The sequence below is a fragment of the Acinonyx jubatus genome, chromosome X (genome assembly GCF_027475565.1).
Source record: "Acinonyx jubatus isolate Ajub_Pintada_27869175 chromosome X, VMU_Ajub_asm_v1.0, whole genome shotgun sequence".
Lineage (NCBI taxonomy): Eukaryota > Metazoa > Chordata > Mammalia > Carnivora > Felidae > Acinonyx > Acinonyx jubatus.
Window position 1 is genome coordinate 42,651,563 of NC_069389.1, and position 144,179 is coordinate 42,795,741.

Consider the following 144,179-nt stretch of genomic DNA (forward strand, 5'->3'; position numbering starts at 1 on the left):
CTGATGCCTGTTGGCTCTATGCGAAACAACAGTTGCCAGGCTCAGGTTCTTGAAACCAAGATGTATGCTTCCCTTTTCATCCACAGTGTAAACAACAGTAAGCCTCGCTTTACTTATAGCAACACATTTTAACCCTTACAATGGCTTCATGAATTAGGAACTATTATCCCCCTTTGTGAAGTACCTGTAATATGGAACCCGAGACACAGAGAGGTAAAGTAACTTTCCTAGAGTCACACAGCTAGTAAGTGATGGAGTCGCTATTTGTTTTTTTTTTTTTTCAATATATGAAGATTATTGTCAAATTGGTATGTCAGGGAGCAACCTACTAGACACTGGTGTGCCCTGGGCAGCATTTGTATTCCTTCCTCCTCATATTTGCTTGGATTGCTTACTTCTTCCAATGCTTTCCCCACTCACTCTCTGACTAATTAAGACCTTTATTTCTTTAACACCCAACTTAAATCCTACCTCAGCTATGAGGCCTCTTGGGCCTGCTGCAGTCTTTCCTCTGAACTCAGACACTGCTAGCTGGTTCCTTCATGTGGCCAAGAGAACATGCTGTCTTCTGCACTTTTTTTTAATCTCCTCTTTCATACCAGAAGTACCTCCAGGGCACACACTGCCCATGTACCCCACACAGGACAGCCTCCCCATGGGAAGTGAAGCAATAATCAGTGTTCAAGACAGAATAGAAAGTCCATTCCTCCCTTCATTCATCACAGATTTACTGAGGCCCATGCTTGGGGCGAAGGATCTGGAGGATGAAAGAGTAGAGTCATTGTCCTTAGGAAGCCAATCTTGGATACAAACTTTACACACCAAATTCACAATACTATTTGCCTCTGGTGGGGGTAGGGAAAATGGTACAGGGGGAGACAACAAAGGAGGTTTTGTTTGACCTTTGTCAGTAATGTTCTTTAATACATAATTATCTGGAGAAAAAGGATAAAAGGCTCCCAAGGGCATAAAATAGAGGCAAAAGTGAGGAGAGGGACAATTCTGATAGTAGAGAAAGAGGAATTTGGAGTGTGGGGAAAACATAGGACAGGGTTCATAGGACTGGAAGAGAAGCAATATGGGAGAGATAGGAAAGCATGACCCTTCCCCCAGTCACTCCACATCTTCAGTAGATTCTACCCCCGGCCTCTAATTTTTTTAAATAAAATCTTTGATGTAAATTGGACTGTACATGGGAACCAGTGAAAACCCATGTAATACAAAATAAATGTGCCCCCACTGACCGGGGTTCAGCCACAGCAGTTTTGTGTCAATGACTTCTATCTCTGTGTAGGTGCCCAGATAGGGAAAAAGACGTATGGTGCCAGCCCTAGAGGCCCCCAGTCTGGGGCTGAGACAGATAACAACTAAGCAAACAAGTAAATCCATAATTGCAATTTGTGATAAATGCTAGGAAGAATACATACCAAGAAAAAGCAAGAGGGCAGAGGGTTTACTTTAGACTTGGTATACAAAGAAGCTTCTCTGTGGAGGGGATACTTAAGCTGACTCCTAAAGCCTATGTTGCCAACAGTACTAAGACTGGGGTGAGAGCTGGGGAGAGTGCATCACGTGAGGGGAGCAATGAAAGAGAGAAAGCTTGAAAAGAAGAAGAAGAAAGCATGAGGAGAAATAGGCAATAGGAGATATTATGTTCACAGAGACTCAAGGTAAATGACTTGCTCAAGATTATACAGCTAGTCAGCGACAAAATGAGAGAAATAATGAGCTCCATCCTGAGAGAGAAAATTGAACAGAAGGCTTCTGGAGCTTCAAAGTAGCATCCAGCAAGAGACCCAGGGACAAAACAACAGAGACAGGGACTCAGAACTTTCTAAGATTCTGGAAATGTTGTCAATATCCCAGTGTTAGTGACTCTTGTTAATCCTTCTCTGTTTCCCCAAAGGGGCTGAGAGCAAAACCTTTGAAAGAAAAATATGGAAAGCACTAGATTAATAAAAATGTCCAGGTGCCAGGCCATGGCCCCTTGTCTTAGGGGGCAGCAAAGAAGGGGAGCCTGCCGGCCTGGATCCCACACCTCATTCAATTGTGGGGAAGCTGAACCCTAAGGCAAAGAGTGAAGGAGCAAAAGCAAGCTGAATACCTGGGTTTGCAGAAGAATTCAAAGCAGAGAGGCTAGATGGTTAGAGACATTGTGGGGAATTGAAGGGGTGAAGGGGACTTAACATTTTATTGGAAGGCTCAGACAGAGAAGGTATCTTGCTCAAGGTCACATGGCAAAGCTGAGTGTGGAACCCAGCTGTGACAGATCCCACAACCTTTCTATTAAATTGCCTAAGATGATTTTTTCCCACAACTCCTCTTTAATGTTGCTGTTGTTTCTAGAATAATGTTTTAAAAGCATGAGTGTGTATGTGAGAGAGAAGAGTGTGAGTGTGTGTTGAGAGAACAAATTAGCATGGATATGCTTCTGTTCCTTTTTAAAAAATGCTTATTTATTTATTTTTGAGAGAGAGATTGAGAGAGAGGGAGATAGTGAGGCAGAGAATCCCAAGCAAGCTGTGTACTGCCAGCAGAGAGCCTGATGTGGGGCTCAAACTCACAAACCGTGAGTATGACCTGAGCTGAAATCAAGAGTCAGATGCTTAACCGACTGAGCCACCCAGGTGCCCCATATGCTTCTGTCCTTTTATTTGCATACTTCCTCCATATTTACCTACGACTTGGTGGGATTATTAGAAAAATGAATTACTTGCTGGTAAGGTAACCTAATTCAGGAAGTCCCTAAACCTGAAGAATCAGGAAGTCCCTAAACCTGAAGAGAGATCGTTGAGGAATACTGAGGATCCCCTGTTGGCCAGAACCTTTGGACTCTTGGGACAGCTGAGCAAGGGTGAAGAGAAAGCATCCAATAGTGTCCAGAGGCAGTGGTCCTGAGTTGTAGGCTGATGCTTCATAATTGAGCTTTTATGGGAATATGAACCTGGAAGGAAGGTCAGACAGTGACAGAGGAAGACTGCTGTCTGCCAGTGTCAGAGAGAGACAAGTCAGCTGAATGTTGAAAGAGCAAGAACAGGATAAGAGGCCTGGGGAGCTTGCCATCTTTCCCTGAGTCATTATTTCACTGTGTGGATTCCTTCAGTTGAAAGTGTCATCAATTCCCAGCTTCTTGGACATAGTATAGATGTTAACAGCATGAGCTCTGAAGCCCCAAGTAACCTTGGCAAATCACTTAACCTCTCTGAACCTCGGTTCTCCCATCTGTAAATAGGGATAACAATAGTACCCATCTCATAGGATTTGCTGATGAGATTAAGTAACACAGAGAGCAATTGGAACAGAGCCCGGCATGCAGTAAGGCCAGCAGTGCATGGTATATATCATTTTCTCACATTGAAAGCAAAGGTAAATGACTGTTGGACTGTCCATGCCACTGTATGCTTCTCTGGGGCCAAATTATAGAACCACTGGCCTGGAAGGAATGCTAGGTTTTCTGTAGTTCTTTCTTAAGTTTACACATGAGGAACCTAAGACTCAAGGGAGACAAGTGCATTTGAGGAAAGGAAAAAGGTTGTGCACATGCAAAAGGTAACAAGAGAATGCTAAAGGATTTAGAATGGCTGCAGTGCCAGGTGAAGGAGTGTGTGTATGTATGTGTTGGGGGTGGTGGGGAGAATGGAGGAGTGGAGAGTAGATAAGGCTATAGAAGACGCAGAGACACGAATATAATGTGCTTTCATGTGAAAATCAGGAGTTTGACTTTTACCTAGACCAGCACTGCCCATTGAACATATAATGTGAGCCACATATGCAATTTTATTTTTATTGATTTATTTATTTTTTTAGAGAGAGAGAAGGTGCAAGTGAGTGAGGGGCAGAGTGAGAGAGAGAGGGAGAGAGAGAATCCCAGGAGGGGCAGAGAGAGAGACAGAGAGAGAGAGAGAAGCGGGGCTCACCTGAAGTGGGGCTTGTGCCCACCTGAAACAGGACTCCAACTCATGAACAGTGAGATCATGACCTGAGCTGAAGTCAGATGCTTAACCAACTGAGCCACCCAGATGCCCTATATATGCAATTTTAAATAGTCTAGTAACCACATTAAAAAAAAAAAAGAAATAGGGACACCTGGGTGGCTCATTTGGTTGAGCATCTAACTCTTGATTTCAGCTCAGGTCATGATCCCAGGGTCATGGGATCGAGCCCCACGTCAGGCTCCATGCTGGAGCCTGCTTAAGATTCTTTCTTTCTCTCTGTCTCCCTCTGCCCCTCTCCCTGACTCATGCTCTCTCTCTCTCTCTCTCCCTCTCTCTCTCTCTCTTTCTCTCTCAAATAAAAAATAATAGGGGTACCTGGGTGGCTCAGTCGGTTAAGCATCCAACTCTTGGTTTCAGCTCATGTCATGATCTCATGGTTTGAGTTTGAGCACCACATTGGGCTCTGTGCTGACAGTGTGAAGACTGCTTGGGATTCTGTCTCTCTGTCCCTCCCCTGCTTGCACTCAATCTCACTCTCAAAATAAATATTAAAATAATAATAATAAAACAGAAGGAAAACTATGTTAAAGAAGAAAGGAACAGGTGAAATAAATTTTGTTAGTAATATAATTATTAATGACATACTTCACATTATTTTTTGAATACAAAGTCATTGAAATGTCATGTATTTTACATATATAGCACATTTCAATTCAAACTAGTCACATCTCAGGTGCTCAAGAGCCACATGTGACTAGTAGCTACTGTATTTGTCAGTGCAGATCTAGGCAATAGGGAGCCACGGAAGGGCTGTAAGCAGGGCAGTGCCAGGGGCTGGTGTGTGTCAGAGCAAGACCACTGGTGGTTATGGGAAAGGTGGATTGGGACAGGGGCCACTTAGGATTGCTATGCATAGTAGTGCAGGTTGTATATGGTACAGGGAGCATGAGTGCAGGCTAAAATTTAGGCCGCATTCCACTTATCAAGCCAAGCACTCTGGCCCAACACTGCCAGCTCAGGGGAAGGTGGGCCTTTCCCTAATTGGTCAGCTCAGAGGCAGTGCCTGTTTTTCTCATTTTCACAAAGATGCTCCAGGAGCCCTGGAGAATACCAGACCAGTGTGGGAGGTCTGAGCCTCAGTCCACAACTCAGATGGATAAGAACTATTGCATCTCTTTATAAATCAGAGTTAATTCCATCCAGAGTTAAGTCTGGAGAGAAACTCAATGTTAGTTATTTGGGGATCCCTCATTCAGAGTTGTGCATGACTTCTGGTATTATATACACACCAGGGCATGCGCTTTGGAATGGTGGTCATCAAGCCTAGCTCACTCTGGTTAATGCTGAGATATCTGTTGGCCCCTCTGCAGGGCCCTTCAGGTGTGGCAGCACTCTGATGCTTTTGTGGAAAATTTTTGCTTCTGGTCTCAACTTCCTAGACCCCTCACCGCCACCTCACTACTTCTCTGTGGGGCCTTCTCTGCACACTTCCCAGAAGCCAGGCCAGGCTCTGCCATTCTTTCTCTTCTCCCCTTATATTAGGGGAATCTCTTTTTCAATCTGGGAAAATCTTTTTCACTTTGTTTCATCCAAGATTTTTTTTCTTTATTGTCAAACGTTTTCCTCTCCCTGGGGTTCAAGGCTGTTGTAAGGAAATACATGGTTACTTTTTTTTCTCCTCATTTTTCTCATCCCTCGCACCCCTGCCACCAGGTAGGCCCACAGTGGGTATGACAGCAGGAGCAAAGAGCACCAAGGAATGGAAAATGGCAGGAGCCAAAACTCTGAATGTGAACCTTCCCCTCCATTCAATGGATCTGCAGCTCTAGGATGGAGGGGGGCCAAACCCATTGCTTTGTTTTTGTCTCTATCTCCTCCTTTCTTTGTCCCCTCTCACTTGGCCTGAGCTTTAGTGCAGTCTGGGACTTGGGTTATTACTAGCCCAGGGAATGAGGAAGTACTGGAAAAGCAAGGGAGTGAGGAGCACAGGAAAGCCACCCGGTAAAGCTGTTTATGGACTGTAGGGCTTACCCTTGACCGCTGCATGCCTTGAACTGATTCTAATTAGCATAACGAAGGCTTAGAACTGAGAGAAACGGTCTTCCTCTGTCTCGCGAGACCCAACTGACACTCCTGGTTGGCCAATGTTAGGAAAGATCCGCTTAACGGTGCAAAATGTTAAAAACCCTAGCTGATGTTGGAAACACAGCCCACAGAAGGCACAAAATTAAAATAGCAGCATTCTCTGTAGGTGGGGGAAGGAAATGGGGGTGGCCATAAAGGGATACCAAGAGGGAAGTCTTTTGGGGTGATGGACCTGTTCTGTATCCTGATTGCTGTGGTGGTTGCATGAATCCATACATGGGTCAAAATTCATAGAACTGTAAACCAAAAGAAAAAAGTCAATTTGATTGAATAATAATTTTAAAAAATATAATTGTTTTAAAAAACAAGAGCTTTGGAGCCAGAACTGCCTGGGATCAAATTCTGATGCCCCACTTACTAGCTGTGTGACCCTGAAAAAGTTAGCACCCCTCTGTTTACAGGAGACAAATTAGAGGTCAGAAGGAATCACCATGTGAGTCACTGCTGGATGGATTTCAATATTTGTAACCAGAGGAAGAATAGCTGCTGTGGACTTATATTTTTGAGCCATCCAACCTGCCCAGCCATCACCCTTCCTCGCTTCAGTCCTGACCTCCTTCTAGTTTTTGTACAGCTCCTAACCATTTTGGCCTTAGGCCTGCCCTTCAGTTCATTGACTGGGTATGACCTTTTCAAATTAAAGTACTCCATAAGCTGTTCTCAAACGTGGCTGTCAATCAAAGTCTCTCAGACATTCTGCAAAACTACTGAAAAAAAAAACTACTAAAAAAAATGTCAGTGTCATGAAAGACCAGCAGAAAGGCTGAAGAACTGTTCTAGATTACAGGAGACTAACGGATAACTAAACACAGTATATGAATTTTGGATAGGATTGAAGGGAATGTCTATAGAGGCCATTATTGGGATATTTAAGGGAAATTGAATAGGAATTGGATGTGGAAGAATGTTCTTGTTCCTAGGAGACACACACTGAAGTATGTGGGGGTGAGTATCATGATGTCTGCAACTAACTTTCAAATGGTTCAGCAAAGTAATGATTATTTTTTAAAATAATAATTATATGCATGATTTTAGTCAGTTGCGTGCTAGGTAGATAAAGCAAGATGGCAAAATATTAATAATTGGTGAAACTGGATGAAGGGTATATGGGTACCTATTGTACTAATCTTACAACTTTTTGTAGGCTTTGATGTTTCCAAATGTAAAGGGTTAGTAATAGAACATCACTTAGAAAAGGTTTTTCAAAATACACATGCCCTTTATTGCAGCCCCAAACTAAGGAATCAAGACCTCTCCTGGATGGGGCCTGGGGATCTGCATTTTAATAACTCTAGGTTACCTCTCCCCCACCCCCAACAAAGAAGCATCACTGTGAGAGCTTCATCTCAGACCCACTTCTGCTTCCTCTGGTTCTTGGTTTCTCTCAGGACCCAAACCCTGGCACTGGCTCTTTCTGGAAATGTTGCAGCTGGGCCTTCCTCCAACCCTTTTCAAAGCAGATGCAGCTAGGGGTTGGGCTGGTAAGAAGAGCAGTGAGCTGAGGATAGATCCTGGGAGCCCTCCAACATTTATCAGATGGGCAAAGAAAGAATATTCCATGAGAGATTGAGAAGGAAGGGCCAAGGGAGTAGGATAGAAACCTCAAGAATATACTTGAAGGAGAATGGAGATAGATGATGAGTCATTCTAGGTGTGTCTGGTCTAGAGATTGCATCAGGATGAGGAGAGCTAACTTGCTGTATCAGTTCAGAAGGGGACCATTTGGTGCTGGAGGAGAGTTTCTTGGCCAGCCCTCTGTTCCCTCCAGCAGACATCTGTGCCACAGGGCTGGCTGACAAGGGTACCTGAAATCTCAGAAAGGAGAGATTTCTTTTCCAAAAGCAAGGTCTCTGGGAGACAGATGGTATCAAACACTTGAGAGGAAGGTCAGAAGGTCAGGGTGTTTGCCTTTGCTTCTCTCTCCTGCTGACTTCTGGGACAGGACTTATAGTTTCTGGGAGGTGTTGTGTGAAAACACTCCAGGGTCAGAGAAAATATACCCATTTGTCATTTGGGGATGGAGGGAGCATGGAGTCTGGTGTCCACTGCTCCTAGCATCTGATGGGAGTGAGAGTGTCAGTACAGGCTGTTGGACAAAGTGCAGCCTTAGGGAAGGGAAGTAGAAACCTGCCATTCTCTCCTTCACCAGGTGGCCCCACCACAGCTGGAGTGTCCAGTCAGTCATAAGGGGTACCCATTACCTCTCTGTGTCCCCCAGAGATATGTTGGCCCAGATGTGGATAAATCCTTTCTTTTTTTTTAAAGTTTATTTATTGAGAGAGAGAGAGAGAGAGAGAGAGAGAGATCAGGGAAGGGGCAGAGAGAGAGGGGAGACAGAATCCCAAGCTCAGTCCCACGAAACATGAGATCACGACCTGAGCCAAAAACCAAGTGTTGGACACTCAACCGACTGAGCCACCCAGGTGTCCCCTAAATATTTTCACCCTTCAGTAAATTCCAGTGAGACTGGCATTTTAAAAATGGAAAATGAAGGGGAAAAATAAATAAACAATGGAAATAAACAACAGTTGAGCAGCAGAACAATCCCTCCAATTTATCCTTCCCACAACGGACTGATAGAGCATTCCAGAATATACATCTCACCTAAAACTGCCAGGCTCAAACCTTTAAATGGTTTTTTCCTGACCTTAGAAATGAGTCCAAAATATTTTTTTCTTTTTTAATTTTTTTTTCAATATATGAAATTTATTGTCAGATTGGTTTCCATTCAACACCCAGTGCTCATCCCAAAAGGTGCCCTCCTCAATACCGATCACCCACCCTCCCCTCCCTCCCACCCCCCATCAACCCTCAGTTTGTTCTCAGTTTTTAAGAGTCTCTTATGCTTTGGCTCTCTCCCACTCTAACCTCTTTTTTTTCCTTCCTCTCCCCCATGGGTTTCTGTTAAGATTCTCAGGATCCACATAAGAGTGAAACCATATGGTATCTGTCTTTCTCTATATGGCTTATTTCACTTAGCATCACACTCTCCAGTTCCATGCACGTGGCTAAAAAGGGCCATATTTCATTTTTCTCATTGCCATGTAGTACTCCATTGTGTATATAAACCACAATTTCTTTATCCATTCATCAGTTGATGGACATTTAGGCTCTTTCCATAATTTGGCTATTGTTGAGACTGCTGCTATAAACATTGGGGTACAAGGGCCCCTAGGCATGAGTACTCCTGTATCCCTTGGGTAAATACCTAGCAGTGCGATGGCTGGGTCATAGGATAGGTCTATTTTTAATTTTCTGAGGAACCTCCACACTGTTTTCCAGAGTGGCTGCACCAATTTGCATTCCCACCAACCGTGCAAGAGGGTTCCTGTTTCTCCACATCCTCTCCAGCATCTATAGTCTCCTCATTTGTTCATTTTGGCCACTCTGACTGGCGTGAGGTGATATCTGAGTGTGGTTTTGATTTGTATTTCGCTGATGAGGAGCGACGTTGAGCATCTTTTCATGTGCCTGTTGGCCATCCGGATGTCTTCTTTAGAGAAGTGTCTATTCGTGTTTTCTGCCCATTTCTTCACTGGGTTATTTGTTTTTTGGGTGTGGAGTTTGGTGAGCTCTTTATAGATTTTGGATACTAGCCCTTTGTCTGATATGTCATTTGCAAATATCTTTTCCCATTCCGTTGGTTGCCTTTTAGTTTTGTTGGTTGTTTCCTTTGCTGTGCAGAAGCTTTTTATCTTCATAAGGTCCCAGTAATTCACTTTTGCTTTTAATTCCCTTGCTTTTGGGGATGTGTCGAGTAAGAGATTGCTACGGCTGAGGTCAGAGAGGTCTTTTCCTGCTTTCTCCTCTAGGGTTTTGATGGTTTCCTGTCTCACATTCAGGTCCTTTATCAATTTTGAGTTTATTTTGTGAATGGTGTCAGAAAGGGGTCTAGTTTCAACCTTCTGCATGTTGCTGTCCAGTTCTCCCAGCACCATTTGTTAAAGAGACTGTCTTTTTTCCATTGGATGTTCTTTCCTGCTTTGTCAAAGATGAGTTGGCCATACGTTTGTGGGTCTAGTTCTGGGGTTTCTATTCTATTCCATTGGTCTATGTGTCTGTTTTTGTGCCGATACCATGCTGTCTTGATGATGACAGCTTTGTAGTAGAGGCTAAAGTCTGGGATTGTGATGCCTCCCGCTTTGGTCTTCTTCTTCAAAATTACTTTGGCTGTTCAGGGCCTTTTGTGGTTCCATATGAATTTTAGGATTGCTTGTTCTAGTTTCAAGAAGAATGCTGGTGCAATTTTGATTGGGATTGCACTGAATGTGTAGATAGCTTTGGGTAGTATTGACATTTTGACAATATTTATTCTTCCAATCCATGAGCAGGGAATGTCTTTCCATTTCTTTATATCTTCTTCAATTACCTTCAAAAGCTTTCTATAGTTTTCAGCATACAGATCTTTTACATCTTTGGTTAGATTGATTCCTAGGTATTTTATGCTTCTTGGTGCAATTGTGAATGGGATCAGTTTCTTTATTTGTCTTTCTGTTGCTTCATTGTTAGTGTATAAGAATGCAACTGATTTCTGTACATTGATTTTGTATCCTGCAACTTTGCTGAATTCATGTATCAGTTCTAGAAGACTTTTGGTGGAGTCTATCGGATTTTCCATGTATAATATCATGTCATCTGCAAAAAGCGAAAGCTTGATTTCATCCTTGCCAATTTTCATGCCTTTGATTTCCTTTTGTTGTCTGATTGCTGATGCTAGCACTTCCAACACTATGTGAAACAACAGCGGTGAGAGTGGGCATCCCTGTCGTGTTCCTGATCTCAGGGAGAAAGCTCTCAGTTTTTCCCCATTGAGGATGATGTTAGCTGTGGGCTTTTCATAAATGGCTTTTAGGATGTTTAAGTATGTTCCTCCTATCCCGACTTTCTCAAGGGTTTTTATTAAGAAATGGTGCTGGATTTTGTCAAAGGCCTTTTCTGCATCGATTGACAGGATCATAAGGTTCTTATCTCTTCTTTTATTAATGTGATGTATCACGTTGATTGATTTGCGAATGTTGAACCAGCCCTGCATCCCAGGAATGAATCCCACTTGATCGTGGTGAATAATTCTTTTTATGTGCTGTTGAATTCGATTTGCTAGTATCTTATTGAGAATTTTTGCATCCATATTCATCAGGGATATTGGCCTGTCGTTCTCTTTTTTTACTGGGTCTTTGTCTGGTTTAGGAATCAAAGTAATACTGGCTTCATAGAATGAGTCTGGAAGTTTTCCTTCCCTTTCTATTTCTTGGAATAGCTCGAGAAGGATAGGTATTATCTCTGCTTGAAACGTCTGGTAGAACTCCCCTGGGAAGCCATCTGGTCCTGGACTCTTATTTGTTGGGAGATTTTTGATGACTGCTTCAATTTCTTCGCTGGTTATGGGTCTGTTCAAGCTTTCTATTTCCTCCTGATTGAGTTTTGGAAGAGTGTGGGTGTTTAGGAATTTGTCCATTTCTTCCAGGTTGTCCAATTTGTTGGCATATAATTTTTCACAGTATTCCCTGATAATTGTTTGTATCTCCGAGGGATTGGTTGTAATAATTCCATTTTCATTCATGATTTTATCTATTTGGGTCATCTCCCTTTTCTTTTTGAGAAGCCTGGCTCGAGGTTTGTCAATTTTGTTTATTTTTTCAAAAAACCAACTCTTGGTTTCGTTGATCTGCTCTACAGTTTTTTTAGATTCTATATTGTTTATTTCTCCTCTGATCTTTATTATTTCTCTTCTTCTTCTGGATTTAGGCTGCCTTTGCTGTTCTGCTTCTATTTCCTTTAGGTGTGCGGTTAGATTTTGTATTTGGGATTTTTTTCTTTCTTGAGATAGGCCTGGATTGCAATGTATTTTCCTGTCAGGACTGCCTTCGCTGCATCCCAAAGCGTTTGGATTGTTGTATTTTCATTTTCGTTTGTTTCCATATGTTTTTTAATTTCTTCTGTAATTGCCTGGTTGACCCATTCATTCTTTAGTAGGGTGTTCTTTAACCTCCATGCTTTTGGAGGTTTTCCAGACTTTTCCCTGTGGTTGATTTCAAGCTTCATAGCATTGTGGTCTGAAAGTATGCATGGTATGATTTCAATTCTTGTATACTTATGAAGGGCTGTTTTGTGACCCGGTATATGATCTATCTTGGAGAATGTTCCACGTGCACTCGAGAAGAAAGTATATTCTGTTGCTTTGGGATGCAGAGTTGTAAATAGATCTGTCAAGTCCATCTGATCCAATGTATCATTCAGGGCCCTTGTTTCTTTATTGACCGTGTGTCTAGATGATCTATCCATTTCTGTAAGTGGAGTGTTAAAGTCCCCTGCAATTACCACATTCTTCTCAATAAGGTTGCTTATGTTTATGAGTAATTGTTTTATGTATTTGGGGGCTCCGGTATTCGGCGCATAGACATTTATAATTGTTAGCTCTTCCTGATGGATAGACCCTGTAATTATTATATAATGCCCTTCTTCATCTCTTGTTACAGCTTTAATTGAAAGTCTAGTTTGTCTGATATAAGTATGGCTACTCCAGCTCTCTTTTGGCTTCCAGTAGCATGATAAATAGTTCTCCAACCCCTCACTCTCAATCTAAAGGTGTCCTCAGGTCTAAAATGAGTCTCTTGTAGACAGCAAATAGATGGGTCTTCTTTTTTATCCATTTTGATACCCTATGTCTTTTGGTTGGCGCATTTAATCCATTTACATTCAGTGTTATTATAGAAAGATATGGGTTTAGAGTCATTGTGATGTCTGTATGTTTTATGCTTGTAGCAATGTCTCTGGTACTTTGTCTCACAGGGTCCCCCTTAGGATCTCTTATAGGGCTGGTTTAGTGGTGACAAATTCCTTCAGTTTTTGTTTGTTTGGGAAGACCTTTATCTCTCCTTCTATTCTAAATGACAGACTTGCTGGAAAAAGGATTCTAGGCTGCATATTTTTTCTGTTCAACACATTGAAGATTTCCTGCCATTCCTTTCTGGCCTGCCAAGTTTCAGTAGATAGATCAGTCACGAGTCTTATAGGTCTCCCTTTATATGTGAGGGCACGTTTATCCCTTGCTGCTTTCAGAATTTTCTCTTTATCCTTGTATTTTGCCAGTTTCACTATGATGTGTCGTGCAGAAGATCGATTCAAGTTACGTCTGAAGGGAGTTCTCTGTGCCTCTTGGATTTCAATGCCTGTTTCCTTCCCCAGTTCAGGGAAGTTCTCAGCTATTATTTCTTCAAGTACCCCTTCAGCACCTTTCCCTCTCTCTTCCTCCTCTGGGATACCAATTATGCGTATATTATTTCTTTTTAGTGTATCACTTAGTTCTCTGATTTTCCCCTCATACTCCTGGATTTTTTTTATCTCTCTTTCTCTCAGCTTCCTCTTTTTCCATAACTTTATCTTCTAGTTCACCTATTCTCTCCTCTGCCTCTTCAATCCGAGCTGTCGTTGTTTCCATTTTGTTTTGCATTTCGTTTAAAGCGCTTTTCAGCTCCTCCTGACTGTTCCTTAGTCCCTTGATCTCTGTAGCAAGAGATTCTCTGCTGTCCTCTATACTGTTTTCAAGCCCAGCGATTAATTTTATGACTATTATTCTAAATTCACTTTCTGTTATATTATTTAAATCCTTTTTGATCAGCTCATTAGCTGTTGTTATTTCCTGGAGATTCTTTTGAGGGGAATTCTTCCGTTTGGTCATTTTGGATAGTCCCTGGAGTGGTGCAGACCTGGAGGGCACTTCTCCTGTGCTGTGGTATATAACTGGAGTTGGTGGGCGGGGCCGCAGTCAGACCTGATGTCTGCCCCCAGCCCACTGCTGGGGCCACAGTCAGACTGGTGTGTGCCTTCTCTTCCCCTCTGCTAGGGGCAGGATTCACTGTGGGGTGGCGTGGCCCGTCTGGGCTACTTGCACACTGCCAGGCTTGTGGTGCTGGGGATCTGGTGTATTAGCTGGGGTGGGTAGGCAAGGTGCACGGGGCCAGGAGGGGTAGGCTTAGCTCACTTCTCCTTAGGTGATCCACTTCAGGAGGGGCCCTGTGGCAGCGGGAGGGAGTCAGACCCGCTGCCGGAGGGGTGGCTCCGCAGAAGCACAGTGTTGGGCGTTTGCGCGGAGCAAGCAAGTTCCCTGGCAAGAACTGGTTCCCTTTGGGATTTTGGCTGGGGGATGGGCGAGGGAGATGGCGCTGGCGAGCGCCTTTGTTCCCCGCCAAACTGAGCTCTGTCGTCCCGGGGCTCAGCAACTCTCCCTCCTTTGTCCTCCAGCCTTCCCGCTTTCCGAGCAGAGCTGTTAATTTATGACCTCCCAGATGCTAAGTCGCGCTTGCTGTCGGAACACACTCCATCAGCCCCTCAGCTTTTGCCAGCCAGACTCAGGGGCTCTGCTTGGCAGGGGGGCTGCCCCTCTGCCCTGGCTCCCTCCCGCCAGTCTGTGGAGCGCGCACCGCCTCGCCGCCCTTCCTACCCTCTTCCTTGGGCCTCTCGTCTGCGCTTGGCTCCAGAGACTCCGTTCTGCTAATCCTCTGGCGGTTTTCTGGGTTACTTAGGCAGGTGTAGGTGGAATCTAAGTGATCAGCAGGAAGCGCGGCGAGTCCAGCGTCCTCCTATGCCACCATCTTCTTCGAACTCCCGAGTCCAAAATTTTAAATATGATGCATAAGGCCCTTCACACTCTGATGCCAGTTGACTTTTCTAGCTTTGTCACCCATGAATTCCCTTTTGCACAGTCTACACTCCAGCTACTGTATGTCTCTCAAAGTTCCTAAACATGTCATGCTTTATTCATCTCTGAACTTTTGCACATGAATAGCCACCCACCACCCGCTTAAATCAAGCATAGTATTTCAGAGTACAGACTCCAGAATCCTGCTGCCAGCACTTAATCCCTGCTATGGGCAAGTTTCTGATCCTCTCTGCCTTTGTTTCTTCAGTTGAAAAATGGGCGACCAATAGGGGTGCAGCAAGGATCAAGTGGGAGGCCTGGCACAAAGTGAGCCCATAGTACATGTTAGTTATTATTCAACAAACATTGATTAGCTGGCTGCCCAGTAGGTGGGAGGCCCTTTATAGCCAACTGCTTCATGCTACTTACAGTGTAGAGGGAAGGGAGATACAGAAATAGGACATTGTCTACAGTGTGATCAAAGGAAGGATAGAGCTGTTTGAGTCGGAAGGAGCAACTTGTGGGTTCCCTCACTTCCACCTTTTCCTCAGCCAGATTCACCTCAGATTTGTTACCTCAAATTCAATTTTTAGCCAGACCCTGAGGTTCTAGGAAGCTAGGAAAAAGTAGAGAATTTCCAACCTAGAGCTGGTATTCAGACTTTAGGCACTGGTATAGAGCTACTGGCTGTTAAAATGTTGAAATACTTTGATACTGAATGGCAAGCGCCCTGAGTGTCCCCAAGTGGTCCTTAACCTCTCCCCCCCCCCCCCCGTGCCTTGTGTAGTTTGGCTCTCAGGAGCACTGATTGGATACCATCAGGGGCTGCCCTTGTTCCCTGCCAGAGCTCACATGTGCTAGCTTGTCTGGCATTGTTCTTTGGCTCTGGTTGCCCAGCCAATGGTAGAGGCCCTGGGCACCATGAGCAAATGTGAATTACCATGTTGCTCCACGAGGATGCATTTTAAGTACCACCTCTGCTTGCACTTGGGGATATGGCCTGCTCCATGAGTCCCAGGAGCTGTCCCAGCTGCCTGCTGCCTTGGGGTAGTTTTTGGCCTTTGGGGCAGGCCGTGGCCTATGCCTACAATGACCTTTGGAAACCTGTGCCTATCCTCCAGCCTGGATTCCTTCCAGGCAACCATCCACATCACTCCAGAGGTTCCTGTTGCCTCTGAGACATGCCTACTCAACTCTATCAGAATCATCTGCACTGTGCCAGATTTTATCCTGACATGACATTATGGACAAAGTCTGGGTGTTCTATGAAGCAGTACAAAATGGAACTTTCAAATCCAGGACTATCTGTGTTTGAATCCCAACTCTACTACTTCCTAATTGTGTGAATTTGAGCAAGTTACTCTGCCTCTCTGGGCCTCAATTGCCTCATCTGCAAAATGGGATACTAATAGTACCTACCTCAGAGGGTTGCTGGGAGGAATAGAGGACATAGTAGTGGAAAGCACTTAAAAGAATGCCTGACACATAGTAAAAGCTCAGGAAAAATTATTATTTTTTAATTTAATTAAAAATTAAATTAATTTAATTAATCTTATTTTAATTAGTCTTTTGCTTTGAATATTTAATGGGCACCATTAGGCATATTTTCAGACATTTTTACCTTGTTTTCTTCTTTGATCGGCACAATACCTCCAGAGAAGTAGATACAAAAGGTATTGATGAGCATCCCGATTTTTAAGATGAGAAAACTGACGCTTGGCTATATCAAGGGATTAAGTGATATTAAATGGCCGTGGTAAATGATGAATTCTCTGACTCCCCATTTAATGTTATCTTTTCTGACCAGGGAAAACCGAAGTAGGTGGATCACTGTTCATTCAATAAACATTTATTGAATGGCTACTATGTATCAGGCACTGTGCTGGGTACTGTGGATATAATAGTGAACAAGACAGTTCCCTGTGCTCCTGGGAAAAGTGGGAAAAGATAGTTAATAAGCGAGTACATAATAACACAAAGGATGCATCATTAATAAGCAAGTACATAATAACACAAAGGATGCATCAGTTTGGGTGATGAAAATAATGCAGGGTGATGTGATAAAGAGTAACTGTAGGAGATAGGGTGGTGAAGGAAGGCTTTTCTGAGGAGGGGACTTTCTTAACACAGAGGAGCTGACCTTGAAACCTTCTCACCTTGAATACATAACTGGGATCTGGGAGGAAAATTCTCCTAAAAAGGGAGCTTCCAAGGCCTGCTCAGAGATGGGGGGACACCACAGACAAGTGGAAGGAGCAGGAGGGAGGGCTGTAAGTTAACGGTGACTCAGCCCAAAGTCAGAAAGACTTACTAAATGGGAGACTTTCTGGGGGCTCCTGGGTGGCTCAGTTGGTTAAATGTTAGACATCAGCTCAGGTCATGATCTCATGGCTTGTGAGTTTGAGCCCCACATCAGGCTGTCTGCTGTCAGCACAGAACCTACTTTGGAGCCTCTGTCCCTCATTATCTCTGCCCTTTCCCGGCTTGTGCTCTCTCTCTCAAAATAATAAAACATTAAAAAAATAAATTGGAGACTTTCTGGAAAGAGGCAGAAGAGCAGTAATCTTGTGAACAGTGGAAGGGGATGTTCTCCTTATAGGTATGACATTTAAATATATTTAAAAATAAAGTTTATTGAAATATAATTTAGATAAAATAACATTCACTAGCTTTAAGTGATGAGTCTTGAGAAATGTATGCACATACCCATGTTAAACATCTTTCCTATCAAGGTATACAGTTAACATTTCCATAACCCTAAAATGTTTTCTTGTGATCCTTTGCAGTCAGTTCTGGTCAGGTATTTACAAAGGTCCCTCAGTTTGGGTTTATCTGATGGTTTCTCATGAGTAGACTGGGGTTAGGGGTTTTTGGCAAGAATGGCACAGAGTTATGCATCCTTCTCATGACATCTTATCAGGAGGTACACGATATCAATATATCTTTACTGATGATGTCAACTTTGATCACCTAATTAAGGTGTCACTGATAGCCTCATCTGTTGTAAAGTTACGATTTTTGCCTTTGCAATAACTAAATATCTTGGGAGAGGTGCTTTGAGACTATCCCATGAAGATTTAAATTGGCCTTATAGGAGACTTATATGTTGAATTAAAGAGTGATGCTTTATTTAGTTTTTTTACTAGTCAGGAGCATGGTCTATTTTCTTATTTATCTGTTTTCCATTAGTTTTTCTCATTCATGTTTTATAGTTTTTTAGTAAACATGGACTCTGAGAGTGTGATAGAATGGAAACAACATTGTATTTTACATGAGGCAAGCCTGGATTTGAATCCCAACTCTCCCACTTACTGGTCGTATGGCCTAGAAGGAGGGCTTTAAACCCGAGTCCCTAATTTCTCATCTGTAAAAACGTCTAATAAGAAACCGTCTTATGAGGTGTTTGAACGAATTAAAGCACTAGGCCTGTCTGGCACTCAGTAAGTGCTCTGTAAATGTCATTTCTTGCCTTCCTTAATTACCAAGTGTTTAATATTATTGTCATGGTGGCAATTAGACTCTCCCCTTTTCGGCTGGGTGGCTCTAGGATATAGAAATTTGACAGATTCTTTCAGATTTTTTTTCATGTTCTGACAACACAGACACTTTATTGCTGGGGAACATGTCTCTAAGTGCCGGGGAGAAAGCAGCTGGAATTATTTTAGTTGATAGCAGATTCTTACAACTCACAAGTATCTTTTATCCTATACCTTTGCAAAACTCATTCATTACCTCTGGTATTTGGGAATATGCTTTTCATGGATGAATAAATATATCTTATGGAGAAGTGGCATTTTTATTTCTCCCTCTCTTACATTTGTACTTTTTACTTATTTTTCTTCCTTCATTATAGAACTATTTTATAGAATTTTAACAGGGAAAAACTTATGTGACTCCTGTCTTTAACCAGAATTAAAATAATACGAGCTTTTGTTTGCAACAATGTACTCTCAGGTTAAGCAAGGGAGAAAACCCTGAAACACCCCTCTCCTCGCCCCTGAATTTTTTAAGGTTTAAGTGAAACTTTGTTTTCTTTGTTTAGTACTCCTTGATCCAAATTTTATTTCTCTTTTCCCAAACTTGTTTGATCTCCTGTTTGTTCTCTTCCTGAGTTTTTAAAGCAGGGACTTAATTCCTTGTTGCTTTTTTGTACTGATAAGGGTTTTGGGGCAATACATTCTCTATTGCCTTGGAAATCTCCCAGGAAGTGTTATTCCCATAAAGTCAGTCTTACCAATTTTTCCTTTTACCTCATGCTCCATTATCATTTGGCATGGCACTGTTACTGATCCTCCCTGTTAGAATTTTTGATATTTTGTTCAGCATGGATTTGGGGGTCATTAATTTCAATTTTTCAAAATAGTGCATTAAAACGTTTATTTTGATTACTGAGATTTTGGTTTCCCCCTTAAATTTTGTCCCTGAGGCAAGTGCCTCGCTCACCTCACCTCAGCCTAGTCTTGGCCCTGCTATAACTTTCGGGATGATGTTTGCTCACAACTTCCATTTGAAATGAAGACCTGATGTTCAGAGACACTACAACTGTCAGATATTTCAAGCCAGTTCATCACTCACCAGGAGATGCTCAGGTAATCCTCTTTCTGCTTCTATCATCCCTTTACTACTATATGTGGGGCTCTCTGCTCAGCCAAAGTCCTTGTCTATTTTCAACTGCTGCCATTGAGCATGGCCACATTGCCAATAGGGTGCCTGGGATCACTTCTCCATTTAGAGGTGAAAGGCCAGGGCCTCACCCTCCAGGAATAAATCCCAAGGACTGTTGAGCTCCTCCAGACCCTTGTCAGGGCCCTCTGTGGTCCAAATCATTTCTTTCTGCTGGAGTCTGTCAGCTCTGGCAAAAATCAAGTTTCCTCACCCTAATCTTACCTCATCCACACAAGTTTCCTTGAGATATTATGGAAGAGAAACACTTTCTTAGAATCCTCAAATGTCAGAACTGGAAGGGTCCTTAGAGACTGTTTGCCCCAACTCCCCTCATTTAGCAGAACATATAACTTCCTTTGCTCTATTTCCATGTTCCAAGGAATCCCCAAGGCCGGCTCATAATAAAAATCAGGAGCAAGTCAAGAGCCAAGCTAATCAAGGAAGTAAACTACTATAGGACCCAGCTGTGCTCAAGGAGGATTGAGTCATCAGAAATCCAGCCCTGGTCCCAGGATTTGTTTATTAAGGATTTTCTTCAAGGAGAAGGAGAAGAATCTGTGGTAGCTCAACTCCAAAGCTTTTTCATGGGGCGGGTGTGACTGGAAAAGGTTTTATTAGCTTTCATATGAATTGGGGAGTTTCAAAAGTCCTGCTTTGAAGAGGCCTGCCTTTACTTCTAACCGGTCCAGACACTGTGGAGAAGTTGGCAATGTTTGCCTCTGTGCCTCTTACCTCCCCCAAAAAGTGCCTCTGTGGGTCTCTCTGAAAGCAGAGAACCTTGCTTTCAGTTTGAAAGCATATCAATAGCACTTGAAACTGTGTTAGATGGGCTTTGCAGGGTACAGCTTCCTTCATATACCTACACTTGTAACAAGATTCTCCTGTGCAAAGCATCTTCCCATCCATTTCTCTACTTGAACCTCTAAACAGTGAAGGTAATTTTTAGCTATACTTTACAGATAAACAAGCTGGGTCTAGGTGACTCTATAAAGCCATGTGACTAGTAAGAGGCAAAAGTATTGAGTTCTGAATCCAGAAGGATGTCACATCCTGCACTTGTAAGTAAGCCACAGCATCTCAAAGGCACCAGAGTGTGCCACAGCAAACTAGCTAACAGAGGACCACAGAGCCGAAACCCCTGTCTTGATCTTACTTGTAATGAATTCTAGCATTATGACTGAGCTCTGAGAAGCATGCAACCAATCTGAGGATTTAGCGCTGGTCTCAAAAGAGACGTTGGGATTCACATAGGGTGGCTATGAATTTACCATCCTGTAGCTTTATTCTCAGAAAGATTTTCTCTCAGACTGATGGAAGACCAGGAAATCTCATCAATTGAAGTAAATGACTTCTAAGAAAGCTTTATTCACATGTAAGGGAGGATCAGATCCCATTGTAGTTCTGGATAGTATCTATCCATGTACAGTAAACAGTGAGGGTGTGTGTGAGGCAAGGGGGATCAATGTCCATGGGTAATATACTTTTTTTTTCAGTTAGATTTCATGTAAGATAGCCCATCTTCAAAATCTTAACAAAACCCAAGAAGGTTGCATCCTTGGGATTAGAAGAGGAATTATCAAGTTTGGTATGAAATTCTGAGAGAAATAGGGAGACCACAGGTGAGGAAACTCTAAAGAGATTGTATACTGAGATTTGGACAAACCAGATTACTTGGGGACTTGGGACATATGTTATAGCCCTGTGTCTTGGGTGCTCAGAAAAGAAGCCAGGGTGAGATCTGGACACATGTCCAACACTGTATCACCAGGTCCTTGGAATTAAACCCATTCTCCTACCTTGCATCAGGTCTATCTGATCAAGAAAACAATTACACTTTTTTTTAAAATTTTTTTTTATTCATGTTATTGCCCAGCTTTTGGACACCCTGTATTTGCACAGTCCAACTGCTCATATGTATTAGGAAATACAATCATGTGGTGTGCAGTTCACTGGCCTGATGGTGGGGATGTTCAGGCTGGGATGGAATGCTGCTAGGGGAGTAAAGGAGAGGAGTCAAAGGAGTTGTTAGCTCACAGGTTAGTGAGCAACCAGTCTAGCAGTTGTTTCTTAGCCATGTTTCCCACGGCTTCATCCAGTTGTCGTTCCTTGGCAAACTTCATGACCTCGTGAAGAAGATCTCCTACACTGTACCCCTTCTCTGCTGCCTTAGCTGAAACTTCGGGAAGCTGTGGAGAGAGCAGAGGTAGCTTGAGTCACGTGATGCTTTTGGAGAAGGGACCTAGATGGATAAAGTGAGCCATGATTCTAGGATTAAAGTCTGACAGATGCAGGACTGGAGGCTTCTGACATGGCTTTCCTTTTACCTCAGCCCTCTTCTAATGACATAGATCAAAATGCCACAGGACTTTCTTTTTGAGCTTCAGAAAACAAACTCTGGAATCAATTGTGTTCACCAAATACTTCTGATAGGTGCTAGATCCTTCAATTAGTCTGTGATGATTGCTAGGTCAGTGTTAGGGGTTGCCATTCCCCAGCTTCCCTGAAAAAGTATGTGATTGGAAGTAGAGACAATTTCCTGGTCTTGGACTGAAAATAATTTTGGTTCAGTGTTTTATTTCTCTTGAGCCCATCTAATGTAGGAAACACAGCTGTGAGATGTGTGTGTGTGTGTGTGTGTGTGTGTGTGTGTGTGTGAGAGAGAGAGAGAGAGAGAGAGAGAGAGAGAGAGAGAGAAAGAGAGAGAGAGGAGAGAGAAACAGTATGTGTATGAATGCTGGCTTCTGTGAGACTGGAAGGCAAGACCAAGACTAGGATGAAGTAAGTGAGGTGCCTAGGGCAAAAAATTTAAGAAGGCAAGTACTCTTGGGACAAATGCAGGACCTGTGAGTTTGGGAAGGAGCTCCGTAGCTCCCTTTTTCTTTTTTTTTCCTGTCTCTAATCCTTTGAGGGCCTTCAAACTCAAAACATGACTCAAAAATTGTTCCCTGATGTGTTACCAAATAATTTGTTGAAAGGATCACTGATAAAATGAGCTAATTTTACTCTCCTCCTCTTGGTAGAAGTGCACAGGCCTTGAGATATCCAGAGCCCCACTTAATGATTCACCACTTCTGTCTTTTTACAAAATGAAAGTAATTCATGAAGTGCACAGTAAAGAACAGGCTTGGAAAAAAATTGGGCTGCTCTTGGGTTCTAAGTACAATGCTGCCTCCCTGCCCCTGCCAATCCCAACCCTCTTTTCTTCTTGTGTCTGTTGCATTGCTTACCTTCTCCAGTTGTCCATCATCATCTCCCATGAAGTACAACATGGGCACGTTAAATTGGGAGGCTGCGATCCACTGCAGGACAGCCTGGAGCTGTTTCTGCAAGTTACTGGTTGAGCACTGATTATTAACTATGACTTCAGGCCCAGTTGAGTGTTGATGGGTCTGTGGCATCGCACCATCATGACTATATCTGGAACCACCAACCTGGTAATTGGGGTTGTTTGCCAAGGCTGCTTGTTCTTCCAACTCAGCAAGGGCTGCCATGTTATTACTATAGTTAGCCATGACAAGGCACAACTTCATCACAGATTCTACCAGTTGATCTATAAATTGGTGGTTCACTTGCTTCATGCCAGTGGTAGAGTCAAGTTCTTGATAGTCCTGGTATTTTTCTTCCCGTCTGTCAGGTCTCTTGGACATGGAAACGGCTTTGCTTGTTCTGGGCTCAGAACGCTTGTTCTCACCTTCACATGGGTCATCACAGTTGAAGGGGCTCTCACTAAGCAGTTTCTGGATCAGCGTTAGAACAATGTTTGACATATCGAGCTTCTGGGAGTCCAGCTGTTGATTTTCCTTTAGAGGGGTGGATGGTCCAGGAGCTTCATGAGATTCTAGACGTTTCATTGAAAGTGCCTTGGCACTTTGGCCACTTGCACACTTTTCATATTGGGCATTCGGAGTCATATAGCCCATGGTGGAACTAGGACACTCGTCTTCTAATGCATCTTTGCCTTTGGCCTGCTGGGTCAGATGGTACTGGATCAACATAAGGGCAGACACAATCAAGTCCTTTGCCAGCGAATCTGTGGAAGGGCTGATCTTTTCTCTCTTTTCCTCCATATTGGCACATGCTTTGCCAGGCATCTTGCCTTGGTTTCCTTGCTTTTGGTTCCACATGGTCAGGCCCTCCTTGAGGATGTGTTCACCGACTTTCTCGGCACTGGTCAATGACTTGCACTGCTCTGGTTTCATCTTGCCTTTGTCCTTCCCCTTCATCTCAGCTTTCATAGCTGAGAATTCAAGACTTTGGTTTTTGCATTTGGTATCATGGGACCCAGCTTTCAAGGATGCATACGACAGACTCTGTGATTTAGTCTCCTTCTTCTCCCCAAGAAGAGCACTGACCAGACGCTTCAGCATGGCTTCCATGATATCTGCAGCATTTTGTTTTCCGTGGTTGAACAGATTCCTCTTGACCGCTGAGACAAAGTCTGAGTCAGTCATCAGGACCCCAGTGATATTATGCAGGTTCTTCATGCAGGAATCAATCAAATCAGACACAATTTCCTTGGTGTGTTTTAACAACACCCTCTTCAGGACCACGCAGGCTGGAACTTGCTTCCCAGAGCTATGTATTTTCAAGGTCTTCATAACAGAGACGATCATGTCAGATGCCACCTGATTTGCATAAACCATGAGCTCTTTGCTGATAGAATCTGCAAATTCTTTGCTGTCTCTTTGACACATCTGTTTGTCACCACCCTTGTTCTTGTTGGACAATTCACTATACAGAAAGGTTTTCCAGCCACCTTCCCTGCACTCCTCCCCAGTGCCCCGCATTTCTTCAGAAGTCAGTTCCACAGCATCATGGGCCATTTCAGAAGCGATCTTCCTCACAGCACTTTGAGGGTTGTTTTTCCCCTTTTCCCCAAGGGATGAATAGATAGAATGATGAAGGCACTTGCTTCCACCTTCCAACTTCTCCTTGATTTCCTTACGAGCCATCTGGATTACCAGAGAAGATAGTCGGTTGACATAGAAGGAAAGGTCATCCATAGAACATTCGCCATCAGGGGAAATAACTGCCCTCTGATTGCTATGAGATTTGGCTGGAGGAGTGGAAGGACTCTGGTTATTGTTGGTGTTTTTGGCTGCTGTAGTTTCTAGACATAGCCGTTGAGGTCCGTTGGCCAAATAATCTATGTTTAGTTGGTCGGCATAGATGCTGTAGCAGTTCTCAGAGGGTAATTTGTGATTTTTGTCTTCTGTGTCTCCTACTTTGTGTTTACAGCTAGAGACTGAGGGGCTCAGTGCATGCTGGAAGCCCAAGGCATACTTCTGGAGGTCATTCAGAAGCCAATTGAGGACACTTATGGGATCAGAGGGAGCTTGTTTGAAAAGACACACAGATCCCTCCATCTAAAAAAGGAAGAACACCTATCCATAAGAGTTTGGGTAGGGTACTTCTTTCGCTCATTTTATTTAGAAGATATATCTTCTAAACCACACAGATTAGGGATTTGGCTTTCAGAATTTGCATGGGAACTTAACATACAATTATAACCATTAATACATGTTCAAACACAAGTGGCAGCCACAAAAGATCAGAGTATATACATTGGTACACTTAACTACACCTGAGTGTTAGCAATATATTTGCCAATTTCATCTGTGTATTTGTGCTTATCTCAATATGTGTCAAAAATGTATCCATGTATCCATTGTGTGCATATGCATATTAATATAGCAATTCATAAGTGTGAACATCTCAATAGATGTGAGAATGTGTCAGACTGTATTGTGTGTGAAGATGTGCGTGTGTATATGTGTGTGTATATGTGTATGTCAGTGTACATGTTTGAGTAGGTATGAGGATGTGTAATATGTTGACATCGATACCCACTGCCACATGTGCATGTTACTGTGTATATGTTGTACATGTGTGGGAATGTAAACATGAGAGTGTGTATGTCAGTGTATCTGAGAATATGTAAATAAGCAAGTGCCAATTTGAATGATATGCATATATTTATGATATAAATCCAGTAGCATGTATCATGCAGCCATAAATGCATTTGTGTATGTTGCTGCATACATTCACATAGTAACATACACACTCATTAATATATCCATGTATAATTAATGCATACTATATTAATAGATGTGTATGTTAAAATATGACTGTGTGGAAATAGGTGATTGAATAATGACTATGTAGTCTGTCAATAAATTGGGTATCACTTATGCTCTATTTATATGCTAGGTCAGTGCGTAAGAGTGTGTATTAGTACACACACCCTTGCATTTGCGTTTGTGTGTGAATACATGAGTGGGGATGTTATTGCATTTGTATGGATGTGTGTATCAATGCATTCAAAGAGAGTTAGTGACTATGTATCATTTTGTTTAAGTTTGTATGGGTGTGTATCAACATGAAATATATTTATAGGTGTGTATGCTTATACCTGAGTCTGTATGGTCACCAATGTTTTGATCAAGGGTTATGGGTGTTAATGTGTGTGAGTATATGTTTATGCATAGTGTGCATGGATATATATATATGTGGATGTTTATGTGTGTCACATGTGGGCGTGTCAAGGTATCTGACTCTGTATGACTGTATATTTTTGTGTATGTGTGTAAGTCACTGTTTATGAATAGGTCAAATGCATAAATTTGTTAGATTAGTACTTATGTGTGTTTGTCAATGTCACAGGTAGCCAGGCATGAGTATGTCATTGCTTGTATAAATTCATTTTTGTTAATGTATATAGATGTATGTATCAATGTATATGTCACTTTGTGTAGATTTATATGCTTGTGACTGTGTATGCCCATGTCTGGGTATGTGTATATGTATTATATACTTTTTCTACTCAGTGCTAAGTGCCATGGCCCTCTTTGCCCCTTTGATTGCTTTATCTGTCTTTTCATGGAATTCCTGGAAACGTGAGGTCATGATAAGTTCAACTTTTTGCAAATGGGCTTGATACAATCAAGGGTATCTGCCTTGTGTGTAGGAAATATGGGCTGCTCTTTTAAAAATAAACACCAGGTATAATTTATCCCTTTCTTGAGGCTCCAAAATTGAGTTGGCCACCCCCAACTGAACTCAAAAGTATTTAGAGAATATTTTGCAACTGGCTTTTCCTTCCTTAGGGGTTACACTCATCATTCAAAAGGTGCCTGGGGCCAGAAATGATGTTTCTCATTATAACATGAGCCTAGGAACATAGAACAAGAAATATTTGACTGTTTTGCACTAAAGCCAAATATCCTGTGCCAATACCAGCCGCTCTGAGCTTGTAGGACTGTGGGGATGACTTGTCATGTACTCTAATGCCTACCCCAAACCAGAGGCCCAACAGATATAATCCTTACACAAAAACAAAAGGATTCTATATGTGACAGGGGCATACAATTCTAATTGTTTCTAACTTTATGCTATCCAATAGCCTAGGTAATCTCTTGGACAACAGGGTAGGAACCAGGCAACTACAGTTCTTGGCTGTTGTGGATTCTCTCTGCTCCATATCCTCATTCTTCCTTCTTGGTCTTTGGGCAATGTGGGGCACACAAGTCTATTACCAGCCAGCAAACAATAATGCAAAGGATCTTGCTTATAAGCCCACATCCTAATTAGGATAAGAATAGCAAAGTTATGTTTGGAGTACGTACCTGAGATCAGGAAAGGGCATTATGAGCCTTTGTGATTAGTGCCATTGTTAGATACCTGAGCATTGAACTTACCGTTACTCTGAACTTAGGACTGTGTTCTCTAGAATGTCATAGTATTCAAATTTATGGGCATTTTTGACAATAATTCTCTTACTATCTGTGAACCAGAGTCCTCAGACTCAGCATTCAGGTCTAAGAATTAGAAAGGGTGAGCTCAGAGACTAAGTATACCTTAGACTGGTCTTGCTTCTCAGTATCCTTGATGACAATAATCTCTTTTTCTTCTAGATTCCCCAGGTTTAAGTCACCTTCTGAACTGGAACCAGCAGTATCCTATGGAATTAAGGGATAAGATTTTTATGAACAGTTGGTTTTTGAGACTTCTCTAGGCTGCCCTCCTAGGCTACCACTTCAAAGTATGAATGTTATGTCTCCTATTATGCTTTTCTTTCTGAAGGAGAGGTAGGACTGTAGTGCTCTCTAGTCTTTGAAGAATGATAAAGTTCCCTCCACAAATTACTACTCCTCTTTCCCAAGCCCCACAGAAGGTATTCACAAAGCTGTCAGTCTCAGGAATCATGTTCTGTTAATCATCAAACTTTTGGACAGGTTTTTTTTTTTAAATTTTCCATGTGTTAATTCTTTCAGCCCTACCAACAACTTAAGTGTCTTCTAAAATGAGATTTGGTATCTAGAGTGACAGTAAATTCTGAACCAGGGATCCTGGGCTCACAAGAACAATGACCTTCCATTTGAATCTCCTCCACCTTTCCACACTCTGCTACAGCCTTTCGCTTTTCTCATGCCGTGGCTGATAAAACCCACTCAGCAGTTTCCCACCCATTCCAAGGGAGGGGAGCAGAGAATACCCACCTTAGAATCTTTACCTTCCACATTCAAGGTAGACACATCGACAAAGCATATCTGTATCAAATTAGGAGGGTGAATTTAGAAAAACTCTAAAGACTGTAATTTCTTTCTGAGAGATGACAATAGCACTTACCTTATAGGATTCTTGTGAGGACTAATTAAGATACTGAATGTAAAGCTTTTAGCAGAGTGCCGGTACACAGTAAGTACTCAATAGATGTTAATATGATTATGATTAGGCAGACAGAATCTAAGCATTCCTGTAGTTCATAAATGAGAATACCTACCTGTCAGACAGAAGCCCAAAATATAATATCCACATTTATTAAGAAAACTGAGAAGAGAGGTGGCTTGCCCAACCGACACAAACTCAAAGGTGGAACTTTCATTAGAAGTTGATTCTAATTGATTCCCAGTTTACAGCACTTTCTGCTATAGTGTTCCCCAAATGTGGCATTTTTACTACTGATGATATAGAATATTTTAGGTGGTACGTAAATAGATGTTTGTATGTAATAGGTGTACTTGTGGAAAATACATACTAAAACATCAAACCTGTGGTATTACAGACAATAATGCTTAGGGTGATGGTAATTTTTAAATGTATTTGAATTTTAAATTCATTTTTAAAAACATAGCAGAAATATGTATTAAGTAAATAATAGTATGAGTGGTGCTGGAACAAGATAAAAAAAATGTGAAGTACTATGCAAATCACTTGAAGTTTGGGAAACAGAGCATGAAGTATTTTGCCCTCCTGAGGGAGTCCCACTTTAGTGTAACTGACTGGTAGCTAGATGACATTGTGACTTCAGAAGTGTTAGGTAATAAGGGCTGGTAACTAGGCAACCACCACTTCTCCCTCCCCCTCAGACTCCCCCCTAACCTTCCTGCCCCAGGTCCTTTACATCACTCCTGGTCCTGACTCTCCCTTTGTCCTTGTGTCATTGAGCTTGGTTGCTTGGAGACATCACAGTATCACTCTCCATTAGTCTATCCTGGGCTCCAATATATCTATATTCCTACACTGATCCTTTCCACTCCTTGGTAGGGGTAATTTTATACTTACGACTTTCCGGTCCTGATCTTGCTGTCCTTTTGGGCTGTAGAGATCAACCTTGCACACGCCCCTGCGGCTATGTAACCAGTCAATATCATCAGACATCTATAAAGAGAAAGGGAAGAAATCTGAATATATAACTATATAACTATATAACTATATAACTATATAACTATATAGCTATATAGCTATATAACTATATAACTATATAGCTATATAGCTATATAACTATATAACTATATAACTATATATATATATATATATATATATATATATATATATACTCAGCCAGTTTCTAAAAGCCATATATAACTATATAACTATCTAAGCTATATAACTATATAACTATATATATGCTTTTAGAAACTGGCTGAGTTTGGGTAAGAATCTCTGAAGGGCTTCCTGAAACCCATCTGTATGTTTCAATTAGGTTTAGACTAGGAACTGGAAGGGTGAACAATGGGGGAATGAACTATGAAATATTTGAACTTGATAATCAGGATCATTTAGCACAGTCCATAGTCTCCTTTAATTTAGACTTCCCACATCAAGTATTTGGAATCATGGGAGTATCATATTAATTTGTGAGAAACAAGTCAGGAAAAATGGCAGGCTGAGAAGCAAATTTAAAGGAGGTCTAGGGACTGTAGGAATTAAATTCAATGATTTACTTCTACCCAACTCTACTAGATCTCATGTGTCTCCACTTCTGTTTACCCACTCTAGGTTACCTCAAAGAATAAAGTTCATCTCATCCTATTTAACTGAACTTTAGCTAACTCCAGTTCAACCAGAGTCTTTCTCATTACATCAAAGAAAATGAAATTAGGTAAATAGCTGTAATACTTATTACATAGGGCCATTGGAAAAGACTAGGGTCAACACCAGTAGAGTAAATAAATAGCCCTTTTAATCAAAACAACATAGAAGATTCCAACATAAAACAAGTTTATGAATGCTGAGAAAACTGCCTAATAGCTGTAAATATAACCAAAAGACAGATGTCTGAGGGAAGACCAGACCCTGATCCCATAGACCAAGTTTAATTTTATTTTTGAAAGAAAAAAGAATCTCTGCCAACTTCTTCCAACCCCCACCCCCCACCACCTCCCACCCTGGCCTAGAACTAAAAGTAAAAAGGAAATGGCAGAGGCCACTGATTGATTTTTGCTATGTAAGACCTCAGATCTATGTTCAGGCAGACACGTTAAGAGCTCAGTAGAATTGTTTTGGTTTCTGGAGCTTGAATTTGATTTCTTTTTAAAATGTAACAGGAGAAGCCTTTTTGCCAAGTTATTAGAGGGCAGTTGAATTCCTTTTCCCCAACTCCCTTAAAAACTTAGACCCTTTTAACCTCTACCTCCCTCCCCTCCCTCTCTTTACTCTTCTTCCCCCCTCCCTTCTTCCTTTCTCTCCCTCCTTCCCTACTTATCTTCCTCTCTCTCTCCATCCTTCCCTCCCTCCCCCCTGCCCTCCTCTCTCCTCCTTCCTTCCCCTCCCTTCCCTCCCCTCTTCTCTCCTTCCCTCCCCTCCTCTCTCCTTCCCTCCCCTCCCTTCCTCTCTCCTTCCCTCCTCTCCTCTCTCCTTCCCTCCCTCCCTCCCCTGCCATCCCCTCTCTTCCCTCCCTCCCCTCTCTCCCCTGCCCTCCTCTCTCCTTCTTCCCTCCCTCCCTTGCCCTCCTCTTTCCTCCTTCCTTCCCTCTCCCTCTCTCAACGTTTTTATAACAGCTATCCTCTGATGGTTATCTTTTCACACAATACTGCATTTCTACCCTTTGCCATTCCCAACTGCCCGCCCCCAGATCTTTTCGGGCTCTCACTTCAAGAATGTCTACACACCCCTGAAAAAGTTTTAGGAAAGGGCTTCCCATACCCACTCATAAGAGGGAGTCTCTTTTTTAAAAAACTAGAGATCACTAGCATAGGAAAAAAGAAGGAAAGTCATAGAGGTCCCTCATATGATTTGGATATAGCCTTAGTCCAAATCCAAAAGAATTGTAAAAAAATAAAATTTGTGAACTCATTACCTTGATAATGAAGTTATTTTAGGCTTTTCGCTGAAATTGTGCCACCCAGAAGGGAGATGTGCCCCTTTAGATGGAAGTGGGCAGTGCCAAGTTCTTGGGCACTTGCGGCTGGCTGCCACCCCAGTCAGCTGTTGGATGAGACTGATGGGCCAGGCTTTTCCCTGCTGCCTTTGACCCGGGGGTGTGACAACATAATTGGTTGGGTCACAATGCCTGAGACTAGCAACCTCAGCAAAGGTGTGGCAATATGGCAAACTCAGTAGCCCTTCACATCAAAAGCACATCAGGCTGTCTGCTGTACAACAACCCTTTTCTGTTCTCTCTAGGAAGGTACACATATTTATTTCACATTTTGTCCAGCTCACAATCCCTTGAGACTTCCATTCTCTTTCCTCTTCTTGTTTCCAGAACAATCTAATCATATTAGTTACCCGTTTGGTGGGGGTCTGTATTTTTCACATAGAGAATTGCCACCAGCCTTAATGAATAAAAAACTATTAATTTTCACATCTTAGCTTATTTCTCTTTGGGTTTCCCACTAGAGATTCAGAGTTATGTAGCAAGAGATCTTTGGATTTATGTAGAAACAAAAAATGTTGAAGTCCTTTCTGGATATCCTGAATAAAAGTATGAAAATAGAAAGTTGGAGGCTGCCTTAATAGCTTCTGTGATTTCACCCCACCACGAAGACACCCCCTTAGCTAGTCAAAAAGAAGTCAGAGGGAAAAATGGGTTATGGGCATTGAGGATGGCACTTGTTGGGATGAATGCTAGGTGTTGTATGTAAGCGATGAACCACAAGAATCTACCCCAAAAGCCAAGAGCACACTGTATACACTGTATGTTAGCCAATTTGACAATAAATTATATTAAAACAAGGAGAAGTTAGAAAATGCCCCTGCCTTGGTAGTATCAGAGTAGGCTGTTTCACAGGACCTTGGGATGATTTTTTTCTTGTTAATTTGGATGCTGTGATGACCCTTCTAGTCTGACACAGGATGTTGCTTCTTTCCTCAACCCTCCATACTCTCCTAAAGCCTTCCCCACCAGCTGGCCCCAGAACTCCTACTTAATGACATCACTGTTTCTATGGAGAACAGTGACAGCACAAAAATGGGAGCTTTATTCTTAGGATTATGCATGTCTAGCAAACTCTAACCTTCATCATGAGACATAATTTTCTAAGAAAAAAAGACTAGTCTACTTAGGACAGGGTCAGCCTTGCACAGACTTTTTAAGTTATGAAAGGACCTGAGCCCCACTTACTCTTTTTCATTATATGGCCCGTGCTGGATTTCTGGCTACCATATTCTTTAAAGGATTATCCATTAGACTTTGAGGTGCCTTTAGATTAGCCTCAGTTTCACAACATTAGTCCATAACCAAATGGCTCACACTGTGCCCAAGTCTCATCTTTTTTACTCTCCTTCCTCCATATGTTTCCACTTTAACCTCATACATGTGAATAAATGCATCTGAACTAGTTATAAGTCGAGATGATCCCCTAAATAATAGAGTTTTGTATTCTTGATTCTACTTCAATTTCTTCTTGTTACCCCCGAGACTGCATGTCTTGCCTAACCCTGATGTACAATTTCAATCTTGTTAGTTTATGACATCAAAAAGAAACAGAACTGGACATTTGTTAAAAGTGGCAAGACAGATTTTATTCAGACTACTGCAGTAAGGAATAGAATCTTCCAATGAACAGAGCTCAAGTCCACTGAAACAAGAGGCAGAAGGCTTTTTAAATGTTCGGGTGCGCTAAAGGAAAAAATGCCAAGGGAAGCCTGTGTGTGTGTGTGTGTGTGGGGTGATCAATGTGATTAGGGCAACTGTGTTTGCTAACTGGTTCTTATCGAAGTTAGGCTCCTATCCTTTCACAGAGATTAGGAGACAGAGGTCCTATCTTTCTTGATAATTACCTTTCAAAGGGATGGCTCCTAGGTCCTTGAGAAAAATATTTCTGGGTTGTAGAAGATATATCTCAAAGTAACATAAAGGATTTACAATGATAGGTTTTCTAAAGAAATGCTCTAAGAAAAGGGAGGTCAGGGGCCTATAATCAGGTTTTGGCTGAAACAAACAGTAAATTCTTCTGGCAGTGTTGAACTTCCGTAGGCAGGTCTTTTAAGGATGCTGGGGTCATCATCCTAGGGATATGGCTTTGAGCTGATAGAAACTATGTTAGTGTTTGTTCAAGTCTCTTAATGTATGGAATGGATGATACTGTTTGTACCCAAAGTTGCAGTTCTTATCAGCTATGGTTGAGGCCTAGTTGAGAAGAAATTTCGTAGGGGCCTGACTATATCAAGTCATCATGTTGTATACTTTAAATATATACAATTTTTATTAAAAATACATTTTGGTCAAGGAGGGAGTCTTTGTAAGTCAGTGGTGATGAATTAAATCCACAGTACAAGACTTGTTTTCCCTGTATCATTTTTTTTTGTCAAGACTTTTGATTATTAAAGAAAAATTTGGAGCTCCTGTGTCTGGCTCACGTCTGTGGAATAAGAAGCAAAGAATAAAACTGTGTATTTATTCTCCAAGCACAAGAATGTATATCCCTAAGATTAAAAAAACAAAAAAACCCTCGCCCCAAAAACCTCTATGTCTCTCATCCCAGAAGGGAACAACTGTGATCTGGGCCTGGAAAATGTCTTACTAAATCTCCTGAATGACAAAAAGAGAACTATTATGGATGATTAGAGCCCTGTCCCACAGCGCCCCGATCTTGTCATCCTGGAGGCTACCCAGGAGCAAACAAGAGCAGCATTTGGATAGGAAACCAACAACAAAAATGTAAGGAGGCTCAGTCATAGGTTATGGTATGTCCTCTGCCTCTTCTTTCTCTTAAGCTCCTGAGATTCTCAGACCAGTGTATACTGACTAGAGATGGCAACAGATGGGTGGGGTAGAAGGGATGTTCAAAGAGTCAGAAGAAGGAATATGGTGTGTGAGTGTGTGAATATTTGTAAGGTACAAGGCATGCACTTAGATCAGCCTTTAGGAGCCAAACATAGAGAAGTTAAACATAGAAGCTTTGATTGTCTTTTTTTTTTTAAACCATCATCATCCATTTTCTAACTTTGTTTATTCTAACCAAACATCTCTTCCACACAAACTTGTGAATAATTGTAGAAATCAACACTTTAAATATGCTTTCAGTCTACATTTGTTTTGAAAGAGCTATTAAGATAGTAAAAATGGGACCTGTGTTTGTCAATGTTCTGAATAATGGCAAAATGAAATTTAAATGAGCTGAACTATTAGCCTTCATGAAATCACTGTCTGCCTGTTAGCCTCACTAAGTATCTTCCAGTCTCAGATTAGGCTACGTAATTTAGTTTATGAGATGGCACTGTGACCATTTGGAAAATGTGCAGTGATACCAGTGATTTACAGACTTTCTTTATTGTGGAGCAATATAAATGTAACTCCTGTTCTCCTGAATTATTTTTCAGACATGAGAATACACACTGTCATTTACAGCAGCTTCTCACAACCATGCTAAAGTGAAATATTAGATAGCTCTTCTGAACATCTCAGCACCAGTGCTGCATAATTACTTCTGTCAAGTATTTATGTTATATCTGTACTGGGTATACCTGGCCTTTCCTATGAGTGATTGAAGTAGTGGAAGGAGAAAATAAAGGACTTTAAAATGCTATAAATATTCTGTGTCTCTCTCTTTTTTTATTCCAGAGGGAAGCTGTTAAAGAAAAGAAGGTTCTTAGATATGTTGGGGTTTCCTTTTAGGCAGAGGCTTAATTAGGCAGCTAAGGTCTGTTCTGTGGCCTTGTTGTAGATAATGACTTAATAGCTATTTGTGAAAGGTGGGCTTGGCTTGACAGTTGCCATTTCTGGTCAGGCTCCTCCCTCTTATAATTGGGAAATTTCCCTCCTCTGATTTCCTAGAACATTTCCTTCTTGTCTGTATAATTCATCTGACATTTACTAGATCTGGCCTTGTAGAGTTAATTAACTTTTTGTATTCCTGGATCACCTGCTTCAAAAGCCGGGCAGGCAGCCAGTTTTTCCCATCTCTCATTGTATTCGCTGCAATACAGCCCACGGCTGGGCTCGGGGAACAAATGATGGTGTTAGAATTTCAGGTAGCAAACAATTCAGAAGCCACGGAGTCCTGGGAATCTGTAATAATATTTCAGTGGGCAGTATACTTCTTAGAGAAGTAACTCTCAGACTTTAGTGCGGCTCAGAATCACCTGTAGGACTTGTGAAGCTAGTTGGGCTCTGTCCCAGAGGTTTTAATTCTGCAGGTCTGGAGTGGGGCCTGAAAATTTGCCCGGTACTGTGTTTTACATGCATCATCTCATTTAATTGTCACACAGCCTTAAGAAACGGGTACTATTTTAATCCCGATTTCATCTCAATGGGGGGCTGGATCAATGGGGGAAGCCATTTGGCTGGGTGTAAGGCTAGGTGAGGCACTACCCATTACATCATTTAACGGTTGGGTGGGCGTATGTGTGTGCGCGCCCAGAGTGGTACGCCTTTTCTTTCTTCGAAGGGTCTGAAAACGCCCAAGAGAGATTTCTTGAGGAAAAGAAAAGTATAAGGGGGTACGTCCTCTGATCTTTTGGCCCCATCTGGTGGTTTCAAGTCTGAACAAAGTGCTGATCTGTTACCCTCCCCCCCCCCCTCTGGTGAGAATGGTGAGGTCGGACCGCCTGTCTCCGCGATCCATTTTCTGAGGCGACTTTTTCTGGAGGGGGTTGCTCTGAGGCGATTGCTCTGAGGAAGTTATTCTGAGGCGGTTAGTCCCTTTTGCCCCCATCCGTGTTTTGTTTTGTGTTTTGTTTTGTTTCCGTTTCCTACTACTTGGGAAGTCCCTTTTCAATACATAGCGTTTGTTCCAGCCCGTCTATAGCTTGTTAAAAGTAAAACTTGTTTTTCTAGGCATTAAACGGGTCTTTTGCCTTATATGTGTAAATATATAAACATATTTTGTGTCCGAGCTGGAGATTTAGGTGAGGGAGCTAGGTTGTGAATAGGATTTTTTTTTCTTGTCAAACCGACAAACTTGTCTCCAATGTCTGATGGAAAGTACTTAAATATAGCATTAACTGGCAACAACGTTTTTACTAGCCCCCCCCCCCCCATAGTATCTTTGTCAGTGAATGAACGTTTTAAACAAAGACCCTTGGGAGGAGAGGAAGGGGATCTGGAAGCATAAAGCTTTTCGGGTTCCCTCGAGGCATTGGTGGGCACCCCCTCCCGTCCCCCACCACCAGACTCTCTTAAGGTTCTCCTTGATTTGAAGAATGTTAAAATGGGGTGAAGACTGGCCTAGTCTTCCTTCCGCTTTGTTTTGTACTTGCCCCGTGGGGGTGTCAGGCTGAGACCGTGCCTGTTACTCTCAAATCAAGAGGGTAAAATGGGGGTAATGAGTTCATGTGGCCACTAAGAGGTCGCAGCAACTTGCAAAACATGTTTCCACACAGTGTGAGATCATCCCTTAGAGAAACCCGTTTTGCCAAGGCATTCCTCAAATTAAAGGTGAAATTGGTGATCCTGCCCTCATAGAATCACTCTCCATCCTAAAAACTTCACTTTTTGTGTATATTTATTGATGCGTCTCCTTCAAAAAAGTTGTTTATAGGTTCCAGGAAATCAGGGACTATTGTATTTCATCATGAGCTTTATCTTTCCAGACGGGGTAATGCTTGAGGAGAATGACTGTGTTTTACTGATTTTCATTTACCCTGCAAGGGATAGCACTAGATTCGTATATGCTTAAGGATATGCTTAAGGATATTTACATAACTGAAAAATCAGTATGTACACCTGAAGCTAATATGTTATCTACCAATTATATATCAGTTAAAAAAATAACGGAAATTAGTGGTAACAGTTGTTCAAGAATTGCCATGGCCAAGAATGTTGAGCCACCTTTGTCCAAATTGCCTGGCTTGTTGCAGTAAGTTCCTAACTGGTTCTACTGAGTCTTTCCTTGCTACTCTTAAACAGAATTTTTTTTTGAAAGAATCAATATATTTTATTAGCTAGTTATTTTTAAAACAGCTTTATTGAAATCTAACTCACCTACCACATAATTCACCCATTTAAAGTGTACAACTCAATGATTCTTAGTATATTCAGAGTTGTGGAACCATCACCATAATCAATTTGAGAACTTTTTCATCACCAAAAAAAAAGTCATACCCCATCTCCCCTAACCCTATGCTTTAAAATTTTTTTTCTTTAATGTTTACTTATTTTTGAGATCGACAGAGCATGAGCAGAGGAGGGACAGAGACAGAGGGAAGTGAGCAGAGGAGGGACAGAGAGAATCACAGAATTCAAAGCAGGCTCCAGGCTCTGAGCTGTCAGCACAATGCCCGATGCAGGGCTTGAACTCACAAACAGGGAGATCATGCCCTTAGCCAAGGTCAGAGGCTTAACCAACTGAGCCACCCAGGTGCTCCTCCCCTAAATCTATACTTACCCAGGCTTAGGCAATCACTAATTTACTTTCTGTATAGATTTGCCTGTTTTGGACATTGCATATAAATGGAATCATGTAGTAGGTGGGTCTTTTGTGACTGACTTCTTTCACTTAGCATAAATTTCCCCAGTATGGAATTGTGACAGCATGTGTGAAATGTTTACGAGTGACTCTCTTTCGACACTCAGTGCCAAGGATTTTTTCTGGAGGTTGGTGGTGCAGGCACCCTCCAGCTAGTACCTACTGGAACTCTAAAGTCCCAGGAGGAAATCTGGTGATCACCGTAAGCCATATTGTTTGCACAGTTAAAGTACAGTGACTTTTATCCATTGGGGTGGTGGGAACCCTTCCCAAATCCAAGTTTCCAGATCCTAGCCAAGGGCCAACCTTGCCAGCAGGATTTTTGGATGATAACACTCTCTGGTCAGCTATGTTAACTCTTTTCTACACAGATGTTGATAGGGATTTCGTTGATTCTGTAGATCAATTTGAGGGGCATGCCATCTTAACAATTTTAAGTATTTCAATCGATGAACATGGGATGTATTTACATATAGTTAAGTCTTTAGTTTTTCTTAATTATGTTTTGTGGTTTTCAGTGTACAAGTCTTGTACTTCTTTTGTTAAATTTATTTTTAAGTATTTTATTCCTTTTGATGCCATTATAAGTGGAATTGTTTTCTTAATTTTATTTTCAGATTGTTCCTTGCAAGTGTATAGAAATACAATTGAGTTTTGTATATTGATTTTGTATGTTACAGCGTTGAGCTCATTTATTAGCTCTAATAGCTTTCTTATTTTTTTGTGGATTCCTTAGCCTGTTAATATGGTAGATTACATGGATTGATTTTTTGAACCAGCCTTGCATCCTTGGAACAAACCCCACTTGGTCATGGTAAATAATACTTTTTATATATTGCTAAATTCTGTTTGCTAATATCTTACCAAAGATTTTGCATCTCTTTTATAAGGGAAGATTAGTATATGGCTTTCTTTTTCTGTACTTTCTTTTTATGGTTTTGGTATCAAGGTAGAAGTGTTTTCATATGAGTTGGGAAGTGTTCCCTCTTCTTCTATTTTCTGGAAGAGATGGTGTAGAATTAGTGTGAACTTTTCTTTAAACATTTAGTTTCATTCCCCAGTGAAATAATCTGGGCCTAGAGACTTCTTTTTTTGACAATTTTAAAATCATAAATTAAAAATTTTTAAAGCTATGGAGCTATTCAAACGATGTATTTCATATTGTGTGCATTGTGGTAGTTTGTGATTCAATTAATTTGTCAAATTTATGTGTATAGAGCTCAGAGTATACTCTTAGTATCCTTTGGATGTCAGTAGGGTCTGTAGTGATATCCTCTGTTTTATTTCTGATATTGCTAATTTGTGTATTTTTTCTGGTCAGTCTTACTAGAAATTTGTTAATTTTATTGATATTTTCAAAGAACCCACTTTTTGTTTCATTGATTTTCACTATTGGTTTTTCTGTTTTAAATCTCACCAATTTCTGCTTTTATCTTTATTATTTCATACTTTATACTTGGTTTGGTTTTATTTTGCTCTTCTTTTTTTAGTCTTGAGGTGGAGCTTAAATTATTGACTTTTAGATTTTTCCTCTAATATAAGCAGTTAGTGCTATAAATTTCCCTTTCAGCACTGCGTTAGCTGTATCCCACAAATCTTCATACATTGAATTTTCGTTTGCATTAAATTCAGTGTATTTATTGATTTGCCTTAAGACTTCCTCTTTGATTGGTGTGGTGTATTGCTTAGTTTCCAAGTGTTTAGGAATTTTCCTGTTATTTTTGTTATTGATTCCATTGTGGTTAGAGAACACAGTTGTGATTTCAATTCTTTTATAGTTGCTGAGGTTTGTTTTATGATTGAGGGGATGGTCATTTGGCTTATGTTCCATGAGAGCTTGAAAGGAATGTGTATTCTGCTGATATTGGGTGAGAGGTGCTCTATAAATGTCGACTGGATATGTTTGTTGATGGTGTTGTTAAGTACTTCTATATCCCTGCTGATTTTTTAATATAGTTCTTTATCAATTATTGAGATGAGGTGTTGAAGTCTCCCACTATAAATGTGGATTTTTCTACTTTCAGTTCTATCACATTTTGCTTCATGTATTTTGTAGTTCTGTTGGTTGGTGCACACACATTTAGGGTTGCTGTATCTTCTTTGTGGATTGATCCTTTTATCATTATGTAATATTCCACTCTGTCCCTACTGATTTACTTTGTTCTGAAGTTTATTTTATCTGATATTAATATAGCTACTCTTGCCTTTTTCTTTTTAAAAATTTATGTATATCTTTTTCCATTTTTAAATTATCAACCTACTTATATCATTATATTTGAAGTGCATTTCTTGTTGACAGTGTATCATTGGATCAGTTTTTTAATTGAAATGTAGTTAACATAAAATATTATATTGGTTTCAGGTGTAAAACATAGTGCTTTAGCATTTATATAGATTTCAAGGTGATCACCATGATAAATCTAGCTACCATCTGTCAATGTACAAAGTTGTTACAATATTGTTAATTATATTTCCTATGCTGTACATTGCATCTCCACGTCTTACTTTATAACTGAAAGTTTGTACCTTTTAATTTTTTCCTCTATTTAAACCATCCCTCTCCCCACCTCTGGAAACTACCAGATTGTTTTCTGTATCTATGAATCTGCTTCTGTTTTGCTTTGTTTGTTGATTTGTTTTATTTTTGAGATTCCATGTATATGTGAAATCATGTGATATTTGTCTTTCTCTGACTTATTTCACTTAGCATAATACCCTTTAGATCCATTCTTGTCGTGAATGGCAAGATTTTATTCTTTTTTATGGCTGAGTAATATTTCACTGTATTCACACTGTAAAAATGTATATACCACATTTTCTTTATCCATTCATTTGTTGATGGACACTTTGGTTGCTCCCATATCTTGGCTATTGTAAATAATGCTGCAGTGAATGAACATAGTGTTGTATATATCTTTTCGAATTAGTGTTTTTGTTTTCTTTGGATAAATAACCAGAAGTGGACTTATGGGTCGTATGGTATTCCTATGTTTAATTTTTTTTTGAGAGAGAGTGAGCAAGGGGGAGAGAGGGACATAGAGAGAGAGAGAGAGAGAGAGAGAGAGAGAGAATCTCAAGCAGGCTCCACACTCAGCATGGAGCCCCACATGGGGCTTGATATTATAACCATGAGATCATGATGTGAGGCCAAAATCAAGAGTCAGATGCTCAACTGACTGAGGCACCCAGGTGACCCCCCTTTTTAATTTTTTGAGGAACTTCCATACTATTTTCCACAGCGATTGATGGCATATGAGGGTTCCCTTTTCTCCACTTCCTTGCCAACACTTGTTATTTCTTGTCTTTTTGATACTAGCCATTCTGACATGTGTGAGGTGTTATCTCATTGTGGTTTTGATTTGCATTTCCCTAATGATTAGTGATGTTGAGCATCTTTTTGTGTGTCTGTTGACCATTTGTTTGGAACCACAAAAGACCCCAAATTGCCAAAGCAGTCTTGAGAAAGAATAAAGCTGGAGGTATCATGCTCCCTGATTTTAAACTATACTACAAAGCTATAGTCATCAAAACAATATGGTACTGACACAAAAATAGATCAATGGAACAAAGTAGAGAATTAAAAAATAAACCCATACTTATGTGGTCAATTAATCTATGACAAAGGAGGCAAGAATATACAGTGGGGAAGAAAAGACAGTCTCTTCAATAGATGGTCTTGGGAAAACTGAACAGCTACATACATGCAAAAGAATGAAACAGGAGCACTTTCTTATACCATATACAAAAATAAACTTAAAATGGATTAAGGACTTAAAGACATAAAACTCCTAGAATAAATAGGCAGTGAACTCTTGGACATCAGTGTGAGCAATATTTTTTTGGATCTGTTCCTTAGGCAAGGGCAACTAAAGCAAAAATAAACAAATGGAGCCACACCAAAATAAAAACTTCTGTACAGTGAAACGATCAACAAAATGAAAAGGCAATGTGCTGAATGGGAGAAGATATTTGCAAATGATATGATTGATAAGGGGTTAATTTCCAAAATATATAAAGAACTCAAATAACTCAATATAAAAAAAACCCCAAATAATTCAATTAAAAAATGGCCCTAGGACCTGAATAGGATCATGTTTTTTTTTAATCCACTGTGAATCTCTGTTTTTTAATTCCTCTACTTAAACAATTTACATTTAATGTAATAATTGATCTGTTTGGGTTTAAATCCATCAATTTATTTTTTGTTTTCTGATTATTGCTTCTCTTTCTCATTTATGTATTTACTTTTACCTGCCACCCAGTCAGTTACTTGAACATTCTTTTGAATTCAGTTTTGATGTATCTATAGTGTTTTTAGTGCATGTTTGAGGTATTACATTATATATGTAAAATTATCACAGTTGACATTTTACCAATTTGAAGGAGGTGTAGAAACTGTACATTCTTTTACCATCCTCTATATTGTTTTTTTAAACATTTCCTTCACATACATTGAGAACAGAGAGCATCAGGAGAGTACATTATGTCCACCTATATTTTTGCTCTTTTCACTATTCTTTCTCCTTAATGTTACAAGATTCCTTTTATTACTATTTTTTCTACTTTGTGAATTTTCTGTTCTTTTAAGGTGAGCATTTGAGAATGACTTGATTTCCCCCTCACTCCTGAAAGATATTTTCCTTGGATATAGAATTCTGAGTTGGGGCACCTAGGTGGTTCAGTCAGTTGTGTGTCCAACTTCAGCTCAGGTCATGATCTTGCGGTTTGTGAGTTTGAGCCCTGCATTGGGCTCTGTGCTGACAGCTCGGAGCCTGGAGCCTGGAGCCTGAGGCCTGCTTTGGATTCTGTGTCTTCCTCTCTCTCTCTGCCCTTGCCCCGCTCGTGCTCTGTCTCTCTCTCTCTCTCCCAAAAATAAATAAACATTAAAAAAATAATTCTGAGTTTACATATTTTTTTCTTTTAGTACTTGGAAAATATTGTGTCACATCTTTCTGGCCACCATGGTTTCTGTTGAGAAATCCAATGTCATTAAAAAACATTTTGCCCAATTAGAAAGGTGTCATTTCTCTCTTGCTGATTTCAAGGTTCTTTTGTCTTTTAGTTTTCAGGAGTTTGATTATGATGTGTCTTTGTTTGAATTTCCCTGGGTTTATCCTATTTGGAGTTTGCTTAGCTTCTTGAATATGTAGGTTTATGTCTCTCTCAAATTTGGGAAAAATTTGAGCCTTATTACTTGGAATAAGTATTTTTGTAGGCAAGCGTACTAGAAGTACAATCTCTGGGTAAAAGGATTCAAACGTTTAAAATTTGATTGGTATTTTCAAATAACTCTCCCAAAGTTTATAGCAATTTTTACTCCTGCTGACAGTGAATTAAAGTGTCTGTTTACCCATCCCTTTATCAACAGAAGTTATTGTTAAGCTACTAAACCTTTGCCAATGTCCTAAACAAAAACAATACATTGCTGTTTTAATTTGTATTTATTTTTAGTAAAATTAAGCATATTTTTATGTTGATCATTTGTATTTCTTCCTAATTGTTCATTTTCTTGACAGCTTTTTTGCTGCATGGCTCATCTTTTTCTTGTTGATCATGAAATTCTGTTTGTATATTTTGGAAATTATTCTTTTATCATTTGTATTGCCAATGTTTTTTTTGCTAGTTTGTTTTTAGGTTTTTAAGCTTGTTTTTGTTTTTTGTTTGTTTTGCCAAATAAATTTTCAGTTTTTACCTATTAAAATTTTTGGAGTCTTTTGATATCTTTAAATTTTTGTCCTGTTTAGAAAACAAGATTATAAAAATATCCTTTTATATTTTGTCTAGTATTTCCATGGTTTCATTTTCACAATTAAATCTTGGATCCCTTTGGAATGTATTTTCATGTAAAAATAAAGTAGGCAATAACAGATCTTTTCTATCAAGTTTTAATACAGGGATGTATTAATACAGGGGGAGGAGAAAGGAGAGTTTATGAGAATGTTATATGCCTAAGAGTAGGAAAATATTGGAAAACGGTAGACTCAAAGGGCTATCTCCTCTTTTGTCTGTGTTCTCTCTGAGTTCAATATAAAGGAAAGGTTAAGTCAACTGGAGGTGTGAAGGGTGAGAGAAAAACAAATTTAAAAAGTTTGGAAATGTCATAATTTTGGTCGATAACTTTTTGTTTTTGTTTTTGTGAAAAGCTGGGAAGAAATAGGAAAAATGAAATGGCTTCTTTTGTAATTTTTATATTCCTATTAGTGGATGGAAATTTTCCTCTCTTAACTAAAGAAGGACTTACAATTTTTTATTTAACATAGTACTTGAAGTCTTAGCTATAGAAATCAGACAAGATATGCTCAACATCACTGATCATCAGGGAAAAGAAAATCAAAGCCACACTGAGATCTTACTTCACAACCAGTCAGAATGGCTAGTGTCAAAAAAATGACAAGTGTTGGTAAGAATGTGGAGAAAGGGGAACCCTCATGTGCCATTTGTGGGAATGTAAATTGGTACAGCCACTGAGGTTCATCAAAAACTTAAAAATATCATATTATCCAATAATTCCACTACTGAGTATTTACCCAAAGTATATGAATACACTGATTTATACCCCTATGTTTATTGCAGCATTATTTACAATAGCCAAGATATGGAAGCAACCTAAGTGTCCATCTATAGATAAATAAAGAAGATCTTGTATACACACGCACACACAAAACAGAATATTAGTTAGCCATAAAAAAGAATGAGGTCTTGCCATTCATGACAACATGAATGGACCTAGAGGGTACAATGCTAAGTGAAATAAGTCAAAGACAAATACCATATCATTTCATTTATATGTGGAATCTTAAAAACAATACAAATGAAAAAACAGAAATAGACTCATAAAGAGAACAAATTGGTGGTTGCTGGAGGGATGGGCTGGGTGAAATAGTCGAAGGGGATTAAGAAGTACCAAATTCCAGTTTTAAAATAAAAAAGTCAGGGAAATCAAAAGTACAGTACAGGGAATATAGTCAATAATATAACCGTGTTGTGTATTGACAGATGGTAAGTACAGTTATTATGGTGATCATTGTGTGATGTATACAATTGTTGAATCACTATATTGTACACCTGAAGTTAATATCACATTGTATGCCACCTATACTTCAATAATAAAAATTAAAGAAAATAAGACTTACAGTGACTTGGGCTAATACTGTATTTCTTCCTTAGTGCATCCCAGCGAGGCACTTGTTCACAATGATTACCCTTAAAAGAAGATACTAATTTGCTTAGTTAACAAATATTTTTAAATCATTTGTCAAGGAGGCAGGTATAGGGTAATGATTATGTGTTTGCCTCTGGAATCATATTGCTTGGATTTAAACCCCAGTCCAGTAACTTACTAGCTGTGTGATCTTGGGAAAGTTACTAAACTTCTCTGTACTCCAAGTTTCTCTTCTGCAAAATGGGGATATTAACACCTCATTGTATTATTGTGAGTCTCAGAACAGCATCAATCTTATAGTAAGCAATTGATAGATATGAACTATTATCAATGCTAATGACTGGAGATAGAGCACAGTGGATATGATCCTTATAGTTATGGGCCTTGCATTCATTTTGCTTTGTTTATTATACATTTTAATTTTTGATTTTTTGGAATTTTTAAAATTGCAATTAAAGTATAGTTGACATATATTAGTTTCAGGTGCATGACATAGTTATTTGGCAGTTATATATATCACAAAGTGCTTATCACAATAAGTGTAGTTACCATCTGCCACCATACAAAGTTATTAAAATATTATTGACTATATTCCCTATGCTGTACTTTTCATCCTCATGACTTATTTATTTTATAACTGGAAGCTTTTACTTCTTAATCCCTTCATTTATTTTCCCATTCCCCTCAACCCCCCACAACTATGAGTTGATTCTATTTATGAATCTGTTTGTTTTTTTATTTGTTCATTTATGGTTTTTAGATTCCACATATAAGTGAAATCATATGGTATTTGTCTTTTTCTGTAAGACTTATTTTACTTAGTGTAATAGTCTTTAAATAAGGACCTTGCATTCTTGAGTGAGGAGATAGGTTAAAAAATTACAAATAGCAGTACTTAGTCTAAAATAAATGTAAGGGGCTGGGATAGTATAAAGGAGTGGGAGGAGAATCCTACTTTAGATAACATGGTCAGGGGAGGCCTCTCTGAAGAGGGGGCATTTAAGTTGAGACTTGAAGCATCAGAAAAAAACAATTTAAAGAATGGAGGGAAGAATGTTCTAGATAGTGGGAACATCATGTGCAAAGACTCTGAGGAGAGGGATTTTATTATATGGAAATTTTTGAAAGACATATATGGCTATCACGTAGTGAACAAGAAAGAGTGGTATGAGATGAGGTTAATGGTATAGGCAGGACCTTGTAGACCAGAGTAAGGAGTTTGGATTTTGTGTTCTGTGGGAAACCCCTAAAGCATGAGAGAAAGGGGATATAATTTTTCTTTTTAAAAACGAGTGGTCTTGTAATCTCTAATTCACATTAAAGGAGATCAATATTGTAAAGAGGGAGAGCAGCTTGGAGGCTCATGGCAGTGGTCCAAATGAGAGACCGTGGTGGCAGTGGAGATGAAAAGAAGTGGATGGATGTAAGGTACAGTTTTAAGGTACAGGACTTGCTGAAGGATTGGATGCGGGAAGGTAAGGTTATGGAAGAGAGTTTGAATCAAGGATGATACCCAGGTTTCTGACTTAATTAACAGTTTTGACGTGGTACCATTTTTTGGAATGGGAGACATCGGAAGAAGGGTCAGGTTTGGTAAGTGTTGTGAACATGTTGAATTTGAGGTATCTATCAGACATCCAAGTACAGATGTGGAGTAGTCAGTTGGATTTATGAATCTGGAGTTCAGGGTCAGCTTTTAGATGATGTTTAAAGTCGTGGATCTGGATGAAATAAACTAGGGAGATTAAAAAGAGAAGAAGGTCTGGGATCATGTGAATACTCCACCTTTAATGTAGAAGCTGTGAGATACTAAAAGGAGAATGGGCTGATAATAAAGGCAGGGATGTAGTTTAGTGGTATCTGCTGTATATGCAGGAAGTCCTGGATTTTATCTTTGGTATCTGCATTTACTCTTTGCATCCTTAGAGGATAGGGCAGGGCTATCAATTTTTCAAGTCTTTTGTCAATTACTCATCTATAGTTTTTCTAGCTCCTGGAACAAAGCAGGTTGTCAGTAACTTGAATGAATGAATGAATGAATGAGTAAAATGAATAAGAATATCTGAGTTGTAATACCTGCTTTGCCACAATGTAGGTTTGTGACATTGAGCAGTTAGCAAGTTACAATTTTGTTATCTGTAAAACGGCAATAATAAAGGTACCTCTCTTTTTGGACAGGATTTAAAACAAAAATTTGTAGCAGTTAGCACAGAGCTATTGGTAAATTAATGCTACTATTAGCTCTCTGCACTTTGGGTGCTTATTCATAAAATAGGGGCAATAATTACTGCCCTTCCCTCACAAGGCCATTTGTGAAGCCAGCAGGAGTTAACATTTGACTCTACAAAGGGTTATTAGTATTAATTTTTTAGTTGGTCTGAATCTGCACTATGCAGCCACTCCCTCCCATCCTAGAAGCAGGATTATTTAAAGAAAACGTCTCTTTAAAGAGCCCAGTACTCCGCTGGTCAGGCCTGCCTAGTTCAACCAATTGTATTTGAAACCACGCCCCAATGCGAAGTCTGTTAGCTGCAGAGTTCAATTTAAAAATACCCAGCCCCGCCTCTCCTGGCTGGGGGGAGCACGCGTCCCAACTGTGCACGCTGATTGGCTCCTTCTGGCCAATCACCACTGCGCTTCCTTCTGGGGCTGTAATTTTCAAAATTCGCTACTGGGCAGATTGGAGCCGGCACAGTCCAGGTTGAGAAGGACACGGGTCGCTACAACACGGAGCTCCGTTCATTTCTCGGGCCTCTCCTAGTCTAGGAGTGCGTCCATGATCTTTCCTGTTCTTCCCTCAGTCTCGATGTGAGGTAGGCGTCTTTGGGCTTGTACTGTCCGCTCGAATGTCCGGCCCAGTCGCACGCGGGTTGATGCCTCAGCACCACTCCTGTTCCTGGTTAACACGCTGTCTTCTCTCGCCCGCAAGCGCGGCATCCTTGCCTTGAAACCTTTGTTTTGTTCTGATGTCAGCAGTCTGAGCGAAGTTGGGCAGGAGTGTGTTTTAGAGGATGAGATGGCAAAACGAGTGAGACTAGGTCCTAGCTTTTAGATAGAGTGACCAGTACACATGCCTGAATCAGAGTACATTTACAGAACGTCTTTTCACAAGTGGAAGTGTGGAGGATTAGTTTCACTGACCCTTATTTAAGTAAGAGAATGCTACTTGCAGGATGTCTTTTGAACTACAGGTGGTAGGATATGAAGGAGGATGGAAATGTGTGCTCTCTCCTTTGTTCTCCCTTTGATCTCCACTGGCTGTCTTCTATCCCCTACTCCAACCGCTGCAGCTGGCTTTCCCACTGCTCTCCGCTTTGGTCCACTTAGGATCCTAGAATGTCAGAAGTCAAAGGACCCAGAACAGTGCTTCTTAAACTTTGAAGTGCATACAACTCACCTAGGGATATTGCTAACTTGCACTTTCAGATTTGGTAGGTCTAGTTTGGGACCTGGGATTTTAAATTGCTAATAAGCTCGCAGGTGATGCTAATGTTGCTGGTCTGTTCAAACCATGGTGAATAGCTAGGAGGTTCTGGTCCCATTGCCTCATTTTTTAAGGTGGGGAGACAAGGCCTAAAGAAAAGAGACTTGCCTAGTGTCATCCAGCCAGCTAGGGGCAAGGTCAGAGTTCTACCCTAGGCATCCTTCACAGCCTGGTACTGCTTTCATGCACACCATGCTGCATTGTCTCCCCAGTGTCTTGCTGTCTGTAACCTGCATTTATATATAAAATGAAGTTGCTGTTGTTTCCTATAGACTGTCTTGATCTACAGTTTTGGAGTCTAAGCACCTGGGCTTCTAAATGAGCCAATTTGCCCCTGTTTGGGTTTTATCATCAGCCCTGGGATGCTCAGGGGGTCTCCAACACTTATCAGTGTGTATGTAGAGAATATGGAAAGTCTGGAAAGTGGAAAGGATTCTGATTTTCTTGTCCAAGCAAGGCTCCATTCTGTAGGTGGTAGAAGTCGAGAATGTTCTGCAGAATGTCCTTTAATGAAAGCTGTTTTTGGTGGTGCCAAGCCCCTACCCCCTCCTAATGGCAGAGAATACTTAAGTCAGTGTGTGTGTCCCCCAAAGAAAGTGATTAGTGTTCAGGAAAATGAAGGTGGTGTGTGATTATCATCTGAATAAACTTATTCTCTCAGGCTTAGTTACTCTGTGATGTGATCAACTGAAAGCTTTCTATCCTGTTGACTCCAGGCTATTTTTTCTTTCCCCCTTGAAAGATAAAAGTTTCAGAACATGAATCTTTGGTCAGCCATTAAAAAAATTGTATGAGGTGTGAATAATAATAATAGGGAGGTAAGTGGTTTTCAGACAGTGTGGTTAAGGGTGGGTGTACCCAATTTAGCTTTATTCCTGCTTGGCTGAGTTTTGAGAGATGAGATAGAAAATAGGTTTGGATTTTGGGGGATGAAAAGGAAAATAAGATGCACCACTTACTTTGAGGGCCTACCATGTGTTAGGCTTTGCACATACAAATTTCCTTTTGAGCCATATGATGCTTCTACAAATAAATGGTGGTATTGCTCTATTGCAAGTGAGAAAATTAAGGCTCAAAGATGCTAAGTTGGCTGGTTTAAAAACCCAGTGGCTTCTTTAAAAGATCTTTAGGCTCATTCTGTCTCCTTACACTTCCACATTAAAGCCTTTTGCTTTGGACCATGGACTGTTTTAGAGTGCTTTTGAGTATGATTGGAGAGACTTCATGGTATTTTAAAAAGAGCCCTAGAAAGAGCTGGGTGATCTATGCTGCTTAATAGTTTTGTCCTGGGTAGTAAGTTACTTAACACATCTGGGGCTCTACAGTGGAACGAATTGTATCTGTACTGCGTACCCTTACTGCTTTGTTGTGAGACCAACTGAAGTAATAAATGCGGAGGCACATACTTGTACTGATTTTTCCTGACAAAATGTTTAATACTTCTCCATCCAAAGCAAAACCCAAATCAGCCTTTCTCCTTTCTTAAACCTTCCTCTCAAGCTGTAGTCTTTTCTGCTTCCCTTTCTTAGCAGCCTGGCCCTAGCCTAGCATTCAGCCCCTTTCTGACTCTTCCCCAATACACTCTTTGTATCCATGCTCCAGACAACTGGGAAGTCCCTGCACCTGCTGTGCTTGCCATGTGCAAGCCTCTGCCTGCGCTCAGGCTTTCTTTGCCTGCAAAAGCTCCCAAGTCTGCTTGGGATCCCCTTTGTCACTTAAGTCTAGATCATATATAACTTCCTCTATGAAGGCTTCTTCCACCCCTTTATCCCCCCTACAAGATTACTGACTTTCTATTATGTTGCTGTAGTACTTTGTATTTACTCTTATTAAATCATTGCCACATTTTTATGTTACTGTTAGAGCTGTGCATGTGAATACTTATAGGATAAGATGAATGATTTGTGTTTGTATCTCCATTGCCTGAAATACCAGGTACAGAGTGGCAGGTAAGTTTGTTGCATTGCCTTTAGGGTCTCTCTTAGAGGAGCCTATTATTTGTCAAATGCAGTTGAACTTGGAGATTGAATGTGGGTGAGGTTGGAAGGGCAGTTGCATCTGAGTGGGAAAGGTCTCCTGTATATCCAAAAACTGGTTCCTCCTGACAATGCATTTGCTTGTGAGTCACATAAGTGTATCCTAACTATTGAGGACTCACAAAGAACTTTAAGGAATGTAGAATGGGGTCCACCACTGAGATGGGACAAAAATAGGACTCTCCCAAGGGCTCTAATGACGGTTAAATTTTTATGTCAAGTGATTTTTCAATAAGTTAGTTCCTTCTATCATTATCTCATCTTGAATTTTTTTCTTGCCAGGTGTCTGGAACTGGATTACAGTTTCTTCTGATGGAATGCAGTGTTTGAATACTTTGGCCTATCATGTATATGTGTGTGCAGTATATTCTTGTGTCTTCTCTGTAGCATCATTATAATTGCTGTGCCAGGACCCTGTGCCTTGTAAAGAACATTAACCCTTCCAACTGGCTTCCATACTATGTGATCTGTCATGTTCTCGATTGTTTTTAATGCAAAACGTTCATGTGATTTGTTCCCAGTATTCCCAGGCCTAAACTAGGAGGTAGGCCATAGTTCCAGTGCCCACACAGGGTGGCAGGCACTGTGCTGGGCTTTTTAGACTGCCCAAGGTTAATTATGGTAGAACCAGTATTTGAACCCAGATTTGCCTACTTCAAAGTATGTTTTCTCCTAGAGATGCTAGAGAGAGCTTGGGTATTCTCACGGGTTTCCAGAGAATGCTGTGATGTTTCTGGTGAATGATGTTTTAAAGAGTCGCTTTCTGCTTGCAGCCCTATCTTGGATAGACACTGCTGAATCTGTAAGAGATGCCACTACCACTACCATCCCGAGGCTCCAAACCTGAGATGAAGAAATCTCAGTCCAGCAACGTTGTGCCCAGCGATCATGGCCAATATGGAAAGGTTAGAGCAAGCCGTCTCTCCCAACAGTGTCTTGAGTAGCTTCTTCCTGTGTTGGCTCAGTCCCTATCCCCACCCCTAATCTTTCTGAATATGTGTTGTTTAATCTGAGAAATTGGGAAGGCATGGTAGCCCTTGTAGTTGAAAAAGACCAGCAAATTAGAACTTGGGTTCTAAGCATGAATTCTACTTTTCCATAAATGCATAGCTAAAATGAAGGACACCCTTCACAATCTTCAAAAGTAAACAGTACTGAGCTCTCATTAATGATCACATCTATACTCTTAGTTTCTGGGAGATGTTCAAAGCACCTTGCCAGGAGGCTGCTTAGTACCTCCTGGGGAGAATATGAAGATTAGATCAACAAATGGATTATCGTGCTTTTTACAGCTATTAAATTTGAATAATGCATCCATTTTGCTTTTGCTGTTTTGACCTTGTGGATAGTTTGACAGTGTCATTCCAACCCTGTGATGTTCTTTGTTCCTCATCATACATATTTTAATCAGAGTTTTACTAACACTGATGAATTGTCATTAAGGGAGTATTTCCTAGAGCAAACATCATTAGGCCAATTTAATTTCCTTGATTGGTTTTCTTGCAGTACAGATAAACATTTTCCAATGATTTTCATTTTTTGGTTTACTAAAATGATTTTCATGGAGGGACTAAATGTTTTTTTTCATATGTAAATTTGGTAAGAAGGATTTGATATATTGATCAGATTTTTGTCAATATTAGACATTAGAGCTCTGCCATAATGAGTTTTCTTTTGTGGTGGTTATTTTTCCAAATCCAACTTTCTTGGGGCACATTTTGTAAATCTACATTTTATTGAGTTCAGTTTCACTTGTGAATTTTATTTGGGGCTGATTGTTTCTACTGGTAATATTAAATGGGAATTGGGACAATTTATTTCTTAGCTAATTTGTGAGATTTGTGTAACCACGAAATATTTTAGTTTTGCTAATTATTTCCACTAGGATTTTTTATCAAGAACTAGATAAAAGACTAATAGTTTTCTGATTTCCAAGCTTAATCAATTAGAAAGCAGAAGTAATTCTTCTCTTTCAGGATTGCTTTGCTGTACTAGATGGGTCTGTTGTGTTTTTAATCCAATTCTTTAAACTTCTGATCACTTATTGTGTCATGTACTAACTTTTCATGGCCTAGATGAGGAACAGAGCAAATAAAGGGCGCGACCCTAATGTTCTGCTTCCCATTATAACAGCTCTCTGATATAAGTAGGGCAGGGTTCTCATTTCATAAAGGAAATTTGAGACTTAGGAGACTTTTACCAAATAAAAATTGTTAGGGAGCAGAAGAGTCCTACGGTATAATTCATCCTAACCTCTAGCCCCATGAAGATGGCCTTATTCACATGGGAGTTGAGTAAGGCATGGTAAACAATAGCTAGAAAGAAAGCCACCTCTGCTCCAAAATATCCACCTCTCCTTCCTTCTACTAACCCTCATTCATATACACTAACAAATTAGAGGTTAATATGGATTACCAAACTCCTTTCTCAAAATACAAAATTTGGAGTGCCTGGTCTGCTCAGCTGGTAGGGTATCTGACTCTTGATCTCAGGGTTGTGAGTTTGAAACCCATGTTGAGTATAGAGATTACTTAAAAAAATAACAAAATTAAATCATGAAAATGTATACTTAAAAAATTCAGAATTTTCTTTATGAGGCTTAAAATCATATTGGGCTATATTATTTAAAAATATGATTTATGTACACTTAAGTTTATACAGACTTTTTAAAACATGTATTTTCTTATTTGATCTTCAAATAAGGAAGTTTATCATTCCAGTTATACTGATAAGAAAACTGAGGCTGAGAGATTACGTGAGTTGTCCAATGTCAATAGCTAGTAGAGAAGCGATCCTAGACCAGGATCTAGAGATAATGTGTTATTGTCCGTATTGGGAATGTTTTAAATACTTAACATAAGAGACACTTATTTGTTAAACTATTGAACTAATTTGCTTGAGAGCATCCATATTAAAGGAATGACTGGGAGTAGCTGGGTGGTGGTGGTGATTGATAATCTTAGATTGGATAACCGTAAAGATCAGAGAACTAAGAGGGAAAACTAGCTTTACTAAGCTATTTTGCTCATTCTAAGAGTTACACTAAAGGTCATCGTCATAGCCTTGTCCCTATCATCAGTGATTACCTCCTTCAGGGACTCTAAGTATCAGCGAGTGCCAAAATTTCATTTTGTTGTAGTTCACTAGGGTTTATTCTATATATCCTTGGTTGCTTGGAGATTCTGGAGCTTCCCCCTGAGCTCATCTAAAGATGATCCAAAGTCCCTGAAAAGTGTTCATGATTGGATATACTTATTTGTCTCTTTTACTTTTTTAGAGAAGGGAGAATTACCAAGCAAAGATATCTTCATTTTCACCTAAGAGACCACGCAAAAAGAGATCAGCTTTTGAAGATCTCACCAACGTGAGTATGCTAGTTCAGTCCTCTGCTGTGGTTTGCTAAGGCTTAGATAACCTCTTCCTTAAGGGACCTTTTTGGTTTGCCAGACCCTGACCCTCTTTAGAGTGTCGAGAGCCAATTTTATTTGGAATGGATGACCCAATTTCAGAAACTGCAGGAGCTATTCTGTTGATGCATACCGTCTAGAATAATTGGTTGAGCTGTCTGGAAGCAGCAGGCAGTGATTATCAGATGTGAAATTGTAGATAAATATAAAAACTATGGAATCTTGCATTTAGATAAAATCCATAGGTGGCTCAGCTAGCTGCCTAGGCCTTGGAAGTAAGTATCTTGATGGAGTCATTGTCGTTCGGGGAAGTATTTATCAATTCAAATACTATGGGCAGTTCGTACAGTAGTTTTTTTCTGTTGTGTAGAACTGTTCTCAGCCGTAACATCTTTGGCTCCTGGCATTAAATTCCAGCAGCAGCCCATTCATAGTGACCACAAAAAAATGTGCCCCGATGTATGGAACCATTGAGGACCGCAGTTCCATGATCTATCTGGTCTTCAACTATGAAGATTGAGAAACTCAATTTTGATGAGAATTGTTGAGTTCACTTCCAAGTTACCTCCTTCCTGGTGTTATTAAGTAGCAAAATCCAGAATTGATAGTTAAGATGTTACTAATTGAATGTAGAATTGGGCCAAAGGTAATCTTTGGTCTTAGAAAATAATAACTGATGACAAGTGAGTGCTTACCATGTGCCAGGCACTATTCTAAGCACTTTTTCCAGTATCAACTCACTTAATCCTCATTTATTTCTATGAGGTAGATACCATAATTATGTATACAGATTAGGATTTGCCCAATGTTGCTTTTGAAGCCTGTTTTATCTAGGATACAGAGAACCCTGCCCTCCATAATAGAGTGTCCTTTTGTGACTACCAGAATACATCTACTAGACAATATTTTACTCCCTTGAGCAAGATTGGATAAGTATTGGCAAAGTTCTCTCTTTTGGATCTCTCCTCTTTAGGTACTAGTATAGTCTTTGTACTAGTATAGTCTTTTTCCCATGCAGATTGCAACATATATAATTAGGTTATGACTTTCTGAATAATTTCAGATTGACTGTTGATTGGTTGAAAAAGACCCTTCCCACACAGACCTATAGGGTTAGATTTGTTTCCTGACTTATTTAGCCATGGATCTAGAAACTTAGCTGAAATAAGATAGCTACACAAATCGGAAGCGGATGCAGCCCATGTTAGTGTGGCTTCTCTTGACCCCCAGAGTCTCTGATGGGAGAGCAGTTATGACAATGTGCAAAACAAGGTCTTACAGCATATGAGAAAATTTCTGGCTGTGTGTCAGTCGTTTTTTTTTTTCCCTCCATGAAGTTTATACTGCAATTCATAAAGAACAAACACGAATAAACAAATAGAAAAGAAATCATCCAGGATCCTTCTGGGTCTCCAACTGATGCACTATCTATTAGGCCACATCCTTATATAGGGTTGGAGTGGGAGAAGCAAGGCATCTCTCAGCAGTAGCTCTACCCCTAGCTTTCCAGAAACTCAGAAAGCAGAATTCCCCTTTGCATATAAGTTCTGAAGATTCAATTTGGTCACCTTGAATAGTCTTTGGTACTTGCCAGAGAAAGTTCCATCATTACAATGTGCCTAAACCATTCCTATGTCTGAGCTCATCTATTTGAGGGGTGAGGGCTCCTTTCTCTCAGAATTTTGGGGATTCCCTATATGATTATTTGCTTCTTTCTGTCTGTATTACTAAGTCTCCATGTCCACACATCTATCTTTTCCTCAGCATTCACCAGTGAGGTCCTGGCCTGCCAAAGGAATCTATCTGTTGTAATTAATCTGCTGTATTTTTCTTTTCCTCTTTATCATTCAAGCATGGGAAGGACTTTTGATATGTAAGAACTGGTCCTAAGCTAGTAGACAAGGAGATAGAGTCTGTATCCACATTTACCTAAATGATTTTGTGTCAGTAGGACACAATTTTCGTATTTTTTTTAATGAAACAATTGTAAGGAAGTGCAGATTAAGGTCCCCTTGAGCTGAAATCTGAGAATATTAGTGCTTTGAACTTTCACATATGGCAGGTAGAGAGTTTCACCCTAAGTGTTGGGGTCTCCACCTCTCTTCTGCCAAGAATACATTTCTTTTCTAATACTGAATCTCGGTTGCACACGTAGGGAGTTTGTAAAACTTTAGGTAAGAAGTTAAAATGAAAATAGTGCCAAGCTATTTGAGGATCAGAGTTGGATGACTTGGGGACCTAAGAAAGAATTCCCTATTGAATTGTGGTTGCTTATTATGATCTGATGATACAAAGGCATATTTTTTAATATTTCATTTGGAAATAAGTTCAAGTTTACAAAAAGTTGCAAAAATACAAAGTAGTACAAATAATATACATATACCCTTCACCTGGTTTAACCTATAGTTAACATTTTATCCCATTTGCTTATATACATCATGGTCCTTTACCCCTAAGTACTTTAGTGTATAGTTCCTCAGAGAAATTGTATTGTATAACCACAGTACTATTAACAACTTTATAGATTTACATTGATATATTTTTATGTCATCTATTCATATTCCAATTTTTTCAGTTGACCTTATAAGGTCAATGTTATAAGTATTTTTACCCTCCAGTAAAAGATCCAGTGTAGTATCATTTACTTGTTGTGTCTCTAGCTGTTTTTAATCTGGAACATTTCCATAGCCTTTCTTTGTTTTTCATCGACATTACCATTTTTTGAAGAATACAGTCCCACCTAGACACCTTTTTAAAAATAGAACATTCCTCATTTTGTGTTTGTCTGATGCTTCTATGTGACTAGATTGATATTATACATACTTGGCTGGGGTACTGTGTAGGTGATGTTCTGCCCTTAGGATATCACATCTGGAGGCACATGATGTCCATCTGTCCCTCACTGGTGATAGTCAAGATGTTGTCTGGGGAAATTTATTTAACATGGGGCTTTGGGGAGCTGCAGTCAAGATGTTGTCTGGCTTCCCACTGTGTAATTACTATTTATAATTTTTCCTCTTGCAACTAATATGTGGTCTGTGGGACACACTCTTAAGAGCCTGCAAATAACCTGCTCTACATAAAAATTTTCCCCTAGATTTAACATCCATTGATGATTTTTGTCTAAACCAAATCTTTATGCTGATTTTTCCAGCTATAGCACTCACTTCACATTTACCAGTCTGCCCTTGGTATTCTATTAAAGTGTGAGCCTTCCCTCCTTCCCTGTTTATTTATTATTAGTGTGGACTTATAAATTCCCATTTTTTCAGTGGTTTATTGTTCGTTATTGTACTTAATTATTTTGGTGCTCAAATTGTCCCAGATTTGGCCAGTAGAGTTCCCCTCAATCTGACTGCTGTGTCTTTGTGACATATTCTCATAAATTTTTTAAAAAATTTCTTAATGTTTATTTTTGAGAGAGAGAATGAGAATGAGTGGGGGAGGGGTAGAGAGAGAGGGGGAGAGAGAGAGAGAATACCAAGTAGGCTTCACGCTGCTAGCACAGAGCCCAATGCAAAGCTCAAACTCACAAACCATGAGATCATGGCCTGAGCTCAAATCAAGAGTTAGATGATTAACTGACTGAGCCATCCAGGCACCCCATCTCAGAAATTTTTTGAGCCTCTTCTTTCCAGCATAGCAAGATGTTCTAGGTTCCTCTTGCATCTGTTTTATCTCAGCCCTGGAGTCAACCATTTCTCCAAAGAACTCTGGTTCCTTTTAGTGGGGAATGGTATTAGAGACCAAGATCTCAGTGCTAAGTGTGCTACTGGAGCACCTACTTTTTCTGCCCTTTCAGCAGACAGAACTAGGAAATATCTGCATATGCCTATGCATGCACACATATGTGTACTTAAACATACATACACATATATTTGTATACACAGATGCACACACATGTATACATATACCTATATACTCAGATGTATATACATACACCTATTTAAGAAATCATGGATTTGGACAGTTCCTATTCCAATACACAGGGATTTTTCTTGCATTCCCTAATCCATATTTGTATTTTCTTTCTCCTACAGTGAGAACTCTTGTAACCAAGGACATCAACACATTTACTCAATACTATAACCCATCTAAAAGGGTTTCAAAATTACTTCATTCATACCACCATAATAAACCTGTTAAAAATATTTCCAGCTTTATTTGCAATGTTCTTTGCCACCCCACAAACCCATCCTGACTGAAGATGTGTATCTTAAGGGTATATAGTCTAATACTGTGTTTACTTGGATTAGTTGTTGTATTTTCTTCTGTTTTCTTTTTCCCTTAATGTGGTTACGGCATTTATTTGGAATACAATTATGTTCAGTTTGTTTCATTTTAAAGGCACAACTTTTAAATTTATTTTTACTGAAAATATTCACAGTCTCATGATCTCTTTTGTTTAATAGAATTAGTCATGATTAGAGTTTATGGTGGAGTTCCCCAAAGCCCCATGTTAAATAAATTTCCCCTCAATGAGATGGGATAGATGTATTGCAGGTAGTGTTGTGGCAGAGGTCTACCTGAAAAACTAGTTGATTTTGGTATACCCAGGCAGCCAAGCCAGTTATATTACCTTTTTCTCCCTCTGAACATCTTATGGAGTCAAAGTGGAATGTGATATTAACAAAACATCTTTCTGGGAATTTGCCAGCCAGTATGCCTGACATGGAGATTAGAACTACATTTTTTGTATCTTGGAATCATTTAAGGCTGCTATTTAGCTAATATTTAGCAGTACTATTGTACTGCTAGCTTCTGCTGTGATTAGTTGGCACCAGTACCACACTGGTTGTGAGATGTTTCGATTATTACTCTTGGGAATATCCAAACAAGGTGGGGATGTGAGTCAAAATTTTCCTGTAAGAGCTACCTATTAGATAATTTGTGGTTCTCCAGATTTCCTTGCTTCCTTCTTCCCCTGCCCACCCCCACCTCATTTTTTTCACAGGCTTCTCAAATTCAACCTGCCCAGCTCAAGAAGGAAGCCAGTAAGGAGTTTGTTAAAGATGTTTCCAAGAAGATAAAAGGGAACACACCTGCTCTTGGGTTGGCCAAAAACAATGAGATGAATATGGAAAGGTGAGTAAGAAGTGACTCTGATGGCATTGTTTTAGATGGTAAAGGAGAGTATGTGACATCATTTGACCTCCTTTTGTCCCCCATTGAGACATATTTAGTGTGCCACAGTGGTGATTATACATTAACCCCTGGGTGCTGAGGTAGGCCCAGCTGTGGTTGCTGAAGTGTTATAGGCCTCTTCTCTCCTTCCATGGCATGTGCATATTGAAAGAGCTGTTGTCATTGGGAAGTTTGCCAAAAGATCTTGGGCTCATCTTTTCTCTCTTTTAGTAATTAAGTCCCTGTTTGAGCTAGTCTATTATTGAGAGTATGGTGGCAACTTTTCAGGGGATACTCAGACGCTGGTTGATAGTTTGCCAATCTGCTTATCTCATTAGAAGCTTTTGGGAGAGGCTTGTTCCTTGTTACTGGAGAGAAATTGCTCTCTCTCTCTAGGCCCAAAACATTTGTATTCCAGATGTTACAGGGAACTGTTCATAGGTTTTGCAAGTAGGTATGAGTATTCTTATTTGGGTTAGAAAAAGGATTTACCCCTAGAAAAACTTTTATTAGAAGAAGAGTTAGAAAGTGGAGTGAGGCCTTAGAAAGTGGAGTGAGTTAGAAAGTGGAGGAGACCTCTCCTCATCCCAGTGGGAATTACTTTCAGGAAAGAGAATAAATTAGCTGAACAGATACAGCAGGCCTAAGCATGAGTTCCAAAGGGTAAGAGAAAAAGCTTGGGTAACTCCAGAAAATTAACATGTTAGGTCCATGAGTCACTTTTTCTAATTACCTAGGAGAAAGAAATCAAACCAGATTAGTATTTATTCCTACTTAGTTTCTTGCTGAAATGAAATTCCTGGGATTTCTATGTGTATTTTGACTTTAATTCCCTGCATTATTTTCTCCTGAATTTCTTTTATAAGTCTAACTTTAGCAGAGAAATCCTCACAAAATACCATAAACATTCTTGCCTTCACTTAGGGTTCAGTGGAATGGACCTTAATAATAGCACTAGAGCTAGTAGCTGACATTTATTGAGAGCTCACTATAATCACATTTTATTCTAAGTGAGGTTTTTTTTTGCTAACTTCTATATTGAGATATAATTTACATACTATACAGTTCACCCATTTAATGTGTATAGTTCAAAAGCTTTCAGTATATTTGAAATTATGCAGCCATCACTGCAGTGAATTTTAGAACATTTTAATCAATCCAAAAAAACCACCCCAAAACCCTGTATCTTTAGCTGTCACCTCTCAGTTCCCCCATCCTCCCCAGATCTAGGTAATCACTAATCTACTTTCCGTTTCCATAGATTTGTTTATTCTGGAAATTTTGTATAAATGGAATTATACAACGTGTGGTATTATGTGTCTACCTTTTTTCATTTAGCATAGTGTTTTCAAGGTTTATCCATGTTGTTTCGGGTGTCAGTACTTCATTCCTTTTATGGACCAGCAATATTCCATTGTATGAATATACTGTACTTTTCTTATCCATTCTTCAGTTGATGGGCATTGGGTTGCTTTGACCTTTTGGTTATTGTGAATAGTGTGGTTATGAGCATTTGTATACAAGTTTTTGTTTGAACACCTATTTTCAGTTATTTTGTATATATACCTAGGAATGTAATTGTTGGGTCATATGGTAATTCTATGGTGAACTCAGTGAGGAACTGCCAAACTGTATTCCATGGTGGTTGCATTAGTTTACATTCCTACCAGCACTGTATGAGGGTTTCCAATTTTCCACATCCTTGCCAACCCTTACTCTTTTTTTTTTATTATGGCTGTGCTAGTAGGTGTGAAGTGATACCTCACTGTGGTTTAGATTTGCATTTTTCTGATGATGATTGATGTTGAGCATCTTTCATGTACTTATTGGCCACTTGTATACTTTTTTGGAGGATTGTCTACTCAGATCCTCTGCCCATTTATTTTTTTTAGATTTTTTTAATGTTTATTTTTGAGAGAGAGACACACACACAGAGCACGAGTGGGGGAGGGGCAGAGAGCGAGGGAGACACAGAATCTGAAGCAGGCTCCAGGCTCTGAGCTGACAGCACAGAGCCCGATGTGGGACTCGAACCCATGAACCATGAAATCATGACATGAACTGAAATCGGACACTTAACCTACTGAGCCATACAGGTGCCCCTGATCCTTTGCCCGTTAAAAAAAAATTGGTTGTTGAGTTTTTCGTTATTGAGTTGTAAGAGTTCTTTATATTTTCTAGATGCAAGTCCCTGATGAGATACGTAATTTACAAATATTTTCATTTATTCTATGGGTTGTCTTTTTACTTTCTTGTTCATATCCTTTGATGCACAAAATTTTTTAATTTTGATGAAGTCCAGTTTATTTTCTCCTTTGTTGCTTATGCTTTTGGTGTCCTATCTAAGAGCTCATTGCCAAATCTGAGGTTACAAAGATTTAAGATTATCTTTTCAGAGTTTTCAAGCTTTAGCTCTTAGGATTTTTATTCCTTTTTGAGTTAATTTTTGTTGGTAGTGTATGTTAGGGATCTAACTTTATTTTTTTGCATGTGGATGTCCAGTTGTCCCAGCACTATTTGTTAAAAAGACTACTCTTTCTTTACCTGATTATCTTGGCATCCTTGTCAAAAATCAAATGACAGTAAATATTAGTGTTTATTTCTGAACTCTGTTTTATTCCATCAATCTACATGTCTATCATTATGCCAGTATCACACTGTCTTGATTCTTGTTGTTCTGTAGTATGTTTTGAAATTGGGAAGTATGATTCATCCAACTTTGTTCTTCTTTTTCAAGATTGTTTTGTTTTTCTGGGTTCCTTGCAATTACTTATAAATTTTAGAATCAGCTTGTCCATTTCTACTAATAAGCCAGCTGGGATTCTAATAGAAGTTGCCTTGAACTTGTAAATCAATTTGGGCAGTATTACCATCTTAATAATACTAAGTCCTCCAACCCACAAACATGGGATGTGTTTTCACTTATTTAGATCTTTAATTTCTTTCAACATTTTTGTAGTTTTCAGAGTATAAGTTTTGTACTTCTTTTGTTAAATTTATTTGTAAGCATTTTATTCTTCTTGACATTATTGCAAATAGAATTATTTTCGTAATTTCATTTTCATATTGTTCATTGCAAAGATATAGATATATGTATGATTTTGGTATATTGATCTTGTATCATGGAACCTTGCTGAACTTATATATTAGTTCTAATAGTTTTTATGTGGATTCCTAGGATTTTCTCTGTATAAATCATGTCATCTGCTAATACACATAGTTTTACTTCTTCCTTTCCAATCTGGTTGCCTTTTATTTTCTTGCCCTGGCTAGGACCTCTAGTACTTTGTTGAATAGAAATGTCAATAGTGGACATCCTTGTCTTCTAATAATTGGGTGACCAACTTATTCTGGTTTTCATAGGATTTGCCCAATTTTAATACTGAAAGTCTTGCATCCCAGGAACCCTCTCAGTCACAGACAAAGACCATTGTTCACTCTATCAAGAAAGCCTACTCTGATCACCCCAGACTTATGGTATCATAGATACTCAATATTTATTTCCCATGCCAATGTTTCTTAAGAAATGGACTTGGAGAGGCAAATAAGAGCCAGGTCACCAGGACCTTTCAGATCATGGCAAAGAGTTTGGAATTTATTCAGAAAATAGAGGGCTTTAGTCCTAAAGTGTCAGCAGTGCTATATGAGTTATCAACTGCTACCTGACCAATCCCCCATCCCCTAAAGAAGAGTTGGATATCCTTGTCTTTTGCTTGATCTTAAGGGGAAAGCATCAGTCTCTCACCGTTAAGTCTGATGTTAGCTTTGGGTTTTTCGTAGATGCCCTTTATCAAGTTGAGGAATCTCCTTTATATTCCTAGTCTGTTGAGTACTTTTATCATGAAAGGGTGTTGTATTTTGTCAAATGATTTTTCTGGATCTATTGAGATTATCATGTGGCTTTTGTTTTTTATTCCGTTAATATGGCTTAATCCATGAATTGATTTCTGGATGTTAAACTATATTGCACTCCTGGGACAAATCCCATTTGGTATATAATCCTTTTACGTGTTGCTGGATTTAGTTTGCTAGTATTTTGTGGATGTTTTTGCACCTATATTTATAAGAGATATCAGACTATACTTTTCTTGAGATGTCTTTGTTTTGGTATAAGAGTAATATTAGCTTCCTAGAATGAGTTGGGACCTGTTCTCATATCTTCTATTCCTTGGGGTTGTTCATGAAGAACTGGTATTCTTTAGATGTTTGGTAGAATTCACCAGTGAAACCATCTGGGTCTGGACTTTTCTTTGTGGGTAGTTTTCAATTATTAATTCAGTGTTTTTAAAAAAATTTTTTTTAATGTTTTATTCTTGAGAGAAATAGAGAGAGAGAGAGAGTGAGCGAGTGAGCATGAGCCAGGGAAGTGAGAGAGTGAGAGAGGGACACAGAATCTGAAGCAGACTCCAGGCTCTGAGCTGTCAGCACAGAGCCCCATGCGGGGCTCAAAATCACAAACCATGAGATCATGACCTGAGACAAAGTTGGACACTTAACTGACTGAGCCACCCAGGCACCCCTATTAATTCAGTGTTTTTACTTGTTATAGGTCTATTCATACTTCCTGTTTTCTTTTTAAGTCAATTTTGCTGGTTTGTGTCTTCTTAGGAATTTGTCCATTTCATCTAAACTACCTGATTTGTTGGCATACAGTTGTTTCAAACAGTTTTTTGTTTTACATGTTTTTATTGCATATTAAGTAGATCTTCACAGCAACCCTACAAAGGAGGTAATATGATTCTCATGGTATGGGTTAAAAAAGTGAAGTACAGACAATCAACTTGCCCAAGGTCACCCAGCTAGTAAGTGGAGGAGCCAGGATTTGAATTCAGGCAGTCTAGCCAGAATGCATACTTTTAATCATAACTAGATTATCCGAAGACTACATTTAAAAATTCTCATCAGGAGGGACCTGGAATCTATCTGGCCATGTGGAACCTCTCGAAACACTTTCTTTTTTAAAACAATATAGTGGTTTTTAAATTATAGTCATAGAGTTGTACAGCCATCACCACTATCTAATTTTAGAACTTTTCAACACCCCCACCCCAAAGAAACTTGAACCCATTAGCAGTCCCTTTCCTTTGCCAGTCCCCCTTTCTAGTCTCCTCTCTACCCCTTTCCAGCCATAGTCAACCACAAATATGCTTTCCTTTATGGATATACCTCTATGGGTATGTCTATTCTGGATATTTCATATAAATGGAATCATATGGTATCTAGTCTTTTGGAGAGACTTATTTTTGTTCAGATTGATTATTGCATTCTGCAATTCTCTTTTATTCTGATTTCGAGTCTTCCAGTGATTTGGTCATGAAATCCTGTTTAGAACAAAGCTTTGAGTCTGAAACATGTGAACAAATGTCTATTTTGGTTTTTTTATTATCTCCACTGGGAAAGTATCTCATGAATAGCCTAGGTTGAAGGGGATGTGGTTAAATACCACCAATGTTAGTTAATGGACATTTGGGCTCTTTCCATAATTTGGCTATTGTTGATAGTGCTTCTGTAAAAATTGGGGTGCATTTGCCCCTGTGAATCAGCATTTTTGTATCCTTTGGATAAATTCCTAGTAGTGCAATCACTGGCTTCTGCTCCTGAAGCGAAGACAACACTGTATGTTAACTAACTTGAAAAAAATTAATAAAAACATAATGTAAAATAAAATATTCTGTAGTTCAAACTTAAAAAAAAAGACACCACCAATATTAAGTGCCAGCCCACCTTTCTCTTATAAGCCTTCATAAACCTCTCATAAGCTTCTCTCTTATAATTCTCTCATAAGCCTTCAAACAATATTAATTTCAGCCTGCATTTTGCCAGATGCCTGATGCTGATAGACAAAAATAAATGCAGCTAGTGAGGGAGACTGATACTATATAGCATATAACTCGTACAATGTGGTATTATAATAAAGACTTTGTATGTAAATAAAGTAAATAAGTCATATATAGGAAAACATAACACGGATTTTCGGAGAAATTTTTCAGAAAAGTGTGAGAACCTAGACCATAGAACTATACAATATGCTACCTAGTTGGTTCAGTATGGTACCCATTGATTTTTACCTTTTAATCTGTCTCTTGATGTTGAAGCCCTTTCCCCTTCTATACCTTTTGTAACTGCAGCAACAAAATGAGATGGTAGGTGAAGATTCTAGGAACTACATTCTTCTTACTCAGGCATTGTGTCTTTTACAGTTATAAGCTGGAACCTTTGCCAGTAGTGGTCTCTATTACCTTGGTACCAAACGTGGAGATATCGACCATCTCCAAAACAACCACTACTGAAGAGGCTTTGTTTTTCAAAAAGCAAATAATTTTAGAAGAGGAACCCAGTACTGAGGACACAACCCTCATCAAGAGGTCATTATCTTTAAAGAAGTCCACAAATCAGGGGGAGGTATCCCTCATGAAGAAGCCACCATCTTTACAGGAGGAGGCTGATAGTAGTGATGAATTTGCTGTAGAGCTAATGAATTTTGGGAAGAAGAATAAAACTGAGGAGGAAGCCATCACCAAAGGAACATTATCCTTAAAGAAGATGTGCACATATCAGGGGGACTTGGCTTTGCAGGACATCAGTGTTGAAGAGGATTCCTTCTTTATGGAGCCAATGAACTTTAGAAAGAAGCCTAGAACAGAGGAGGCAACCCCCACCAAGAAAGTGATATCTTCAAGGAAGAAGAAGTATACCACTCAGGGGAAGATGTCCCATATGAAGAAACCACTAGTATTGCAGGAGACCAAGTCTGAAGAGGAGTCACTCATTAAGGAGACACTGGCTTTCAAGAAGAAACCTACTGTCAAGGAGGCAATCCTCACCTTGAGGCCATTATCTTTAAAGAAGAAGTGTACTACTTTGGGGAAGATGACTCACTCGAAAAAGCCACTAGAATTGCAGAAGGCCACCTCTGGAGAGAAGGCACTCATTAAGGAGCCATTGTATTTTAAAGAGAAACCTACCACTAGGGAGGAGTCTCTCTTCCAGGAACCCTCTGTATTGCAAGAGAAGCACACCACTGATGAGAAGGAGGTCCTCTTGAAGAAGCCACAAGCATTGCAGGAGAAAAAAGACAGTAAGGATACACTTCTTATGGAGCCAATGTCTCTTAGGAAGAAACATACTACTGAGGAGGCAAACTCCACTAAGAAGCCATTACCTGTAAAGAAGTGTACCATTCAGAGGAAGATGTACCACTTGAGGAAGCCACTAAAATCGCAAAAGACCACCTCTGGAGAAAAGTCATTTATTAAAGAGCCACTGTCTTTCAAGAAGAAGCCTACCACTGATAAGTCCCTTTTCCAAGACCCGTCCATGTTGCAAGAGAAGCACACCTCTCAGGAGGAGATGTCCATCTTGAAGAAGCCATTGACCTTGCAAAAGACTCCAACTGAGGAGGAGTCACTTTTAAAGGAGACTTTGGCTTTTAAGAAGAAATGTACCATCAAGGAGGCAACCCCCACCAAGAAGCTATTTTCTTTAAAGAAGAAAAAGTGTACTACTCAGGTTAAGATGTCCTGCTTGAAGAAGCCACTAGTATTGCAGACCACCTCTGGAGAGAAGTCACTGATTAAGGAGCCATTGACATTTAAAAAGAAGCCTACCACTGAGGAGGAGTCTCCCTTCAAGGAATCCTCTGTCTTGCAAGAGAAGCACACCACTCAGGGGGAGGTGGCTCTCTTGAAGAAGCCATGGTCATTGCAGGAGAATATCGATGGTGAAGATGAATTTCTTATGCAACCAGTTTCCTTTAGGAAGAAACATAGCATAAATGAGGCAGTCTCCACCAAGGAGCCTTTATCTTTAAAGAAGAAAAAGTGTGCCACTCAAATAATGATGTCTATGTGCAAAGAACTGTTGGACTTGCCGAATATGATTGGCAAAGATAAAGATTCCTTCTGTATGGAGCCACTGTCATTTAGGAAGAAGTCTTCAACTGAGGAGGCAGTCCTTACCAAGACACCTTTATCTTTAAAGAAAAAGCAAATCACTCAGGGGAAGGTGTTCCTCTTAAAGAAGCCACTGGTCTCAGAGAATACCACCTCTGAAGAAGAGTCATCCTTTAAGAATCTATTGACCTTTCATAGAAAGTCTATAACTGAAGAGGAGTTCCTCTTCCAGGATCCATCTACACTGAAAGAGAAGCACACCACTCTGCAGGAGGTGTCGCTCTCAACTAAGCCATTGGCCTTGGCAGAAAAGACCACCACTGAAGAAGAATCCTATATTAATGAGCCATTGGCCTTAGAGGAGAAGCCTACAACTGAGGGGGAATTCCTCTCTCAGGATCCATTTTCACTGCATGTTAAACCTACCAACAAAGATGAGTCCCTCTTCTGGAAGGCTTTGGGCTTGCAGAAGAAGACTGATACCAAAGATTACTCTTTGAAGAAGCTGTTTGCTTTGCAGGAGAAAAGCACTACTGAAGAGGAATCCCTTTTAAATAAAACATTGGTTCTGAAGAAGGAGCTCTCTACTGAGGTGGCAACAATAAGCATTGAGAAGCAATTATCTTTAAAGAAGAAACTCACTGCTCAGGGGGAGGTGTTCCTCTTGAAGAAGCAGTTGGCCTTGCAAGAGAATGTCACCAATGAAGAATCCCTTATTAAGCATCCACTGGATTTTCAGGAGCCCAGAATTGAGGAGACCATCCTAAGGGAGTCCTTCGCCTTGCAGGATAATCCCACAATTGAGGAAGAAGCTACCCTGAGGGAGCCCTCGGCCTTGCAGGAGAAGCCCAGCATTGAGAAGACCATCCTAAGGGAGTCCTTGGCCATACAAGAGAAGCCTACTCTCAATGAGACATTCCATTTCAAGGAGATATGTGCCTTGAATGAGAAATCCGCCACTGATAAGGAGTTGTCCCTGAAGGAGCCACTGGCCTTGCAAGAGAATCCCATCCACAAGGAAGACACCTTTCTCGAAGATTTTTTGATCCTCCAAGTTGAAACCAGCTCACATGTGTCCAGCACTGCCCCCGAATCCAGAATAGGCATGTCCAGCAATGCTACCATGTCCAGTGTGGGCAAGTTCAGTACTATAAACAAGCCCAGTGCTTGTGAATCCAGTTCTAATAGACCTTTCTCACCTTGGAGCAAGAGTTCACAGAAGGAGGTATTGTGTTCTCTTCCTTCTTAAATTAGATAATGTGTTCTTTGTTATCCTGTATGTGGCTGTCAGTAAAGAGATTTTTTTGCCTTCCTAAGCGATTGATCTGTATATAGTAAGCTATAGTAAATAAAGTTAGCCTTATGGGATCTCTTGACTTTCCAATTGACATAGAAATACACCCAAACAATTAGAAAGTATTTATTCCAAGAATACCCACAAGGATCTGGAATGTGTATGTGTGTGTGTGTGTGTGTGTGTGTGTGTGTGTGTATAAAACTGGTCTTTACAGTAGTGGCTAGCCAATTTCCTTCAGGAAATTGCCTTTCTTAGTAATTGCAATCTCCATTTACAGTGGACTCCAGTCAAAGATGGGTAAAGTCCACAGAGGTATTTCCCAAGGAAAATGGTATTTAAGTTGTAAATTGGAAGGATGAAGGGATGAGATTTGGCAAGCAGGAGGAGAAATACCTTTCTTGTAGGCAAAACAACCTGGGTAAATGTGTAGATGGGAGGAAAAGGCTACCAAGAAAATGAATTGGGTTAGATCAAAGCATTGGGACAAAACAAGTGACCTAAGAAGACAGGCAACATAAGTTGAAATAGTAAAATAAAAGTGTTTTTATTGGAGAGTCTTGGACTTACCATTTTATAAAAATGGTGTCTAGTTGCTAGGGCAGAGTAGACATGTACAAGGAGGACTAAACATTTCTTGGTCAGTTAGCAGTATGAGTATTGAAGGACCAAGCAGTGCTCTGTTATGGCCCAGGATATATAAGGCTTTAGGAAACTTAGCAGAAGATGACAGTGGGAATAAAGGAGTATATCATTTATGTGTATGTGCTAAGCCTTCCTTGGAATCTTTCTTCTCCTAATGTCTTTTTGGTGATTTCCAAGCAGATGACCCCATTGGAGGATATTGACGAGAACCATAATGATCCATTTTTCAACTCAATATATGCCAAGGATATCTTCAGTTACATGAAGGAGAGAGAGGTATGTAGGTGGCTGTTGGAGAAGAAGGATTTCTAGGTCTCATTTTCTCATCACTCCATCCTTCAAATGTAAGTTGAAGGGGAGGTAATGATGATTAACAACAGTGACAACTGACATTTACTAGTAACTTATTATAAGTTAGACATTATGCTAAGGGATTTATACACATTATCTTGTTTAATTGTCCCAGTAACTCCATGATAGTAGGTATTATTACCCCCTTTTTGTAGATTGGAGAAACTGCTCAGAATCACATAACTAGTATATGGTAGAGCTAGGATATGGGCTAAAGTCTGATTACTTTGAAGACCATAAGCCTGCACCTATAATTGTTAAGGAGACAGTCTCAGACACAGAAATAGTAGTCTCTTTCTGGGCGGCTGCTCTTAGCAATCTTTTCCCTTCTCTATCCAAGTTTCTGGCATCATATGTAAAATCATTCTCCAGCCTGGCGAAGTTTTCTTCCTCCTTTGAAATCTGCCAGTCTGCTTGACCACTAAAATTCATTGATTTCCCAATTTTTTTCTCTCTCTCTCTCAATGGAACATATGGGGCCAAGATTATCTACCAACCAGCTAACAATTTTAGCAGGCCATACATAAAAGGGAGGATGAATATCTTGTCTTTTCTCTAGAGATGTAATGTTTGATTAACTGACTCCAGATCCTTCACTTTTTCTAGTATATCTTGGAGGAAGTAAGAGATAACTTTGTCATACTACAAGTGTGGGCCTTAGCTCAGCACTGTCAGTTTCACTTGGGATCTTGTTAGAAATGCAGAAACCTAGCCCTACCCCAGACCTTCTAAATTGGCATGGGAATTTTAAAGATCCCAAATGGTACACATGTTAAAGTTTGAGAAGCACTGCTCTACATAGTGTGGGATTGTGCATTGGATTGAATTGCAAAGAAGGGGCAAAACCTCTTTGGTATTTTTCTGTAGTCATAGGCCTATTCCTGCCCATATTCCATATACATCCTGGACTCCTCATTATCCACCCTGACACTTGAATATGATGTGCATCCATTTCCCAAGGATAACAAGAACTCATCTGGAAAAAGATACTTTGATCTGCCCCTATCTGATACCAGCTGAAAATAATGAGGTAGAACTGTGAAGAAATTAATTATGTTATTATAATTTATTTTTCTGAGAAATGAGTTGCAGTATTTTTTTCTAAGTTACCATTTTTGAACCAAAAGAAGTGCTTATTTGTTAATATTTCTTTTTTATTGCTGCCAGGAAAAGTTCATACTTACAAAATACATGCACAGGCAGACTGACATCAGCAGTTGCATGAGGGCCATTCTTGTGGACTGGTTGGTAGAGGTGCAGGTAAGCCTGACAACTGCTGCTTTAAGGGGCTGCTCTTCTCTTTATTGATCATTCAACATCACCAGATGCCAAGCATGGTAAAACTTTTCTGGGTGTACAGAGCTGAGTAAGCCATGGTTCCTGCCTTCAGGGAGCTTATGATCTAGGGGACAAGATAAGATATGCAGACAGATAAGTATGATAAAAAGTAGAATACCCTAAGTACTATAAGAATGTTATATATAAGATACTGTGAGAACCCAGTAGAAGGAGAGACTATTTCTAGAAAAGGCAATGATGGTATGATAGTTTAATCATTCTCAAAATTTTGTAAAAGTCTATCTAGTAATTTGGGTAGAGGTAAGTGAGAAAGTCTTTCAAGCTTCGGGTGGGATCAGGAAGGACAGTGTGGCAGACATGGCAGAACTAGACATGGCAGGTAGCTGTTTGTGCAGGGTTGGATGTTGAGGCAATACTGCCATGAATACTTAATTACCACTTTACACTAAGGAAGGATAGTCCAGAGAAGTACCTGGCACATAGTGGAATATCAGTAAGTATTTCTTGAATTAATGGAATTGAATGACTTGCTATGGAGTTTGTGAGGAATTACAAGGCATAGGTTATTCCCAGAAGAGTCTTGACTATGTAATTGGGAAGAAAAGGTCATATAGTTTAATATCCTTTATTGAGTACCAGAGGAGTGGTTCAGGGTCACTTCAAAGTAACAGACCAGGAAGATGTGGATGACGTGGTATATTTAGATATCAGCAGAGCACAAAAATACCTCTCATCTTATGGAAATGATGAAAAATAGTAAATTAGGTAAGAGTAGAATTTGGGTAGATCTTATGTAAGTAAAAGTGATCCCAAAGGTTGCTGATCGTTATTAAGGTAGAAGAAGGACTGCCAGTGGACTTTGTTCTAATTGACATTTAGTCGTGATGTAGATGAGAACAGAAAAGATCTACTCATCAGATATTGCATGGCATGAAACTGGGAATAGAGATAGCACATAAATGGATATCAGAGATAAAATATCTGTACTAGCTGGAATGATGAACTGAATCTTTTTTTTTTAAAAGCTTTTGTTGTGGGGCGCCTGGGTGGCTCAGTCGGTTGAGCAACCGACTTCGGCTTAGGTCACGATCTCACGGTTTGTGAGTTCGAGCCCTGTGTCGGGGTCCGCGCTGACAGCTTGGAGCCTGGAGCCTGCTTCGGATTCTGTCTCCATCTCTCTTTCGGCCCCTCCCCCACTCATGCTCTGTCTCTCTCTGTCTCAGAAATAAACATTAAAAAAATTTTTTAAAGCTTTTGTTATTTTAATTGCACAAAAATTCACATTTGTTATAGCAAAGTAATAAATTATAATTACCTGTGATCACACAACTCACAGCTACTGTTCATATTTGTGTGTGTATATTATCCTTCCACTTTTAATTTTTTTTATGTTTATTTTTGAGAGAGAGACAAGAGTGCAAGTCAGGGGAGGGGTAGAGAGAGAGGGAGACACAGAATCCGAAGCAGACTCCAGGCTCTGAGCTATGGGCACAGAGCCTGACGAGGGGATTGAACCCATGAACCGTGTGATCATGACCTGAGCTGAAGTCAGACGCTTAACCGACTGAGCCACCCAGGCGACCCTATCCCTCCACTTTTAAAGTGGTGGTCATCCACTTTAGGGGTGTACCTCTAGTGCACGAATCATATAATCATAGATGCCCAAGTCCCATATACTGTCAAATCAGAATTGAATTGTGGGGGTGTGGCTCAGGCATGTATATGTGTATATATATATGTGTATGTGTGTGTATATATATATATATGTATATATATATATATACACACACATACACATACATACACACACACTCAGGGTACATGTATTCCTTTGAATTAGTGTTTTTGTATGTTTTGGGTAAAGGCGCACATATATTTTTATAAAGCTCCACAAGTGATATTAATGTACACCTTTTGATAGAGAATCACAGTTCTAGAAAATATACATAGTGTTTTTATAACTTTAATTTTTGCATTTTTAAGTAAACAGTAAAGTGGACTTTTAGGTATATAGTTCTATGAAAATTTAACATTTGATTTGAAATAAGATTCACAAGAAGTTGTTAAAAACCATATAGGGAGGTTCTGTGTACCCTTCACCTACTTTTTCTCAATGATAACATTTTGCAGGACTATAATATAGTGTCATAATTAAATTTATTTAAATTTCATCAATTTTGCCTGTACTTATTTGTTGTGTGTGTTTAGTCTATATAGTTTTATCGCACATGTAAATTTTGTAAGCATGACCGCCACAGTTGAGATATAGAACTGTTCCATTACCACAAAGATCCTTCATGTTACCCTTTTATATCAACAGCCATCATTCTCCCCTCACCTTCCTGTCCCTGGAAACTCCTAATTTGTTCGTGTCTATAATTTGTAGTTTCATAAATGTTATATGGATGGAATCATACAGTACATAACTTTCTGAGATTGACTTTTGTTATTCACCATAATTCCCTTGAGATCCGTCTGTAGTGTGTAAGAGTTCTACACAAGGATAGATATCCTTGTCAGCACTTGGTATCAGTATTTTTTTTATTTTAGCCATGTAACAGTTGGGTAGAGGAATCTCACCATAGTTTTATTTTTAATTTTGTTTGTTGACTTTTCAAAAAATTAAATTCAAGTTAGTTAACATATAGTGTAGTATTGGTTTCAGGAGTAGAATTTAGTGATCCATCACTTATATATAACACCCAGTGCTCATCCCAACAAGTGCCTTCCTTAATGCCTATCACCCTTTTGCCCATCCCCCCCACCTCCCTCCCCTCCAGCAACCCTCAGTTGATTCTCTGTATTTAAGAGTCTCTTATAGTTTGCCTCCCTCTCTGTTTTTATCTTATTTTGTTTTTCCTTCCCTTCCCCTATATTCATCTGTTTTGTTTCTTAAATTCCACATATGGGTGAAATAATATATTTGAAATCATGTGATATTTGTCTTTCTCTGACTGACTTATTTTGCTTAGCATAATACACTCCAGTTCCATCTTCATTGTTTCAAAAGGCAAGATTTCATTCTTTTCCATCACTGAGTAATATTGCATTGTGTGTGTGTGTGTGTACATACCATGTTTTCTTTATCCATTCATCCACCGATGGACATTTGGGCTCTTTCCATACTTTGGCTGTTGTTGATAGTGCTTCTATAAACATTGGGGTGCGTATACCCCTTCAAATCAACATTCCTATATCCTTTGGATAAATACCTAGTAGTCCAATTGCTGGATTGTAGGGTAGTTCTGTTTTTAATTTTTTGAGGAAACTCCATAATGTTTTCCAAAGTGGCTGCACCAGTTTGCATTCCCACCAACAGTGCAAAAGTGTTTCCCTTTCTCCACATCCTCTCCAACATCTGTTGTTTCCTGAGTTGTTAATTTTAGCCATTCTACCAAGTGTGAGGTGGTATCACATTGTGGTTTTGATGATGAGTGATGATGAGTATCTTTTCATGTGTCTGTTAGCCATCTGGATATCTTCTTTGGAAAAGTGTCTGTTCAGGTCTTCTCATTTCTTCACTGGATTATTTTGTTTTTGGGTGTTGAGTTTGATAAGTTCTTTATAGATTTTGGATACTAACCCTTTATCTGATATGTCATTTGCAAATATCTTCTCCCATTCCATCAGTTGCTTTTTAGTTTTGTTGATTGTTTCCTTTGTTGTGCAGATACATTTTTATCTTGATGAGGTCCCAGTAGTTCACTTTTGCTTTTGTTTCCCTTGCCTCTAGAGACAGTCTAGTGAGAAGTTACTGTGGCTGAGGTTGTTGCCTGTTTTCTCCTCTAGGGTTTTGATGGTTTTCTGTCTCTATTTATGTCTTTCATACATTTTGAATTTATTTTTGTGTATGGTTTAAGAAAGTGGCCCAGTTTCATTCTCCTGCCTGTCACTATCCAGTTTTCCCAACATCATTTGCTGAAGAGATGGTCATTTTTCCATTGGATATTCTTTCCTGCTTTGTCAAAAATTAGTTGGCCATTTCTGGGTCCATTTCTGGGTTTTCTATTCTGTTCCATTGATTTTTGTCTGTTTTTGTGCCAGTACCATGCTGTCTTGATTATTACAGCTTTGTAATACAGCTTGAAGTCCAGAATTGTGATGCCTCTAGCTTCAGTTTTCTTTTTCAACATAACTTTGGCTATTTGGGGTCTTTTCTGGTCCCATGCAAATTTTAGGATTGTTTGTTCTAGCTCTGTGAAGAATACTGGTGTTATTTTGATAGAGATTGCATTGAACATGTAGATTGCTTTGGGTAGTAGTATAGACATTTTGACAATGTTCTTCCATTCCATGAACATGGAATGTTCTTCCATTTCTTTGTGTCATCTTCAGTTTCTTTCATAAGCATTGTATAATTTTCAGCCAACAGATCTTTTACCTCTTTGGTTAGGTTTATTCCTAGGTATCTTATGGTCTTTTGTGTAATTGTAAATGGGATTGATTCCTTGATTTCTCTTTCTGCTACTTCGTTATTGGTGTATAGAAATGCAACCAATTTCTGTATGTTAATTTTATATCCTGTGATTTTGATGAATTCATTTATCAGTTCTAGCAGTTTTTGGTGGAGTCTTTTAAGTTTTCCATGTAGAGTATCATGTCATCTGCAAAGCATGAAAGTTTGACTTCATCCTTGACAATTTGTATGCCTTTTATTTTCTTTTTGTTGTCTGATTGCTGAGGCTAGGATATCCAGTACTATGTTGAACAACAGTAGTGAGAGTGGACATTCCTGTCATGTTCCTAACATTAGGGCGAATGCTTCCAGTTTCCCCCCTTGAGGATGATATTAGCTGTGGGCCTTTTGTATATGGCTTCTATGATGATGAGGTATGTTCCTTCTATCCCTACTTTCTTGAGGGTTTTTATCAAGAAAGGATGTTGTATTTTGTCAAATGCTTTTTTTGCATCTATTGAGAGGATCATGTGGTTCTCATCTGTTGTTTTATTAACATGGTATATCATGTTGATTGAGTTGTGGATATTGAACCACCCCTGCTGCTCAGGAATAAATCCCACTTGATTGTGGTGAATAATTTTTTTTAATGTATTGTTGGATTCGATTTGCTAGTATCTTGTTGAGAATTTTTGCACCCATGTTCATCAGGGAAATTGGTCTGTATTTCTTTTTAGTGGGGTCTTTGCCTGATTTTGGAATCAAGGTAATAATGCTGGCCTCATAGTATGAGTTTGGAAGTTTTCCTGCCATTTCTATTGCTTTCAACAGTTTCAAAACAATAGGTATTAACTCTTCTTTAAATGTTTGGCAGAACTCCCCCCAAGAAGCCATCTAGCCCTGGACTCTTGTTTATTTGGAGATTTGTGATTATCCATTCAATTTGTTTACTGGTTATGGGTGTGTTCAAATTTTTTATTTCTTCGTGTTTCAGTTTTTGTAGTTTATATGTTTCTAGGAATTTAATGATTTCTTCCAGATTGCCCAATTTGTTGGCATATAATTGCTCATAATATTCTCTTATAATTATATTTCTGCAGTGTTGGTTGTGATCATTCCTCGTTCATTTGTGGTTTTATTTGTTTGGGTCCTTTTTCTTTTTGATATGTCTGGTTAGAGGTTTATCAATTTCATTAATTCTTTCAAGGAACCTGCTCGTATTTTCAGTGATCTGTTCTATTTTTATTTATTTCGATGTCATTGATTTCTGCTGTAGTCTTTATTATTTCCCTTTTTCTGCTGGTTTTCGGCTTTATTTGCTGTTCTTTTTCCAGTTCCTTAGGTGTAAGTTTAGGTTGTATATTTGAGATATTTCTTTCTTCTTTAGGAAGGCCTGGATTGCTATATACTTCCCACTTATGACTGCCTTTGCCACATCCTAAAGGGTTTGGACTGTCGTGTTTTCATTTTCATTAGCTTCCATGTACTGTTTTATTTCCTCTTTTAATTTCTTGGTTAACCCAACCATTCCTTAGTAGGATGTTCTTTATAAGTGTTTGTGGTCTTTCCAAATTTTTTCTTATGGTTTGACTTCAAGTTTTATAGTGTTGTGGTCTGAAACTATGCAAGGTATAATCTCAATCTTTTTGTACTTGTTGAGGGCTGATTTGTGACTCACTATGTGATCTGTTCTGGAGAGTGTTCCATGTGCACTCAAAAAAAATGTGTATTTTCCTGTTTTAGAATGAAATGTTCTGAATATATCTGTTAAGTCCATCTGGTCCAGTGTGTCATTCAAAGCTATTGTTTCCTTGTTGATTTTCTCCTTAGGTGATCTGTCCATTGCTGTAAGGGGGTTATTAAAGTTTCCTACTATTACTGTATTATTATCAATGAGTTCCTTTGTTTTTGTTATAATTGATTTATATATTTGGGTGCTCTCATGTTGGGTGCATAAATATTTACAGTTGTTAGATCTTCTTTGTGGATAGACCCCTTCATTATGATATAATGCTCTTCTTCATCCCTAGTTAACAGTCTTTGTTTTAAAACCTAGTTTGTTGGATATACATATGGTTCCTTCAGCTTTAATTTGACATCCATTAGCATGATAGATGGTTCTCCATCCCCTCACTTTCAACCTGCATGTGTCTTTAGATCTAAAATGAGTCTCTTGTAGGCAGCATATAGATGGATCTTGTTTCTTTAATCCATTCTGATACCCTGTGTCTTTTGATTGGAGCATTTAGTCAATTGACATTTAGAGTGAGTACTGAAAGATACGAACTTTTTACCATTGTGTTGCCTGTAGAGTTGGAGATTCTGGTGATGTTCTCTGGTCCTTTCTGGTCTTTGTTGCTTTTGGTCATTTTTTTGTTTTGTTTTTCTTACACTCAAAGAGTCTCCCTTAAAATTTCTTGCAGGGCTGCTTTAGTGGTCACAAATTCCTTTTGTTTTTGTTTGTCTGGGAAGCTCTTTATCTCTCCTTTTTTTATTTAAAAATTTTAAAAATGTTTATTCATTTTTGAAAGACAGACCACAAGTGGGGGACGGGCAGAGAGAGAGGGAGACACAGAAACTAAAAGCAGGCTCCAGGCTCTGAGCTATCAGCACAGAGCTCAATGCAGGGGTCAAACTCATGAATCGTGTGATCATGACCTGAGCCAAAGTCCGATGCTTAACTGACTGAGCCACCCAGGCTCCCTTCTCCTTCTATTCTGAATGACAGACTTGCTGGATAAAAAATTCTTGGCTGCGTATTTTTCCCATTCATCATGTTGAATATATCCTGCCATTCTTTTCTGGATGCCAAGTTTCTGTGGACAGAAATGCTACAAACCTGATCTGTCTTCCCTTGTAGGTGAAGGACTGTTTTTCCTTACTGCTTTCATGATTCTTTCCTTGTCTGTGCATTTTGTGAATTTGACTATGATATGCTTTGGTGATGGTCGGTTTTTGTTGAATTTAATGGGAGTTTTCTGTGATTCTTGGATTTTGATATCTGTGTCCTTCCCCAGATTAGTGATGTTTTTAGCTATAGTTTGCTCACATAAACCTTCTGCCCCTTTTTCTCTCTCTTCAACTTCTGGGACTCCTGTGATAGGAATGTTATTACTCTTAATAAGTCACAAAGTTTTGTATCGTAATCTTTTGCCTTTGTTTCCCTCTTTTTTGCAGCCTTATTATTTTCCATAATTTTATCTTCTATATCACCTATTCGCTTCTCTGCTTGGTCCATCCTCACCATCATGGCATCCATTTGAGATTGCATCTCAGTTATAGCATTTTTAATTTTGGCCTGACTAGATTTTAGTTCTTTTATCTCTGCAGAAAGGGACTCTCTGGTGTCTTCTATGCTTTTTTCAACCCTGGCTAGTATTGTATCTGTATTGATTAAATGTCTGGCTGTCTTTCCTTCCTGTTCTTTCTTTTGGGGTGAATTCCTCCATCTTGTCATTTTGTTGGATGAAAAAAAATTAATAAAATAAAATAAATAAAAATGAAAAACAAAACAAAAAATTAGAATAAGGGAATCTAGATCCTAGGTGTGTTTTGGTCTGCTTATTAAGAGAAGCTTGATAGAAAAGAGAAAAGAGAGAAAAGAAAAAAAAACACTTAAAAAACCCCCAAAATTTAAAAAATTTTAAATAAATAGGATGAAATAAAAAATTTGAGATTTCTATATTCAAGAATGAAAAGAAAAGAAAAAAACAACATAAAAAGAGAAGCAAAGAAAATGAGCAAACAAGCAAACAAAATCCCAAATGAAGCTAGATCCAGTTTCCCCTGGAACTGAACCTGGGTAGCACACTATGATCTATAGACTAAGTGGGTGGAAGGGATTTGTGTTGGTCTTCTGGGGGATGTGTCTGGATGGCATAGGTGGGTGGGGCATAATGTAACAGCTCCATTTTCCCCTTGGTGCTATGCTTAGCTCACTGGGGTCGACCAGTATGGGCGTGCTAGAGGTGAAAATTGCTTCACCCCACCCTCTAGTCTCTGGAGTGGGAATTTCACACCCTCACAGATGCATGATCAGTCACGCCTCCTTTGTCTCAGGGTTCCATCTGCTCCCTGCCTTTACCCTGTGTCCAAGCTGTCTGCCTCCCAGGCAGTGCCTTCTTCCAGAGTTTTATCTCAGATGGCACTGTGTTTCAAAACTCCAGACTTCAGAAACTCCCTTGACTCCCGCCTCAGACCCGTGCTGATCCTCTGGGAGAGAGTCTCTCCAAGCAATGGAGAAACTCTGGTTTGTTCCAGAAAGCATACACAAGACCGTGGAGTGGCAGAGGCTCAGAGTTTATGGTAAATTGCAACACAGCTGGCACCAGGTTTTGTTGCCGTCAGCGGGCATCTTTGTTCCTATACCAGTAAAAGTGGCAACTCTCTGGGTCCCACCGAGACTTTTGCCTGTGGAGAGGCAATCTCTCCTATACCAAATGCACTCTAAGCAGGGGAACTGCTTCTCCCCCTGTGGCAAACAGGCCCCCTCAGGCTGTGCTACCTGTTCCTGGGGATTCACTCTGCCCCCTCATTAGAGCACTGTCAGGCACTGAGCTCCAAAACTTCAGACTCTGTGCTCCGCTATTTATATAAAACTGGCAGTATTGAACCCTCTCCTTTTTTCCCCTTCAGTGGTTTTGGGGAATAGATTTCTTGTTTTCACTCTTTCTTTCTTTCTCTCTAGCTTTCTTGGAGAGTGCTTTTCTTGAACATTCCTGACTCGCCATACTCTCTGTCCCCCTTTCTCTTTCTCTCTCTATCCTCTCTCCCACAAAAACAGCTCCCTACCTGTTGCAGAATTTGAGTCTGGAGTTCTCTCTTGTCCAGCAAGAGAGCAGATGCAGAATTAAATGCTAGAGAGGCTAATGTCTGGGAGGAGACAAGAGCCCTGAGTAAGGGTCCTTGCTCCATTTTTATTAGGATCAGAAAGCTTACAAACGTGATACATTTGCAGAGACAATGAAACAGGGAACATCAATTCATGTGTGTGAGAAAAAGGGAGTTTTGAAGATATGCAGTATTAGGGGTTTGGGTCAATACAAAACAAAATCATGGGTCTGTTTATCTTAACTTGCCTAGGGGATAAGGCAGATAGAGCATGGTACCTCAGGATCAACAAGGCACCTTTCTTTTGCTAATTAGCTCTGCTTTGGGCAATTTCACCCTGCTGCGGTGGTCTATAGCCCTGTTTACCTATTTACCTTTACTGGACCTTCATCCTGTGAAAGCAGCGTTCTGCTTTTGTACTATGCTAGGGGTATTTTCACCCTGTTTACCTAATCTTGGATGCTTTCATCCTAAGCCTTGTTAACCCATTGGTGCAAGCTCAGGGAATTCCTGAACTTATTCCCCACACCTACACTTACCTGGCACTGAAACTTTTCTCTCCTTCAATTCATCTCTGTGCATTGCATACTTGTCAAGATCTGTAGCTCAAATTATGCAGATTGTTGCATTAATCCTCCGTTCTATTTCCTAGGTGTTCAAAATGGTTTCATGTTTATCTAGCTGTGTTTTAGGGATGAGACAAGTACAGGGTCCCTATACTATTCCGCCATCTTAACTCCTCTCCTCTCATCATAGTTTTAATTCGCATTTATTTCCTCAAGGGCTAATAATGTTGAATATAATACTTACTTGTTTTCTAGATATTCTCTTTGGTGAAGTATTTTAAGTCTTACTTTTTAAATTTAATAGTTTATTTTCATTGTGTCAAGTTATGAGAGTTCTTTACGTATTCTGGATACAAATCTTGTGTTGGATGTTATTTATAAATACATCCTACCAGTCTCTATCTAGCCTTTTTATTCTCTTATTTGAGTCTTAAGGAGAGCAAAAGTTTTCGATTTTGATAAAGTCTAGTTTTTCAATGTTTTCTATTGTGGTTTGTACTTTTTAAGAATTCTCTACCTAAATGTAGGTCATGAATATTTTCTTATATTTTATCTAAAAGTTTTATAGGTTTAACATTAAAGTTGTAATCCATTTTGAGTGAATTTTTGTATATTATGAGGTTTTTGAGGTCAAAGTTCATATTTTTGCATATGGATGTCCAATTGTTCTAACACCATTTGTGGGAAAATATGGTTTTTCCATTAAATTGCTTTTGCACCTTTGTCAAAAACCTATTGACTTTATTTGTGAGGATCTATTTCTATTCTTCTATACTTTATTCTTTTTTATTGATTTCCATGACACTTTGCCAGTATTACACTGTCTTTATTCCTGTAGTTTTATAGTTAAGTCTTAAAACTAGGTAGTATGATCCTTCCAACTCTGTTCTTTTTTTTTCAAAATTGTTTTAGCTATTATAGTTCCTTTATCTTTATATATTTTAGAATCACTTTGTTTCTACAAAAAAATCCTGCTGAATGTTTGGTTAGAAGTGACTTATATCTTGTGCAGAAAAGAGTTAACAGGCCAAATACTGCTCTCCTTAAAAAGTCCTGTTTGCAGAGTTGGCCCTTGTCTGGGCATCTGAGAACTTGAGTGGTAAAAAGTTCCCTACACTGCTATAAAACCCTCCCTTAATGATAACTGTGCCTAAACTCTTTATATAAACAATATGATTTATTGTGAACACCTGCTTACCTTTTGTGAGTCTGAAACTTTGGCATATGCTAGGCAGAGAGTGCTTATGTGACTAGCTCCCAATAAAATCTTAGGCATTGGATCATTAATGAGCTTCCCTGATAGACAATACTTTACATGTATTGTCACATCTCATTCCTGGAGGAATTAAGTGCATCCTGAGTGACTCTATTGGGATAAGACTCTTAGAAGCTTATTTCTGGCTTTTGGCAAGCTTTGTATATGTTCCTTTTCCCTTTTCTGATTTTACTTTCTGTCTTTTGTTATAATGAATCATAGCCATGAGTATGACTATATGCCAAGTCCTGTGGCTAGGAATCACTTTACTGTGGGGTGGTCTTGAGGACCACTGATACACATCTGTAGGTCGATTTGAAAAGAATTGACTCTTCTGTGTTGAATCTTCCAATCCATGAATGTGGTATGTGTCTCATTTATTTAGGTTTTCTTTCATCTCTGTCTTTTTACCATATAGATCCCATACATGTTTTGTTAGATTTATGCCAAAATATTTTTTCTTACAGCATTATAAATGATATTTTTAAAAATTTAGTTTTCCATTTGTATACTGCCAGTATGAAATATTGGTATTTATATGTTGACTTTGTATTCTATGACCTTGCTACAATTCACTTGTTAATTCTTCTTATTTATTTATTTATTTATTTTCTTATTTATTTATATTATGATGATAATGATTGTTATTTCAACTTACATCCAAGTTAGTTAGCATGTAGTGCAATAATGATTTCAGGAGTAGAATACAGTGATTCATCCCCTGCATATAACATTCAGTGCTCATCCCAACAGGTGTCCTCCTTAATGCTTCTTGCCCATTTAGCCCATCCCCCCACCGAAAATGCCTCCAGAAACCCTCAGGTTGTTGTTTATATTTAAGAGTCTCTTATGTTTTCTCCCTCTCTGTTTTTATATTATTTTTGCTTCTCTTCCCTTATATTCATCTCTTTTGTATTTTAAATTCCACACATGAGAGAAGTCATATGATATTTGTCTTTCTCTGACTAATTTCACTCAGCATAATACACTCTAGTTCAATCCATGTTGTTGCAAATGACAATATTTCCTTCTTTTTGATTGCCGAGTAATTATTGTGTGTGTGTGTGTGTGTGTGTGTGTGTGTGTGTGTGTGTATACCACATCTTCTTTATCCATTCGTCCATTGATGGACATTTTGGGCTCTTTCCATACTTTGGCTATTATCAATGGTGCTATTATAAACATTGGGGTTTATGTGCCCCTTTGAAGCAGCACACCTTTATCCTTTGGATAAATACCTAGCAGTGCAATTGCTGGGTCATAGAGTAATTCTATTTTTAAGTTTTTGAGGAACCTCCATACTGTTTTCCAGAGTGGCTGCACCAGTTTGTGTTCGCACTAGCAGTGCAAAAGGGTTCCTCTTTCTCTGCATCCTCACCAACATCTATTGCCTGAGTTATTAATTTTAGCCATTCTGACAGGTGTGAGGTGATATCTCATTGTGGTTTTGATTTGTATTTCCATGATTATGAGTAATGTTAAACATTTTTTCACGTATCTGTTAACCATCTGGATGTCTTCTTTGGAAAGTTGTCTATTCATGTCTTTTGCCCATTTCTTCACTAGATTATTTGTTTTTGGGTGTTGACTTTGATAAGTTCTTTATAGATTTTGGATACTAACCCTTTATCTGATAATGTCATTTGCAAATATCTTCTCCTATTCTGTCAGTCGCCTTTTAGTTTTGTTGATTGTTTCCTTCACCATGCAGAAGCTTTTTATCTTGATGAGGTCCCAATAGTTCATTTTTGCTTTTGTTTCCCTTGCCTCTGGAGATGTGTTGAGTAAAAAGTTGTGGCAGCCGAGGTCAAAGAGGTTTTTGCCTGCTTTCTCCTTTAGGATTTTGATGGCTTCCTGTCTTATGTTTAGCAATTTCATCCATTTTGAGTATTTTTGTGTATGGTGTAAGAACAGTGACATGCAGAAGATTGAACCTGGACCACTTGTTAATTCTTAGGAGCTCTTTTTTTTTTTTTATAGATTTCTTGAAATTAGCTACATAGATGATCATGTAATTTGCAAATGAGGACAGATTTATTTCTTCCTTTCCAATATTCATGCTTTCAATTTCATTTTTGGGTTTTATTGCACTGCATAGGACTTCCATTATAATGTTGAATAGGAACAGTAAGAGTGGACAACCTTGCCTTGTTCCTAATCTTAGGAAGAAAGCAGGTAGTCTTTCACCACTAGTATGATCTTAACTCTAGAGTGTTTGTAGACACCCTTGATCAGGTTGAGAAATTGACTTTCCATTCTTAGTCTGCTGATGTATATTTATCATTAATAGATGTTGAATTTTGTCAAATGCTTTTTTCCCATATCTACTGATATAATTTTATTTGTTTTAGACTATTAATATGGTAGATTACATTGATTGATTTTCAAATATTGAAGCAGTCTTATTCCTGAGATAAACCCCATTTGGTCCTGGTATGTTATTCTTTTTATATATTGCTGGATTTTATTTTCTAGTATTTTGTCGAGGATTTTTGTATCTATGTTTATGATGGACATTTCTCTCTAGTGTTCTCTTTTTGTACTGTCTTTGTCTGGTTTGGTATGAGAATGACACTTCATAAAATAATTTGAGAGTATCCCCCTCTTCTATTTTCTGGAAGAGATGTGTAGAATTGATGTTATTTATTCTCTAAATGTTCTGTAGAATTCACAAGTGAAGCTATTTGGGCCTGAAGTTTTCTATTTTCATTTTCCTGAAAGATTTTAACTAGGAATATGATTTCTTTAATGGTTATAAGATGATTCAATTTACCTATTTTGTTTCAGGTGACTTGGTAGTTTGTGGGTGTCAAGGAATTGGTCTGTTTCATCTAAGTCGAATTTATATGCATAGAGTTCTTCATGTGTTCTATTATTATTCACTGTTTCATTCCTGATATGTGGTAATTTGTGTCTTCTCTCTTTTTGTTTATCAATCTTGCTAGAAGTTTATCAATTTTATTGATCTCAGTGAACCAGGTTTTCATTCCATTCGTTTTCTTACTGTTTTTCTGTTTTTAGTTTTTTAAATTTTTTTTAAGAAAATGTTTATTTACTTTTGAGAGAGAGAGAGAGCACAAATTGGGGAAGCTTACAGGGAGGGAGGGATACACAGAATCCGAAGCAGACTCCATCTAGGCTGTGAGGTGTCAGCACAGAGACCAACTTGGGGCTCGAACTCATGAAGGGTGAGATCATTCCCTGAGCCGCAGTCAGACACTTAACCAACTGAACCACGCAGGTGCCCCTCTGTTTTCAGTTTTATTGGCATCTGCTCCAATTTATATAGTTTCCTTTTCTCTTACTTTGGGTTTAGTTTGTACTTCTTTTTCTAGTTTCTAACTGGAAGTTTCTAGTTTCTAAGTGCAAGTTTCTAGTTTCTAAGTGGAAGCTTAGGTTATTGATTTAAGACTTTTCTTCTTTTTTAATAGAAGCAGCAGTTAATGCTATAAATTTCTCCCTAAGCACTGCTTTAGCTGCATGCCACAAAATTTGGGAGACATTCTCTTTTTTTCTTTTGTTAAGGAAATTTTATTATCTTTTGTTTAAATTTATTTGTTTTGAGAGAGAGAGAGAGAGAGAGCGCGCGCGCAAGTGGGGGAGGGACAGGGAGAGAGGGGAGAGAGAGTGAATCCCAAGCAGGTTCTGCACTGTCAGTGCAGAGTCTGATGTGGAGCTCCAACTCACGAACTGCGAGATCATGACCTGAGCCAAAGTCAGGTGCTTAACCAACTGAGCCACCCAGGCACCTTGGGAGACATCCTCTTTGATCCTTGGACTATTTAGAAGTGTTTTTTTTTTTTTTAATTTCCAAGTGTTTGGAGGGTTCACTGTTATTTTTCTGTTATCAGTTCTAGTTTAATTCCATTGTGATCAAGAAAACTACTATGATTTTAATTCTTTAAAAAATTTCAAGGGTTCAGGATATGATCTGTCTTAGTGATTGTTCCATGTGCACTTGACAAAATGCGTATGCTGTTGCTGTTGGAAGTGTTCTATAAATGTCAGTTGGATCCAGTTGCTTAATGTTGTAAGTTTCATAATTATCCTTGTTGTTTTTCTGTGTACTAATTCTTTTTTTTTCAATATATGAAATTTATTGTCAAATTGCTTTCCATACAACACCCAGTGCTCATCCCAAAAGGTGCCCTCCTCAATACCCATCACCTACCCTCCCTCCCTCCCACTCCCCATCAACCCTCAGTTTGTTCTCAGTTTTTAAGAGTCTCTTATGCTTTGGCTCTCTCCCACTCTAACCTCTTTTTTTTTTTTCCTTCCCCTCCTCCATGGGTTTCTGTTAAGTTTCTCAGGATCCACATAAGAGTGAAAATATATGGTATCTGTCTTTCTCTGTATAGCTTATTTCACGTAGCATCACACTCTCCAGTTCCATCCACGTTGCTACAAAGGGCCATATTTCATTCTTTCTCATTGCCATGTAATACTCCATTGTGTATATAAACCACAATTTCTTTATCCATTCATCAGTTGATGGACATTTAGGCTCTTTCCATAATTTGGCTATTGTTGAGAGTGCTGCTATAAACATTGGGGTACAAGTGCCCCTATGCATCAGTACTCCTGTATCCCTTGGGTAAATTCCTAGCAGTGCTATGGCTGGGTCATAGGGTAGGTCTATTTTTAATTTTTTGAGGAACCTCCACACTGCTTTCGAGAGTGGCTGCACCAATTTGCATTCCCACCAACAGTGCAAGAGGGTTCCCGTTTCTCCACATCCTCTCCAGCATCTATAGTCTCCTGATTTGTTCATTTTGGCCACTCTGACTGGCATGAGGTGATATCTGAGTGTGGTTTAGATTTGTATTTCCCTGATAAGGAGCGACGTTGAGCATCTTTTCATGTGCCTGTTGGCCATCCGGATGTCTTCTTTAGAGAAGTGTCTATTCATGTTTTCTGCCCATTTCTTCACTGGGTTATTTGTTTCTCGGGTGTGGAGTTTGGTGAGCTTTTTATAGATTTTGGATACTAGCCCTTTATCCGATATGTCATTTGCAAATATCTTTTCCCATTACATTGGTTGCCTTTTAGTTTTGTTGGTTGTTTCCTTTGCTGTGCAGAAGCTGTTTATCTTCATAAGGTCCCAGTAATTCATTTTTGCTTTTAATTCCCTTGCCTTTGGGGATGTGTCGAGTAAGAGATTGCAACGGCTGAGGGCGGAGAGGTCTTTTCCTGCTTTCTCCTCTAGGGTTTTGATGGTTTCCTGTCTCACATTCAAGTCCTTTATCCATTTTGAGTTTATTTTTGTGAATGGTGTGAGAAAGTGGTCTAGTTTCAACCTTCTGCATGTTGCTGTCCAGTTCTCCCAGCACTATTTGTTAAAGAGACTGTCTTTTTTCCATTGGATGTTCTTTCCTGCATTGTCAAAGATTCGTTGGCCATACGTTTGTGGGTCTAGTTCTGGGGTTTCTATTCTATTCCATTGGTCTATGTGTCTGTTTTTGTGCCAATACCATGCTGTCTTGAGGATTACAGCTTTGTAGTAGAGGCTAAAGTCTGGGATTGTGATGCCTCCTGCTTTGGTCTACTTCTTCAAAATTACTTTGGCTATTCGGGGCCTTTTGTGGTTCCATATGAATTTTAGGATTGCTTGTTCTAGTTTCGAGAAGAATGCTGGTGCAGTTTTGATTGGGATTGCATTGAATGTGTAGATAGCTTTGGGTAGTATTGACATTTTGACAATATTTATTCTTCCAATCCATGAGCAGGGAATGTCTTTCCATTTCTTTATATCTTCTTCAATTACCTTCATAAGCTTTCTATAGTTTTCAGCATACAGATCTTTTACATCTTTGGTTAGATTTATCCCTAGGTATTTTATGCTTCTTGGTGCAATTGTGAATGGGATCAGTTTCTTTATTTGTCTTTCTGTTGCTTCATTGTTAGTGTATAAGAATGCAACTGATTTCTGTACATTGATTTTGTATCCTGCAACTTTGCTGAATTCATGTATCAGTTCTAGAAGACTTTTGGTGGAGTCTATCGGATTTTCCGTGTATAATATCATGTCATCTGCAAAAAGCGAAAGCTTGATTTCATCCTTGCCAATTTTGATGCCTTTGATTTCCTTTTGTTGTCTGATTGCTGATGCTAGCACTTCCAACACTATGTGAAACAACAGCGGTGAGAGTGGGCATCCCTGTCGTGTTCCTGATCTCAGGGACAAAGCTCTCAGTTTTTCCCCATTGAGGATGATGTTAGCTGTGGGCTTTTCATAAATGGCTTTTAGGATGTTTAAGTATGTTCCTCCTATCCCGACTCTCTCAAGGGTTTTTATTAAGAAATGGTGCTGGATTTTGTCAAAGGCCTTTTCTGCATCGATTGACAGGATCATAAGGTTCTTATCTCTTCTTTTATTAATGTGATGTATCACGTTGATTGATTTGCGAATGTTGAACCAGCCCTGCATCCCAGGAATGAATCCCACTTGATCGTGGTGAATAATTCTTTTTATGTGCTGTTGAATTCGATTTGCTAGTATCTTATTGAGAATTTTTGCATCCATATTCATCAGGGATATTGGCCTGTCGTTCTCTTTTTTTACTGGGTCTTTGTCTGGTTTAGGAATCAAAGTAATACTGGCTTCATAGAATGAGTCTGGAAGTTTTCCTTCCCTTTCTATTTCTTGGAATAGCTTGAGAAGGATAGGTATTATCTCTGCTTGAAACGTCTGGTAGAACTCCCCTGGGAAGCCATCTGGTCCTGGACTCTTATTTGTTGGGAGATTTTTGATGACTGCTTCAATTTCTTCGCTGGTTATGGGTCTGTTCAAGCTTTCTATTTCCTCCTGATTGAGTTTTGGAAGAGTGTGGGTGTTTAGGAATTTGTCCATGTCTTCCAGGTTGTCCAATTTGTTGGCATATAATTTTTCATAGTATTCCCTGATAATTGTTTGTATCTCCGAGGGATTGGTTATAACAATTCCATTTTCATTCATGATTTTATCTATTTGGGTCATCTCCCTTTTCTTTTAGAGAAGCCTGGCTCGAGGTTTGTCAATTTTGTTTATTTTTTCAAAAAACCAACTCTTGGTTTCATTGATCTGCTCTACAGTTTTTTTAGATTCTATATTGTTTATTTCTGCTCTGATCTTTATTATTTCTCTTCTTCTGCTGGATTTAGGCTGTCTTTGCTGTTCTCTTTCTATTTCCTTTAGGTGTGTGGTTAGATTTTGTATTTGGGATTTTTTTCTTTCTTGAGATAGGCCTGGATTGCAATGTATTTTCCTGTCAGGACTGCCTTCGCTGCATCCCAAAGCGTTTGGATTGTTGTATTTTCATTTTCGTTTGTTTCCATATATTTTTTAATTTCTTCTCTAATTGCCTGGTTGACCCATTCATTATTTTGTAGGTTGTTCTTTAACCTCCATTCTTTTGGAGGTTTTCCAGACTTTTTCCTGTGGTTGATTTCAAGCTTCATAGCATTGTGGTCTGAAAGTATGCATGGTATGATTTCAATTCTTGTATACTTATGAAGGGCTGTTTTGTGACCCAGTATATGATCTGTCTTGGAGAATGTTCCACGTGCACTCAAGAAGAAAGTATATTCTGTTGGTTAGGGATGCAGATTTCTAAATAGATCTGTCAAGTCCATCTGATCCAATGTATCATTCAGGGCCCTTGTTTCTCTTTTGACCATGTGTGTAGATAATCTATCCATTTCTGTAAGTGGAGTGTTAAAGTCCCCTGCAATTACCACATTCTTCTCAATAAGGTTGCTTATGTTTATGAGTAATTGTTTTATATATATATTTGGGGGCTCCGGTATTCGGCGCATAGACATTTATAATTGTTAGCTCTTCCTGATGGATAGACCCTGTAATTATTATATAATGCCCTTCTTCATCTCTTGTTACAGCTTTAATTTAAAGTCTAGTTTGTCTGATATAAGTATGGCTACTCCAGCTTTCTTTTGGCTTCCAGTAGCATGATAAATAGTTCTCCAACCCCTCACTCTCAATCTAAAGGTGTCCTCAGATCTAAAATGAGTCTCTTGTAGACAGCAAATAGATGGGTCTTGTTTTTTTTATCCATTCTGATACCCTATGTCTTTTCGTTGGTGCATTTAATCCATTTACATTCAGTGTTGTTATAGAAAGATATGGGTTTAGAGTCATTGTGATGTCTGTATGATTTATGCTTGTAGTGATGTCTCTGGTACTTTGTCTCACAGGATCCCCCTTAGGATCTCTTGTAGGGCTGGTTTAGTGGTAACGGATTCCTTCAGTTTTTGTTTGTTTGGGAAGACCTTTATCTCTCCTTCTATTCTAAATGACAGACTTGCTGGATAAAGGATTCTCGGCTGCATATTTTTTCTGTTCAGCACATTGAAGATCTCATGCCAATCCTTTCTGGCCTGCCAAGTTTCAAAAGAGAGATCAGTGAGGAGTCTTATAGGTCTCCCTTTATATGTGAGGGCACGTTTATCCCTTCCTGCTTTCAGAATTTTCTCTTTATCCTTGTATTTTGCCAGTTTCACTATGCTATGTCGTGCAGAAGATCGATTCAAGTTACATCTGAAGGGAGTTCTCTGTGCCTCTTGGATTTCAATGCCTTTTTCCTTCCCCAGTTCAGGGAAGTTCTCAGCTATGATTTCTTCAAATACACCTTCAGCACCTTTCCCTCTCTCTTCCTCCTCTGGAATACCAATTATGTGTATGTTATTTCTTTTTAGTGTTATCACTTAGTTCTCTAATTTTCCCCTCATACTCCTGGATTTTTTTCTCTCTCTTTTTCTCAGCTTCCTCTTTTTCCATAACTTTATCTTCTAGTTCACCTATTCTCTCCTCTGCCTCTTTAATCCGAGCTGTCGTCGTTTCCATTTTGTTTTGCATTTCGTTTAAAGCGCTTTTCAACTCCTCCTGACTGTTCCTTAGTCCCTTGATCTCTGTAGCAAGAGATTCTCTGCTGTCCTCTATACTGTTTTCAAGCCCAGTGATTAATTTTATGACTATTACTCTAAATTCACTTTCTGTTATATTATTTAAATCCTTTTTGATCAGTTCATTAGCTGTTGTTATTTCCTAGAGATTCTTTTGAGGCGAATTCTTCCATTTGGTCATTTTGGATAGTCCCTGGAGTGGTGCGGACCTGCAGGGCACTTCCCCTGTGCTGTGGCGTATAACTGGAGTTGGTGGGCGGGGCCGCAGTCTGACCTGATGTCTGCCCCCAGCCCACCAATGGGGCCACAGTCAGACTGGTGTGTGCCTTCTCTTCCCCTCTCCTAGGGGCAGGATTCACTGTGGGGTGGTGTGGCCGTCTGGGCTACTTGCACACTGCCAGGCTAGTGGTGCTGGGGATCTGGCGTATTAGCTGGGGTGGGTAGGCAAGGTGCACGGGGGCAGGAGGGGCAGGCTTAGCTCGCTTCTCCTTAGGTGATCCACTTCAGGAGGGGCCCTGTGGCAGCGGGAGGGAGTCAGACCCGCTGCTGGAGGTTTTGCTCCGCAGAAGCACAGCATTGGGTGTTTGCACGGAGCAGCAAGTTCCCTGGCAGGAACTGGTTCCCTTTGGGATTTTGGCTGGGGGATGGGCGAGGGAGATGGCGCTGGCGAGCGCCTTTGTTCCCCGACAAGCTGAGCTCTGTCGTCCGGGGGCTCAGCAGTTCTCCCTGCCTTTGTCCTCCAGCCTTCCCGCTTTCCGAGCAGAGCTGTTAACTTATGACCTCCCAGATGCTAAGTCCCGTTTGTTGTCAGAACACACTCCGTCTGGCCCCTCCGCTTTTGCCAGCCAGACTCGGGGGCTCTGCTTGGCCGGCAGGCTGCCCCTCTGCACCGGCTCCCTCCCGCCAGTCTGTGGAGTGCGCACCGCCTCGCCGCCCTTCCTACCCTCTTCCGTGGGCCTGTGGTCTGTGCTTGGCTCCGGAGACTCCATTCTGCTATTCCTCTGGTGGTTTTCTGGGTTATTTAGGCAGGTGTAGGTGGAATCTAAGTGATCAGCAGGGCGCGCGGTGAGCCCAGCATCCTCCTACGCTGCCATCTTCCTTCAGGGTCCTCTGTGTACTAATTCTGTTGCTGAGAATAGTACTGAAATTTTCAACTGTAATTGTGAACTTGTATATTTCTTTTTCCAGTTGTGTCATTGGTTGGTTTGTGTATTTGAAAATACATTAGGAACATACACATTGAAGATTGTTATATCCTCTTTATAGTGTTTTGTGACTTGCTTTTTTCTCATGTAACAGTGTTCATGTAATTGTGACATCTTTCCAGTTAAATTGATGTATTTCTATATCAGTTTTGTTGAGTATATAGTATTCTGTTCTTCAACTGTCATTATTTATCCAACCCCCTATTAATGGACATTTAGGTTATTTCTAAAATTTGCTCTTAGAAATAATCCTGTAGTGAACATGCATATGCTTACATTGTAGATAATTGTACTATTGTTTTTCTGTAATAAATTACTTGGAATAGAAGTATTAGACCAAAGCAGTACACATTTAGAGTTTTATACATGTAGGCACTGTCCTTCTGAAATATCATGCCCATAGTACTTTTACTGAATGAAAGTGATTGTTTTCTCACAATCTTACCAACATAGGGTGTTATATTTTTTTGCCATCTGATGAATGAAAAATTTTAGTGTTTCTGTTTTTTTATTATTTTTTTAAATATATGAAATTTATTGTCAAATTGGTTTCCATACAACACCCAGTGCTCATCCCAAAAGATGCCCTCTTTAATACCCATCACCCACCTTCCCCTCACTTAATGTGTTTCTTTAGGTTGATGCATTGACATTTTAAGTAGTCAGGTCCATCAGTTTTTTTTTTTATGGTTTTAAGATTTGTTTCTTGCCTAGAAAAGTCTTATCCAGTCACAATTATATAAATATTTCTCTGAATTTTTTTCTAGAACATTTATAGTTTCATGTTCATATTTAAATCTTTAATTGGAATTTATTTTGGTTTTGGTGTTAGCACCTATACACTTCCCCCCAATGATTATTCAGTCATTCTAACACCATTTATTTGTTTTCATTATCTAGCAGTTTGAAATGTATTTTTTATTATTGAAGTACAGTTGGCAAACAATGTCATGTTAGTTTCATGTGTACAACACAGTGATTCAACAATTCTGTACATTACTCTGCACTCACTACAATGAGTGTACTCACCATCTCTTACCATACAGCATTATTACAATATTATTGACTATATTCCCTATGCTGTACTTCTCATCTCTGTAACTTAACTTATTTTATAACTGGAAGTTTGGACCTCTTAATGTTTAATCACATATACTTGGGTTTGTTTATGGTGTTTCCAATTCTATTCTTTGGTACGTTTGTCTATGCTAATATCAGTAGTATGCTGTTTTTATTATTATGGCTTTGTAATACATTTATTACCTCTTTACTTATTTTACAAAATGTTCATCATTGTTCTTACACATTAATTCTTCCAGGTGGGCTGTAGAGTAGTTTTGTCAACTTTTCAGAAATAGCCTGTTCGGATTAATTTATGGAGAATTCACAGATTTCACAGTACTAAATTTTCCAAGTCAGTTATGTTGTGTCTGTTTAGTTACCAGGTCTTCTTTTACAATTTTAAGTTTTAAAAAAGTCATCTTTATATTGGTCTCACTGATGTGAAAAGGTTTTTCTTGGGTACTGAGGAATTTTTTTAATGTTATGCATGCTATCCTTTTAATTTTTAAATTTATTCATATATTGGGAAAGCAGTATTTTTTCTGTATTTATTTTGCATTCATCTACTTTTCTGAACTTGGTCATGGTTTATTGACTTTACTCTTGGATTGGATATGCTTTTACTTTATTTATAATTTTTGCTTCTATATTCACAAATAAGATTCCTTTGTAAATGTTTGATCAAGGGTGCTGTGTTTGTTAAGTTGTGGTGCCAGACCTACTCTAGCTTACCATAATTGGAGAAATTTTCCTACAATACTAAGTTTAACATGAGAATTATTTTCCTTGATGAACTTGCTCATGAATTTATTGATGCATGGTACCATTTAGTCATTCTCGGATAACAGTCATTCTCGGATAACCCTTTCTTTCTAATAACACTGATGGTTATTGGCCTACTGAGGTTTTTTTCTGTAAATTTTTTTAATGTTTATTCTTAGGGGGAGAGAGAGCGAGCACATGCAGGGTAAGAACAGAGAGAGGGAGACATAGAATCTAAAGCAGGCTCCAGGCTCAGAGCTGTCAGCACAGAGACCGACATGGGGCTTGAACTCACGAACCATGAGATCATGACCTGAGCCCAAGTAGGAGATTTAACCGACTGAGCCACCCAGGTGCCCCGGCCTATAAGGGTTTATTATTCCTCATGAGTCATTTTTGTACTTTATATTTTCTTTAAAAAATCATCTATTTTTGAAAAAAAAGTTTTAAGTTTATTTAGAGAGAGTGTTGAGTAGGCAGAGAGAGAGAGAGAAGGAGATAGAATCCCAAGCAGGCTCCACACTGTCAGTGCAGAGCCCAGTGCAGGGCTTGAACCCACAAACCATGAGATCATGACCTGAGCTGAAATCAAGAGTTGGATGCTTAACTGACTAAGCCACCCAGGTAACCCCCCAAAATAATCTATTTTATAGATATTTTGACAGTCATTATCATAGTCTATCTATGGTATTTTTAAATTAATCATTTGTAATTATTTCTTTTCTCATTAAAAATGTGTGTGTTGTGTTAGCTTGCTTTCATGTGTTTGCATGCATGTGCATGCTGTCTTTAGTGTTCCTGCAAAACTTTCATTCAGTTTTCTGGTCAAAGAACCAGCTCATGGATATATGTATAACTTCTCCTTTTTAAAAATTTTTGACATTTGCTTTCATCTTTATTTTACTCTTAGTTTATTAAAATTTATTTTCCCTATCTTCTTGAAATGAGTGCTTAGTCTGTTGTAATTGTTTCTGACTTCATGATAAAAGCTTTAAAGGCATACGTTTTCTTCTGAGTAGCAGTTCTGATTACATTCCATTAATTTTGAAAAGTAGCATTGTAGCTATCTTTTTTTTTTCCTCAATAATCTGCAACTGCAATTTTTATTTCCTTGTTGACCTAGGTTTTGTTTCTTTCTTTAAAAATAGTTCTTACCATTTTTTTCAAATGCTTTGCTTTTCTTTATTTGGTTTATTCTTTTATTGCCAATTTCTAGATATATTGTATTGTATATTGAGAAAGTGACTTGAATAATAATTTCTGTTTTTCTTAATGAGATTTTCTTCATGGCTTTAGATATAATGGGTTTTTATAAGTGATTCACTGATGTTTGTAGAAAATAGGTATTCTCGTTAGAATACATAGATCATTGTATCAATTATTTTTGATTTAATTATTATATAATTTATATGCTAACTTATTTTTCTGCTTATATTATCAAAGCTAAGGGCAGTGTGATAACCATTGACAATCATTGTTTAGTTCATTTGTCCTGGCATTTCTTCAACCCCTCAATCTCACTTTAAACTCTGCCCTATACAATTTTTTAACTGCAAAATTAATAAATGTTTATAATATGTGTGTATGTTTTCATATATATTTGTGTATATGTATATGAATAAAATCAACAACGCTTTTATTCCTCAGAGGTAACAACAATAAATTAGTGTGTATCATTCCAGATATTTTTTATATTTTGTATTATTACTTTTATTTTTATTTAAATATGAAATTTATTGTCAAATTGGTTTCCATACAACATCCAGTGCTCATCCCAACAGGTGCCCTCCTCAGTATCCATCACCCACCCTCCGCTCCCTCCCACCCCCCATCAACCCTCAGTTTGTTCTCAGTTTTTTAAGCATCTCTTATGTTTTGGCTCCCTCCATCTCTAACCTCTTTTTTTTTTTCCCCTCCCCCATGGTTTTCTGTTAAGTTTCTCAGGATCCTCATAAGAGTGAAAGCATATGGTATCTGTCTTTCTCTGTATGACTTACTTCACTTAGCATAACACTCTCCAGTTCCATTCATGTTGCTATAAAAGGCCATGTTTCATTCGTTCTCTTTGCCATGTAGTATTCCATTGTGTATATAAACCACAATTTCTTCACAGATTCATCAGTTGATGGACATTTAGGCTCCTTCCATAATTTGGCTATTGTTGAAAGTTCTGCTATAAATAATGGGGTACAAGTGCCCCTCTACATCAGCACTCCTGCATCCCTTGGGTAAATTCCTAGCAGCGCTATTTCTGGGTCATAGGGTAGGTCAATTTTTAATTTTTTGAGGAGCCTCCACACTGTTTTTCAGAGCAGCTGCACCAGTTTGCATTCCCACCAAAAGTGCAAGAGGGTTCCCATTTCTCCACATCCTCTCCAGCACCTGGAGTCTCCTGATTTGTTCATTTTAGCCACTCTGACTGGCATGAGGTGATATCTGAGTGTGATTTAGATTTGTATTTCCCTGATGAGGAGCGATGTTGAGCATCTGTTCATGTGCCTGTTGGCCATGCGGATGTCTTCTTTAGAGAAGTGTCTATTCATGTTTTCTGCCCATTTCTTCACTGGATTATTTGTTTTTCAGGCGTGGAGTTTGGTGAGCACTTTATAGATTTTGGATACTAGCCCTTTGTCCGATATGTCATTTTCAAATATCTTTTCCCATTCCGTTGGTTGCCTTTTAGTTTTTTTGATTGTTTCCTTTGCAGTGCAGCAGGTATTTATCTTCACGAGGTCCCAATAGTTCATTTTTGCTTTTAATTCCCTTGCCCTTGGGGATGTGTCAAGTAAGAAATTGCTGCAGCTGAGGTCAGAGAGGTTTTTTCCTGCTTTCTCCTCTAGGGTTTTGAGGAGAAACCTGTCTGACATTCAGGTCCTTTATCCATTTTGAGTTTATTTTTGTGAATGGTGTTAGAGAGTGGTCTAGTTTCATCCTTCTGCATGTTGCTGTCCAGTTCTCCCAGCACCATTTGTTAAAGAGACTGTCTTTTTTCCATTGGATATTCTTTCCTGCTTTGTCAAAGATGAGTTGGCCATACTTTTGTGGGTCTAGTTCTGGGGTTTCTATTCTATTCCATTGGTCTATGTGTCTGTTTCTGTGCCAATACCATGCTGTCTTGAGGATTACAGCATTGTAGCAGAGGCTAAAGTCTGGGATTGTGATGCCTCCTGCTTTGGTCTTCTTTTTCAAAATTACTATGGCTATTCGGGGCCTTTTGTGGTTCCATATGAATTTTAGGATTGCTTGTTCTAGTTTTGAGAAGAATGCTGGTGCAATTTTGATTGGGATTGCATTGAATGTGTAGATAGCTTTGGGTAGTATTGACATTTTGACAATATTTATTGTTCCAATCCATGAGCAGGGAATGTTTTTCCATTTCTTTATATCTTCTTCAATTTCTTTCATAAGCTTTCTATAGTTTTCAGCATACAGATCTTTTACATCTTTGGTTAGATTTATCCCTAGGTATTTTACGCTTCTTGGTGCAATGGTGAATGGGATCAGTTTCTTTATTTGTCTTTCTGTTGCTTCATTATTGTGTATAAGAATGCAACTGATTTCTGTACATTGATTTTGTATCCTGCGACTTTGCTGAATTCATGTTTCAGTTCTATCAGACTTCTGGTGGAGTCTATCGGGTTTTTCATGTATAAGATCATGTCATCTGCAAAAAGGGAAAGGTTGATTTCATCCTTGCCAATTTTGATGCCTTTGATTTCCTTTTGTTGTCTGATTGCTGATGCTAGCACTTCCAACACTATGTGAAATAACAGCAGTGAGAGTGGGCATCCCTGTCGTGTTCCTGATCTTAGGGACAAAGCTCTCAGTTTTTCCCCATTGAGGATGATATTAGCTGTGGGCTTTTCATAAGTGGCTTTGATGATGTTCCTTCTATCCCAACTTTCTCGAGGGTTTTTATTAAGAAAGGATGCTGAATTTTGTCAAATGCTTTCTCTGCATCGATTGACAGGATCATATCGTTCTTATATTTTATTTTATTAATGTGATGTATCACATTGATTGATTTGTGAATGTTGAACCAGCCCTCCAGCCCAGGAATGAATCCCACTTGATCATGGTGTATAATTCTTTTTATATGCTGTTGAATTCAATTTGCTAGTATGTTATTGAGAACTTTTGCATCCATATTCATCAGGGATATTGGCCTGTCGTTCTCTTTTTTTGCTGGGTCTCTGTCTGGTTTAGGAATCAAAGTAATACTGGCTTCATAGAATGAGTCTGGAGGTTTTCCTTCCCTTTCTGTTTTTGGAACAGCTTGAGAAGGATAAGTATTATCTCTGATTTAAATGTCTGGTAGAATTCCCCAGGGAAGCCATGTGGTCCTGGACTCTTATTTGTTGGGAGATTTTTGATAACTGATTCAATTTCTTCACTGGTATGTGTCTGTTCAAGTTTTGTGTTTCTTCCTGTTTGAGTTTTGGAAGTGTGTGGGTGCTTAGGAATTTGTCCATTTCTTCCAGGTTTTCCAGTTTGTTGGCATATAATTTTTCATAGTATTCCCTGATAATTTCTTGTATGTCTGAGGGATTGGTTGTAATAATTCCATTTTCATTCATGATTTTATCTATTTGGGTCATCTCCCTTTTCTTTTTGAGAAGCCTGGCTCGAGGTTTGTCAATTTTGTTTATTTTTTCAAAAAAACCAACTCTTGGTTTCATTGATCTGATCTACAATATTTTTAGATTCTATATTGTTTATTTCTGCTCTGATCTTTATTATTTCTTTTCTGCTGGGTTTGGGGTGTCTTTGCTGTTCTGCTTCTGTTTCCTTTAGGTGTGCTGTTAGATTTTGTATTTGGGATTTTTCTTGTTTCTTGAGATAGGCCTGGATTGCAATGTATTTTCCTGTCAGGACTGCCTTTGCTGCATCCCAAAGCGTTTGGATTGTTGTATTTTCATTTTCATTTTCCATATATTTTTAAGTTTCTTCTCTAATTGCCTGGTTGACCCATTCATTATTTAGTAGGGTGTTCTTTAACCTCCATGCTTTTGGAGGTTTTCTATACTTTTTCCTGTGGTTGATTTCAAGCTTCATAGCACTGTGGTCTGCAAGTGTGCATGGTATGATCTCAATTCTTTTATACTTATGAAGGGCTGTTTTGTGACCCAGTATGTGATCCATCTTGGAGAATGTTCCATGTGCACTCGAGAAGAAAGTATATTCTGTTGCTTTGGGATGCAGAGTTCTAAATAGATCTGTCAGGTCCATCTGATCCAATGTATTATTCAGGGCCCTTGTTTCTTTATTGATCTTGTGTCTGGATGATCTGTCCTTTGCTGTAAGTGGAGTATTAAAGTCCCTTGTAATTACCACATTCTTATCAATAAGATTGCTTATGTTTGTGATTAATTGTTTTATACATTTGGGGGCTCCCGTATTCGGCACATAGACACTTATGATTGTTAGCTCTTCCTGATAGATAGACCCTATGATTATTATATAATGCCCTTCTTCATCTCTTGTTACAGCCTTTAATTGAAAGTCTAGTTTGTCTGATAGAAGTATGGCTACTCCAGCTTTCTTTTGGCTTCCAGTAGCATGATAGTTCTCCATCCCTCACTCTCAATCTAAAGGTGTCCTCAGGTCTAAAATGAGTCTCTTGTAGACAGCAAATAGATGGGTCTTGTTTTTTTATCCATTCTGATACCCTATGTCTTTTGGTTGGCACATTTAGTCCATTTACATTCAGTGTTATTATAGAAAGATATGGGTTTAGAGTCATTGTGATGTCTGTAGGTTTCATGCTTGTAGTGATGGCTCTGGTACTTTGTGGTCCTTGCAACATTTCACTCACAGAATCCCCCTTAGGATCTCTTGTTGGGCTGGTTTAGTGGTGATGAATTCCTTCAGTTTTTGTTTGGGAAGACATTTATCTCTCCTATTCTGATTGACACACTTGCTGGATAAAGGATTCTCGGCTGCATATTTTTTCTGTTTATCACGTTGAAGATTTCCTGTGGTTCCTTTCTGGCCTGCCAAGTTTCAGTAGATAGATCTGCCACTAGACTTATCGGTCTCCCCTTATATGTTAGAGCGTGTTTATCCCTAGCTACCTTTAGAATTTTCTCTTTATCCTTATATTTTGCCAGTTTTGCTATGATATATTGTGCAGAAATCAATTCAAGTTACGTCTGAAGGGAGTTCTCTGTGCCTCTTGGATTTCAATGCCTTTTTCCTTCCCTATATCAGGGAAGTTCTCAGCTATGATTTGTTGAAGTATACCTTCAGCCCCTTTCTCTCTTTTTTCCTCTTCTGGAATTCCTATGATATGGATATTGTTCCGTTTCATTGCATGGCTTAGTTCTCTAATTCTCCCCTCATGCTTCTGGATTTTTTTTTTATCTCTCTTTTTCTTAGCTTCCTCTTTTTCCATAATTTATCTTCTAATTCACCTATTCTCTCCTCTGCCTCTTCAATCCGAGCTGTGGTCATTTCTATTTTATTTTGCACCTCATTTATAGCATTTTTTAGCTCCTCATGACTGTTTCTTAGTCCCCTAATCTCTGTAGCAATAGATTCTCTGCTGTCCTGTATACTTTTTTCAAGCCTGGTGATTAATTTTAAGACTATTATTCTAAATTCTTGTTCCATTATATTGCTTAAATCGTTTTTGATCAATTCGTTAGCATTGTTACTTCCTGGGGTTTCTTTTGAGAAGAAATCTTCCGTTTCATCATTTTGGATAGTCCCTGGGGTGGCGTGGAACTGCAGGGCACTTCCCCTGTGCTGTGTGGAGTAACTTGTGTTGGTGGGCGGGGCCGCAGTCAGACTGGTGTGTAGCTTATCTTCCCCTCTCCCAGTGGCACGACTCACTGTGGAGTGGTGAGGCCCCTGTCTGGGCTACTTGCACACTGCCAGGCTTGTGGTGCTGCTTTGATGTGTTCTGGCGTATTAGCCGGGGTGAATGGGTGGATCCACAAGGTGCACAGGGGCGGGAGGGGCAGGCTTAGCTCACTTTGCCATCAGTGGTCTGCTTCGGGAGGGTCCCTGCAGCACTGGGAGAGAGGCAGACCCGTCAGCGGGATGGATTCACAGAAGCACAGCATTGGGAGTTTGCACGGTGCAAGCAAGTTTGGTGATGGGAAATGGTTCTGTTTGGGATTTTGGCTGGGGGATGGGAGAGGGAGATGGCGCTGGCCAGCGCCTTTGTTCCCCGCCCAGCTGGGCTCTGTCTTCCAGGGCTCAGCAACTTTCCCTCCTGGTATCCTCCCGCCCTCCCTGCTCTCTGAGAGCAGAGCTGTTGACTTTTAATATTCCAGATGTTAAGTCCTGCTGGCTGTCAGAACTCACTCCATCTGGCCCCTCTGCTTTTTCAAGTCAGACTCGGGGGCTCTGCCTTGCCGGGTGGGCTGCCCCTCCACTGCCCTGGCTCCCTCCCGCCAGTCCTTGTAGCATTTACCGCCTCTCCACCCTTCCTACCCTCTTCCCTGGGCCTCTTGTCTACACTTTGCTCCGGAGAGTCCATTCTGCTGGTATTCTGGTGGGTTTCTGGGTTATTTAGACAGATGTGGGTGGAATCTAAGCGATCAACAGGACGAGGTGAGCCAAGCATCCTCCTATGCCACCATCTTCTCTCCAAACTGAAGTGGGGCTTGTGCTTACTGGCAGAGAGGCTCGAGCTGGCCAGATGGGGGGCTCAAGCTCACCCTGACTATCTTTCTTTAAAAATCTTACATTTTATGAGGAATACATGAATGCACACACATATATATATATACATATATATACTTACAAAAATACCATTTTTAAATTTATTTAAATTTTTATCTTAAAATTTTTTTTAAATGTTTATTTATTTTTGATAGAGACAGAATGTAAGTGGGGGAGGGACAGAGAGAGAGGGAGACAGAATTTGAAGTAGAATCCAAGCTCTGAGCTGTCAGCAGAGCCCGACGCGGGGCTCGAACCCACAAACTGTGAGATCATGACCTGAGATGAAGTCGGACACTTAACCAACTGAGCCACCCAGGTGTCCCTAAAAATACCACTTTTTAATGAGTGTGGGTTTTGTGATACTTTTGTTACATGAATAGGTCATGCTGTACACATTCCTCTGCAACTTGCTCTTTTAAGAACGTCTTAGCAATTTTTCCAGCTGTTGCATAATATTCTATTATATGGATAGAGTCTATTATTTAATCAACTCTTTGGGGTGCTTGGGTGGCTCAGTCAGTTAAGTGGCCAATTTCAGCTCAGGTCATGACCTCTTGGCCTGTGAGTTCAAGCCCCGGGTCAGGCTCTGTGCTGACAGCTCAGAGCCTGGAGCCTGCTTCTGATTCTGTCTCCCTATCTGCTCCTCTCCTGTTCACTCTCTCTTTCTCTCTCAGAAATTGATAAACATTAAAAAAAATCAACTCCTTTAGTGAACCTGATCTGTTAATTGCCTCTCAAGTAAGATAATTTGCACACTTGTAGTTTATTTTTGCTTCTATGTGTAGTCAAGATAATTGAGACTTAGATCCATATTATTGTTGTTTAATGCATTACCTTCCCTACAAAGAATTATTTTTGACATTTCTGTTTTCCTTAACTTTGTCCATTATATTGTGAGTCCTTTCAGTCTGAAGAATAAATCTGTCTTTGGTTCAGAGAAATTTTCTTTGATAAAGAGGTTTTTTTTTTCATTACTTTGATGTACATAAAATTCATTACTTTGACATAATAGAATTTTCATTACTTTGGTGTACATAAAATTCAACAGCATACACTTAGCCAGTTCTTTAGCCTTTGCCTTTTCCAGCTTGGCAATGCAGCCACCAACTTTGAACCCAGGATGTTGCCTCCCCAGCGTCGACGGATCCCATCGTATCTGTCATTGTGATTGGTCCTGATAACTTCCACCAGCTTAGTCAGATCTCCTTTGTCTTTGGCGTTAACTTGTGTGAAGGCGACAGTGGTGCAGGTCTTCCTGTGGACCAGACGCCCAGCCTGGCCTTCTCTTTGATGCAGTAGGGAACCCCCATCTTATAACACAGGGCAGGCAGGAAAACAACCATCTCAATCGGAGCCACATCATGTGCAATCACTACCAGCTGAGCCTTCTTGTTTTCCACCAAGTTGGTGACAGTATTAACCCCAGCTCAAAGGACAGGTGGCCTCTTAGTGGGGGTATCTGCTTTGCTGGCAGCTTTCTCCTGAGCCTGGGCCAACAATCTCTGCTGCTTCTCTTGCTTTGTCTCTGGTCTGTATTTGTTGGGCCAGCTTAACCAGTTGAGTAGCTGTTTGGTGGTCCAAGGCCTAGGTGAACTGGTAAATCGCAGGAGGTACTTTTAGATAGTTATATAGAGAGAATAGCCCTTTGCTGCTGCAGCCGGATGTAGCAGGGCTATTAGACAAGTGAATGAGGTCCCTTTTGGGCTGGGTGTCCTATCTGATGCCAAAATTCTTGGGCCTTTTCTCAAACGGGATTGACCATCTCCTTGACCTCCTGCTGTTTTGCCACAGCAGGGGCCAGGGCCACCTTCTTCCCCTAAGTCTTCTTGCCTTTTGGCATCTTGGATGGGTGGAGGAGAGACTGGCTTAGAGAAATTTGTATCTATCTATCTATCTATCTATCTATTAACTATTACTTATTGTTTCTCTTCTGCCTCTTCTCTCATTCTGAGTGTGTGTGTATATGCATGTGTACATGTGTATCTCCATAATCTGTTCTTGTATCTCAACTTTTCTTTCATATTTTCAACTCTCTCTTGCTTCTCATTTCTGGGAGAATTTCTTAAAGCAGCCTTTAGAATAATTGATTTGATTTTTGTCATAACTGAATGTACTGTTCGCTTTCTCTATTACATTTTTTTTAATAACGTGATTTTTCATCAGAAACTAGTCTTTCCGGATCCCACAGTGTTCTCTTCTTAGATTCAGTGTCCTCTCAGATCTTGTTGAGGATATGCTTTTAAAAAGTTTATTTCAGTTCTTTGCAATGAAAAGGCTTCATAAATAGACACTTGCTCTGGTTTTCTCAGAACATTTCCCCTTGAAAAATTAGTTGGTCTTTTTATATATTTGGGCAATTTTCTCCATTTATTTATCTTTGCAGAAGATGGTCTTTGAGTTTTGGAATTTGTGATAAATTTTGTCAGATTTGTCTCCTAGTTTGAGACTAAGAGTAATCTTTATATTTTCTATAGGTTTTTTAATTTATTACTTCCCTCTTGTTTCTTGCTTATCCCCAGATAAGGAGCATAATCATTTATGAACAATTAGAAGGGTGTGCTAGCCAAAGGCAGTTGTGAGGGAGAGAACCTTGCTTATAGTGCTGAAAGGCTTCTTGTCTTTGTTTACTGTAGCTACTTGAATTATCCAAAGCACTGCCACTTTTCTCAAACTGGCACAAAGTTAGGCTCCTCCTGATGCTGAGGGACAGAAAACCATATCATGTGAAGAATAGAGGAAGTCAAGTTATTTGGTCTGGAATGGAAATTTATAGGAGATGTGATAAGTTTCTTCAGTAGCTGAAGGGCTGTCACAAGAACAATTATACTTGTTCTATGTAGTCCCAGGTGGTAGAATTATTTTAGAAGAGTACTGTCTTAAATTCAAGGAAGGAGGATTACTATAACTGACACTGCTGCTCATTTGAATATTTGACTCCAAATTTCAACCATTCATTCAGATATTACCTACACTTTAGATGTTACCATGTTGTAACAGTGTGCTGCATGGGTAACCATGTGCCTATGTGAGGTACTGGAAAGAGGCTATGCACGCATTGGCTTTGTCATTTACTCACAGAGGTAACTCAAGGCCAGCAATGGCCAGAAGAGTCTTTCTCATACTGCATTACTCTCTCCTGCCTCTTCCACTTTTAAGAGCCCTTGTGATTTCATTGGGTCCATGCAGATAATCCAGGATAATCACCCTATTTTAAATTTGGCTGACTACAATCTTAATTCCATATTCTATTTTAATTTCCCTTTGCCATGTAAAATAACATATTCATAGGTCCTGGGGATTAGAATGTGAACATTTTATTCTGCCTACCACATTTTCCAAAGCAATGTCATAAGAAAGAGATGGACAGAGTTCATGCAAATGAAGTAGGTAATGACTACCACCTTAAGTATTAAGAAATTGAGGTCAAATAATTACTGAAAGAAAAAAAAGATAAGAATGGAAAGTAGCAGTTCTCTGAGGATGATACCTCTGTGAGGTAGGCCATATGGGCCAGCACTAACACTGGGTCTAGAATTATAGGAGGTGGTTTCCTCGAGCTGGTGAAGGCAAGACAAGGATAGATAAGAGAAAAAGGGGAAGGAGGATTATAGTACTAATGCTTTAATCTCATCTTGGCTTCTCTAGTCCCTCAGCTCACTTCCAAATGGTGCTATTGGTACTTGTTCCCAATTCATATATTCTAATAGTATATCTAATTGGAAAGAAACACTAATGAACGAATAATAAATAGTCTCTGTATTTTAGAGCTAAATAAACATGATCTCTTTGGGGGAGTTCACCATATAATGTAGTAGCAAGTGGGGAAAGCAAGACTCTAGGTATTGGAGACCAAGGCAAGAGGGTGTGTTCACTCGAGGTGCTCATAGAGAAGACAGACCATCTCTTTTGTAAGACTGATAATCTACCTCATTGTGTAAGGCGAGAATTATCCAGGTCCTCAAAGGCACAGGAGATATGGCCAGGCACCTAGCTGAAGGAGTGCCCACATTCATAGCAGAGTGTAGGCTGGCCAGGCCTGGTAGCTCCACTGTCCACCATGCTGCAGACCAGGTGGTTAGATCTGCTGGGTGTGGCTTTGGGGTGGGACAATATGCAGATTCCTGTTTGTGTATTACTCCAGATGACCTTTGAGATGAGTCATGAGACCCTGTACTTGGCAGTGAAACTGGTGGATCACTACCTTATGGAGGTAATATGCAAGAGGGACAAGCTCCAACTCCTTGGTTCCACTGCATTTCTGATTGCAGCAAAATTTGAGGTGAGCCCGAGTTCATAGAGCCTGGAGATAATTAATCAAGTTTCTGTCTGAGTCAGATGTGTATGTACGTGTATGTTTACAAAAATCAGTATGTATGTAGGCATATGTGTGCATGTATCATATACATGTATATGCACACAAACACATGCATGCTTATACTTGCATATATGTGTGCCTGTGTGTGTGTGTGTGTGTACAGATACATACATACAAACAAAAATAATATTACCTACCTTTTTTGGTCTCTTTCTTAGCAATGAAGCTTGTTAGGTGGCAATCACGGTGTGTTTGTTTCCTGGTGTCCACAGGGTTCTTTCATTTCCTCTTTGAAGACGTGTGTATGGGGTTATGTGCCTAGTTAAATAGGTTGTTCTTTGTAAATCTTCCTGTTGATCCATAATTCTGTGCCCTCCTACCACACCCTTTTTTTCTTCTGCCAACTCCATCTCTACCTAGTGGAGTCTTGAACTTCATATATAAGAAAGCAGTTCCAAACCTGGGTGCTGGAGACATTTAAGAGAAAATGACCTCGTGTAGATGGTAATGAGTCCAGGTGAAATAGTTATTTTTGAAATAGCATTATAAAAGCAAGTAGCAGGCCTTTCCTTTATAACCATAATCCATCTCATTTATCTGGTTCTTTCCTCTTCTTTAGATGCTAAATGATCTTATTCAACTTATTTTTCTATAGATAGGCTAGTTGTGTGAAACCTTGGGTTTAGAAGCAGAGAGATAGCAACTTTTACTGCATTCGAAGAGCTTTAGAGCTGTAGGTTTGTTTTTGTGATCCCTTGCTCACTCCCTCTCCAACTTTATCCCTCACTTGCTTCATGCTTCCCTCCCTCCTTTACTCCTTCACTCCCTCACTCCCTACCATGATCACGGACCTCCCTCCCTCATTTTAGTCCTCCCTCTTTTGCTCCTTACCTCCTCTCTCCTTCCCTTTCTTACAGCTCTTCCTTCACTTCCCTCCTTGCTTCACTTCTGCCCTTGCTCTCTAGCTCTCTTCCTTTTTCCAGCCTTCTGTCTATCCCTCCCTCATTCCTCCATCCCTGTCTTATACACGCATCCACTCCAAACTGGGTTTCCTTCCTGCATCACTTCTTCTATCACTGTTTCTCTCCTTCCCTAGTTCCCTCTCTCCCCTCCTCCCAACCTAATTCCATCCATCCCTCCTTCTGTGTCTCTCTTTCTGCCACAACCCCTTACTCTGTTCCACTCAATCTTCTTCCCACCCTCCCTTACTTCTTCCCTCCTTTTCTTTTCCCTTCCCTTGCTCTCTTCTCCCGTCCCATCTCTCCTTAGTCCTCACCTCATTCCTTTCAGGCTTCCTCCCTCCTCCTATTTTGCTTCCCCCTCCCATCCTCCCTTCCTTCCTTTTCTGTAAATGCCTTCTCTCCCTTCCTTGAGTGCTCCTTCCCACCCTATCTCCCACCCTTGCTCCCTGGTACTCTGGCACCATGACTGTCTCTAATTCTAGCTATTTCCCATCCTCCTCTCATCTTCTTCCCTTGCTTCTCTGCTCTTTTCTCCTGCCCTCCCTTGCTCTTTTCCTACTTTCCTCTCTGGTTCACTTCCTTCCCTACTCACTTGCTCCCTGGTTCTCTTGTTCCCCCTCACTGTCTGCTCCCTCTAAGCTCTACCTCTTGATAGCTCCCTCTAACATGTTCACTTCCTCCCACCCATGCTCCCTTCCATCCTCTTTCCCTCCCTCTCTTGGTCTCTCCTTCCTTCCCACCTTCTCTGACTCACTTCCTCCCTCCATCCCTTCCTTTATCCCTAGCCTCCTTTCCCTTCTTCCTCTCTCCTTTTTTCCTCCCTCACTGTGTCTCTTTCTCTCTCATTTATTGCTCCCCTGTGTGGCTCATTTCCTTCCCTGTTCACTCACTCCCTGGTTCATTCCTTGCTCTCCTTCCCTCTCTCCTTCCCTCCTCACCCTCCTCCTTCCTTCCCCTACCTAGGGCCATCTTTATGGCTTAGCAAGTGCTCCATGCCTCAGCCCCAAGGGGGCTAAAAAGAAGTTGGGAATCACTGGCCAACAGCAGAAGGAGGAGCAGAGTGCAGAGGCACTACTTAGCAAATCTTGGAACCAGGAGCACTCCTCTTCTGGTTATCAGGACGAAGGGCCCCACTATGTTTTTTGGAGAAGGGGTGTGTTCCCCTCCTGTGGGGGGTAGGGAAATACAGAAAGACTTTTGCAAGGGGAGGTGGGAAATGGTATGAGAAGAGAAGAAAGGAAGGAACCACTGGTGAGTAGAGCAAAGAAAGGGAGAGTTTCTTGCCCTGGTGTTGGTGCTAGGTGCTGTGTTAACTTGAGCTATTTGCATACTCTTTCTGTGCCTCAATTTCCTTGTCTGCAGACTAGAGGCTTGGTCTAGTCTGAGATATAAAAATAGAGAAAGATGTGGGAAGAACACTGGGGTGGGCAGTTAGGTGTAGCTGCATAAAAGATTCAGGGGGTCTTCCTGCCTCCTAGTCTTCTCCTCACAACCAAGTTTCAACCTACAGAGGGCAGAACATGTTAAGGTGCTCCTGGATCTGGGTTCTTCTCACCCTTGGCCTGGTCTGGATCTTTCCAGTCTAGCCCCCAAGCACATCCTCCCACCCCCTGCAGTCCTTCCTCAGTCTCTGCTTAGGCTCTCTCTGTGGCTGCCTGCCTGTCTCTCACTGCCTACTACCCTAGTAGTGCTCCTCCCAAACATCCATATTAATTTCTTAGACTAGGAAACAAAGTATGGGCTTATTTTCTCTCTCTAGCTCCACTTTCCACGGTCTCCTTTCCTCTCTTCCCTCCCTTCCCTCCCTCCCCCCCTTTCCCCAGAGCAAGTCTTAAATTTCCATTCCAGGTTTTCACTCATTAATAGAGAGATCATTGCTCCCAGTTCCTGTGTCATATTATACCACTTCTAACAGTAAGAATATACCCCAAGAGGCCCTGTTCTCTCTCCAGTAGTACAGTTTGGGGGCAGACTTCTCCTATGTCTCTGATTTTGTTTTTCAGATGGACCACTGAAGTCAACAGAAGTTTGCTCTCAGAGCTACCCTGAAGGTTTATGCTGGGACATGTTATTGCCTCCTCTCCTTCACTTCTCTCCCTCACTGCCTTTTACCTCAAAGCAGAGAGGAGTGGGCTGTTTTTGCCTGGTTATGACTGTCTCTCTTCTCCACCCATAGGAATCTTGCCCACCTTGTGTGGATGACTTCCTGTACATCTGTGATGATATTTATCAGCGAGATGAGATGCTCACCATGGAAATCAGCATCCTGCAGACCCTCAAATTTGATATCAACATTCCCATTGCCTATCATTTTCTGCGAAGATATGCTAGGGTAAGAGGGAGGAGGCACATCCACATTCTCCCCACTACTGGGTTAGTCTTTTCCATACCCAGAGTGGCCGCCTGAGTGGCAGGAAAAGGGAAAGGGGCTGTGGGGGGGGGGTGCTGGGGAATTTCTTCTTCAATCTGTCCTCCTAGATTGGCAATCTTTATGAAGTGTGGGGGTAACAAAATTGCAGATTTTCGTGGCGTGCCCTTAAGTTTAGGTAAAGGCAGCGTAGGGGAAGGGAAGAAGATTCCTTGATCAGGAAGGAATATGTGGGAAGTTTGGGGGAGATGCTGGTAAAGCTCTCTTCATCTGAGTATTAGTTACAGGGGAGGTCACTTTGTAATTATTTATTGTATTATACAAGTACACATGTGTACTTTTGTCTGTGTGTTATTGGTTATATATATTTTTAAAAAGAGTCAAACAAGAAAAGAGAAGTTCTTTTGAGGCATGGAATAGTTCTAGGGTGGAGCCAGGTGCAGAGTTATAGTTGGATAAATTGATAAATTGGCTAAAAACCCTAAAGGGAGCAAATCCTATTGCCGATTTCAGAATCCCACCCCCACTAAAGATTCTATACTTTGGCGGGTAGGGTCCTTCATATGAGTCATGGTAGCAGGACAGGTAACTTGTTCAGGCAAAGAACCATTTAGGCCTGAGTTCGGATAACTAGAGAGAATAGGTACAGGGGGTCTTCTGCTTGGTGCTGGTTTTCTGAATTGGTTGCTGAGCCAGTGTTCTTGCTACCTTTAGTGCCTCCATGCCAGCATGAAGACGCTGACTTTGTCCCGCTTCATCTGTGAGATGACTCTGCAGGAATACGACTATATCCAGGAGAGGGCTTCCAAGCTAGCTGCTAGCTCCTTCCTCCTGGCCCTCTACATGAAGAAGCTTGGACACTGGGTAAACAAACACTTGCTGGGGGCAAGGGGTTGAGATTTAAAAGCACAGAGTCAGCAACCTAAGTGCCCTTTGATGGATGAATGAATAAAGAAGATGTGGTGTGTACACACACACACACACACACACACACACACACACACACACTGGAATGTTACTTAGCCATAAAAAAGAATAAAATCTTCCCATTTGTGACAACATGGATACACCTAGAGGATATTATACTAAGTGAATTAAGAGAAAGACAAATACTGTATTATTTCACTTATATGTGGGATCTAAAAAAAATGAAACAAACATTCATAAATATGGAGAACAAACTGGTGAGGGGAGAGGGGTGAGGGGATGGATGAAATAGGTGAAGGGTATTAAAAGGTAAAAATTTCCAGTTACAAAATAAATAAGTCATAGGATGTATAGTACAGCATAGGGAATATAGTCAGTAATATTGTAATAATGTTGTATGGGGGCAGATGGTAGCTACACTTATCCTGGTGAACATTTCATAATGTATGTAAATGTTGAATCACTATGTTATACACCTGAAACTAATGTAGTATTGTATGTCGCCTGTACTTCAATTAGAAAGAAAAAAAACACAGGGTCCATTCAGGAGGAAGGTGTAAATTAGGGTCATGGGAAACTCAGTGACAAAACCGCTGCATACCCACGGTTATAAATTCTTTGACATCTCAATGTGTTAGGAGCCTGGCTGCCTAAAGGGCTTTTACAGCAATGGTTTTAAATTATTTTATTTTATTTTCTTAGTCACAGTACCCCTTGTTCCAAAGAAAGCCCAATATCACGAAACAGACTCGTTTGAAGTTATTCTGGTTGCAGCAGAGGGTAGGATGGGCCCCCTTCTCACCTAGCCCCAATTTTATCCCTGCCCCATGCAGTCCCCTCAGCAATGTTGCTCTCCACTTCCATGAGGGAGCTTATTGGAACAGAATTTGAGAGGCACAGACCCAGAAAACAGAGTTGTGAAAGCAACTGTCCATGTGTCTAATGGGGGACTCAGAGGTACAGTACACCTTTCTCTGAAGAGGAAGGTGCCTAAAGCCTTCTTCCCCAGTACAAAATAAAACTCCTAAGCTCTTCCAACCTAGAAATCCTGGAACTACTACTGTTGGGAAAAGCTATGTGTACTGAGAAAGAATATTATAAACAGTTGTGTGAACTCGACAAGTCATACTGAAATTTCTTGGGACAGAGAAAGCATTCAACAAATGGCAGTGATGTTGATGAAAAAGAAAAAAAATGGCTAGCATTTATTGAGTGCTTACACAGTGATGTGAGTACTTTGTTTATTAATGTTTAATCCTCACAAAATCAGTACAATTATCCCTACTTTACAGATAAGAAATAACTTCCCAGATTTTGCTAATGAGGGGCAGAGCTAGTCTTTGGGGATTAGGAGTAGTGTTCACATTGTATACCTACTGTGTAATCAGAAGTGATGTGGCCATAGCTTTGGAACTGTGGCCCCAGACGCCCCATGCTAGGCCAGGCTTTGACCTTTGGATCCTGGGGAAATGTGATAGGTGCTGAGGGAGACAGTTGAGGGGCTCAGGGAAGCAAACTGCTTGCTAACCACTACAGAAATATATCAGTGTTTTAATACTTGGCATGGCTGTACCAGTGAGTATTGGCTAAATGTGAACCCTGATCTGAATCCAGGTAGTATGGCTCCACAGTCCTCTGTGCTGTGTATACTGCTTCTATAGATAAGAAAGGCTTCACAGAGGAGGGTACTTTTAAGTTGGGTCTTGAAAGATTCGTAGGAACGTGTGAGAGAAGACATTCTTGGTAGAGGGAATGAGAATTGAAAAGATGTGAAGGCAATAAGAATAAAGTATGATGTTTTCAGGGCAGAATAAGGCACTTTCTATAGATAGAGCAGAGGATATATTGATAGGAAATAGTGAGAGATGAGACCAGAATAATAGGGTGTCATCAGATTGTGAGAGACCTTTGATACCAAGCTGAGACCCACTCTATACTAAGGCGTTGGAAAGTTTTTATGCAGAGGAGTGACCTACTTGTGTTTCTGTGTTTTGGAAACAGCACCGGTATAGCAGTATAGAAAGTGAATTAAATGAGAGAGAGTGCAAAAGTGGGAACACTAGTGAGTAGGCTTTCATAATAGTCAAGATAAAGCATTGGGGCCTGAGCCTGTGCAGTGACAATGGGGCCATTGATCTTATTTGACACACTCAATATAATGTGTTACCCCTTGTGTTACTCCCCTGCTCAGCATGCCAATGATTCCCCTTTCCCTGTGGCAGTTGTTTCTAAACAGTATTTAGCAGAGCCCTGGGATTCCTTTAGAAGTGTCTCAGGGGCCATGTAAAAGGTAAAGGGATACAAACTGGTGAGTTTGTCAGCTCCCACCCCTAATTGCAGGTAAGATATTTGGGCTTCCAGATAAGATGTTTGAAAAAAAAGGAGTTCAGGGAAAATAATTTAAGACATTTTTTAGAAAACCACTGCCTTACAGAATAAACCTTTTTTTTCTCTACCTGTGGGAGGTCCCACTTGACTTTCAACACCCATTGCAGATGTGTCTTCCTCTACAAAGCTTTCTGTGACTCCTGGAGAAAGTTCATGGGTCCTGCTGCTCTGTTCCTCCAGTGTCCCATTCTCACTTCCATTATAGCCTTTCCCACATGTTCTGTAATTCTCTGCATGCATGTCTCTCTCCCCCACTACAGGTTCCTTAGGGGCAGGAACCTGGGTCATCTTTGCATTCACAGCAGCCTACGCAGGACTTGGTAATATTAATCCTAGCTAGCATGTCTCAGGCACTTACTATGTGCTAGACTCTGTTCCGTATGCATTGTGTATATTAACTCATTTAATCCTATGATGTAATTACTGTAATGATCCCCATTTGGCATAGTGGGAAACTGGGGCACCAAGAAATTAATAACTGTCTCAAGTTCCTGCTGTTGGTAGAGCTAGAATTTGAACCCAAGCAGTTTGCCTCTGGAACCTTTGCTCTCAAATGCTCTGCTATATTACTTCTGCCACATAATGGGAAGCCTTAAAATTGAATGAGAAAATAAATGCATGGGATGATAGCTCTTAGAGCCAGGGAAGAGGAGCTGCCTTAAATTCCTGTGGTCTGTTGATTTGGGACCTTAAGTTTATTCTGAGGTTTGCCTGGCCACCCGCTCTTCACCTAAGAGCAAGTACATTACAAAGCCAGTCATGTTCCTTAGATTCTTTAGTGGACTTTGACTTACATGAATACCTACCACGGGGCTAATGTTCAACTGGTAAGTATAGGTATATGGTACATACGTACTATGGATAGCCATACCACTAGTTCACAGCTGGAACCTAGTATTCTAGGAAGTACTCTATAATTGTTGGTCAGTGTCTGCACTGTATGCATTTTTGAAGTGTTTGACTATCTTCCCTACCTATACCATGTATAGGAAGTTTGGACTTGAGGTAGTAGAGAGAGAGGAAGGGTCTACTTCCTGTGGTAAAAGTCACTGTTCATGTTGCTTCTTCCAGGCTCCTGCCCTGGAGTATTGCAGTGGCTACAAGACCTCTGATCTTCACCCCTTGGTCAAGCAGCTAAACATCCTGCTGACTTTGCATCCTTGCAGTAGGCTCAGGACTGTGCATTCCAAATATTCTCACCGGTAAGTACCAAGCTCCAGTGAGGATGAGTTTGTGCTTAGCCATTGGGAGGCAGGCTAGCTTCACTTAAGGAAAAAGATTTAGTACTGTTCACTTTACTTTCTGCTTTAGGGTTAAAGCAAGATAGGGAACCAAGAGCCCTATGTCCCTCTTAGTCCATTGTCCCTGTTTGCTTTGGCCCATTTTACACTGAGCAGGCCCCTCTTCCTTTTGCAGGGTCTTCTTTGAAGTCACCAAAATCCCCCCCCTGGACACATTGAACCTGGAGGATATCTTGAACTACTGCTAATTCTGAGGCTGAGGAACTGGCACTCTGGCAGCAGCCAGGGCCAGGCAGGCATTTAAGTAAGCTGTTATTTATTCTGTCTTGGAATTTGTCTTTTAATCACTTTTCTTTCTTTTTACTCTTTTGTTTATCTTTTCCCAAATTGGTAATGTTGTAAATAGTTGTTTTTTTAATGAAGGAAAAGAAATTATTGTTGTATTTGATTAGAAATTTAATAAAAAAATTAATGTTTATCGTTAAAATGGCTTACCTCCTCTCTTACTGCTCAGGAGCTCCATGCATAGTCCAGGGATGTGTTTTCCCTGTGCCTAAAGGATCCAGCTTATCCAATTTCCTTCTCTGTTTGGAGACTTGCTCTTTATGGGAAGAAGAATTGAACCTAGGGTATGAATTGAAGGATGAGTCTGTGGAAGGAGGATCCTAGGGGGGTTAGCGCCCAGTCCAAGGAGAGAGAGCCCTACTGGACACACAGGTCTCAGTGTTCAGATCTGGGGAAGCTGGGAGTGTGGGCCAGTACTCTTTGGTCCCCATCTCAAGTTGCTTGCTTTGTTTCTTCCTAGATGATGAAAAGGTGGGGAACAGAATTTTAACCCAAATATAACCCTACTTTCATAGTTAAGCAGCTTTCTCGAGTCTAAATTTGAAAAGCTGCTTGGAGTGACACACCAGAACCTCTTTTGGACCTTATGTTCTGTCAAGAGGGAAAATTTCCACCTGTTCAATCAGTGAGATGTCCTATGAATGCAAGCATCAACCGTTTGTACAACGTTAATTTATAAAGCCTTAAGGGGGTTCTCCTCTCTCTCCCTATCCATCCTACCTTTGGGGTGATGTGTATTAGTACAGCCATCTTAGTTGTTAGCAGAGGAGTTGAATCTACTTCATGCCAGATGACAAAGAGCCACTGCCTTAATCCTGCCTCTAAGACCTCTGGGACCTCCCCACAATCTGGTGACTGCAGTTAAGTAATGTCTGTCACAGTGGAAGACCTCTAGGACCCTATTCTAGTACTATGACTGGAATTTGCCAGTCTTGGTCTGTGCTCATTTGTTACCACTTGTCAAATGTTTGAATATCAGTCCTGAGGGTAGGAATCTGGTAGAGGGGACAATCCATGGAGAAATTTGGGGGAAAATACCACACCAATTCTAGCCCCAGATGCCCCATGCTATTCTGGTCACATCACCTTTTATGGTTGGGGACAGGAGGGAGGGCATTCGGAACCCTTAGATGTCTTAGTGCTTTCTTTTCTCTTTGTGTCAGTTTTCCATTACCCCTCCAAACCTGCTTTTCCCTGGCAACCAGACATCACTGGGTTCCCACCTGCCCTGTTCTACTTGTATTCAAGGTGACTACAGGGCACAGCTAGAGATCTAAGCAGCTTGGCAGTGATTCAGCTTGCATAGCCAACTTGGCATAAACATGCTGAAAGCACTAGGCTGGAATCCCTCTTGCAAATTCCAGCCTCACTGAAAGGAAGTGTCTTATACCTGCTTTTTAATGCTGGAGCTTCATCAGAGGAAAAGAAAACATGAGCTGGTTTGATTATTCTGCCCTCCACCCCCCACCCTGCCCCACACCTGTTTTCAACTCTGTTCTTTAGAGGTGATAATGAAACCATCAATCATTTGTGGTGTTGTCCTTGCACATGTCTCAAAATGTATACTTATCACTACATCAAAATGAAGATAGCTATGAGACCTGGATCTTGTTATTTAGTTCTTTCTTAAAGAAGCACATCTAATTATTTATGAAGAATTTGTCTTTTTAAATTTTTTAATGTTTATTTTTGAGAGAGCAAGTGAGCGCTCACACGTGAGTGGGGGAGGGGCAGAGAGAGAAGGAGACACAGAATCCAAAGCAAGTTCCAGGTTCTGAGCTGTCAGCACAGAGCCCAATGTGGGGCTTGAACTCACGAACTGCAAGGTCATGACCTGAGCCAAAGTCAGACGCTCAACCAACTGAGCCACCCAGGCACCCCAAGAATTTTGTTTTTAATTTTGATGAACCTAGATCCGTGTAACTAGTTTTCTTTGTAACCTTAGGTATTTGTAAAAGTTTTATTGAGATACAATTCACATGCTGCACAATTCACCCATTTAAAGTATGCAATTCAATAGTTTTCAGCATATTCACAGAGTTGTACATCTATAGCCATAATCTAATTTTGGAACACTTTCATCACCCCCCCAAAAATAACCCATACCCACTTGGAGTTAATCCCAGTCCCCACCCCCACCCCCCCCCCGCCCGACTCCCCCACTCCCAGCACCAAGCAACCACTAATTTTTCTGTCTCTATTGATTTGCCTATTCTGGACATTTCATATGAACTAAATACAATGTGTAGCCCTTTGTGTCTGGCTTCTTTCTCTTAGCATAATGTTTTCAAAGTTCATCTGTGTTGCAGCAGGTGTTAGTATTTCACTTCTTTGTATTGCTGAGTGATATTCCATTGTATGAATATACCACATTTTGTTTTATCTTGTCCCACACTTTTGGCTATTATGAATAATTCTGCTATGAGCACTCATGAACAAGTTTTTGTGTGGACATACGTTTTCATTTCTCTTGTCAATATACTTAGAAGTGGAATTGCTGGATTATGCACTATTTTACATCCCCATGAGCGGTATATGAGGGTTTCAATTTCTCTACATTCTTTTGAACACTTGTTGTTTGTCTTTTTAATTATAGCTATCCTACTGGGTGTAAAGTGGTATGTGATTATGGTTTTGATTTGCATTTCCCTGATGGCTAATGATGTTGAGCATTTTTTTTCATGTGCTTATTTGCCATTTGTTTATCCTCTTTGGAGAGATGTCTATTCAAATTCTTCACCGATCTTTACTTGGGTTATTTGTCTATTACTGAGTAGTAAGAATTCTTTATATATTCTGGATCATATAGATGATTTGCAAATATTTTCTCTGATTCTGTGGATTGTCTTTTCACAATTGATATTGTCTTGATATTGTCATTATCAAGACAGTCTTGAGAGTTCTATTTGAAACGTAAAAGTTTTCGGGGCGCCTGGGTGGCTCAGTCAGTTAAGCGTCTGACTTTGGCTCAGGTCATGATCTCGCAGCTGGTGAGTTTGAGCCCTGCGTCGGGCTCTGTGCTGAGAGCTCAGGCCCTAGAGCCTGCTTCAGAATCTGTCTCCCTGTCTCTCTGTCCCTCCCCTGGCTCGTACTCTGTCTCTCTCAAAAAAATGAACATTAAAAAATTTAAAAAATGAAACATAAAAGTTTTTTATTTTGATGAAGTCAAATTTATCCTTTTTTTTTTTGATATTTTGGCTTTTGTGTCATATCTCAGAAACCATTGCCTAGTCCAAGATCATGAAGATTTATTCCCATGTTTTCTTCTAGGAGTTTTACAGTTTTACTCTTACATTTAATTCTTAAATCTATTTTGAATTAATTTTTCTATATGGTGTAATGTAGGTGGCCAACTTCATTTTCTTACATGTGGATATTCAGTTGTTCTAGCACCATTTCTTTAAAAGACTAATATTTTCTCCACTTTTTTCTGGGCTCTTGATTCTATCCTGTTTACCTATATGTTTATCCTTATACCAGTACCATACCATCTTGATTATTGTAGCTTTCTAATAAGTTTTGGAATCGGGAAATTGTGAGTTCTCACACTTTGCTCCTCTTTTTCAGTATTGTTTTGGCTATGCATTTCTAAATGAATTTTAGCATCAGTTTGTCAATTTCTGAAAAGAAAGCTGGGATTTTGATAAAGATTGCATTGAATTTGTGGGCCAATTTAGTGAGTATTTCCATCTTATCCATATTACATCTTCTAATCTATGAATGTGTATTTTGTGCCAGTCTCAGCCTTTTGATAACCAGTGTTGTGTTTGGACCTGCTCTGATCCCTGCGGTTCTTATTATGATTACAAGACACCCTTAGCAGTAACCATCAAGAAACTCCAAAAGAGACAAGGTTTATTACTTGGAAATTACACGCACATGTAGAGTCACACAGCAAGGTCTAGGGATGCTGGGGGAAGAGGGAGAGGCAAAGGGAGAGCACTTGTGTGCACAGGACTAGGGTTCTGCTTCTATTTAGGTTGATGGGGTCAGGGTGGGAACCTAGGGTTTTGTGAGCTCATTCTTTATTGGTGACTTTAAAACCTAAGAGCAAGAATTTAAATTATGGAAAGAGAAAAACATTTGGCTGGGGTGCCTTGGTGGCTCAGTCAGTTAAGCGTCCAACTTTGGCTCAGGTCATGATCTTGCAGTTTGTGAATTTGAGCCCCACATTGGGCTCTATGCTGACAGCTCAGAACCTGGAGCCTGCTTCAGATTATGTGTCTTCTCCTCTCTCTGCCCCTCCCATGCTCATGCTCGGTCTCTCCTGGTGTCTCAATAATAATAAATAAACATCAAAAAAAGATTTAAAAAAAAGAAAAACAATTGGCTGAAATGATCAGTTATCAAAATCAACCATTGAGAGGTGACGGGGTGGGACTAGCAGTGTGTTTAAGTCAGGCACTTGCATTATGAAAAACAAAACAACAACAACCCAACTGTTAGGGATTGCATTACAACATGGTATGTCTTTTATTTAGGACTTTAATTCTTTTCAACAATGTTTTATAGTTATCAAAGTATAAGTTTTTTTTATTTCTATTCTATTTATTCCTAAGTATTTTTTAAATTTTTAAAAAATCTTTATTTTTGAGAGACAGAGATAGAGTGTGAGCAGGGGAGGGGTAGAGAGAGAAGGAGATACAGAATTCAAAGCAGAATCCAGGCTCTGAGCTGTCAGCACAGAGCCTGATGTGAGGCTCAAACTAACAGACTGTGAGATCTTGACCTAAGCTGAATTCGGATGCTCAACCGACTGAGCCACCCAGGTGCCCCATTCCTAAGTATTTTTTTAATGGATCCATCAGTCCTGATCACTTTGAATTTCTTGCTTACATATTTTGATTATGGCCTTATAAAAGGATGACCTCATTAAGTCTTGCCAATTTCACCTCCCAACTATTTCTTGAATTGACATTTTCATCATAATATCTGCTACCACCGCCCAGGCTTGAGATCTTGTCTTTTCTGTGGATTACTTATGAGACTTTCCTAACTGGTCTCCCTATCTTAAATTTTGTTCCCTTCAAATTTACCCTCCATACAATGACCAGAATGATTTTTTTTTAATTCACTTCTTGAGTACAGTTCTGGTTAAAACCGTTAAGTACCTGCCACTCTTTGTCTCTCACTGAACACAATCATAAGATCTGGACAGAGTACATGGCCCAGCTATTTGAGAATTCTGAAAAGTAAACAGCTTAAGGCAGATTGGAGAACACCAAAATTTGAGGAACCAGCAAACCAGTGGAGAGTTTCCTACTCTTACCCCCTCTCAAAAGCTCCGTCCTGAACTTAATGCAGCTTAAAACCTGGAAGTGAGTACAGACACGGAGAACTCCAGGAGAGTGCTCTAGTTCTGGTTAGAAAAGTGAGGGGGACAAAAATTCCCCATTTTTTTCTTTATTTGTCTCTTCCCTCACATCTCGATCCCCAGGCAATTATGTAGTGGCAATGGGAACTTTCTGGAACCAATACTCTTAGACAAAGGACCTTTCATTTTTATTTGATGGATCTGTGGCCACAGTGAATAGAGCCACAAACACTGTTGCTTTTTTATATCTCTGTCCTTCCACTGTTTGTCTTCAGAGGTGACACAATTGCAGAAATGAACAATTTCCAACCACAGGACTGAAAGGAAGTCCCAGGAATTAGATAGTACTGGGGAGAACATGGAGAGATTGGAACTCAGGAAAGTGACCTCAAAGTTTTTTTTTTTTTTTTTATGTGCTTCTGGCTATGCAACACTAACCTGTGTATGTGTTGATTAGATCCTAATTAGCATACCAAAGAATTTGAGAACTGAGTTAATGGACATCCATCTAGGTTCCAGACTGATGCACACTAGACAGATCTGAAGAACACTGCAATTGAAAACTGAATTGACATTGGACCATCAGCCCACAGAAGGCTGGTGGAAGCATATGGCCTGAACGTAGTCAAATTGTTAAAACAAAAATGTGTTTTCCATACAATTGAGGCAAGACTTAGAGTTTTATAATGTCATACTCAAAATATCCAGGAGATACTCCAGAATTAACAGGCATACAAAGAACCATGAACGTCTGAACTTGTATGGAAAAGGACAAAAGATATCAATTACAAGAGGATATGGATATAGCAATTATGTGACAAAGACTTTAAATCAGTTACTATTAAAAAACAATTGCAAATGCTCCTGGAACAAATGTTAAAATACAAAGTTTCATCCAATAAATAGAATATATAAGGAAGTAGAAATTAAGTGGAAACTTCAGAATTGAAGAATACAATAACTGAAATTTAAAAACACCTCATGGGGGCACCTGGGTGGCTCGGCCAGTTAAGCGTCCAATTTCGGCTCAGGTCATCTCATGGTTTGTGTGTTCAAGCCCCATGTGATGTTCTGTGCTGGCCTGGAGCCTGCAGCCTGCAGCCTGCTTCTAATTCTGTGTTTCCCTCTCTCTCTGCCCCTCCCCTGTTTGTGGTCTGTCTCTCAAACTTAAATAAACTTTAAAAATAACATTAAAAACTCCCATCATGGATAGACTTAATAGCAGAAGTGAGATGTCATAGGAGGAGCCAAGATGGCAGAAGAGCATGGAAGTTTTTTGTGCGTCTTGCGTCCATGAAATACAGCCAGATCAACACTAAACCATCCTGCACACCTAGAAAACTCACTGGAGGATTAACACAACAATCTGCACAACCTGAACCACAGAATTCAGCAGGTATGAGGCACAGAGAAGTAAACTTGGGGAGTGAGAAGGCACAGGAAGGGAGGTGCTTTTGCGAGCGGAGGGAGGACGGAGACTGCTGGGGGGGGAGAATATGGAAAAAGCACCCCTCCCCAAAAGCAGCTGGAGACAAAGTGGAAAATTGGAAACAGTTGCAGGGACTAAACTAAAAAGGGAGAAAGGAAAAAGGAGGGTTTAAATTCCATTAAGACTGTAAACAAGGGGAGCGCAGAGTCTGCAACTCCGCAGCTCGATACCTGGCAGTGCTCTGGTGGGAAGAGCAAATCCGCAGGAGCAGAGTGGGGTCCAGGAGGTTCTCGGGCCACAAGGGGAAAAGCAGTTCCACTGCTAGAAGGACATTTGGTAGAGGCTGTTGAAGCCACCTGGTCCCAGCAGACCCCGGAAAATGGCCACATTCGCTGGTGCTGGAACAGGGTCGTTAAGGGTGAAGCCTGGTGCCAGGTGTGTGTTGTGATTTTCCATAATCCCTGAAACGCTGCTGCCACACTATCTTGCGGACATTTTCCGTGGCGGGCTGCCACCTGGCCGCAGTCTTGGGGCACCGGCAGCAGGAGGGTCCAGAAAGCATTCCTGGGTGCAGCCGACATTTGGTCATTGCTCATTCAGGCATTGCTCGGTGAGACCCTTCCGCAGAGGGGCGGAAAAGGTCAAAGCTGCAGTCCTTCACAAGTCAGGGGCCGGGGAAGACAGCCACATCTGAGACAAAACTCAGGAGAGAGGTACTGCCTGGGGCCTGGTCACAGAGAGTGAAAAAGCAGGGAGTGGACAAAAGCTGAAGATAGAGGACAGGTGTGCGATTGCTGATCCGGGAGAACAGACTGGGTAGCTGGGTGTCAGGTAGCTGGGTGTCATCATTATCACTGTGCATGTGCATATGCACCTACTAGCGCTGCAACAATCCACCCCAGTAGGCTAGCAGCTCCATCGAGTGGAGAACAGAGACGATACACGAGCCCCGCCCAACTGGGCCAACTTCGCTCTCAAGAACACGTCTCACCACCGGCTTAGTTTATGGACTATAAAGCGCTACATAGACTGACTTCTAGGGGAAAACGAAATAATTTCAGTCCTACTTCAATGTGTTAGCAGGTCCATCTATTCAATTTTCTTTCTTTTTTTTTCTCTTTTACACTTTTCTTTTTCTTTAATACAGAAAGAGAAAAAACATTTTTATTTTCTATTTTTATTAAAAATATTTTTCTTTAATTTTTATTACTATAATTTTTACTTTTGTGTAAGTTTTTTCAAATTCTATTTTACTTCCATCGTTTTATTTTAGTCTGCTTCAGTGTATTCATCTTTTCAAATTTTCAAACAATTTCCTTTTTTTCCTTTTTCTTTTTTTTCTCTTTTTCATTTCTTTTTCTTGAATGCAGAAAGAGAAAAACTTCATTTTTACTTTCAATTTCTATTAAAAATATTTTTATTTTTTTACTATATTTTTCTTATGTAAATTTTTTAAATTCTATTTACTTCCATCATTTTATTTTAGTCTAATACAGTGTATTCACTTTTGCAAATTTTCAAACGATTTCCTTTTTTTTCTTTTTTTTAATCTTTTTTTCTCTTTTTCATTTCTTTACTTTTTGAATACAGGAAAAGATTCATATTTATTTTTTATTTTTATTAAATTTTAAAATTTGTTTCTACTTTATTCTTTACTTTTGTGTATATTTTTTCGAATTCTATTTTATTCCCATCATCTCATTTTAGTTTACTTCAGTGTATTCATTTTTTCAAATTCTCAAATGATTTCCTTTTTTTCTTCCCCCCCTTTATTTCTCTAATCTGTCAAACCACTTTCAACACCCAGACAAAACACACCTAGAATCTAGCATCATTTATTCAATTTGTGTGTGTGTTTTTAATTTTAAAATTTCTTTAATTTTATTTTTTAATTTTAATTTTTCTACCTCATTAATTCCTTTTCTCCCTTCAAAATGACAAAACCAAGGAATTCACCCCAAAAGAAAGAGCAGGAAGAAACAACAGCCGGGGATTTAGCCAATACAGATACAAGCAAGATGTCTGAACCAGAATTTAGAATCATGATAATAAGAATACCAGCTGGAGTCAAAAATAGATTAGAATCCCTTTCTGCAGAGATAAAAGAAGTAAAAAATAGCCAGAATGAAATTAAAAATGCTATAACTGAGCTGCGATCATGGATGGATGCAGCAGCAGCAAGGATGGACAAGGCAGAACAGAGAATCAGTGATATAGAGGACAAACTTATAGACAATAATGAAGCAGAAAAAAAAGAGGGAGATTAAGGGAAAAGAGCACGAATTAAGAGTTAAAGAAATTAGTGACTCATTAAAAAGGAACAACATCAGAATCATAGGGGACCCAGAAGAGGAAGAGAGAGAAATAGGGGTAGAAGGGTGATGTGAGCAAATCATAGTGGAAAACTTTCCTAACCTGGGGAAAGACACAGACATCAAAATCCAGGAAGCACAGAGGACCCCCATTAGATTCAATAAAAACTGACAATCAACAAGGCATATCATAGTCAAATTCACAAAATACTCAGGCAAGGAGAGAATCATGAAAGCCAAAGGAAAAAAAAGTCCCTAACCTACAAGGGAAGACAGATCAGGTTTGCAGCAGACTATCCTCAGAAACGTGGCAGACCACAAAGGAGTGGCAGGATGTATTCAGTGTGGTGAATTGGAAAAATGTGCAGCCAAGAATTCTTTATCCAGCGAGGCAGTCATTCAGAATAGAAGGAAAGATTAAAAGTTTCCCAGACAAACGAAAATTAAAGGAGTTTGTGATCACTAAACCAGCCCTGCAAGAAATTTTAACAGGGACTCTCTGAGGGGAGAAAAGATGAAAAAAATATATATATGTATATAGAAATAAATAATAAATAAATACCAAAAGAAACAAAGATTAGAAAGGACCAGAGAACACCACCAGAAACTCCAACTCTACAAGCATCATAATGGCAATAAATTCATATCTTTCAGTACTCACTCTAAACATCAATGGACTCAATGCTCCAATCAAAAGACATAGGGTAACAGAATGGATAAGAAAACAAGATGCATCTATATGCTGTTTACAAGAGACCCACTTTAGACCTAAAGACACCTTCAGATTGAAAATAAGGGGATGGAGAACCATCTATCATGCTAATGATCAACAAAAGAAAGCCGTAGTAGCCATACTTAGACAATATAGACTTTAAAATAAAGAGTGTAACAGATGCAGAAGGCCATTATATCATAATCAAGGGGCCTATCCACCAAGAAGACCTAACAATTGTAAACATTTATACGCCAAATGTGATAGCACCCAAATATATAAATCAGTTAATCACAAACATAAAGAAACTCATCGATAGTAATACCATAATAGTAGGAGACTTCAACACCCCACTCACAGCAATGGACAGATCATCTAATCAAAAAATCAACAAGGAAATAATGGCTTTGAATGACACGCTGGACCAGATGGACTTAACAGATAGATTCAGAACATTTCATCCTAAAGCACCAGAATATACATTCTTCTCCAGTGCACATGGAATGTTCTCCAGAATAGACCATATACTGGAACACAAATCATCCCTAAGTAAGTACAAAAAGATCGAGATCATACCGTGCATATTTTCAGACCACAATGCTATGAAACTCAAAATCAACCACAAGAAAAAATTTGGAAGGGTAACAAATACTTGGAAACTAACATAGTAAGAATGAATGAGTGGGCTAACCAAGAAGTTAAAGAGGAAATTAAAAAGTATATGGAAGTCAATGAAAATGATAACACCACAACCCAAAACCTCTGGGAGGCAGCAAAGGCGGTCATAAGAGGAAAGTATATAGCAATCCAGGCCTTCCTAAAGAAAGAAGAAAGATCTCAGATACACAACCTAACCTTATGCCTTAAGGAGCTGGAAAAAGAACAGCAAATAAAACCCAAAACCAGCAGAAGACAGGAAATAATAAAGATTAGAGCAGAAATTCATGCTATCGAAACCAAAAAAACCCAGTAGAACATATAAATGAAACCAGAAGCTGGTTCTTTGAAAGAATTAACAAAATTGATAAACCACTAGCCACTTAGATCAAAAAGAAACAGGAAAGGACCCAAATAAACAAAATCAAGAATGAAAGAGGAGAGATCACAACCAACACAGCATAAATAAAAACAATAATAAGAGAATATTATGAGCAATTATATGCCAATAAAATGGTCAATCTAGAAGAAATGGACAAATTCCTAGAAAAATAGACACTACCAAAACTGAAACAGGAAGAAATAGAAAATTTCTATGGGAACAGTCCCATAACCAGTAAGGAAATCAAATTCGTAATAAAAAATCTGCTGGAATACAAAAGTCCGGGGCAGATGTCTTTCCAGGGGAATTCTACCAAACATTTAAGGAAGAGTTAACACCTATTTTCTTGAAGGTGTTCTAAAAAATAGAAATGGAAAGAAAACTTCCAAACTCATTCTATGAAGCCAGCATTACCTTGATTCCAAAACCAGACAGAGACCCCACTAAAAAGGAGAACTATAGACCAATTTCCCTGACAAACATGGATGCAAAAATCCTCAACAAGATATTAGCCAACTGGCTCCAACAATACATTAAAAAAATTATTCACCACGACCAAGTGGGATTTATACCTGGGATGCAGGGCTGGTTCAGTATCCGGAAAACAATTAATGTGATTCATCACATCAATAAAAGAAAGGACAAGAATCATATGATCCTCTCAATAGATGCAGAGAAAGCATTTGGCAAAATACAGCATCCTTTCTAGATAAAAACCTTCAAGAAAGTAGGGATAGAAGGAGCATACCTCGAGATCATAAAAGCCATATATGTATGACCCAATGCTAATATCATCCTCAATGGGTAAAAACTGAAAGCTTTCCCCCTAAGGTCAGGAATGAGACAGGGATGTCCACTCTTGCCACTGTTAATCAACATAGTATTGGAAGTTTTAGCCTCTGCAATCAGACAACACAAAGAAATAAAAGGCCTCCAAATCAGACAGAAGGAGGTCAAACTTTCACTCTTCGCAGATGACATGATACTCCATATGGAAAACCCAAAAGATTCTACCAAAAAACTGCTAGAATTGATTCATGAATTCAGCAAAGTGGCAGGATATAAAATCAACACACAGAAATCAGTTGCATTCATACACACCAAAAATGAAGTGACAGAAAGAGAAATCAAGGGATTGATCCCATTTACAGTTGCACCAAAACCCATAAAATACCTAGGAATAAATCTAACCAAAGAGGTGAAAAATCTATACACTGAAAATTATAGAAAGCTTATGAAAGAAATTGAAGACACAAAAAAATGGAAAAAGATCCCATGCTCCTGGATAGAAAGAACAAATATTGATAAAATGTTGATACTACCCAAAGCAATCTACATATTCAATGTAATCCCTATCAAAATAACACCAGCCTTCTTCACAGAGCTAGAACAAGTAATCCTAAAATTTTTATGGAACCAGAAAGGACCCCAAATAGCCAAAGTGATCTTGAAAAAGAAAACCAAAGCAGGAAGCATCACCATCACAGATGTCAAGCTATACCACAAAGCTGTAATCATCAAGACAGTATGATACTGGCACAAGAACAGACACTCAGGTCAATGGGACAAAATAGAGAACGCAGAAATGGACCCACACACGAATGGTCAACTAATCTTTGACAAAGCAGGAAAGAATATCCAATGGAATAAAGATAGCCTCTTCAGCAAATGGTGCTGGGAAAACTGGACAGCGACATGCAGAAGAATGAACCTGGAACACTTTCTTACACCATACCCAAAAATGAACTCAAAGTGGATGAAAGACCTCAATGTAAGACAGGAAGCCATCAAAATCCTCAAGGAGAAAGTAGGCAAAAACCTCTTTGATCTTGGCCGCAGCAACTTCTTACTCAACACATCTCTGGAGGCAAGGGAAACAAAAGCAAAAATGAACTACTGGGACCTCATCAAAAGGAAAAGCTTCTGCACAGCGAAGGAAACAATCAGCAAAACTAAAAGGCAACTGACAGAATGGGAGAAGATATTTGCAAATGATAATCAGATAAAGGGTTAGTATCCAAAATCTATAGAGAACTTATCAAACTCAACACCCAAAAAACAAATAATCCAGTGAAGAAATGGGCAAAAGACATGAATAGACACTTCTCCAAAGAAGACATCCAGATGGCCAACCGACACATGACAAAATGCTCAACATCACTCATCATCAGGGAAATACAAATCAAAAGCACAATTAGATACCACCTTCCACCTGTCAGAATGGCTAACATTAGCAACTCAGGAAACAATAGATGTTGGCAAGGATGCGGATAAAGAGGATCTCTTTTGCATTGTTGGTGGGAAGGCAAGCTGGTGCAGCCACTCTGGAAAACAGTATGGAGGTCCTCAAAAAACTAAAAATAGAACTACCCTATGACCCAGCAATTGCACTACTAGGCATTTATCCAAGGGATACAGATGTGCTGTTTTGAAGGGACACATGCACCCCCATGTTTATAGCAGCACTATCAACAATAGCCGAAGTATGGAAAGAACCCAAATGGTCCTCGATGGATGAATGGATAAAGAAGATGTGGCATATGTATGTGTGTATATATATATGTGTGTGTGTGTGTGTGTGTGTGTGTGTGTGTGTGTGTATACACACACACAATGGAGTATTACTCGGCAATCAAAAAGAATGAAATCTTGCTATTTGCAACTACGTGGATGGCACTGGAGGGTATTATGCTAAGTGAAATTAGTCAGAGAAAGACAAAAATCATATGACTTCACTCATATGAGGACTTTAAGAGACAAAACAGATGAACATAAGGGAAGGGAAACAAAAATAATATAAAAACAGGGAGGGGGACAAAACAAGAGACTCATAAATATGGAGAGCAAACTGAGGGTTACAGGAGGGGTTGTGGGAGGGGGGATGGGATAAATGAGTAAGGGGCACTAAGGAATCTACTCCTGAAATCATTATTGCAGTATATGCTAACTAATTTGTATGTAAATAAAAATTAAAAAAAATTAAAAATGAGATGTCAGAGGAAAGAGTAAACTTGAAGGTAGATAAAAATTATGCAATATAAACAACAGAGTGAAAAAAGAGTAGTCTCAGGGACATATGGGACTGTTTAATAAAAAATATATCAGTTGTAGCACTGGAGTCCCAGAAAGAGAGAAAGAAGTGCTGAAAAAAATCTTTGAAGAAATAGTGTCTGAAAAATTGCCAACTTTGGTGAAAGACACCAATTTATAGATTCAAGAAAATGAGTAAATTCCAACCAGGATAAACTAAAAGAAATTCATAGATAGATACATCATAATTAACTTGCTGAAAAATAAAGACAGAAAAATCTTGAAAACATCAAGAGAGAAATAAATGATGCTTTATGTATAGGGGAATGGTGATTTGAATGGCTGCAGATTTCTCATCAGAAACTCTAGATCAGAAGGAAGCAACACAAAATATTTCAAGTATTGAAAAATTTGTCATCCCAGAATTCAACATCCAGAAAAAATATTTTTTAGGAATGAATATTAAATTTAAAACAAATTTCAGATGAAGAAAAACTAAGAAAATTTGTAATAAACAGACCTGCTGAAAAAGAATTGTTAAAGGAATTTCTTCATACAGAAATGAAATGATACCAAAAGGGAAATTGGAACATTGGGAATTGAGGAGCAACAGACGTAGTAAATACCTAGGTAAATGTAATCAACTATTTTTTTTCTCTTGAGTTTTGATTGAAAGTAAAACTTATCAACATTTTCTGATAGGATATTCAGTGTATGTAGATGTGGTATGTAAGACAATGACAGTATATAAAGTGGAGAAGGTAAAGGACCCAATATGCTGATAAGGATTTTACATTGTAATTGAAGTGGTAAAATATTGATTCTAAGTAAACTGTGAAAGGTTTGTATTTTGTAATCCTTAGAGCAACTACTAAAAATTATAAAAAAGAGATGTCAAAGTTACAATAAATATATTAAAATGAGATACAATAATATTCAAATAATCTAAAAGAAAACATGAAAAGGGAAACAGGATTAAAAATAAGAGAGACCAAACAAAACAAAAAGTAAAATGACAAATCTTAATCCAGTCATATCAATAATTATATTAAATGGTAAACACATCAATTAATAGATTGTCAGAATGGATTAAAAAACAAGACCCAACCATATGGTACCTACAGAAACTCACTTCAAAAATAGTTAATTACATGGATAGGTTAAAAGCAAAAGGATGAAAACAGATGGCATTCAAAAAACTAATCAAAAGAAAGTTGGAGTGTTTTGTTAACATCAAAGGTGACTTCAGAACAAAGAAATTGCCAAGGATGAAGAGGGATATTATATATTGATAAAAATGCCAATTCACCAAGAAGACATAATGATCCAAATTATGTTTACTCCTCATAACAAGTTTAAAATACAAGAGGCAAAAATTGACATAGTTGAAAGAAGAAACAAATCTACAATTATAGTTTCAGTAATTGATGGAAAGTAGCAGACAAAATAAAAAAGGATTTTTTTATAGGTTAAATTTTTTTAATGTTTTATTTTTGAGAGACACAGAGCATGAGTGGGGGAGAGGCAGAGAGAGAGTGAGACAGAATCTGAAGCAGGTTCCAGGCTATGAGCTGTCAGCACAGAACCTGACACAGGGCTCAAACACGTGGACCATGAGATCATGACCTGAGCTGAAGTCTGACACTTAACTGAGTCACCCAAGTGCCCCAGAAAGGATATTTGAACAGCACCATCAACTGACTGACTCCAACTGACATTTATAGAATACTACACCCAATGACAGCTGGAATACACATTCTTCTCAAGTGCATGTGGGACATTCACCAAGACAGACTATTTAGTAGGTCATAAAAGAAGCCTTTCCCCCCCAAGTTTTTATTTAAATTCCAGTTGATCAACATACAGTGTAATAGTAGTTTCAGGTTTACAATATAGTGATTCAACAATTCCATACATCCCCTGGTGCTCATCACAAGTGTGCTGCTTAATCCCCATCACCTATTTAACCCATCTACCCACGCACCTTCCTTCTGGTAACCACCAGTTCTCTATAGTTAAGAAGCTGTTTTTGGTTTGCCTCTCTCTTTTTTTCCCCTTTGCTTGCTTCTTTTGTTTCTTAAATTCCACATAGGTGTGAAATCATATGATATTTGTCTTTCCTGACTGATCTATTTTACTTAGCATAATATTCTATCTCCATCCATTTTATTGCAAATGGTAACATTTCATTCTTTTATCTATGAGTAATATTCTTGTGTGTATGAGATATATGTCTATATATCATCTATCTATATCTCATATCTTCTTTATCCATTCATAAGTTGCTGGACAGTTGGGTTGTTTCCATAATTTGGCTATTGTAGATATTGCTGCTGGTGAACATCAGGGTGCATGTATCCCTTTGAATTAGTATTTTTGTACGCTTTGGATAAATACCTAGGAGTGTAGTTGCTGGATCATAGAGTAGTTCTATTTTTAACTTTTTAAAATTTATAATATAATTTATTGTCAGATTGGCTAACATACAGTGTGTACAGTGTGCTCTTGGTTTTGGGGGTATATTCCCATGGTTCATCACTTATATACAACACCCAGTGCTCATCCCAACAAGCGCCCTCCTAAATGCCCATCACCCGCTTTCCCCTCTCCCCCACCTCTCCATCCACCCACAGTTTGTTCTCTGTATTTAAGAGTTTCTTATGGTTTGTCTCCCTCCCTCTCTGACGATAAATTTCATATTAAAAAAATAAAATAAAAAAGAAAGTTGAGAAACTTAACAGAAGACAATGGGGGAAGGGAAGGAGAAAAAATATTTTTAACTTTTTGAGGAAACTCCATACTGTTTTCCAGAGTGGCTGCACCTGTTTGCATTTCAATCAACAGTGCAAGAGGGTTCCTTTTTTTCACCACATCCTCACCAATACCTATTGTTTCCAGAGTTGTTAATTTTAGCCATTCTGACAGGAGTGAGGTGATATCTCATTATAGTTTTGATTTGCATTTCCCTGATGCTAAGTGATGTTGAGTATTTCTTCATGTGTCTATTGGCCATCTGGATGTCTTCTCCTCATTTTATAATTGGATCATTTTTTGCATGTTGAGTTTTAGAAGTTCTTTATATATTTTGGATACTAACCCTTTATCAGATATGTCATTTGTAAGTATCTTCTCTCATTCCATAGGTTGCCTTTTAATTTTGTTGATTGTTTCCTTTGCTGAGCAGAAATTTTTTATCTTGAGGAAGTCCCAACAGTTCATTTTTGCTTTTGTTTCCCTCATCTCCGGCAACATGTCTAGTAAGAAGTTGCTATGGCTGCGGTCAGAGAGGTTGTTGCCTGTGTTCTTCTCTAGGAGTTTGATGGTTTTCTGTATCACATTCATCCATTTTGAATTTATTTTTGTGTATGGAGTCAGAAAGTGGTCCAGTTTAATTCTTCTGAATATTGCTGTCCAGTTTTCCCGGCGCCATTTGTTGAAGAGACTTTCTTCTATTGGATATTCTTTCCTGCTTTATTGAAGATTAGTTGACCATATAATAGTGGGTCCATTTCTGAGTTTTCTATTCTGTAGCTTTAATCTATGTGTCTTTTTCTGCTGGTACCATGCTGTCTTGACTACAGCTTTGTAGTATATCTTGACATCTGAAACTGTGATGCCTCCAGTTTTGTTTTTCTTTTTCAAGACTGCTTTGGTTATTTGGAGTCTTTTATGGTTGCATACAAATTTTATGATTGTTTCTTCTAGTTCTGTGACAAATGCTGGTGGTATTTTATGGGTATGCATTAAATGTGTAGATTGCTTTGGGTCATATAGACATTTTAACAATGTTTGTTCTTCCAATCCATGAGCATGGAATGCTTCTCCATTCCTTTGTGTCCTCTTCAATTTCTTTCATAAGTGTTCTATAGTTTTCAGAGTACAGATCTTTTACCTCTTTGGTGTTAGGTTTATTCCTATGTATCTAATTGTTTTTGGTGCAATTGCAAATGGGATCAACTCCTTCATTTCTTTTTCTGCTGCTTCATTATAGAAATGCAACAGATTTCTGGACATTAACTTTATATCCTGCAAGCTTGCTAAATTCATGTTGTAGTTTTAGCAATTTTGGTGGAGCCTTTCCAGTTTTCTATATAGAGTATCATGTCATCTGCAAATAGTGAAAGTTTGACATCTTTCTGGCCAATTTGGATGCCTTTCATTTCTTTTTGTTTTCTGATTCTTGAGGCTAAGGCTTCCAGTCCTATGTTAAATAGTAATGGTGAGAGTGGACATTCTTGTCTTGTTCCTGACAGTAAGGAAAAGGCTCTCAGTTTTTCCCCATTGAGGATGATATTAGCTGTGGGTTTTTTGTGTATGTCCTTTATGATCTTGAGGTATGTTCAACTAATCCTTACTTTGTTGAGGGATTTTTTCAAGAAAGTATGCTGTATTTTGTCAGATGCTTTTCCTACATATATTTTGTTAAATTCTTTTCCTACATCTATTTCCTACATCTTATCCTTTCTTTTATTAATGTGGTGTATCACGTTGATTGATTTGTGAATATTGAACCAGCCCTGCATCCCAGGAATAAATCTCACTTGATTATGGTGAATAAATCTTTTAATGTACCATTGGATTCAGTTTGCTAGTATCTTTTTGAGAATTTTTGCATTCATGTTCATCAGGGATATTGGCCTATAATTCTTTTTAGTCAGGCCTTTGTCTGGTTTTGGAATCAAGGTAATGCTGGCCTCATAGAATGAGTTTGGGGGATTTCCTCCCATTTCTATTTTTTGGAACAGTTTGAGAAGAATAGGTATTAACTCTTCTTTAAAGGTCTGGTAGAATTCCCCTGGGAAGCCATCTGGCCCTGGACTTTAGTTTGTTTGGAGATTTTTTATTACTGTTTCAATTTCTTTTCTGGTTATGGGTCTGTTCAAATTTTCTATTTCTTTCTGTTTCAGTCTTGATAGTTTGCAAGTTTCTAGAAATTTATTTCTTCCAGATTACCCAGTTTGTTGACATATAATTTTATCTTATAATTGTTTGTATTTCTGTGGTGTTGGTTATGATCTTTCCTCTTTCATTTGTGATTTTATTTATTTGGGTCCTTTCTCTTTTTGATAACTCTTGTTAGGAGTTTATCAATTTTGTTAATTCTTTTGAACAACCAGCTCTTAGTTTTGTTGATCTGATCTATTGGGATTTTTTTTTGTTTCTATATCATTTATTTCTGCTGTAATCTTTATCATTTCCCTTCTTCTGCTGGCTTTAGGCTTTATTTGCTGTTCCTTCTTGAGCTCCTTTAGGTGTACATTTAGGTTGTGTACTTGAGATCTTTCTTGCTTCTTGAGGTAGGCCTGTATTGTAAATTACTTCCCTATTAGGACGACCTTTGCTGCATCCCAAAGGTTTTGTACTATCATGTTTTCATTTTAATTTACTTCCATGTATTTTTTAATTTATTCTTTAATTTCTTGGTTGACCCATTCATTCCTTAGTAAGGTGTTCTTTAACCTCCAAGTATTTGTGGTGTTTTCAGTTTTGTTTTTTTTTTTACTGTAGTTGACTTCAAGATTAATAGCACTGTGGTCTAAAAATATGCATGGTATGATCTCAGTTTTTTTGTACTTGTTGAGGGCTGGTTTGTGACCCAGTATGTGATCTATTCTGGAGAATGTTCCATGTGCACTTGAAAAGAATGTGTATTCTGCTGCTTTAGGATGGAATGCTCTGACTATATCTGTTAAGTCCATCTGGTCCAGTGTGTCATTCAAAGCCATTATTTCCTTGTTGATTTTCTGCTTAGATGATCTGTCCATTGCTGCAAGAGGGGTGTTACAGTCCCCTACTATTATTGCCTTATTATCAATGAGTTTTTTATGTTTGTTATAATTGATTTATATATTTGGGTGCTCAAGTGGGGTGCACAAGTATTTATAATTGTTAGATATTCTTGGTGGATAGACCCCTTCATTATGATATAATGCCCTTCTTCATCTCTAGTTAACAGTCTTTGTTTTAAAATCCTGTTTGTCTCACATGAATATGGCTACTCTGGGTTTCACTTGACATCCATTAGCATGATAGATGGTTCTACATGCCCTCACTTTTCATATGCAGATGTTTTTAGGTGTAAAATTAGTTTCTTGTGGGCAGCACATAGATGATTCTTGGTTTTTTATCCATTTGGATATGCTATGTCTTTTGAGTGTAGCATTCAGTCTGTTTACATTCAGGGTGGTTATTGGAAGGTATGAGTTTAGTGCCATTATGTTACCTGTAAAGCTGGTGTTTCTGGTGATATTCTCTGTTACTTCCTAGTCTTTGCTGCTTTTGGTCTTTTTTTCCCCACTCAAAGAATCCCTCTTAATATTTCTTGCAGGGCTGGTTTAATGGTCACAAACTCCTTTAGTTTTTTTTTTTTGTTGTTGTTGTTGTTTTTGTCTGTAAAACTCTTTATCTCTCCTTCTATTGTAAATGACAGTCTTGCTGGATAAAGCAAGACTGCATATTTTGGCTGCATATTTTTCCCATTCAGCACGTTGAATATATCCTGCCATTCCCTTCTGGCCTGCCAACTTTCTGTGGACAGATCTGCTGACAACCTGATCTGTCTTCTCTTGTAGGTTAAGGATTCTTTTTCCCTTGCTGCTTTCATGATTCTTTCCTTCTTGTCTGTATGTTTTGTGAATTTGACTACAAATGCCTTGGCAATGGCTGGCTTTTGTTGAATTTAATTGGAGTTCTCTGTGTTTATTGGAATTTGATATCTGTGTCCTTCCCCAGATTAGGGAAGTTTTCAGATATAATTTGCTCAAATAAACTTTCTACTTTTTCTCTCTCTTCATCTTCTGGGATTCCTATGATATGAATTTTGTACTTAAATTTTTTTAATGCTTTATTTTTGAGGGAGGGAGGGAGAGAGAGAGAACACACAAGTGGGGAAGAGGGGCAGAGAGAGGGAGACAGAGAATCTGAAGCAGGCTCCAGACTGAGCTGTCAGCACAGAGCTCTATGTGGAGCACAAACTCATGAAACATGAGATCATGACCTGAGCTGACATCAGATGCTCAACTGACTGATCCTCTGAAGCACCTCAGAATTTTATTTTACTTTAATAATTTGCTGAGTTCCCTAAGTCTACCTTAGTAATCCATTACCTTTGTTTCTCTCTTCTTTTCAGCTTCATTATTTTCCATAATTTTGGCTTCTGTATCACTAATTCATTCTGCTGATTTGTCCATCCGTGCTATTATGGAATCCATTCGAGTTTGCATCTCAGTTCTAACATTTTTAATTTCAGTGTGACTAGATTTTAGCTCTTTTATCTCTGCATAAGGGATTCTGTAGAATATTCCATGCTTTTTTCTAGCCCTGATAGAATCTTTATAATTGTTGTTTTAAATTGTAGTTCAGGGGCACCTGGGTGGCTCAGTTGGTTAAACGTCTGACATAGGCTCAGGTCTTGGTCTCATGGTTGGTGAGTTTGAGCCCTGCATCAGGTTCTCTACTGTCAGCACAGAGCCTGCTTCAGATCCTCTGTCCCTGCCTCTCTCTCCCTGCCCCTCCCCCACTGGTTCTCTCCCCCCCCCAAAATAAATAAACTTGACAAAAGTTGTAGTTCAGACATCTTATTTATATGTGTATTGTTCAAATCCATGACTGTCATTTCTTCCTGTTCTTTCTTTTGGGGTGAATTCTTCCATCTTGTCATTTTGGAGGCAAAAAAATAAAAATTTACAAATTTAAAAAATGTAATAAAGGAAGCTAGATCCTAGGGTGTATTTTGGTCTGCTTGTTAAGAGAAGCATTATAGAAAAAAAAAGAAAAAAATTAAAAAAAAAAATAGTAGCATCTGGGTAGCTCAGTTAAGTATCTGACTTTGGCTCAGGTCCATGAGTTTGAGCCCTGCATTAGGCTCTGTTCTGACAGCTCACAGCCTGGATCCTGCTTTGAATTCTGTGTCTCCCTCTCTCTCTGCCCTTCCCCACTCACATGCTTGCTCTCTCTCAAAAATATTTAAAAATTTTAATTAAAAAATAAAATAAATAAAACATTTGCTCTTTCTTTATCTAAGAAAAAAAAACAAGTAAAACCCAAAGAAAGCTAGATCCTGTTTCCCTTAGAGCTGAAGCCTTGCCACGCTCTATGAGTGGTAGACTTAGTGCACAGAATGGGTTTGTGCTAGTCTTCTAGGGGAGAGCAGTGCTGCTCTGATTCTTAGGATGACTTGCCCTAGTGGAGATGTGCTTGGAGTGGGACAGGGCTTTGTGTAATGGCTTCATTTAGTGACACTGTTTAGCTCACTGAGGTTGATCAGTACTGGTGGGCTAGGGGTGAAAATAGCTTCACCTTGTTCTCTAGTCTCTGGAGCAGGAAGTTCCCCCTTCACAGGTGTGCAGTCACTCACCCCTCCTGTGTCTCTGGCTTCTGTCAGATCCCTGCCTTCACCCTGTCTGTATCTGAGCTTTCCACCTACCAGGCCATGCTGCTTTCCTGGGTTTTATCACAGACATGATTGTATTTAAAAACCCCATGCTTCAGAGACCCCCACGGTTTGGACTTGTGCTGATCCTCTGGGGGAGGGTCTTGCTGCAGTGCAGCTGGTACCTGCTTGTCCCAGAAAGCAGTTGGGTGAACTGCACAGTGGCAGCAATTTGGGTTTATGGTAAATCACAACACACCACCAGCACCAGGGTTTGCTGGTGTCTTTGTTCCTACACTGGTGAAAGGGGCAGCCCTATAGCATGTGTTGGGTCTTTTGCCCCCAGAGAGGCCTTATCACCTCTACCAAATGCACTTCAAGCAGGAGAACTGCTTTTCCCTGTGTGATCTGTGGGATCCTCAGACTGAGCTGTCCATTTCCAGGGCTCTGCCTTACCTCCTCACCAGAGCTCACCAGGTGCTGACCTCCAAAACTTCAGACTCTACTCCACTCTTTATAAAAAAAACCTGGCACTCTTGAAGTCCTCTCCTTTTTCGTTGTCAATGGTTTTGAGAAAAGGTTTTCTTGTGCAGTCCCCTGTGTGTGTTTTAACTCTTTTTTCTTCTTAGTTCACCTCTCCACATTCAAGGATCCCTCCCCACCGCACTGCCCATGGCTCTTTTCTCCCACAAATCAACTCTCCACAGTTCCTACCTTCCACAGGTCACTTTTTCTGTTTGTAGACATGCAGACATGTTTGTTCTCTAAGACCTCTGATCAATTTATTGGGTATTCAGAATGATCTGCTATCTATCTAGCTGTTCAGAGGAAAAGGTAAGCTTAGGGTCACACTACTTTCTGCCATCTTAACCCTCCTTTCCCAAGATTTTTTTTATCACTATATTGTGCAAATATAATTTTAATATGTCTTTGTATGGTTCTGCTTTTGATGATTTTGATGGGAGTTCTCTGGTCTCTTGCATCTGGAAAAGAGGCCTTATGCAATTAAAAATAATGGAAATCATACAAAGTGTGTTATCTAACCACAGTGAAATTAAACTAGAAATCAGTAACAAAAAAATAATAGTAAAGTCTTCAAATGATTTGAAATTAAATAATACAGTTCTAAATAATTCATGAGTCAAAGAGATGTCCTGAGAGTAATTAGAAAGTTTGTACACAATGAAAATTAAAATATAGTATATATCAAAATTAGTTGAATACAGTAAGAAAGTGACTTGAGGGAAATGTATAGCACTAAATGGTCATATTATAAAACAAGAAAGATCTGACATCAATAACTTAAACTTTCATATTAAACTAGAAAAAGAACAAACTAAATCATACAGAAAGAATAACAATCAATGAAATTGAAAATTAAAAAAGATGGAGGAAATCAATGAAACCCAAAACTGTTTATTTATTTTTTTAATGTTTTTTTAATTTTGAAGTTGGGGGAGGGGCAGAGAGAGGGGGAGAGAATCCCAAGCAGTTTCCATGCTCTGTACAGAGACTGACACAGGGCTTGATCTCACAATCATGAGATCATGACCTGAGCTGTAATCGAGAGTTGGATGCTTAACCTACTGAGATACCCAGGCACCCCCAAAACTTGTTCTTTTAAAAGATCAGTAAAAGGAATAAGTTTCTAGTTAGGCTAAATAAAGCAAAATGAGAGAAGATTCAAATTGCCGGTATCAAGAATGAAATGGGGGAAATCACTGTAAACCTTACCTTCATTAAAAGCCTATTAAAGGAATACTAAAAATAACTATTATGAACATAAATTGACAACTTAGATGAAATGAACCGATTTCCTGAAAAGCACAAACTACCAATATCATCCAAGATAAAATAGATAATCTAAGTAGTTCTATAGCTAATGTAGAAATTGAATTCATAGTTAAAAACCTCTGAAAGAAATCTCCATTACCAAGTGTTTTCATTGGGAAATTCTACCAAACATTTAGAGAAGAATTAACGTATACATTCTACACAACCTCTTACAGAATATAGAAAAGGAAATACTTTCAACTCATTTTATGAGGCTAACTCTACTCTGATACCAAAACCAAAAGCAGTATAAAAAATGAAAATTACAGACAAATATCCTCATAAGCATAGACTCAAAGATCTTTAACAAATCCAACCCAGAAATAATATACCACAAACAAGTGATGTTCATTCTGGGAATATAAGGCTGTTTTAATATTTGAAAATCAAACAGTGTAATCAACAATATTAAAGGTTTAAAGAAGAAAAATCAGAAATATGCCAGTGCAATTTTGATTGGGATTGCATTGAATGTGTGGATTGTTTTGGGTAGTATTGACATTTTAACAGTATTTATTCTTCCACTCCATGAGCATGGAATGTTTTTCCATACAATCTGAAAATTCTTATGGAACCACAAAAGACCACGAATAGCCAAAGTAATATTGAAGAAGAAAACCAAAGCGAGAGGCATCACAATCCCAGACTTTAGCCTCTACTACAAAGCTGTAATCATAAATACAGTATGGTGTTGGCGAAAACCAGGCACAGAGACAATGGAATAGAATAGAGAACCCAGAATTGGACCCACAAATGTATGGCCAACTAATCTTTGCCAAAGCAGGAGAGAGCATCCAATGGAAGAAAGACAGTCTTTTTAGCAAATGGTGCTGGGAGAACTGGACAGCAACATGCAGAAGAATGAAACCAGACCACCTGCTTACACCATGCACAAAAATAAAGTCAAAATGGATGAAGGACCTAAATGGGAGACAGGAAACCAAGCCCTAGAAGAGAAAGCAGGCAATAACTACTTTGACCTTAGCCACAGCAATTTCTTGCTTGACACATCTCCAAAGGCAAGGGAGTTAAAAGCAAAAATGAACTATTGGGACATCATCAAGATAAAGGTCTTCTGCATTGCAAAGGAAACAATCAACAAGACTAAAAGGCAACCGATGGAATGGGAAAAGATATTTTCAAATGATATATTGGATAAAGGGCTGGTATCCAAAACCTATAAAGAACTTACCAAACTCAACACCCAAAAAACCAATAATCCAGTGAAGAAATGGGCAGAAGACATGAGTAGACACTTCTCCAAAGAAGACATTTAGATGGCAAACAGACACATGAAAAGATGCTCAATGTCACTCATCATCAGGGAAATACAAATCAAAGTCCCACTGAGATACCACCTCAAAACAATAAGAGTGGTTAAAATGAACAAATAGGGAAACTACAGATGATGGCGAGGATGTGGAGAAATGGAAACTCTGTTGCACTGTTGGTGGGAATGCAAACTGGTGAAGCTGCTCTGGAAAACAGTGTGGAGATTCCTCAAAAATTTGAAAATAGAACTACCCTATGACCCAGCAATAGCATTACTAGGAAACCCAAGGGATACAGGACTGCTGATGAATAGGGGCACGTGTACCCCAATGTTTACAGCAGCGCTCTCAACAGTAGCCAAATTATGGAAAGAACCTAAATGTCCATCAAATGACGAATGGATAAAGAAGATATGATTTATATATACAATGGAATACTACTTGGCAGTGAGAAAGAATGACATCATGCCATTTGCAGCAATGTGGATGGAACTGGAAGGTTATTATGCTGAGTGAAATAAGTCAGAGAAGGACAGATATCATATGTTTTCACTCATATGTGGATCTTGAGAAACTTAACAGAAGGCCAAGGGGGAAGGGAAGGGTAAAAATTAATTACAAACAGAGAGGGAGGGAGGCAAACCACAAGAAACTCTTAAATACAGAGAACAAACTGAGGGTGGATGGGGGTGAGAAAGGGGGGAATATGGGTGATGGGCATTGAGGAGGACACTTGTTGGGATTAGCTCTAGGTGTTGTATGTAAGCCAATCTGACAATAAATTATATTCATTAAAAAGATAAAGACAAAAGAAAAAAAAGAAAAATCACATATCAATTGATATGGAAAAGATATTTGACAAAATTTAACATCCATGATAAAAATGATCAACAAAGAATAGATGGAAACTCTCTCAGCCTGATAAAGATTGTCTCCAAAATTCTACAGGTAATGTATTTAATGGTGAAAGACTATGAATATGTTCCCCCTAAAACTGGGAACAAGGCAAGGATGTTCACTTTTTTAAATGTTTATTTATAGGACTAGGAAGATGGCGGCATAGGAGGACGCTGGACTCACCGCGCGTCCTGCTGATCACTTACATTACACCTACACCTGCCTACATAACCCAGAAAACCGCCAGAGGATTAGCAGAATGGAGTCTCCAGAGCCAAGCGCAGAGAGAGGCCCACGGAAGAGGGTAGGAAGGGCGGCGAGGTGGTGCGCACTCCACGGACTGGCGGAGGGACCCGGGGCGGAGGGGTGGCCTGCCGGCCAAGCAGCCCCCAAGTCTGGCTAGCAAAAGCGGAGGGGCCGGACAGAGTGTGTTCTGACAGCAAGTGGGACTTAGCATCTGGGAGGTCATAAGTTAACAGCTCTGCTCGGAAAGCGGGAAGGCTGGAGGACAACGAGAGGGAGAGTTGCTGAGCCCCAGGACGACAGAGCTCAGTTTGGCGGGGAACAAAGGCGCTCGCCAGTGCCATCTCCCTCACCCATCCCCCAGCCAAAATCCCAAAGGGAACCAGTTCCAGCCAAGGAACTTGCTTGCTCCGTGCAAACACCCAATGCTGTGCTTGTGCAGAGCCACCCCTCTGGCAGCGGGTCTGACTCCCTCCCGCTGCCACAGGGCCCCTCTTGAAGTGGATCACATAAGGAGAAGCGAGCTAAGCCTGCCCTTCCTGCCCCCATGCACCTTGCCTACCCACCCCAGCTAATACGCCAGATCCCCAGCACCACTAGCCTGGCAGTGTGCAAGTAGCCCAGACGGCCACGCCACCCCACAGTGAATCCCGCCCCTAGGAGAGGGGAAGAGAAGGCACACACCAGTCTGACTGTGGCCCCATCGGTGGGCTGGGGGCAGACATCAGGTCTGACTGCGGCCTCGCCCACCAACTCCAGTTATACACCACAGCACAGGGGAAGTGCCCTGCAGGTCCGCACCACTCCAGGGACTATCCAAAATGACCAAACGGAAGAATTCCCCTCAAAAGAATCTCCAGGAAATAACAACAGCTAATGAACTGATCAAAAAGGATTTAAATGACATAACAGAAAGTGAATTTAGAATAATAGTCATAAAATTAATCTCTGGGCTTGAAAACAGTATAGAGGACAGCAGAGAATCTCTTGCTACAGAGATCAAGGGACTAAGGAACAGTCAGGAGGAGCTGAAAAACGCTTTAAACGAAATGCAAAACAAAATGGAAACCACCACGGCTCGGATTGAAGAGGCAGAGGAGAGAATAGGTGAACTAGAAGATAAAGTTATGGAAAAAGAGGAAGCTGAGAAAAAGAGAGAGAAAAAAATCCAGGAGTATGAGGGGAAAATTAGAGAACTAAGTGATACACTAAAAAGAAATAATATACGCATAATTGGTATCCCAGAGGAGGAAGAGAGAGGGAAAGGTGCTGAAGGTGTACTTGAAGAAATCATAGCTGAGAACTTCCCTGAACTGGGGAAGGAAAAAGGCATTGAAATCCAAGAGGCACAGAGAATTCCCTTCAGATGTAACTTGAATCGATCTTCTGCATGACATATCATAGTGAAACTGGCAAAATACAAGGATAAAGAGAAAATTCTGAAATCAGCAAGGGATAAACGTGCCCTAACATATAAAGGGAGACCTATAAGACTCGTGACTGATCTCTCTTTTGAAACTTGGCAGGCCAGAAAGGCATGGCAGGAGATCTTCAATGTGCTGAACAGAAAAAAATATGCAGCCGAGAATCCTTTATCCAGCAAGTCTGTCATTTAGAATAGAAGGAGAGATAAAGGTCTTCCCAAACAAACAAAAACTGAAGGAATTCGTCACCACTAAACCAGCCCTACAAGAGATCCTAAGGGGAATCCTGTGAGACAAAGTACCAGAGACATCGCTACAAGCATAAAACATAGAGACATCACAATGACTCTAAACCCGTATCTCTCTATAATAACACTGAATGTAATGGATTAAAAGCGCCAACCAAAAGACATAGGGTATCAGAATGTATAAAAAGAGAAGACCCATCTATTTGCTGTCTACAAGAGACTTATTTTAGACCTGAGGACACCTTTAGATTGAGAGTGAGGGGATGGAGAACTATTTATCATGCGACTGGATGCCAAAAGAAAGCTGGAGTAGCCATACTTATATCAGACAAACTAGACTTTCAATTAAAGGCTGTAACAAGAGATGAAGAAGGGCATTATATAATAATTACAGGGTCTATCCATCAGGAAGAGCTAACAGTTATAAATGTCTATGTGCCAAATCCGGGAGCCCCCAAATACATAAAACAATTACTCATAAACATAAGCAACCTTATTGATAAGAATGTGGTAATTGCAGGGGACTTTAACACTCCACTTACAGAAATGGATAGATCATCTAGACACACGGTCAAAAGAGAAACAAGGGCCCTGAATGATACATTGGATCAGATGGACTTGACAGATCTATTTAGAACTCTGCATCCCAAAGCAGCAGAATGTACTTTCTTCTCGAGTGCACATGGAACATTCTCCAAGATAGATCATATACTGGGTCACAAAACAGCCCTTCATAAGTATACAAGAATTGAAATCATACCATGCATACTTTCAGACCACACTGCTATGAAGCTTGAAATCAACAGGAAAAAGTCTGGAAAACCTCCTAAAGCATGGAGGTTAAAGAACACCCTACTAACGAATGAGTGGGTCAACCAGGCAATTAGAGAAGAAATTAAAAAATATATGGAAACAAACTAAAATGAAAATACAACAATCCAAACGCCTTGGGATGCAGCGAAGGCAGTCCTGAGACGAAAATACATTGCAATCCAGGCCTATCTCAACAAACAAGAAAAATCCCAACTACAAAATCTAACAGCACACCTAAAGGAAATAGAAACAGAACAGCAAAGGCAGCCTAAACCCAGCAGAAGAAGAGAAATAATAAAGATCAGAGCAGAAATAAACAATATAGAATCTAAAAAACTGTAGAGCAGATCAATGAAACCAAGAGTTGGTTTTTTGAAAAAAATCAACAAAATTGACAAACCTCTAGCCAGGCTTCTCAGAAAAGGGAGATGACCCAAACAGATAAAATCATGAATGAAAATGGAATTATTACAACCAATCCCTCAGAGATACAAACAATTATCAGGGAATACTATGAAAAATTATATGCCAACAAATTGGACAACCTGGAAGACATGGACAAATTCCTAAACACCCGCACTCTTCCAAAACTCAATCAGGAGGAAATAGAAAGCTTGAACAGACCCATAACCAGCGAAGAAATTGAATCGGTTATCAAAAATCTCCCAACAAATAAGAGTCCAGGACCAGATGGCTTCCCAGGGGAGTTCTACCAGACGTTTCAAGCAGAGATAATACCTATCCTTCTCAAGCTATTCCAAGAAATAGAAAGGGAAGGAAAACTTCCAGACTCATTCTATGAAGCCAGTATTACTTTGATTCCTAAACCAGACAGAGACCCAGTAAAAAAAGAGAACGACAGGCCAATATCCCTGATGAATATGGATGCAAAAATTCTCAATAAGATACTAACAAATCGAATACAACAGCATATAAAAAGAATTAGTCACCATGATCAAGTGGGATTCATTCCTGGGATGCAGGGCTGGTTCAACATTCGCAAATCCATCAACATGATACATCACATTAGTAAAAGAAAAGATAAGAACCATATGATCCTGTCAATCGATGCAGAAAAGACCTTTGACAAAATCCAGCACCCTTTCTTAATAAAAACCCTTGAGAAAGTCAGGATAGAAGGAACATACTTAATCATCCTAAAAGCCATTTATGAAAAGCCCACAGCTAACATCATCCTCAATGGGGAAAAACTGAGAGCTTTTTCCCTGAGATCAGGAACATGACAGGGATGCCCACTCTCACCGCTGTTGTTTCACATAGTGTTGGAAGTGCTAGCATCAGCAATCAGACAACAAAAGGAAATCAAAGGCATCAAAATTGGCAAAGATGAAGTCAAGCTTTCACTTTTTGCAGATGACATGATATTATACATGGAAAATCCGATAGACTCCACCAAAAGTCTTCTAGAACTGATACATGAACTCAGCAAAGTTGCAGGATACAAAATCAATGTACAGAAATCAGTTGCATTCTTATACACTAACAATGAAGCAACAGAAAGACAAGTAAAGAAACTGATCCCATTCACAATTGCACCAAGAAGCATAAAATACCTAGGGATAAATCTAACCAATGATGTAAAAGATCTGTATGCTGAAAACTATAGAAAGCTTATGAAGGTAATTGAAGAAGATATAAAGAAATGGAAAGACATTCCCTGCTCATGGATTGGAACAATAAATATTGTCAACGTGTCAATACTACCCAAAGCTATCTACACATTCAATGCAATCCCAATCAAAATTGCACCAGCATTCTTCTCGAAACTAGAACAAGCAATCCTAAAATTCATATGGAACCACAAAAGGCCCCAAATA

The 144,179-nt window shown here is 39.5% G+C and overlaps 2 protein-coding genes and 1 pseudogene across 7 annotated transcripts; 1 reads left to right on the plus strand and 2 right to left on the minus strand.

The window, feature by feature from the left end:
- Positions 1–21,222: 21,222 nt before the first annotated feature.
- On the minus strand, positions 21,223–32,023 carry AKAP4 (A-kinase anchoring protein 4). Of its 4 annotated transcripts, none has more exons than XM_015072578.3 (6): positions 31,867–32,023; positions 28,948–29,043; positions 27,882–27,932; positions 27,240–27,341; positions 22,611–24,749; positions 21,224–21,569 (listed from the first exon to the last, which is right to left on the minus strand). In XM_015072578.3, the coding sequence occupies exons 2-6, from the start codon at positions 29,041–29,043 to the stop codon at positions 21,414–21,416; spliced, it is 2,544 nt and encodes an 847-aa protein (XP_014928064.1). In that variant the 5' UTR covers positions 31,867–32,023; the 3' UTR covers positions 21,224–21,413. The 4 variants fall into 4 exon arrangements, with proteins under 4 accessions (XP_053058298.1, XP_053058297.1, XP_014928064.1 ...); XM_015072577.3 differs by lacking the exon at positions 31,867–32,023 and adding an exon at positions 30,965–31,122; XM_053202323.1 differs by lacking the exon at positions 27,882–27,932 and having other exon boundaries at positions 21,223–21,569.
- A 3,625-nt stretch (positions 32,024–35,648) lies between these two features.
- CCNB3 (cyclin B3) lies at positions 35,649–113,931 on the plus strand. 3 transcript variants are annotated; one of them, XM_053202324.1, is made up of 12 exons: positions 35,649–35,744; positions 50,973–51,104; positions 53,477–53,563; positions 58,561–58,691; positions 64,931–67,847; positions 68,742–68,837; positions 70,080–70,172; positions 105,001–105,138; positions 108,313–108,468; positions 109,219–109,368; positions 112,891–113,021; positions 113,236–113,931. In XM_053202324.1, exons 2-12 carry the CDS (start codon positions 51,009–51,011, stop codon positions 113,306–113,308), a joined length of 4,068 nt encoding a protein of 1,355 aa, XP_053058299.1. In that variant the 5' UTR covers positions 35,649–35,744; positions 50,973–51,008; the 3' UTR covers positions 113,309–113,931. The 3 variants fall into 3 exon arrangements, with proteins under 3 accessions (XP_053058299.1, XP_014928062.1, XP_026909863.1); XM_015072576.3 differs by lacking the exon at positions 35,649–35,744 and adding an exon at positions 47,351–47,492 and having other exon boundaries at positions 113,236–113,564; XM_027054062.2 differs by lacking the exons at positions 35,649–35,744; positions 70,080–70,172; positions 105,001–105,138; ... (2 more) ...; positions 112,891–113,021; positions 113,236–113,931 and adding exons at positions 47,351–47,492; positions 69,780–70,053.
- LOC106975275 (60S ribosomal protein L7a-like) lies at positions 101,746–102,699 on the minus strand (annotated as a pseudogene).
- Positions 113,932–144,179: the final 30,248 nt, after the last annotated feature.

Coding starts and splice junctions, on each gene's coding strand:
- AKAP4 (XM_015072578.3), bottom strand. CDS start 29,043: ATGTCTGATGATATTGACTGGTTACATAGCCGCAGGGGCGTGTGCAAG. Junction 27,933..28,947: donor AAGATCAGGACCGGAAAGTC/GTAAGTATAAAA, acceptor AATTTGATACAG/ATATGCTTTGTCGATGTGTC. Junction 21,570..22,610: donor ATGATGGACAACTGGAGAAG/GTAAGCAATGCA, acceptor CTCTCTCCACAG/CTTCCCGAAGTTTCAGCTAA.
- CCNB3 (XM_053202324.1), top strand. CDS start 51,009: ATGCCACTACCACTACCATCCCGAGGCTCCAAACCTGAGATGAAGAAA. Junction 51,105..53,476: donor ATCATGGCCAATATGGAAAG/GTTAGAGCAAGC, acceptor TTACTTTTTTAG/AGAAGGGAGAATTACCAAGC. Junction 113,022..113,235: donor CATTCCAAATATTCTCACCG/GTAAGTACCAAG, acceptor TTCCTTTTGCAG/GGTCTTCTTTGAAGTCACCA.